The sequence below is a fragment of the Amphibalanus amphitrite genome, unplaced genomic scaffold (assembly GCF_019059575.1).
Source record: "Amphibalanus amphitrite isolate SeventyFive unplaced genomic scaffold, NRLGWU_Aamphi_draft 000237F_arrow, whole genome shotgun sequence".
In the NCBI taxonomy this organism is placed as follows: Eukaryota; Metazoa; Arthropoda; class Thecostraca; order Balanomorpha; family Balanidae; genus Amphibalanus; species Amphibalanus amphitrite.
In genome coordinates, this window is record NW_024881732.1 from 35,537 (window position 1) to 179,424 (window position 143,888).

Sequence of the window (143,888 nt, forward strand, 5' to 3'; positions counted from 1 at the left end):
GAACTGTGAATCGAAAATGCTTCCACACGGGGTCTAGCCACAGGCACTAAACAAATGATTAAAATGATCACGTGGATGACCTGTTTGCAGGCCTACAAAGATAACACACGGATTGACATTTTGTTTTAAATTTATTTCCTGGTAAAGTACAAAAAGAAACATGCGCCAGCATATCTGCCGACCTATTACAATACTGACCGATCGATTTCTGCATTGGGAAAAAGTCTGTGGAAGGAGTTATTAAAAAGACGACCGAAGTTTCTACGTAGCATGCGAAAACACAATGTAAGACAACAATATAGAGCGTCACCAACTTCAGCGGTTGACACATGTTTTCCATGAGCCTGCCGTTCAGAATTCTGGCCCCCGACAGAATATAGTAGCAAAAATCATTGTTCTGTCTTGGTTGTTTAAAGATTTGCCGCTTGCTAGTTTCTCAAGTGATGGGCTGGCTGTGGAATCAAGGCTACTACAGGAGTGACGTTACATTAGCATGCAAAATTAACAGAATGGCTCAAATCTATGAATTAACAAACATTTTGAAACGTGACACAGAATATAAGCTCAACTGAACAACTCGTTCCGTAGCACTGCGGTTATCTTTCAAAAATGGCCGAGAAATCCTAAAATGTATATATTCATCGTACACTTCAAACATGGTTAAATTACAGACACTTTACAAAAAAGCAGAGACATTGACAGCTTAACACAGCTGGCACGCAGGAACATTAGTTTGCCCCGCGTGTTAAGTAGTAAGCCAGCTCTGGATCGTCCATATAGTCGCGGCTAGTCTCGACCTCGAGTCCTTGCGCCCTGAATTCTGATTTTATTTGTTGGAACAGTTCACGGTAGCGTGCTAAACGAGCGGATATGCTGGGGTTATCAACTGCTGGAGATGGTGGAGAGCGACTATTAGTGTGGCTATCGGCAGTGATGGGTGATGGTGTTGTGTCAGAATTCATGCTAGGCGCTGAGGATGGTTGTGTGATATCAGTGATGGCATTGTTGGCTTGATGTGTTGGCAAGTGGATGTGGTCTGGGGTGGCATGATTGTAACATGTGCCATTTTGGGTCTGTCGTTTTTGAGTTTGCCGTAGTCCTGGGGTCCATGATTGTACCTGATGTTGAACGGTGTCGGAACTCATGGGGAAATGGGTTGTCGATCCTATGATTGCTGCCGCGTTTCCACGTATGATGGCCATTGACAACCGTTGCCATAACCAAGCTGTTTCCCGTCGGTCACCGGTTGACTGTGATATACGTCTGCCGAGCTCCTTGAAAAATCGACAAGCAGCTGGGCCGACAACTCCAGACGTCTCAACTGCCACTGGTACGAAAAGGTATTGCTCAGAAATGGATGAATACCGTTGGATTTTGCGTTTTTCCGCTGCGCTAGCTGCTGAACCAGGGTTGATGGCACAAGCGACCATAGCAGTCTCGGAGAAAGTGTCCGAGCACGTGGCGTCCCATGCAAGACATTTTCCACTTGCGAATGGGAAAGTTGTTAGGCCGTCCGGGCGCTTGCCGTCCCCTCTGTCGAGGCCCACCGGTTCCAGCACGGATGGGACGCCAGAGACGGAGAGGCTGCGTTTTATTAGGTCGTTTATATGGGCATGTCGAGGGAATCGACCGGCGCTCTTCTGACAGGAAAGGGCGTGATGTCCCAGGCGTCCAACTTGGCGACCGCAAAGACGGCATGTGTGCGGCTCACAAATTGGGACTCCCAGACGAAGAGCGACCGCAATTCTGACAGTCTCTGGGTCTAGGTGAAGGCCGAGGCTGGGGACCGGTATCGCTTGCAGCCAGGCGGCGGTATGATCCTGACTGGCGGCAAGAAGACGAGTTCTGTGCATTTGGTCAGCGTCACTGAGTAGGTGGTCTCTGAGTGCTTTTGACGCCATATCATCCCATGTACGTTGTTTGCATGCCAACATGGGTTCCGGAACTTCCGTGCTAGCTGTTGCCTTGACGAAACATTCTAAGGCAGGTTGCAAAGCGGAAGGCACTGTGTTGTCCAGAATGAATGGGATTATTGAAGTTATGAGAGGAGTCGCAGCCGTGATTGAAGAAATGTAGCAAGGAAGCGCGAGTCTCTCGACGGATCGAACGCCGAGACCACCGTGTCTTACGGGGAGACTTGCTTGCGTCCAGGCTCCTTCGGTAAGTGAAACGTTGCATACATCGGTAAGAGCAGATTTCACCGCATTATCAATTGCCTGCAAGCCTGCTTTGTTCGTATACATTGGGCTTGAACGGAGCAGGTACTGCAGGCGAGGCGCAGAGATGTAATGGGCAAGAAAGAAGATTGCCGTGTGCGTATCCAATCCACGAATACGATCACAAAGAGTTGAGACGGTGTCTGTGGCGGTCTCTGTAGCAATTTGAATGCCTGTTTCAGTCAGAGGTGAGCCCAGTAAGGTCAAACCGGCGGGAGACGTCTCACTTATCCCGTGGAGAGCGGCCTTTATTTCTCCTACAATTGAAGCGTGGACGCTGTCAAGAGCTGTGCCGAAAACGGCGAACTCGCACTTAGAGCCATTAAGCTCCAGACCGAGGTCCGGCAGCAGGTCTTGCAGTTTGACGAGATCATTGACGACCGTGCATACGGGGCCTGCTACAGTGGCGTCGTCCAAATACCATATATTTAATGGCGATTTCATGGAGCGCGCACAGTCATCAATAGCCAAAGAGAAGGCTATTGGGCCGAGCGGGTCGCCTTGCTGAACCCCGCTGCAAGATGAAATAATGGAGCTTCCTATATGCAGAGGTGTCGGAGCGCTGTAAGCCTGATACGTCAGCCGGAAGATTTCTGGACAGCGAGCTTGAATACTTTTTAACAGCTTGTCGCGTCTCACCGTGTTAAAAGCGTTGCGCATATCGACCTTTACAAAAGCTGTTGGAGAAGGGTTTTTCAAGGCATCCGATATAAACTCACGAGCAGCGTGAACAGCAGCCTCACAACCCAGTCGGGTGCCAACTCCAAGCTGCACTGGCCTGAAGTCGGGGGCTAAGAGGTCGGCTGCATGATGTGCTGCAAGCCGAGAAATTCATCTCGGCTTGCGTTATTTTCTAGCGTCCCGCACGTGCTTACTCCAAAATAATACTTCGGGCCATGAGCCTTTTGAAAAAAAATGGACTAGGTATAGTAGATTTTGGCTATTCCGCTCAGGAGATGCTCATTGCTCAAGTCATGTTCTGCAAACAGATACGGATTTTTCTAACGAAAAAGGTGGTTTGCTCCCAGGGTTTGCTCCCATTTTGCAGGCCGTCGTGCGGTATTAAAGGGACCCTCCCACCTTCAAAAAAGTTAATGAATTGGCATGAAAGTGATGTCGCTCGGTTCAGAAAGAGCAAAAACGAATATTTACCAAATTTCACCGAAAAATATTCACCGGTTTTCAAGATATTAGACATTTACTTTTGTTTACTTTTCTGGGATCTCCGCTGTTTCTAGCGACTTCCTTTTGGAAGTGCGGCGTTTGCGGCAGATGTTGCGGGCAAAGCAGCATATACCACCGCGTGCTACAAAACGTCTTAGTCAAACATTTAAAAATCGTTAGATATCTGTGCTGACGTCACACATTCAGAGGGGTATTCTAATGCATTAGCCCCTCTGAATCAAAATGCTGCAATTTTGAAATTCAATATTTCCGATTTAAGGCATTTCTCGATGTTGTGAGTGCCGAAACCGGTAATTTTGAGCCAGGGACCCCGTTTTGGCTATCTCAACTCAAATCTAATGTAAAGGTGGGAGGGTCCCTTTAAATCCAAACGAGATACGGCTTTATTCCTGACGCAATAGAATCAAAGTTTTATCGCCTCAAAGTTCCGTATGCCGTATTGGCACTTCCGACTTTCTTCCTGCTAAGTGGGCTTATACCGTAATAATATTTTTGTTTGGTTCAGCATAGCATAGATACATAGTTGAGTTGAGTGATTGGATAATGATGTAAATGATAAACCAATTAGTACAAATCAAATATATTCAAAAACACACATTTTGGTTTTGTGATCGTGTGTTTTTGAATATATTTGATTTGTATACTAATTGGTTTATTATTTACATCCAGGGGCGTCGCCACGGATTTTTGAGTGGGGGGGGGGGGGTCGGGTTTCCGGTCTTCGTCTTGATGGGTAGGGGTGTTTTTAGCCACACTCCCGGTTTTTTCGTGTGCCCGGAGAAAAACCTCGGCGCGTAGCGCCGCGAAAGCAGCGGTATATCTTATTGTACATCAATTTTGCATCGTGCATAAAAATCAAGCACAGGTCACCTGAGGTCAGGTCACAATGTCATGTCAAGTTCAGTTTTAATGCCTCTTAAAACTGCAATCTTGTCATTCCTATAGATAATCTCCTGACTCCTATAAGTCTGAAATTTGGTGTAATGAATGGGATTATAAGTGCCAACAGTTCATGGATCTGGGATTTTACATCTGAGAAGTGAAGTCAGGTCAAATAGGTATGTGACCTCACCAATCATGATAAGATATGGGGAAAAGCACGATACCTTCTGCTTTGAAAGAATATGCTAAAAACGCTAGATACTTTTGTAGCCATGGCACCTTGTTCATTTTAGAGACAAGGTGCAGCTAATGACCATTGGTGACTGGAATGGTCAGAGATTAGGTCATCAAAGGTCTCTAACACATTTTCGACAACAACTTTTAATGGAGACGTTGTAGAGCGATGACAGCACCTGCAGTGTGTTCAGCTCAGTAACACAGATCGATCCATATGCAGCAGGTTCTTTTCTAGTCAGGTTATGACCTTTACCTGATGTCAAGTTTTCTATTCAAGTTCAAATTGTAAGCCATGCGACGTGTTTCGACGAAACAAAAACGATGGTGATAACATGAATATCATACACATTCACTGAATCATAGGTTGTTACATAGCAAATGTTTCGGCAAAATCCGTCCGTTTAGCTGTTTGGACTCTATGGTACACAAGCCATAGACCCGAAGTCATATCTGAGGCGAAGTTGGCGAAAGAGCTTTAAAAAGCTATCGAATACGCTTTCTGTGTCGCTGTAGCTCTTATTCGTATTTTGCGGGTCGCTAAGGTAAAACGTTTACCAACGTAACGCATAAGGCATGCTCTCGGCCCCTGATCGAGGTAGAGCTTCGTGGACGAGCGAGAATGCTGCCCGTGATGAGAGAAAGCCAATGATGCCCAATTTTAAGGTCTTGGCCGGGTCATCTTAGGTCAACGCCCAAAAGTAGGAAAAATCTGGCCGCCTGCTAGATCTTAGTGAGCCGTAGCTGCTATCGGGGTCCCGAGTACGAGTTTGATGTTAGTCTTGAACAAAAATGATGACTCCATGCATTTTGGGTAGATCGGGTCGGGTCAGGTCAGGTCGACCAGCGGGCTTCCTGCCGGCCATCTAGAGTGGGTGACTGACAACCACCAACGATAGCTTCGTAACATGTTACATAACCACCATTTATCAAAACTACTTCAAACGGTTCAAACGGGCGCTAAATCGAAATCAGCCCCAAAAACCACACTTGTAAGTGCAATGGAAGCAAATAAAACTCAAAAAAGTTAACCAAGGTCATCCATATTCGAATCAGGGCAATTTTTTTTTTAGAATAGGTGTAAAATTCATTAACTCGAGGTCACTGGAAGTTTCGTTGCAATATACTACTTTTTGCGCGTCTTATTAGGAAAGCCCCAGAGGGATCCACCATTGACCCCATTTCCCCTATGCAGGCAGGTCCGAGGGTAGCAGGGCTGAGGCTAGCCAGGTACCTCGTAGTTACTGATACGTCATCCGACGAATCGACTGCAACCATTATTTTGACAATCAGACGAACGCTTGGGTCAGTTTTGACGCGCTCGCTCATTTGAGGGATAAAAGGGGACTAGAATCATATTGTCATGCTAATGTTCTAGCCCACAGCTTATAGACCTATAAGCAATAGGGACTAGGGAGCTCTTGAAGCGATTCTGAATCTGACGTTGTATTTGTTGATGTTGCTGACGCCAACTTCCCTGACATGATAGCTAAAAAAGCATACTCAGCATCGCCAAAAATGGGGGGTCGACCCCCCCGGTTCTGACGAGTGGGGGGGTCGCGACCTCCCCGACCCCCCCGTCGGCGACGCCCCTGTTTACATCATTATCCAACAGGTACATAGGTTTGGCCACTGGCATTGAATGCATCGTGGAAGGAGCTTTCCAAGTTCCAACAATATCAAAAACGAAGAATCGATAAAAAATGACTCAGGTACGGGTACGGCTTTCTTTCCTCCCGACGGCGGATGTATTGTAGCAAACAAGGTGCCTACAAGCCTCTAGGCGTTCCTTAATCTGTTTCTTTTTTATTTCTATTTGGCTCTGTATTGCTCTGCTGATTTGGATCGGCGCATTTTTATAACAGTTTCGAGCGATCACGATTCTGTGCTGGGGTAGTTTCCAAGTGTTGTTGCGAAGCACTGGTACCTAGTGTTTGGGGTGGGACTGACTGTAATTCGTGATATGTCCTAATCACGGCTTGAGAATCAGCGTTAAAACATGATCGTATATGTAATTCATTGCTGTTCTACGGCGCATTCTCTATTGCTTGCTGAATCTTCTTCATACTTTTTGTGACGTTTGCCATTGGCAGCGATAAAATTTATCCAGGGCTGGCAGCCATGCATATGTATTGTGAGTGCTGTGACGCCTGTGTCTTTTATATCACTATATCTGATCACGATGCCAAACAAAGATAGGATGCTGTTTTGACTTCTATATTCTGGAGCTACTTAGTCAGTGATTCTAATGGGCCATATGTGTGAGCCATAGTCGATTTATAATTCTATACCTAAATGCTCAGAAAGTAGAAGTAGGTAATCCATAAAATCGGGATAGATAATTTGTCATACGAGAATTACGACGCGCAGCGATGTCAGATTTGATCGTACTTCACCAAGCCAGCTGGCGTTTTGAGATCGATAACGCATCTAGTTCTGTCTAGCGTAACTTGAATCTCTATTCAGTTTTTAACTGTTTCCTTGCTCCCATCTTGTCCCTACCCTTCATAAACCTTGCCTTCAGCTTTTGTTTTGTTGATTGTTACTTATTTATGTTGATGGATAGGTTTTGACGAAAATATATGGTGAAATTGGTGCTGAATTGTTGACTGACGAGTTACGAGGTTCAACACGAAAACGACAGTAGGAAAAACAGCTACGCCAAACACACATTGAACCGCTAACTGCACGCCAACGCATTATTATCAACCAAATACAGCTTCACATGGCGATACAGTTGTTCTATATACCCTGGATACAGCCCTGTCCGTCCATCAGGTCTGTTCTGCAATATGAGGCGTACCTATGGGCTGCGCTGGTTACCTTACCGGTCTCACCGTGACTCGAGGCGTTTAAGTGCTGCTTTCACATAGCCATGCACTTGTTCATACGGACCAATTCCTTCGTAGTCCTTCAGAAACCCCTTTGCTTTCCGTTCAGCACTTTCATGTTCAGGAACCACCCAGAAAGAGCAATCTTTTGGGTTTCCAAGTACCCAATCGCTTTAGACACTTGATAGCACCGAAAAGGAGCGCTAGGCCGATAGGCGATACTTAGGTGATAGTAGGCGGATTCTGGCCGCTGTGGTCGTGATACTGCCGTAGCCGCCTGTGTCTTCAAACCAATATTCTATCGCCTGAGATTTGAGAATAATGGAGTATAGTGCTACCTCAACCTCACATAGACAAAAGTGACGAAGGTGCGGCTCTCGCTTCTGGCAGGACGGGCGACGGCCATTCCGTCGATTTTAGTAGGCAGAGGGTTCCTTCCATCCAAAAAGAGTCACTCCGATCACCGATGATTGTAGATTGTAGTATACGACTAATACGTTCGTATTCGTCAATGTTTACGACCGTGGGTTTCGACGGGGATGTCTGTACCTTATACGTCTGGGACCTCCTGGGTCCCTGTGACGTGACCGATCCAGTGGCGGATCCAAGGGGGGGGGGGTCACATGGGTCATGGCCCCCCCTTGAGGCCCGGGGGCCCAAAGACCTGCCAGGGGCACCACCGGCCATCAGGGGTATCACAGTCCTGACAGGGGCACCACAGGACCGCCAGGGGCATCACAGGCCTAGCAGGGACACCACGGGCCTGGTGCCTCTGGGCCCTGACAGGACTGTAACGCCCCTGACAAGCCTGAAGTGTCCCCGGCAGGCACGTGGTGCCCCTGACAGGCCTGAGGCGCCCCTGCAAGGCCGGTGGTGCCCCTGGCAGGCCTGTGGTGCCCTTGCTAGGCGTCTGGTGCCCCTGACAGGCTTGTAATGCCCCTGGAAGGACTGTGGTGCCCCTGGGCCCTGACAAGCCTGAGGTGCCCCTGACAGGCCAGTGGTGCCCTGGCAGGCCTCTGGTGCCCCTGACAGGCTTGCGGTGCCCTTGGAAGGACTGTGGTGTCCCTGGGCCCTGACAAGCCTTAGGTGCCCCTGACAGGCCCGTGGTGCCCTTGTTAGGCCTGTGGTGCCCCTGGCAGGCCTCTGGTGCCCTTGCTAGGCCGCTGGTGCCCCTGGCAGGCCTCTGGTGCTCTTGCTAGGCCGCTGGTACCCCTGCGCCCGGAGAGGACTGGTGCCCCTGAAAAGTCTGAAGTGCCCCTCGGCAGGCCCGTGGTGCCCCTGACAGGCCCAAGGTGCCCCTGCGAGGCCGGTGGTGCCCCTGGCAGACCTCTGGTGCCCCTGGCAGGTCTGTGGTGCCCCTGGCAGGTCTGTGGCTGGCGCCCCTGGCAGACCTGTGTTGACTGGTGCCCCTGCTAGGTCGCTGGTGCCCCTCACAGACCTGTGGTGCCCCTGGGCCTTGACAAGCCTGAGATGCCTGGCTATGACAGGCTCGTGGTGCCCCTGATAGACCAGTGGTGCCCTTGCTAGGCCTGTAGTGCCCCTGGCAGGCCTCTGGTGCCCCTAATACCCCTGCGCCCGGAGAGGACTATGGTGCCCCTGAAAAGCCTGAAGTGCCTCTCGACAGGCCCGTGGTGCCCCTGGGCCCTGACAGGCCCAAGTTACCCCTGCGAGGTCGGTGGTGCTCCTGGCAGGCCTCTGGTGCCCCTGGCAGGTCTGTGGTGCCCCTGGCAGGCCTGTGTTGACTGGTGCCCCTGCTAGGCCGCTGGTGCCCCTCACAGGCCTGCGGTGCCCCTGGAAGGACTGTGGTGCCCCTGCCCCTAGGGGTGCTCGATGGGCCCAACAGGCCCGTTGTGACCCTGACAGGCCTGTCGTGTATACTTGCTAGACCTGTGGTGCCCCTGCTTCCTGGCAGGCCTGTGGTGCCCCTGGCGGGCCTGTGGCGCCCCTACACACTGGCGGATCCAGGGGGGGCCACGGGGGCCATGGCCCCCCCCCCCCCAAAGGCCTAAAGTGGCCTCTTTGGCCCCCCCCCCCCAAAACGCCAGAAAAATTGCTAAGAAAATATACCTTGATGGAGGTTTTTAGCCACTTGGTGAAGTAAAGCTTTCCACAGCATAATATGGAAGCAATGTAGTAACAGTGAGGGTCAGTCAAAAGTTGCGCGAGCGGAGTCGACCTTAAAAAAAAGACTGTTGTTGGCACGTGTTTATGGCGCGGCAGCTGGAAGTTGGCGGTGTTTCGCGTGGTGTGGCATCACTGGCGGATCTGGGGGGGGGGGGGGGCACGGGAGCCTGAGGTGCCCCTGACAGGCCCGTGGTGCCCTTGCTAGGCCTGTGGTGCCCCTGGACCCTGGCAGTTTTTACTCCGAGACCCATAACCTCGTAACTATCCGTGATAAACTCATTATTTCCATACTATCCCCTTCCTTGATTCTTCTGCTTTTTTGTGCAAAGTAACTTTTCCGCTACCTCTACCAGTTTTTCTTCTACGGTCTGCCGAATAGAACAATGTTTTTGATACAACTTGCCCCATGGCTTGGGTGAGTTGTATCACATGGTGGGGTAATTTGTAGGGGAAGGTGGGGTAAGACGGCCCAGCGGGGCAAGACGGACCACCAGCCCTCCCGGCTGAACCGCTGCTGGTATCTACTGCTTAATGCATTCTATATGTTTGTTTTCCTTCGTAACAATGGCCACCTTGAGCTCATGCTGCTAGGATGCATAGCTTTTGAGTTATTGAGAAAATGTTGTTTTTCGTCAAACCGATCTAATATAAGAGGTCTACGGGTGATTCAATTACGGCGCCTTTCTTGCATGATTAGTTTCTATTTTGCACTAAACTGTGAAGAACAAAGTTATAAACTTAGTTATAGCCACACTTTAGGAAAGGCAAGGTTTTGCAATGTTGGGCTATTTGACATATACGTCATGATAATGACAGAATTTAGATTTGGGGCAAGACGGACCACTGTGGTCCATCTTACCCTGTGGTGGTCCATTGTACCCTGCATATGGGAAGTTCTTTTCCAAAGCATTGACACAAGTTTAAGTAAGCTAATTTTTCAGGAAGGAGTCTTTGTTGCATGTGAGCCATGCATGCAAGTGCTCAGTTAGCATGCATTCATGCCAAACGACAATCAACACACATGTTCCCAGCTTTTAGCTGCACTTCCATCACACATGAGTAAAGAATAAAGGCTCATTTTGTTATTTTACCATTCTGGTTACTTTTTCTTACAAGAGTACAGAGCAGAAGTGTAACACACATGAACAGATAGCAGGCACTGCTGGGTGGTCCGTCTTACCCCACGTTTTTTCTTGTCTGAGTTTTTGACATGTCCCTCTTTAAGAGCATCCACCACCTAGATGTCTTTAATTTGAAATTTAGTCTTTACACATATCAACAGAGGAAGGATTGAGCATTCCGAAGACTATAAATAATATGAATTACGAGAGCAGTGTAGCAAGATATGCGGCCTCAAACCTTAGCTGGTCCGTCTTACCCCACCTTCCCCTATCACTATTTCACGTTTCAGGGAGTGTGCTTGCTACTGGTTTTGAACATAACAGCAACATTAAATGGGGTTAATACAATGTAGAGGTATGCTCAAAGGCTTCAATTTATTAGACCAAACTTAGGTCAATGCAATCCGAACGAAACATCAACAGACTAGACGCAAAAGTGGCCCGTTAAGAGCAAATAAGCCAACACATTGTGCCGAAATGGAACGAGCATTGACTAGCTACCTACAAACGCGAGCCAGGGCTTAGCTTTCGCGATCAAAAGCAACATACCCATACATACATACTAGAGGTGGCAAAAGATGAAAATTTTGGGAACCAGACTCGAACCAGACCCGGCTGGACATTTCTGGAACCAGTCGGACCCGGTCTTAGTTGGAATCGGAACCATTTGGACCCGTTCCCCGAAAGTCAATTAATGCAAACTACTTGTAGGTGTCATTAGTTGCATCATGTAAAACAGCCTATTTCCCACTGGGAATACCCATGAGTTACTGCGTGCAAAGAAACATTCACTTCATTTACTTCATATTTTGCAATAATGTGTAGTGTGCAAGATGTATAGTTTATGGTAGGACCCGGTTGGACCCGTCATAAAATTTCCAGGAACCGGTCTGGACCCATATGGGTCCAGACTGGTTCTTTGGACCGGGTCCTCGGGTCCACATTTTGCCACCTCTAATACATACATACATACATGTTACAACATACCCCACCCGGCTCTGATACAACATGTACCTAGCCGCCATCTTGGAAAAACATCCTCGTGCTAAAAAAACAGCGGACAGCTGGAGAAATCCGTTTTCACTCACGCAGCCTTAGAACCTACCCTCATCACTGCTACGGAGATCTTTCAAATTCGTGCACATCTAAATGCCCAAAACACACATTTTCTTGCAACTTATTTTTTTAGAATGACATTAAAAAAAACATAAAATCGGCTCTCACCTTGAGACGCGTCCACTCAGCCACAAGACAGAACAGGGAAAGATGGCGCCCGGAAAACCTCGTCGGCTGGTCGTGTCGCGAGCGCCATCCATTGGATAAGTTTGGCACAATTCGCCCTGATACGACTTGGACATGATACAACTCTCCCCGCTCTCCCCTATGTTCTGCTTCTGAAGCTTAGGAACGATTAGCCAGACTACAATGAAACTTTGAATGTAGCTTATATGTATCGTCACCCTTGCAGCTGCAACTTTAGCTATTGACATCTTCTTTTCAATCACTTCGCATTAAACCAGTGGTCGGCAGGTCATTCGGGGTCGTGCCCCCTTTTTGGGCGCCAGGCAGGGCCATTACCCCCACCTACCAGACCCCATTGCTGACACAACCAAGTTTACTGAAATTCCATACCGTCCTGGAACTCTTTGGGTATTTGTGCATCTCCAATGCATCAAATTTAAAACATGACACTTCCTCCACAAAACATTTAATGCCTATATCCCAGTAGCGGCGGAACACCTTCAATTAAGGGGGAGGGGGGGGGGCACTGCCGACTTTTGGTCCCATTCTTTCCATGCAACGCCCATAGGGCTAATGTTAAAATGCAAAAATCAATGGGTGCACGGTGCCCCGGTGCCCTCCCCGTTCCGCCGCCTATGCTATATCCCATTTAACCCTTGTACGTATAGGGGCGGCGGGTGGTTTTTCGTTAAAAGCTCACGCAAAAGGCATTGGATCACGACCAAATTGTACCCTCGAGCCCATCATATTTTTTTTTTACCAGCCCGGAAAATATCATGACCTGAGACCAGTTTAACCAACAGAAAAATAACCGCCTGCCGGAATTTTTGCCTCAAGACCGCTTCACATACGGAGCGATAAACGCGATGGGCTCGTAAGCGGATAGGGCTTTACCGTTTACGCTCCATATGTGAAACGATCTTTAGGCAAAAATTCCGGCAGGTGGCTATTTTTCTGTTGGTAAAACTGGCCTCTGGACCCATAATGACCGTTGGCTTATGAGCTTTTTCTGGAGATCATCTTGAGCCATAAACTCTCACTTCAAGGAGTTATAGCGGGTCCCGATTTTCTCGACACTTGTCATTGCCCTCTTGAATGAGACGGAATGACCAAGGACCTTAAAAATGGGCAGCAGCGGCTTCCTATTGTCACGGGTAGCACGCTAGTCTTTTTTATGCACAGCTCCATATCAGAGTCCGAGAGGCCGCGGGGGTCCGATCGACTCCTCCCCTTACGTTAGCGGCTGTTGAAACGCCAACAGACGGGCGACGGTCAAAAGTTGCAGCTGCTTTTGTACGACTGTACGGAGGGGTGAGATGGTGAGGCGAGCAGGTACGTGAAAATTGGTATCTAATCAATGTGTGCTGTGCCTTTGGCCTGGGCTAATCTTTGAACCCTGGTATGCAACAGTCACGATGGCTCCATCACTGGAGCTACAAACTCTAAAAAGATAGGCTTTCTCAGAATCCCTCATTACCCCCACCGAAAGGGCTCCATTACCCCCAAAGGGGGCATGCCCCACCATTTGCCGACCCCTGCATTAAACAATCGCCAGTCAAAGCCAACCGTTGAGTTTGGTAAAACCCTACATTACTTTAGCGGTGGGCTGTACCTCTGGCGGGCCTAGGGTGCCCCTGCTAGGCTGCTGATGCCCCTGGGACCTGACAGGACTGTGGTGCCCCCAACAGGCCCGTGATGTCCCTGACAGGCCCAAGGTGGCCCTGCGTGATGCCGTGATGCCTGCGAGGCCGGTGGTGCCCCCTGCGAGGCCGGTGGGGCCCCTGACAGGCCCATGGTGCCCCTGCTAGACCGGTGGTGCCCCTGGCAGGCCTGTGGTGCCCCTGCTAGGCCGCTGGTGCCCCTGGGCCCTGACAGGACTGTGGTGCCCCTGACAGGCCCAAGGTGCCCCTGCAAGGCCGGTGGTGCCCCTGTAAGGCCTGTGGTACCCCTGCTAGGCCTCTGGTGTCCCTGACAGGCCCATGGTGCCCCTGCGAGGCCGGCGGCGCCCCTGGCAGGTCTCTGGTGTCCCTGACAGTGACAGACCTGGGGTGCCCCTGACAAGCCTGTGGGGCCCCTCACAGGCCCGTGGTGCCCTTGCTAGGCCTGTGGTGCCCCTGGCGGGCTGGTGGTGCCCCTACTAGGCCGGTGGTGCCCCTGACAGGCCTGTGGTGCCCCCGGGCACCAAGGGGGTCATGACCCATGTGGCCCCCCTTGGATCTGCCACTGATGCATAATATATTGATTTGTAAAGGCGTTATGGCTTATGCAATATGCAATTGCAGGCACTTGGTATCCCTCACTTATCCCTCATTGGGGCTCTGGCGGGCTCCTGAGGGCCCACGTCTATCTCCGGGAGCCCATATAGACAGGCTCCTTTGGGTCCTTTCAGTACACTATAGCATAAGAGGTCTCCATGCGAGTCCTATACATACATCTGAGGGCGTACCCTGATGTCTGAGGTACCCAACTGCAGCTCCAATGGTCTCTTCTTACACTGGCGGATCCAGGGAGGGGGCATTTAGGGCCATGCCCCCTTCCCAGAGGCCTAAAGTGGCCCGTTTTCCCCCTCCCCCAAACGATAATGAAACATAGTTCAATCAGGGCGTGGCCCAGGAGCCGAGTTAGACAGGGCTGTTTTACCACCTCCCGGCCCGCAAAGGGACCCAAGCACTGACTCGAAGCGGGTTAAAGAGACCCTCCCACCTTCAAAAAAGTTAATGAATTGGCATGAAAGTGATGTCGCTAGGTTCAGAAAGGGCGAAAACGAATATCTACCAAATTTTATCGAAAAATATTCACCGGTTTTCAAGAGATTAGACTTTTATTTTTGTTTACTTTTTGGGATATCCGCTGCTGTTCCTAGCGACTTTATGTGAAAGTGCGGCATTTGTTGCGCGCAAAGCAGCCTATACCACCGCATGCTACCAAACGTTTTAGTAAAATATTAAAGGGACCCTCCCACCTTAACATTAGATTTGAGTTGAGATAGCCAAAATGGGGTCCCTGGCTCACAATTACCGGTTTCGGCACTCACAACATCGAGAAATGCCTTAAATCGGAAATATTGAATTTCAAAATTGCAGCATTTTGATTCAGAGGGGCTAATGGGCTAATGCTTAGGAATACCCCTCTGAATGTGTGACGTCAGCGCAGATATCTAACGATTTTTAAATGTTTGACTAAAACGTTTTGTAGCACGCGGTGGTATATGCTATTTGCGCGCAACATCTGCCGCAAACGCCGCACTTCTAAAATAAAGTCGCTAGAAACAGCGGAGATCCCAAAAAAGTAAACAAAAGTAAAAGTCTAATATCTTGAAAACCGGTGAATATTTTTCGGTGAAATTTGGTAGATATTCGTTTTCGCTCTTTCTGAACCGAGCGACATCACTTTCATGCCAATTCATCAACTTTTTTGAAGGTGGGAGGGTCCCTTTAAAAATCATTAGATCTCCGCTGACGTCACACATTCAGAGGGGTATCCCAGGGCGTATTTTAACATGTTAACTGGGTCGGCAATTGCCGACCCAGTCACGGAGAATGCCGACCCAGTGACAGCCGTTTGCCGACCCAGTTGCCGCCCCCTCTAGGATGCAGCACGCACATGCAGGCTAGGTGCCGTCATTCATAGTGAGGCTGCTGCCCTCCAAAATGATAATGCCGCCTCTTAAAGTGAACCAGCCGTCTATAGAAAGTGATCATCCCGCAACTCAATGTGACAGTGCCGCCCCTAAATCTGTTAGTAGCCCCACTCAATGTAATGGTGCCGCCCTTCTAAGCATCTGTGGAGCCCCTCAATGTGATGATACCGCCCCTCAAGAAGATGATGCCGCCCTTTCAGTATCGGTGGCGCCCCTCAATGTGATGGTGCCGCCCTTAAAGTGCCGGTGGCGCCCCTGAATGTGATGGTGCTGCCCGCCAACGAGTCGGTGGCGCCCCTCAAAATGATGCTGCCGCCCCTAATAGTGTCAGTGACGCCCTTCGAAGTGTCGGAGGAACCCACCAATATGATGGTGCCGCCCCTCTAGATATCCACATAGCCCCTCATTGTGATGGAGCCGCCCCCCAAGCAGATGATGCCGCCCCTGAATGTGATGGTGCTGCCCGCTAACGAGTCGATGGCGCCTCTCAAAATGATGCTGCCGCCCCTTAAGTGTTAGTGCCGCCCCTTATAGTGTCAGTGACGCTCTTCGAAGTGTCAGAGGAACCCACCAATGTAATGGTGCCGCCCCTCTAGGTATCCACATAGCCCCTCATTGTGATGGAGCTGCCCCTCAAGCAGATGATGCCGCCCCTCAAGAAGATAATGCCGCCCCTTTCAGTATCGGTGGCGCCCCTGAATGTGATGGTGCCTCCCTCAAAGTGCCAGTGGCGCCCCTAAATGTGATGGTGTCTCCTGTCAACGAGTCGATGGCGCCCCTCAAAATGATGCTGCCGCCCCTAAAAGTGCTGGTGCCGCCCCTTAAAGTGTCAGTGGCGCCCTTCAAAGTTTTGGAGGAACTCAGCAGTCATCAATACAATGTTGCCGCCCTCTAACTTTCTGTAGCGCCCCTCCATATACGTAATGGTGCCGCTTCTCAAACCATCCGTGGCGCCCCTCAAAGTGATGGTGCCGCCCCTTACAGTGTCGGTGGTTTCTCCTCAAAAGTCAAGGTGCCGCCTCTCAAAGAAATGCTGGTGTCCCTCGAAGTGTCGGAGGCGCTCCTCAATGATGTTGCCGCCCCTCAAACCTTCCGTAACGCCCCTCCACGTCATGGTGCCGCCCCCCAATGTGCTCATGGCGCCCTTAAATGTGATAGTAACGCCGGTCAAAGTGCTCCTGGCAGTGTCGGTGGCGCCCCTTATAGTGTCGGTGGCGCCCCGAACAGTATCGGTGGTGCCCCTCAAAGTGATGATGTCACCCTCAAACAAACGGTGGCGCCCTTCGAAGTATCGGAGTCCCTAAATATCATACCTATTGCCACCCATTAACCATCTGTAGCGCCCCTCCATATGATGAAGCCCCCCTTAAAGTATCCGCGGCGTTCCTTAAAGTTACAGTGCCGCCCCTTACAATGTGGGTGGCTTTCTCAAAATAAAAGTGATGTTGCCCCCCCCCCCCCCGAGTAATGCCAGGTGCCACCCCTCAACGCTCAACGAGATAATTGCGCTCCTCAGTGTCGGTGGTGCCCCTCAAAGTGGTTAAAGTGCCCTAAAAAAAAAATTGGTGGCGCGCCTCAAAATGATGCTGCCGTCCCGTCCCTTAGCATATCTGCAGCGCCCCCAAAATGATAGTGCCTTCCCTTAACCGGCGCCGGGCTGAGGTTGTTTGAACCCCCCTCCCGACCCCTATAACTTGGCTACTTGGGCCACGTAGCGACACGCGGTAAGCGGCATTCGAAGGAGTGTCAAAACTACTTGGGTTAGTTGGTTAACCGTACTTTGGTTAGGTCAAGTCAAATGTCAAATATCAGGTGACCAGAGGTAATCAAAGGTGAAATGTGGGTGAAATGTTGTCTGTTTCAACATTTATTGACAAACTGGCGCATAACTCGGGGAAGAATAGAACTACAGCACCGCGAAAAAGCGCATTCGATAGCTCTTCAACGTTCCTATAAAGTCCTCAGACTTGACCTAACATCAACGACTTAACCTCCAGAGCACAACTTGTTTAACCCGTGTCGGGCCGGGGAGGGTTAAAGGGGACAGTGGACCCCCTCCGCCCCTCTACTGAGCTGTTTTAATGAAGAACCTTTTTACTTTAATAATTATTGACTCACGAAAGTTATGACATCGTTTTTTTTTCAGTACTGCGCTCCTCTCGTCGAGATGCGTCGAATGAACTATAATTTGACATTCAAATGTCATTTGGGAAATTTGAGCTCAGGTCCAGGTCATGACCTGACTGGTAAAGGTCATGTTGCATTTCAGTCGATTTGTATCGTCAAACTGAAATCATCTAAGGTGTTTTCATCGCTCAGGCATATCGCATGTCTCTATCAGAAGTTATTGAAAAAAACCTGCTGGAGGCCTACCAATCCATGACCTGACATGACCTCAAGGACATAACGAGGGGTCGTGGGTGGCATTTTTCCGATTAAGTGTGTCATTTTTAATTGTTTTCTGATGTTTAAATTCGTTAACTTTGACATTTGTCTACCTATAAAAAGAGGCACATGCCCCGACTTTCTCCCATTTCCTTATACCTAATGGAAGGGTCGCAAAATTGTCCTTACCTTTGGTCAAAGACATCGCAATTTCGAGACTTACATTTTATGTACTTACAGTGACACACTGTTTGTCTTATCAATCGCTGAAGTTATAAAGGGATCGTTCAGTCGGTATATCTATGGTGAGCATTTGCCTGTTCCGTAGCTCAGTTGGTAGAGCACCGGACTCCCCGCATTGTCTCCGCTTGCGTTTTGTCCGCCGGCCGAGCCGGAAAGAAAGTTACCGAGTGAAGGTCATTCAAATTTCAAAAACTCAATGACAATGTCACTGGGGTCACCAAAATATTTGAGTAGGTAGGTATAACATTCATTAACGGGGGGGGGGGGAGGGATGAACTTATCTGTGCAATACGCTGTTCATTACGCGAGTAACTAATAAATAAAAAATGTATGAGTTCATCCTTACTCCACCCGCTCTCCCTCTCCATAAAAAGAGAGTTTAAATGTGTTGAATTTTATTCATACCTATGCAGAAAAATAGAGACGTCTAAGGATATGGCCGAATATCAGCGACCCTTGCTGTGTAAGCAATGAGGTATGACAAGTGGGGGTAATGGCCCCGTCCAGCGCCCATAAAGTGGGCACCACTCGTGCGACCTGCCGACCACTGTTCTAGATAGAGCAGGGGTCGGCAAATGGTGGGGCATGCCCCCTTTGGGGGTAATGGCGCCCTTCGGCGGGGGTAATGAGGGCCTCTGAGAAAGCTTCATCTTTTTTTAGAATTAATGGCTCCCTTGATGGGACAGACATCGCAACTGTTGTGCCCCAGGACTCAAAGATTAGTCGAGGGCAAACGAACAAAACATGAACTGATTAGCTGGCGCATGCCAATTTTCATGTATGTACATAGCTGCTCACCATTCCGTACAGTCGCGCAAAAGTAACTGTCATGTATGAACTGGCGCTCGCCTATTGGCGTTTACACAGTCACTAACGCAAGGGAGACTGGAGAGGAGTTGTCCATTGCACCCTGACCCGAGCATTTCGGCCTCTGAGCTGGAGCTTTGCAGAAAAATTGAGCGTGCTGCCCATGAAGATAGGCAGCCGCTGCTACCCAATTTAAAGGTTCTTGGTCATTTGGTGACCTTCCAGAGGTCAATGACAAGTCCCGAGTAAATCGGCTCTTGCTGTAACTTCTTGAAGTGAGATTTTGTGGCCTGCCATGATCTCAAGACAGATCTCACAAATCAACGGTTATTCGGGTTAAGGTCATGCCATTTTCAGGACAGATAAAGATGATTGGCTCGAGGGTACATTTTTCGTAATCCCACCCTTTTAACGTGATCTATTCTATTCCCGAAAAATACCCGCTACCCCTATGCGTATGGGGGTTAATCCGCGCCCCGATGGGGCTCCTGGGTATCCACACCCTGCTGGAGGTGGAGGTTGAACACCCCTTACTAACTTGGCTCCTGGATCACTAGCGAAACGCCGTAGTCGGCGTTCGAAAGAGAGTAAGAAATGATGAAGGAAAACTATAGTCACTTTTTAGGTCAAGTCAAAGGTCAGCTCACCAGAGGTCATCGAACGTAAAATTTCGCCAATTTCCAGGTCAACCTTTGACAATTTTCGACAAACTGGCCTATAGCTCAGGAAAGGATAGAGTTAGAGCGCTGTGGAAAAACGCATTCGATACTCAATTAGCTCAATTAGCAATTCCGTTCTTTCTGATGACGCCCCCAGATTCAACCTAATGAATAACGATTTAGCCTTCAGGAGACAAAAACTGCTAAAATGTACGTTGTTTGCTGATAAAATGTACGTTGTTTGCTGCTAGTTTTTCTTCAATAGCGTTTCACTCAGAACTTGCAAGAGCGCACTTTTATCAGCATCATGCGCCTCCCGTCGAGAAGCATCGAAGGTCTTGTTGCACATCAGGTGATCCGTGTCGTCGAGCTAAACACATCTAAGGCATTTTCATCGCTCTGGCATGCCTTTATCAAAAGTTATTAGCGAAAAACTATCCCGCGCCCTGGTGGGGTCTGTTTATAACGCGACCTGGTGGGGGGGGGGGGGCTATTTTTTGCCCCCCCTCGTATCTCCGAAACTACTGGACGGATCCGCAAAATTCAAACGGCGTTCGATAGCCCTGTCAGATTTGTCGAGGGAAACCAAATTTTATTGACCTCGGGGTCACCGATGACGTCACAGGTCAGGTCAAAGATAAAATGTTTCACCGTTCACGGGGCTTCTAGGGAAAGCGCTATAACACCGAGTAAAACGCATTTTGTCGAAAATCAGCGATAAGACGTCAGTTGTCTAGTACATATATTGCTATTAGAGGTCACTGGCCATACCAGGTCAGGTCACAGGTCAGGTCACCAAAGGTCACCAAGGGTCACCCCATGAACCCAACTTTACTAAGGTTGTGCGATGCATGTTTTATGGCCAGTTTTTCATTTCCAACCCAATGGTGTTGGTTATAAGACCATCAGGTACGGTTTAGGTCACTTTCTGGTGGAGGTCAGGTCAAGGTCAGGTCAAAAAAGGTCAAATTTTAAAGTTGATATTTTTGCATAAAATTGGTATCGATTCGATGCAGCTCGTCACGGGGAGTCTAATGGTGGTCTTTGTTTTGCACTACGAGGTCTAGAATTGCTAAAAAGTGAGTTTGAAAATTTGACGTCATCAATTTTGAACAGTTTTTTCGCTATAACTTCGCCAAAAAAAGAGGTATCAATCTAAAATTTGGTATGTGGATGGAAGGCGGTAAGGACTATCACATATATTCCGGTTTTTGCGAAATTCAAAAAACTTTTTGGATTTTTTGACTATTATATCCCAAAAATCTATTTTTTGATTTTTGGGGGTCAAAATCCAAAAATTTCAAAAATCCGAGATAGCAGTTTTGTAGCCCTGTCAATTCTATAGCTTTTATGTCCTAATCATTTTTCTGTATTTGCAAAGCTATAGGCCTGACAGCTCTTCCCGCGGAACCCTTTTTTGGGTCGAAAACGGCAGAACATGACGTCACTCCGACGTCATTTCCGGCCAACCTATCATAGCCTTTGGAAAAATTTTTGGTCACCATGTGTAAAATTGATGTCCGGGAGGGTACTGAAAGTTTGGTGACGATCGGCGAAGCGGTTCTGGAGATATATCGAAAAGTCTGGAGGGGGGGGGGGCAAAAAATAGCCCCCCCCACCAGGTCGCGGGCTATGATACCGTTCACGACCTGAAATGACCTCAGGGACATACATGGCGGGGTTGCGGGTGTAGTTTTCCGGTTCAGTGGTCACTGGTCATGTTTACTTGTGGTTCAGTGCTTCACAGTGTTAGGAATGACACTCGTCCAAAAGAGGCGTCTTTCGATTTTTACCATTGACTTTGCGACCTCTCCCATTGATAACGAGAGAGGGCGTGAAAGTGAGCTGACCTTTGGTCACAGACATTAAATCTCCGAGATACAAATTTTGTACATGCTGTTGCCTTTATCAATTCCTGAAAGTTTGAAAGAGATCTGTCACTCTGTGTAGCTACACACAGAAAAATATTAACACCGTTAGCGGTGTAATTGCACAGTACATATCTGAGCACTTGAGGAAAGTTAATTTAGTCCCTTCCCCGCTTAAATTACTCGCGCTTCTAAATGAACACCAGGAAGAAGGTAATAGAACAGTGTTAGGAGGGTTGGGTGTTTTGCTACACGTAGTAAAACACCCAACCCTCCTAACACTGTTCTATTACCTTCTTCCTGGTGTTCATTTAGAAGCGCGAGTAATTTAAGCGGGGAAGGGACTAAATTAACTTTCCTCAAGTGCTCAGATATGTACTGTGCAATTACACCGCTAACGGTGTCAATATTTTTCTGTGTGTACAACAGGCGTTACAGTCTTTACTGAGGTGAGGTCACTTGACGTGATCTGGTGACCTGACTTTGAGCGACTTTGGTCTGAAATTTTCACAACATGAAATTTTCACAACATGTGCAGAAAAAGATGTATGACAAAATGTGACAAAATGGTGGCGCTCAACGTTTTTGAAATATTTGCAAGAAACCGCAGGGGGGGCTATGGTTTCTCGCAGATATGGTACCCAAAGAGTCGCGGAAAAGTATGGAATTTCACTAAACTTGGTTATATCACCAATGGGGCCTGACAGGGGGGGTAATGGCGCTGCCTTGCGCCAAAAGAGGGGGCACGACCCCGGAGGACCTGCCGACCACTGAGATAGAGCCATAAAACGTGTGAATGTTTTAAGCTTGACGATACGGATCGACTGGTATGCAACATGTTCTATTTCTGGTGAGGTCATGAACTTGACCTCAGGTAAATTTTAAAATTATTTTTTGTAAAATCAAATTATATTTCATTTATCGCATTATGATGAGAGAAAAACTATATCCCGGAAATACCGCTGAGCTTAGGTTGAATCTGAAATCATTACTTAGAAAGAGTTATAAAAGAACCGTCGAACGTGTCTTTTTTGGTCATTAAATATCAGTAGGTATGCCGCCCCCTCAGATGCCAAGTGCCGCCTCTTTGAGTGCAAAATGCCGCCCCTAATTGTGATTGCCGACCCAGTGAAAATCCCTTAAAATACGCCCTGGGGTATCCAAAAGCATTAGCCCCTCTGAATCAAAATGCTGCAATTTTGAAATTCAATATTTCCGATTTAAGGCATTTCTCGATGTTGTGAGTGCGTGCCGAAACCGGTAATTGTGAGCCAGGGACCCCATTTTGGCTATCTCAGCTCAAATCTAATGTTAAGGTGGGAGGGTCCCTTTAACTGGTCGATAAAAACAATGGTAAGTGTTTACAAAGTAATATAAAGGCATGGGTCGGGTGGGCTACCATTTATATATTTTTCTTTTTAGTTAAAAAAATTCATAGTGTCAGGGCTGTGACGAAAAATAAGTGGCCTAAATCCGATGAGAAAACAGGATTTGGGGGTACTCTAGGTTTGGCTCCTGCATGAGTTGGCCCCCCCCCCAAAAACGCAAGCCTGGATCCGCCAGTGCCCCTACAAGGCCGTAGCGTTGTGGCTAAGAGTTAACCCGCGCGGGGCTGGGGGGGGTAAATTTTACCCCCCCTCGCGAATTTTTGCGATATCTCAAAAACGGCGGCGCGCAGCGCCGCCAAACTTTCAGTACCTTTTCTTACATCAATTTGACACCTTCCCTGAAAATTTGAGCGAAATCCGTCGGAAAGTTTTTGAGAAATTGACGTTTTAGTGACGTCATGTTCGCCATTTTCGCCTCAAAAATGGCAAAAGTTCAAACGCCGCTAACATCTTCATTTTTAAAGGAATCAAGACGTAACAAAAAAGGTTATACGTAATTTTACTTTGTCTATCAAATGGCTATCTCGGTTTTTTGAAAATTTTGGATTTTGGCCTAAATTTTTTCAAAAAACTGATTTTTTTGGGAAAATCATTATAAAATCCAAAATTTTGAGTCTATCGAAAAAACCGGAATATATGTCAGAGACGTGGTCTATGTGCACCTACCACAGGGGAGCAATGCCGCTTCAACCCTATTGGCCGTAGTGTCTAACGGTGGCGGCCATATTGCGCAGACCAGAAACCGGCTGCCGCCTGTGTTGAGGAATAGGGAATTCGGGACCTCGATTTACGTTTGCGGCCGCCGTATCCGTTACGTTCAAGTTACGTAGATACGGAACCCGGCATCTTACGCAGAATTGAGTGGAGAACACGATCGTATCTTCAGAATTCCTCAAATTCACTCGCCTGACCTACCTTTGCCCCGGCCGAGGGGGTTGATTGAACCCACCTCGCTAATGCACCGCTAATTAAACTAGAATTAAGCGGTAAAGTGGTCGTATGCGGCAAAGTATAATGCAGAGTGACTGGTAGGAACCCGCTGTAAGGGTCTCAGGTCAACCGGTGACCTCTGAGGTCAGGTCAAGTGATCTAAGGCACGGGTTCGGTTTTTGGTAAATAGCTTCGCCAAAAATGGCCGTAGAGCCGCGATTTTGGCATCACCGTGTTCAGCTAGCTCAGGCGCATCGAGTGATATACTTTTTGTTCGGGTCAGGTCAACTTATGGTGTTGACCTCAGGTCAAGGTCAGGTCAGCACCCCCAGGTCACGAAGTTGGTCGAAAGAGGTCATGTCGCATATCATTCGATTCGGCAGGTCTTCCTGAGTCCATTGGTGGCTTTCCCGACTCGCTAGCTCAATTTGATCGGGAGTTATTGAAGAAAAATTGTGACCCTTGTGACGTCACAGATGACGTCACGCAAGGGCAACAATGCAAATATGAAGCATAGAACCTTGCAAAAAGTGCATGAAATCATGATTCTATATGCTTGAGATAGTTTCAGATCATTCTCGGCGCCAAAATAGCAATTTTCATATTTCCCCATTGACTTATAAGGGTTTAACGTATTAGTTCCTTGTAGCTGAGGATTTTTTAGGATTTCATCTTGTTCTCCACTCAATTCTGCGTAAGATGCCGGGTTCCGTGTCCACATAGCTTGAGCGTAACGGATGCAGCGACCGCAAACGTAAATCGAGGTCCCGAATTCCCTATTCCCCAGCACAGGCGGCGGCCGCTTTCTGGTCTGCGCAACATGGCGGCACCGTTGGACACCATTTGGCGGCCGATGCGCATTCCACATTATAGAGTTCAGTGGCACCTACATACCAAATTTTAGAAGAATCGGTTCAAAAATGTGGGAGTTATTCACAATTTTATGACGTCACGACACACAAAATTTTTGAAAAATGACTTTTTTGGAAGTTCTAGACCTCGTACGGAAACAAAAATAGCACCATTCGATTCGCCGTGAAAAACTGCATCAGAATGACACCTTTTTAGGCCTTAACAACCAACTTCAAAATTTGACCTCACTTGACCTGACCTTGACCTGACCTCGACCTGAAATTCATCCAGAGGTGGTCCATGTCACTTATTGAGTGTGCCTATTGAATTCTATGAGTAAAATGACCCATAAAACATGTGTCGCACATGCCCTTTTCTATATTTTGTTTTTTGGTGACCTGACCTGACCTGACCTGACCTTGACCTTGACCTCTGAATGATATTGTATGCAACTAATATTGTCTTGGTAGCCTAAGAACACGTTTTGGGCGATCAGTCTCAGTCCATGACTCCATTCTTCGGCAACTACGGTGCAAGGCCGATACTGTAGAAACTTGCAATTTGTACCCTTGACCTGACCTTGACCTTGACCTCAAACTTTAAATTAAGTACATGTTTTTAGTAGTTCGTGATGAGAGCTTTCGATTGGCGTTTGAATTTTCCAAATCGGACCATTAGTTCGGGAGATAACAGGGGGGGTAAAATTTACCCCCCCCAGCCCCGCGCGTTCGGCTGGAGACCCCAGCCCCGCGCGGGTTAAGATACTGACTAAAAATAAAAAATAAAAAGAAAAAACTGAAAATGGGGGCACCACCAAAATGAAGTGGACGAAATTCGTTGAGTTTTTAATTTTGGGTATAGGTAGGGGCACCACTTCGATTCATGACCCTCCCCTTGGAGTTTTCCTGGATCCGCCCCTGGACCGATCCCCTTTATTATCTGCTCAGTGCTCACTGCCCAGGTTGTCAGGCCAGGGCCAGGCCGAAATTTAATCGACGTTTTTTCCTGTCTTTCTTCATTGTTGCGCTTTGCGCGATGGTAATGTAGCGGCGGATGACTGATCAGTTTCTGCAGTTTCCGCACTGGATACGTCATAAGCGAAATCAGCTGACAACTCGGAATCTCGTTCCCATTGACTCCCGACTACATTGAATCGAACCTTGAACAAAACAAAAAAGCAGACAGAAGCGGCGCGGTAAGATTGGGTGCTGCTAGCTACTAATTGAGTGTAATATTTGGTAAAAGTGTGCGTCTGTTAGTAGTTCTATGATCTGAAAATTTTCCCGATGCAATTCCCATTCGAACGATATGCAGAACGGTTATATTGCCAATGATCGATGAATAAAATGAGCTGTGTAAAAATCCAGTAAATCAAAAATGTCGCACTGAATCCCTACCGGCGTTTGTTGTGCACTCCGTCTATATATGTGTGATTTCTGCTGTTTTTTGTCTTACATTATACATAAGCCCTGATATATGATCCACCCGAGCATAATTTGTGAGAACTTAAAGGGACCCTCCCACTTTAACATAAGATTTGAGTTGAGATAGCCAAAATAGGGTCCCTGGCTCACAATTACCGGTTTCGGCACTCACAACATCGAGAAATGCCTAAAATCGGAAATATTGAATTTCAAAATTGCAGCATTTTGATTCAGAGGGGCTAATGCTTAGGAATACCCCTCTGAATGTGTGACGTCAGCGCAGATATCTAACGATTTTTAAATGTTTGACTAAAACGTTTTGTAGCACGCGGTGGTACCTATATGCTATTTGCACGCAACATCTGCCGCAAACGCCGCACTTCTAAAATAAAGTCGCTAGAAACAGCGGAGATCCCAAAAAAGTAAACAAAAGTAAAAGTCTAATATCTTGGAAACCGGTGAATATTTTTCGGTGAAATTTGGTGATATTTGTTTTCGCTCTTTCTGAACCGAGCAACATCACTTTCATGCCAATTCATAAACTTTTTTGAAGGTGGGAGGGTCCCTTTAAGGTTTTATAATGGCCCAGATGTGATACGATTGAATATAGATGTGTGGTCTTTGCACATTCACCTTGATTTCTTAGAATTTTACTTTAACTTTTGCTGGTATATTACTGCCCCATCAATTGTGCATCAAAATGAACAATAAGGCTAAATAAAGAAAGAGCACTCGTGAAGTGTCACTAGTTCAACTCACCTGTTTCCGGGAAGCTTAGTTGGGCAAACTAAGCTTCCGAATAAAAAATGAAGGCATTCAAAATGAAATCACATATTTTTTAGGTCTTGATTGCTTATAAAAATAGATTTACCCAGGCAGAAGAATCCAGGGATATATCGGCCAAGAAACAGGCAATGAAAATGGTGTCGGTTGGTGAGATGAGTGGTGGCTGGTGGGTGTTTTGGCGTTAATTTTTTTAGTGTCTAATGGTAAGATGCTGCAGTTAACTGGCAGGAAATGTTAGATAGTTGCATTGTACCATGTTGTGATACTAATCAGATTCAACTAAAATGAAAATGCTAGGAGACCTTAGTGTTTCCAACCATTGGATTCTTTATGACCATATGTGGGCATAAATGCAGGCCTTTTCTATATTGCAAATTATCAGAAAACAAGCTGGTGTTTCAAGAGGGAGCTCACCTGATCTTCCACAAAAAGGTTGAAGCTGTCACATTATAATGTTGCTGATTAAGGCTAAATAAACCATTTTGCTATCTGAGTCAAGAACTTCTCATGGACATGAAGTATGTGATTCATGATTCCATAAGAATATACACAGTGTGATTTTCTCAACACAACTTTTGTGATGGACAGCTGTGGTGCTCTTTTTGCCGGGCACAAAATGACCTAGTAATTGACATGCCCCTGCCCCCTAACCCCCAACAAAGAAACAAACAAACATCTTTTTCCATTCAGAAGACCAAAGCAATGCTCACTTGATTTTGAAAGACATGGGGTTGCAGGCTCATACCTTTGTTCTGCATATTTATGAAAAAAATCAGCAGGATGAGCTTGTTTTCAACCCTTGCCGGCAGGGTTGGCACTGCCCATTACCCACTGCCCGGGTTTTTTGGGTTTTTCTATGGGTTTTTCATCGAAATAACCCACTCCGGGTTTTTTACCAAAAAAGGTGTTCTTGAACTGCCGCAAGAAACCAGGTTTGTGTATCTTCAAGGGGAGTGAACCGTAAACCAAAAGTGTCATCTATGGACTGTGAACCCATTGCAGCGGCGCCAGGACTGCAGGGCGCAGTCGGCGTCCGATGGCGGCCGGACGGATCCTATGGCGGCGCCGGTCATCTGATGATCGCGGCGCTGGGGCGCGGCGTCCATGAGCTGATGCAGTCCTGAGGACCAGCCCATCACGCGAGGAGTGTTGTGTGTCCTTATTCACCGCTTTCAGTGTTGTAGCTGCAATATCCTGAAACATGGCGGCGTATCGACCCGGCAGGAGCAAAGCCAAGGAATGGGACTTGTTTGAAGAGATTGAAGACCCTAATAAAATGAGATGCAAACAGTGCGAGACGGAGGTGAGCAAGAAGATCGAGAGGGTGCGAGTGCATCTCGAAAAGTGTCGCAATTCAAAGAGGCGGAGGGACGACGCTGAAGATGAGCAGGACGTGGAAGAGCCCACCACCGCACCCAAGCTGGACAAATGGGTGGTTCGCACGACAGGCGCAATGAAGAAAAAACTGGACGAGCAGTACGCCCGTGGCATATATGCGGGTAATATCGCTTTCAATGCGGCTGACAACCCTCAGATGCGAAAGTTCATCGAAATGACACGTGGAGGGACGTATGTCGCACCGGGACGTAAAGAACTGGCAGGTCATCTTCTGGACACAGTGTCGGATGAGTGCGAAGGGAAGCTACGTCAGCAACTAGTAGGAAAAAACGTAATTCTGGTTCAAGACGGCTGGTCCAATGTCCAGAACCAGCCAGTGATAGGATCCTGTCTCCATACTGGAGATAAATCGTACTTAGTTGGTGCCGTCGACACAGGCACAAGCAAGAAGACAGCACAGTGCATCACCCAGCTTGCTGACGAGGAGATCAAGCGGTGCGAGAAAGAGTACGGATGCACTGTGGTGGGCTACATCAGCGACAACGAAGCGAAGATGGTAGCGGTGAGGAAGATTCTGGAAGAGCTTCGACCAGGATTCATCACGCTTGGGTGCGCAGCACACTACGTCAATCTCGCGCTGCAGGAAATCTCTCCCAAGCCTCTCATAGGCCAGATCGTTGAAGTGCAGAAGTACTTCCGGAATCATCACCTTCCAGCGGCTTGGCTAGCTGAGAAGCCAACATCTGTGAAACCACAGCTGCCAAACGAAACGCGCTGGTTGAGCCATGAAGAGTGCGTCAAGACATACGTGCGTAACTACCCTCACTATGTGAATATCGCGACAGAGCACGAGGAAGAAATTGACGACAAAATCAGAAGGATCGTTGAAAACAGTGGCGTGTACCGGTCAGCTACACACCTGGAGAAACAGCTGATCGCAGTAGCAGCAGCACTGAACCGACTGCAGTCTGATGCATGCTGTGCGGCTGAGGGCGTGGATGTGTGGATGCAGCTACTAGCCAACTCAGAACTGGAGTCTCACAGACCTGCCATCCAGAAGAGGTTTCAGCAATGGCTGAAACCAGTGCATCTGGTAGCTTACAAGCTACACCCTGTGTATAGGGGCGAGAAGCTGTCAGCTAAGCAGGAAGATGAAGTCCACACGTGGCTGGAGGGGCGGAACCCCGCGTTCGTTGGTCCACTGCTCCTGTTTGAAGCGAAGGATCCCAAACTGCCCAAGGCACTGTTTAACGAAACGTCAACTTCAACTGTAAAGCCCGGTGCATGGTGGAGAATCCTGTGCAACAGGATGAAGAAGTCAGAGAGTGCAGATGCGGTGCCAGAGGAGTTCACTCAGCTCATGGAGCAGGTCCAGTCGGTGCCGTGCAGCTCTGCCAGCATCGAGAGGTCCTTCTCTACCCTGGGAAACGTTCACAGTAAGAATAGATACGGAACCGACTGGGAGTGCAAAAGGCAGCGAAGCTGGCCAAGTGCTACTCGCTCCTAAAAAGCGACGAGGAGTGGTGGTGGTGATGATGAGGGAAAGGACGTGTGAACAAACGTGCTGCGTAGCCAAGTGTGCAAACGTTGAGCACTCGACTATAATCCAGCAGCTTCCATTGCTTCAAATAGTTAACGAGTTCAGAAGTAATCGAAAATCGTTCTAGTTCAGAAGTTACATCATCTGATGGATGCAAAAGTGTGATTATTATTACATTGCAGCCTCAATCTATTCTCTGTTGACGATTGTTCTCTCATCACAAAATGTACTGAAGTAATGAGGCTGTTAATAAAGGTTGTAGAAAGAACGATGATCTTTACTTGCAGTGCAGATTCAACAACATTGTTTACTGTCACGGTAGGTGTCGTATTGTGACCCGAACACATATTATGCTCAACGGCCCAACATACATGAAAAACCCAAAAAGCCCACATAAAACCCGAATAAAACCCACTACCCAGTGGGTTTTAATGAAAAACCCGGGTTTTTTTCAACCCTGCTTGCCGGTCATTTGAAGACAAGAATGTACAAAAGTGAAAATGAACATTGATTGTCGATGCCCTTTATGGTCATCACTCCTCCCACCAAAACCAAATTATTGTTGCCTCCATATTTTGATTCCAGAAGTTAAGTTTGCCAAACTGAGGTAGTGAAGTGCAAGAAACCCTCATTGCTTACAATGTTATAAATTGCATATCCAGACCTACCACTGACACTGTGCCACCTTCTCTTCAGCTGTTTATGTACGCATCACTGTTCATGTAATCATGTCTTGCTGACTGACAGGTATTGACTGTATTGTAAGAGCTGAAGGTGTTTTCAGCTCTACAATTTCTTCCTCTTACACCAGTGCTTTATTTTGAAGTATGATTAATCAGTGATGACATGTTCTCCATATGATTAATTTGTTACTGTTATGCAGGAAACAAACATGTGCACAATGTATTAATTGTTTGCATGTTTACTTTATTGACAGGTAGAGGTACATCATGTCACTACCAACTAGTTACCGTCACAATGCCATGTCGGCGCCCGTCCAAGCTCCACCGCCCCAGCGACTGCGAACATCTGGTGGGCTCAATTCCAAGGAGTCCACCATCAGTCCCTTCACACTGGCCACTAGTAATCCAAACTTCAACCCGCAAAGGGTCGGAAGCAAGCCAGTGGTGCTGGCACAACCACCAAAACCTCCCAAAGGACCTGAAAAACCTCTGATGCCTTACATGAGGTACAGCAAGAGTGTATGGGAAACAGTCAAGCAACAAAATCAGGACCTAAAGCTGTGGGAGATAGGAAAAATCATCGGCTCCATGTGGCGTGATCTTCCGGAAAGTGAGAAGCAGGAATTTATAGATGATTACGAGAATGAGAAGATCGAATATGAGCGTGCCGTGAAGGAGTACCATGCGTCCGCCACCTACCAGGCCTATCTGTCGGCTAAGAACAAGGTTGCCGAGGAGACGCCGCCGCTTGTGCACGAGGTAAAGCCGCCGGTGAACACGGTGATGAAGGGCCTGGATCGGCGCATCGACATCCAGCCGGCCGAGGACGAGGAGGACCAGGACGAGCAGTTCTCCGTCAAACAGGTGGCGCACGCCCGCTACCTGCGCAACCACCGGCTCATCAACGAGATCTTCTCAGACACGGTGGTGCCAGACGTGCGCACCGTGGTCACCACGCCGCGGATGCAGCTGTTGAAGCGACAGGTGCACAGCCTCACCATGCACCAAAAGAAACTCGAGGGCGAGCTCCAGCAAATCGAAGAGAAGTTCGAAGCCAAAAAGCAAAAGTTTGAGGAATCAACTGAAGTGTTCAACGATGAGCTGAAGGCTCTTTGTGAGAAGAAGGTAGACGATGCTACGTTCAACAACATGGTGAAGAAGCAGATGGAGGTGCTGCGCCGGGAGCGGGAGGAGCAGCAGAAGCCGGCCGAGTCGGCCCCGTCGCCGGCGCCGATGGCCGCTAACAACGTGGCCACGCCGGCGGACGTCAGTGCCGAGGAGCCGGCCGCCCAGCCGAGCCCGGCACAGGCCGAGCCGGCCGCGCCGCCGCCGGCGGCGGAGGCCGAGGTGCCGGCACCCGCGCCGCCGGCGGCTGACGGCGCCGCTCCTCCACCACCGCCGCCGCAGCAGCCCTGAGCCGGCCGGCGGTGTCATCTCCCTCATCAGTCACACCCTCACTAGCTGTACCTACTCGTCTGCGGTAAGCTCGGCTCTAACCAATCCGCAACGGATCACAGCCGCCGCTAGCTGGGATGGTGGATTCCAGACTCAGTTTCATAAAATGCGCTATCAATAAATGTCTGTAAATGTCTGTACTGTGTTCGGGGTGTCAATAACGAGAAAGACGTCTAGATCCGAGAAAATATTTATTTACACCCAAGGGCAGGCGAAGCATCAGAGAGTTTCCATGGCTCCAGTCGCCCGCACACGAGGCAATGGTTGAGTTAGCATTGCTGCCTAATGCCTATTGCCTGTCAGTCATTCAAATCGAGGGGAAAGCCGGGCCGAAATGCGCTCATAACACTGATAACCGACTGAACAAACTGAACTAAAGGAATCCGTAAACTGTGGCTGCTTGATATGGCGTGTCACAGTGTCGCCTCGTTTCAGCCTCTGTCGCCGCTGTCTGAGCCGAGTCCAGCGCCATCGGGTGCCGGTGTAATCGCTGCTTTACAGCTCCAGCGGCCGGCGTTGTCGGTGGTTAACATTGGCAACGTCGCGGCAGCTCTAGGAACGGCGACAATGTCGATATCGACTGACGACTGGCGCTGAATTTACGAGGCTGGACACTGTGTTCTCGCATGCAATCTTACCTGCGCAGGAACTCAGCACGAGTCCAGCCGTCCAGGTCATTCCCCAAACTCAGCAGTGTGGTTAGAGAGTCTCTAACCACACTGCTGAGTTTGGGGAGTTAGATGCCAAGTTAGTCTCACTGGTCTCTAATAGAGACCAGTGAGATTAACTTGGCATCTAAGATGCCGCATTCACTCGTAGCGAGAAGTCTCTTCACTCTCTTGAAATTTTGCCTCACATGCCCACACTTTCCTTCCTCATTAGGGTGGCACTTAAAAATCAATTTTTGATTTTTAATGCGTGCGGGTGGTTTTCCGGTTCCATTCCCGTAAAAAATAAGGGAGGCAAATTTTTATGGGAAAATATTGATGTTTAGAGGTCGCGAATCAAGGTCAAAATTGAGATTTTGGTAGCATATTTCAATATCATTAAAATCGCTTCTGAGTTTCCTATTACGCTATAATCGGATGATAATAAGGCATTTCTTAGTCATTTTCATATTGTTTATTGATATTCCATGCAGCTTCGGCCACGCCAGAACGCTGGTCTATGTACTCCACTACTCCAGTTCCTCCTCTTTAGTAGATTATTGGCGCCTCATTGGAGGGAGGGGCATCATGGGCAACGGGCACCCAGATCACTTTGTATGTAGCCTGGTTAGCAATTGCAGTCGATCTTCGGGTGTCAGGTTAGCGTTTTCTGTGATCTTTTTAACGACATGGAGGAAGAACTGGCGCTAATCTTTGTCTTTCATGAGTGCCAGTCCAACATCAGCGCCATATCGCGCCTGGTGAAGTCATTCACCACCCGCAGCTCCCGGACTACACGAGCTGCGGTTTGGTAGCTGCTGTCCTCCCAGTGGCCTTGGTCATTGATGATGAGCCCCGCGTCCAGGTCGTGTATCCTTGAGAGCTTTTTGAACGATGGTGTGAGGAAGCTCGCCAACGTCTCGGTCGCGAGAGCGGCGTTCATAGTGCCCACTAAGGACTTATGGGGCGGGTCCCCTCTCCTACAAGTCTATATTGCCCGCACCATGTCTTGATTGAGCCCGAGGGTCGGGGTCTAAAAGCTCCAGAGTCACCAGCCGATCCCTCAATTACTACAGGTGACGGCCGAAGACCGAGACTGTCGTCTTCGACAGCTCCTTGTCGGGGTAGGTGCAGAACGAGTTCACGAAGGTCAGGTCCAGAGCCGGCGCAGTGGCAGTAGAGTCCCAGACCAGGCGGCGGCGGCGGCGGCGAACTTGCAGGCAACGAACAGCGCACAGCGTGTGATGACCTGGGCCTCGGCCGCCGTCAGCCGGAGCCGCTCCCTGAAGAGGAAGGCACCCACGGTACGGATGGTCTTTGCCATCCACCTAACTCAGTGGAGTACTCTGAGGCGGAGAAACGGATGCCGTGCTTGGAACTCCACCGAGAGCAGTTACGCAGAGCTCCAGAAGTTTTCGGTAGTCTTCCCGGAGCTAGGCATAGTCCAGCGATGGAAGCGATGGAAGCTGACCAGCAGCTTGTCCCACTCCGGAACGGCGTCGACGGCGAACGCCACCGGTGTGATCCTGTCAATGAAGCATGAACTCCCACCCGCCTTTGAACCTCTTAAACAGCCGGATGTAGAGGCCGCTCGAGATTCTACGGCAGGTGGAGAAGGCCTTCTCTAGGACCAGCTCTTACACGTGGTGCCGGCAGGCCGGCCAGCTGGAGGACGGGCCGATCCAGCTTCTGCTCGATAAGGGCTAAAGTACCGTTCACCAGCATGCTGTTCGGCGTCGTGGCGTCGAAGCAAAAGGCCGCAGTTCCGCTTCTCCAGTTCCTAGCCCCCCAGCGCTGTGAGCATGGCCTCCTGTGCTTGGATGGAGGGGAGTTTGGGAACGGCGAGGAGCTTGGCCACCCTAATCCCCCCCCCCCCTCATCACCAGGACCTAGAATCGGTCGACGCTCCTTCTCTCGCGGTTCAGCCGGAGTCGTATCAGAAGTTCCGTGCCGCAGTTGATAACAGGTTCACGTGTTCTTCACATATTACGGTTGGGCAGTTTGGCCCGGTCGAGGCCAGTTCACTGTTGGGGACGTCCGCTCGCCCGCATGCGCTTGGGAGTGTGAGTCGACGTTTCTCTCTCATGGTCGCCATCGTCAAAGACGTTCCCTCCGTGTGCGCGCCGCAACGGCCGGGTAAGTCTGTTGCTGGCACTGGCACTATGTAGAGTCGGAAGAAGCGCCCACGGAAGAACATCCCGAAAGCACAATAAACCAGTGCAGCTCAATGCCCACTCTCGCCTCTGCTTTCCCCCGCCGGCGATAGGCTGACTCCAACTTCTTCACATTCTCTTTGACAGAAAAGGAGCATGTCTCAAGAACCGATAGAACTGTGGGGCTCGTCCTCCCTTTGGAACAGGAGAGACCGTTCACTCCTCACACTTATAAGAGGATATGACCTCCACTGTGAGAAGGCACCGGTCGCAGGCCAAAAACAGGCCTGACATGGGTAAAACAGCCCAGATCAGACCTGTCTTGGCCTGACCTGATCGACCGGAAGTGATGGGATAAGCAATTGTTATACAAATAAAGGTCAAAATACGTCGGATATGACGCTTAATGACCACATATGCCATTCCAAACAGGTTTAAAGTAGTTTCCAAAAAGTTGATTTTTTCCCCAAAACTGCCAACTTTGACCTCAATTCGCGACCCCTAAATATCAATATTTTTCAAAATCATTTTGCACACATTATTTTTTACGGGAATGGAACCAGAAAACTACCCGCACGCCTAAAAATCGGATAACATAGAATTCACCCTATTGCTAAGTGCCACCCTATTCCTCATGTTGTTGAACGTAGCATCGTCTACCTTCTAACATACATACTTTTTCTACATTTTACTTACACTTTTCGTTTCCACGGAAGTTAAGGTATCAAGTAGCTTGGTAATCTATTAGCATAGGAATTTTTTATAATATGCGCGACTGACCGCTATCGAACTGGTTGTATTTATAATTTAACCCTCGCCGGCACAGGGGGGTGGGGTTGATGCAACCCCCCCCCCCTAAGTTTTTTTGCGAATAACTCGCGTAAGAAGCGGCCGATCGCGCGAAACTTTCAGTACCCTCGCATTGATCAATTTTACACCTACCCTGAAAATTTCATGACCCTGACCCAAATTTGACCTTTGACCTGTGACCCCTTTTCCGAGACCATGTTTGGCCGGAATCGCGATTCGGCGTATGTCGGCTCGCATTAGCCGCGCGTTTGCAAGCTTTTCGTGGTTTCAAACGTTCAAACATGTGATTTGATGTTGCTCCCATACATTAGGGTGGGTGTCAAGGTCACCTGAAGGTCAGGTCAGGTCATTGACCTTTGGTGACCTCGGGTGACCTCGGTTCACTTTTTCGAGTTTTACATGTTTCTAGGCTAGTTTTTGGAGCTGAATTCGAATTTAGCAACCATTTGAACATTTACGAAGTAGTTTTGGTGCCTTCGTAACATGTTGCGAAGCTGTCAGAGGCGGTTGACACGTAATACCCGTCACAACCCCTACCGGTTGACCTGACCTGACCTGACCCGACCTGGTCTAAATACTTAAAGACATAATCTCTGGTCAAAACTAACACGATATTCGTGACCAGCACCCCGGAAAACCATATAGCAGCCACACTTTACGACTTCCTAACAGGTCCCGATTTTCCCGGTTTTCGGGTCATTGACCTGACCTGGAAGGTCACCCGATGACCTAGGACCTTAAAATTGGGTATCATCGGCTTTCTCTCGTGACGGGCAACACGCTCGTTTTTTTCCGCGAAGCTCTAGCTCGATCAGGGGCCATACACGAGGGGGTCGTACCCCCCCCCCCCCCTTGTGCCGTCGAAGGACGCAAAATGGCCTGTGCCGGCGAGGGTTAACTCAATCTCATTCTGAGAGCGACAGCAGAGTGCTAAACAAAATGTGTGCAAACAAAAATTAAAAAAAAACTTTCACCTATAAACATCATCTGTTGTTACCTGTTACAATGTTACCTAGTTTTATTTGGTGAAAACTTAGTTAACACCTAACACTATCATGTATCTAAGTGGATGGTTTATAGCTTTGTTGACTTCTCCCCGTCATTCCATTTCCAAAGAACCGAACCGGTGAGCGAGTATTTCATATGTATTGATTCAACAGCCCGCTGGTCTGTAGGCGCCAGACTACGCGATAGGCAGCTCACTGCCAGTTTTCAGTTGTTGAGCAACGTGCGGTCCACAAACAGTGCGGTACAGCAACGTCCCTCACTTCCTATCTTCCTGTTTGACAGATTGCTCATTAAGCTCGTTAGGTTTCCGTTCTTAAGACTTAAACAGTGTTGTAATACTGTTAAAGTGTAGATCATTTAAATTAATATAGCTGTTGTGTTGCGATTTCTTACCCTCAATAAGGTTCCAAATGTCGCAAAGGTTTGACATCAACGATTATCTAGAATATAATCGGCTTCTTCGTCGTTCACAGGAATAGCACGATATAACTGTCTTTATAGCACGTAACCAATGACAACAGGCTGCACAACAACACGCAAGTGATAGGAAAATAAACATCTGAAGACAGCGAGCCCAACAATTAAGTGATTGCACGGCCACGCTCCTGTGATAGCTCCTCAGGAACATTTGCTTTGTTTACGCCCCCTAATAGCATCAGCAATACAAACACGATTAGGCATAGCTAGCTCGCACGAATAAGAGAATATTGCTTGTGATTACATACGCCATCCAATTGCTAATGGCGAGGGATATTGTTTCCGCCCTGATTGGCCTTAGGGATGTGAAGCAACCCGCGAACCTCAGATGCTGTGCGGGAGCTGTGTGAGCGTTCGTGTTTACCGCCGCCTGGGAGGTGTGTTCCTGGTGACGGACTTGCTCCTCCGCGTGTCGCTCAGCCGGGCAACCCGCAGCTCTGTTCGCCCGCTGGGCTTCTGGGACTGAGACCTGCCTCGCACTGGTGCTGGTTTCACCCTCTCCTCTCCGGTCCGGCGAGAGCGAACACTTCCAGCACTGTCGTCTTTGTTCAGCCGAGACCCTCGGTCCCGCTCCGAGGTCTTCTTGTCATCTCGCCCTCCCTGCTTGCTCCTGTTTCCGTCTCCGCCGCTTTTCCTTGCTTCCGTTCGTCTCTGCGGATCCCGTCCCGGGGTTCGAGTGGCAGCGTCATCTCTCGCCGTGCCACCGACGGGTCGGCTCGGGTTACTGTTTGCCGGCGGGTACCTATCGTTCCTATCCCGTCCTCGGTCATCCCTGTCCCTCTTCTGACGAGACGGAACCGGCGCCTGATCTCGCTGGTCCCGCTCAGGTCGACGCCTGTCGTCTCGGGCACCACCCTCCCTGGGTGTGGTCGCGGCGGGGGATCTTCCACTTGTTCTGGTGGCGTGATCGTTATTCTGTCGAGTTTGATTTCTGTCTCGGTTTCTGGAAGAGCTGCGCCCCACATCCTCTCTCGGTGTGGATATTTGCTGTCTCGCTTCCCTGGAAGTCATCTGGCCTTTCGGAGGAGTTCGCCGTGGACTGGGCTCCCTTTTCTTTCCCTCCGGAGGGCTCTGCCTATCCCTGAGGTTTCTGCCGAGCAGGGTCGGCTGGTCGCCCAGATCGCTGGTGGAGTTGTGCCGCCGCGGAGGCAGCGCGAGCGGGATCTCGCGCAGGTCGGCCATGGACGAGCTGCGGCTCGGCTGGCGCAGGTAGGCCGGCGCGTCGCTGGAGAAGCTGAACCGGCCCGGCATGTCGGAGGTCGGCGGGACCAGCTCCTGTCTCGGCTGCCTCTGGTCGGCCGGACTCGGAGCCTGCTCCGCCGAGGGAGCCGTCCGACTTTTCCCGCTGTCCTGAGCGGACGGCCGCTGAGACTGCTGTGCCGGTGGTGGCGGCTGCTGTGACGTGGGCGGGGACCGCGCAGCAGCTCCTCGACTGTGTCCGTGCAGACGCACAAGGGCGCTGGACACTGTAAAATAGGACACATGCAGTTACGTGTGCTATAAGGTACTGGAGCATAACCCCTTTGAATTCATAAGGTACATTTATTACTTTTTCCATGCAAAATTCACATACGAGCAGCAGTCATCACACGCTGTCAGACGACCGATCACTAATGCTAATACGAAACTAACACCGATGAACAACATATTATAGCTAAGCCTTACAGCTAGTTAAACACACAATTGAACACGAATCGTAAGAACTAAGATCGATATGCGTCGAGGTCGGGTATTGACATTAGACCCGGTACGCTGCCGCCTAGGCGACATGGTCATGAAAGGCTGAAAGTCGTTAGCTACAGGGTCAACGGCGCGAAAGAAAAGCAAATGTTACGCTAAAGCGCACTGGATCATTCAGGCTTGATGACTTTTGGATAAAGTGTTGGCAATGCATTCTTTGCACTCTCGTCTAAACGTTGGCTTCCCTGAAGACCGCTTCAAATCGGCAAGCGAGCTGGAATGAGGTGATGAAGCCTGCAGCCCACTTTGTGTTGCGGGCGTTTGGCCGACTCATGGCAATTGCCACGGGGAATGGCTTTGGACTAGCAGTCATTGTTGTGAGGGCCGAGGGTGGTTCTAAACTCCCAGTTATTGTTACAGGGGTTGGAGATGAACTCAACAATGTTTTGGGAGTGGACGGTGGACTCACATTTGTTGCTGCTGGGACTGGCTCTGGGCTCACAGTTTCTGTTGCGGGGGCTAGTCGGATACTCGTTGCAATAGCTATCGGAGTCGCTGCGGGGTTCGGTTGGACACTCTCATTTACTGTTGCCGGGATCGGTCGCGGACACTCACGTTTGTTGTTGCGGGAGTTAGTCGGGCACTCACATTTGTTGTTACGGGGGTTGGCGGGGCACTCACATTTGTTGTTACGGGGGTTGGCGGGGCACTCACATTTGTTGTTGCGGGGGTCGGTCGAACACTTACATTTGTTGTCGCGGCGGTTGGCCGGGCACTCACATTTGTTGTTGCGGGGGTTGGCCGGGCACTCGGCGACCAGGTGGCTCCGCCAGCCGGCGTCATAGGGCGGTGTGTTCTGGTGGCAAAGGGGACAGCGGTTCCCGGCCGGGCCTGACCTCCCCGCTGCCGGCACAACAACGCACGCCTGGTTACAGCACATACACACAAACAGGGCAACAAACACCTGGGAACAGGGCTGGAAAGACATGGACAATATGGTGCTGGCTGCTGGTGGCACTTCTGCCGCTCATGTTTTTCTCCGGACTCCATCTGACTTTGGAGCACACACTGGGTACTTAGTGCTGCACTGCGAAGTGCGAATGGCGTCGATTGCAGGCTACTGTTAGTTTATATTAAACAGCTGTATGTTTCTTGCCTTTAAAATGTTTTAGGGTTCTTTGGGGACTGAGTGCAGCCATGCTGCAATCACCGAGCGTCATTATAGTGATGAAAAATTGATGGTCCTACAGGCCATAGTTGTTAAGTTATATGATGCTCAGGGCCCACATGCGACAAATATGAGAAGCACTCACGTTTACAGTTGTTTGCATATATGTGAGCGTCGTAGTCTTGTACCGGGATCGCTTCGTGGCATGTTTTGCAGTAACGGTAGTTCTCGTGATCCTTACATTCACCTGAAAATATTGGCATGGAAGTATTATTGACGCGCACTGTATTCCGATATGTTCTGTCACACGCCATACACTCACTGATATGAACCCCCGCTACGCACTGCGTTAGTGATGCCTCGGACCTGCCCTGCCTTTCATCTCAAAATCGGCAGTAAAGCGTTCTATTCAGCCTGCAGTAACCTGTGTTCACGATTTGATCGTTCGTTTAGTAGCCAAACGGTGCTGTTTGGGAAATATTGGCTTGCTACTTTCGGGTCAACCCATCCCATGTCTAGTTGTACAGGTACTGCGGCCTGGGCTGGTTAGGTGTGTACCAACAGTCACACCCAACCGGGGCACTGTTTCACGGCTCGCCGCTACAGTGCCCTACGCTGCGCTATGAGTATTGGTGCGGCGTTTGAGACGAATTCGCCTAGACGCTTCAGCGTTGTGAGCGTCCGAGTTTGTTGATGCTTCCATGGAAACCCAAAACACCGCTACGCGAAGCGCGCTGTAGGGCAGTGCCGTGAAACAGGGCCCTGCTTGGACGTAAACGGTGTACCGTGTAGTAAGTCCATACGTCCGTAAGGACGTAAATGGAGGTTAGTCCATGGCCTGACGCTCTTAGCTATCTGGATGCATGGATGTTGGGCCACACTGCACACACTTACTCAGGAGGTGCTCCGTGTAGCTGGCAACTTCGACCACTTGTTTGCAGTTTTTACAGCGCAGCAGCATGGGGCAGTGTTTCCAGAAATGGTATTCCATCCCGTCATCGGTTACGTACTTGTCGTTGATGTCTCCGCAGAAAACGCACGTTCTGGAACAGCGCTCCGGTCAACGCTTAGACCCAGGTGACATGACACTAGGAAGTACTGAGTAGATTGCGTGCAATGCATCTAATCGGCTTATCGATAGATATGAATCCTACACGGCCACGCACACAGACGAGTCACGAACACGCCCATACCGGCACGCACGGACACACGCACGGCGCACACACGCACACTGCGCAGTCTGCACACCCACGTCATCGCTCATTCAGTTGCTCGATTATCCGTCCATCCACTCGCTCTCACCTATCATCCTCATCCTGCTCCATGGGCTGCTCGACGTCCGTGATCACACTGGCCAGCGACTTGGAGCGCACCGCTCGGCTGAGCTCGGCCTGCTGGCCGTCGGTCACCTCGTGCAGGGGGGCCGGTCCGTCCAGACTGAGCACGGCCGGCACGGTGCTGCTGCTGCGCCGCTCCAGCTGCCGGGAGCAGCGGGACGTGGCCAGCGGTCCGGGGGATAGGATCAGCGCGGCGGGGCAGCCGGGCGCGGTGGCATGCACCGGTTTGACACGATTGACACCGCTCAAAAATATCCATCAGCCAGCAGGGTCCATTGTTAACACGATAATGACCGGCTTTCGTGTTAACTTTAGGGCTGGCGCCTCGGGCAGCCTTTCCCTAAGCACACCTGCATAACCCTTGATGACCCAGAGCCATATAAAAGTAATGAAATGGTGGAGCACGTATTGTCCACGACTGTCTGGAACAATTAATCGTGGTGAGCCATGCGAGGCTGAAATTGAAACGCTCTTCATGAGATAGGTCGTTGATATTCGTAAACATAATCACATCTTTCTCTGCATGTGAAGGAAGAATACCTATAGTAGAAACATGAGAGTAAGAATATGTTTAATGTATGATATGCAACGTAAAACTTACCTGCAAAGCTGCGTAGGTAACTGTATCGCTTTTCTTTTTTGTCTTCCGAAAGGATTGAAAATACGCAGTAGTCGTTTTAATCGTTACCTTCATATGGTAGGTACTTTTGATATATTTTATAACCAGTAAAACGCCTTTTGGGCGAAGAACGAGCGAGCGAGATAGTGAGCCCTGCACGTGCGGAAGGGGGAGAGGGTACTTCCAACGGGCCTGTGCAAAGCACCCTTCTAACCGGTCGCTAGCGGTGTGCAAAATTTGAACGCAATCGGCCCAGCCATTCCTGAGATCTGGAAACGGCATTCTGCACATGCGCACGTGCAAACGGGGTCCAAAATGACTTTTGCACGGCACCCTACTAACCGGTCCCCAGCCGTGTACCAAATTTGAGCGCAATCGGCCCAGCCGTTCTCGAGATCTGGAAACGCCCCCTGCACGTGCGCACGTGCAGTAGCACCCTAGCCGCAACACATGGGAATGCATTGCCTGGTGGGTGCCTAACCTGTATGCCAAGTTTCAGCGAAATCGCCCCAGTAATTACCGAGTTACTGAAATGGGAACAAATTTGGCACCTCTTCTTTTTGCATTTTGCACGTGCAGTGGGGGTCCCTCACATAGATCAAGAATATCCGACCTTTGGTAGAAGGGATGCAGCTACCCAACAAAAATTACCGCAAGACAATCGCCCAAGCGGCTGCTGAGATATGGGTCTCTCAAAATCACTACTTTTGCAAAACAGCTTGAACACTGTTGACTTTTCACGTGGCACGTGCCACGACGGTCACTGAGATGTGTCAAAAGTAGTCAATTACGGGGTAGAACTGCAGGGTTGCGGAGTCGATGGATTTTCGGCGACTCCGACTCCGACTCCGACTCCGCCTTTCCAAAACCAGCTCCGACTCCGACTCCGACTCCGGGCAGAATTGTCGACTCCGACCGACTCCAACTCCCAACTCCGACTCCGCAGACCTAGCAGGGCTGCGGAGTCGACAGATTTTCGGTGACTCCGACTCCGACTCCGGCTCGGGTTTCTAAAATCGACTCCGACTCCGAATCCGACTCCGGTCACAACTGTCGACTCCGACCGACTCCGACTCCGACTCCGACTCCGCAGCCCTGGGTAGAAGGAATGGGGCTACCCAGCAAAAAAGACCGCAGGCCAATCGGTCCAGCGGTTGCTGAGATATAAGCCTCTCAAAAGCGTTACAGGCCGGGCCGGGCCGGGCTGGGCCGGGCCGGGCCGGGCCGGGCCGCTCATACTGAGATTTTTCCGTTATATTGAAAAGACTCACTTCGCTCGCTGCGCTCGCTCGCTCGTAATGATTATTTTGTCATCTGTTATACACCACCGCTCCCCTCAAAGAAGCGGTGACTAATCTGTGGCATGATGCGCTCTTTTGTCTGAATGTGTGGGATTGCCAAACCGCTGTACTCCGGTCTGACCTGTATGTGGCGAACGAAGACGGAGAGACAGCGAACGCCTGCATAAAGTACTTGCCATATATGCTACTTTCGAACTTGTAAAGCTTGAGCAACTGGTCTGAGCACGGCACTCCACACATACACACATTGGCGTCCAGTGGTTTTCTATTTACAGCTATAATACTGACTGAACTTCGTGAACGTCTACAAACTCAACCACAACAAACCAGGGACTCGTCTCTTTATATGCTAACTGGGCAGTGGTCGAGGCTGCGGTCACCTAATTCTAGAACGAATGGGGATTTCAGTACTCGATAAACACATGGAGATGTAGCGTAAATGATGTCGCTTTTGTTATGATCTGTGTCGTAGAGCCGGTGAAGCATAAGAAACACCAGTTGACTAAATGCATTGTGTGTTAAAGCGCCGACTCAAGTCTCCTTAGCGATTGAACCAACATCCCCACCTCACTTTTGTGAGGCTGGCAAGATATTAAGGTGCTTTCAAGTTCAAACGTTCCTGCACAATTCGTGATTCGTGCAAGCATTAGAATGCAAAGTTTGTTTGGGGAAATTTTGAGCCCGACGTTTTCTGCCTCCCCTTACCGTAAAACAATTATTAGACGAGTCCCTGCTAAGACATGAAACTAAGGGCGTATATCACAGTGCGCGCTAGTTTATACAGTTAGCAGCGAGATGTCAGGCAGTCTGGCGAGCATTCCAGCCTCGGAGCTACTCGAGCGATTTTATAAATATTACACTGCAATCACAAGCGCTGGTTGTCGGAACATCTTCCGTGGAGTCCGAAAACTGCCTGAAGGCCTAGGAGCGTGACATTCCAAGCGCGAAGCAGAGGCAGCAGCAGCAGCAGAGCGAATCAGCGTTCCTCTATCTACCTTACCTTTTTGTCCATCTTATCGAATTCAGAGATTAGGGTACGGTAAGTGAGGCTTTTGCGCGTCTTAGTGTCAGTGGGCAGCAGTTTGCGGACGAGCGCTCTGTCCTCGGGGTAGATGAGGATCATGAGCCGGGTGCCGGCGGCGCGCACCGTCTCGTGCGGGTTCTCCACGGCCGATAGGCCCAGCTGGGCCACCGCCTTCACCGACATGGCGCTGCCGCAGACGGTTAGAGAGATTGTCAGAAACACACAGCAGGACACCACACACACGGCCAGACTTTTCCGACATGGGACTGCCGAAGACGGACCAACAGTCAAATACCTATTTATGTGCATACTGCACATACTGCACAACACTACGACGCATGGCCACAGCCAGGCCAGGCCCATATCTGAGGCCATGTTGCTCTGGAGAAAACATTGTCATATCCGGTACATATGAACAATGATGATTTGACCTATTGAATAAATACTAACCAAACTTTAAGGCAGAGGGGCCCCGGCCCATGGCCAACTATGACCTATGTAGTAAAAACGCAGCCTGGGAGCTGATTGTCAGGCAGGGCAGATGGCAAAACTGGCAAGCGTAAATGTTAAGTAAAATAAAAAAGTAAATTAAACAATGTTCAGACAAACATGCATTGTCCCCTAAATCACACAAGGCATGCTCACCTATCCGGCTCTGAACTCAGTCCGTGTTTGGTGACCATTTGCTCCACCACCTCCAGCCGGGCCTGCGCGATCCTGGCCGAGACCGCGCCGTTCAGCGGTGCCGTCATGGCCGCCGCCACGACGGAGATCTGGCGGGCGTGCGCGACCTCGGCGAGTCGCACCAGCGTCTCCACGGCCAGCGACTGCACTCGCGTAGCGTTGTCCCCCGTTTTCTGGATCAGCTCGGGTAGCAGCGTTTCCATGGCCGTGCTGAGCTCTCGCCGGGACGTCCTGTAACGGCAGACGACAGTTACGATCGGCGTTTGGTACAGGGGAGTAAGTGCCCAGACTTCTTGGCATGGCGGAACCGTAGTATAAGCTCCGCTTAGATACGTGAACGGAACTAATAAAACGTAATATTTCAAAACATTAAAATGTAATTAACATCTTTACTGGAGGCCACACTTTTTGTCAATGCAGCACTTGGAGCTACACAGGAATATACCAAAGTGTGGAACGACGGGTTGCGATTTAGAAGAAATCGCATCGCAGGTGGAAATATTGTTCTTACGGGACCCTGCACTTACTTGTGTTTGCTGGCGTACGGCCCAGTGAGGTAGTCGAGCGTCTCGGCGGTGAGCTGGAACACGGTGTAGACCTTGTCCCGCAGTGACCGCTGCAGCAGCATTGTGGCGGCCCGGGTCACCTTGTCCGGTTTCACGCCGCCCTCGCCGGCCCGCAGCGTGGACTGCAGCAGCCGCAGGCCCTCCTCCTTCTGAGCGAAACTCTTCGCGTAGAAGTTACCGACCTAGAGTGGAAGAATAAGGTGTCAATGTTATGCTGGTTTCTTTTCGCGAGTCTCAACTTTCGTGAGCCTTGTCAATCTTTTACGGATGGTTGGTAAAAGTAACGATGTAGCCTTGAAAGATAAATTGTCTTCAAATAATTAGAACACTGAATTTCTTTGAAGTCGCAACAAAGCCACTGTAAAGCTTCAGTGAGCATGCGCTAATTGTTCGGCTTTATATCCATTGTTCAAATTTGAAGGCTGCTAGCAAAACGCTGCAATCATCCTTTAATATGTAATGATAGTCCACTAGCGTTTTTTTCATTTTGCTGTGAGTGGATAAATTTAACGATGTTGTCCAATAAATCCAGCCATACCTAGGTCCCATTGCATCACGGCCTGGATTATGTCATGAGTTAATGAGGTATGATGGAGGGCGTAGGGTGAAATATTACCGACAAAGTTATCCGTTAATTCCTGCCTTACCTCAGGGTAAGCCATTTGCCTGGAAAATTTACTTACCGAGAGGCATGTATCTGTAATCACAATGCGCACTATGGACTCACCAGAGGCTCTCCGAACACCTCGATGGGCAGTGACGCCTGTTTTCTGTCCTGGTCGGTGAGGTGCGGTGACATCTCGGTCCGTCGCTCGGCGTACTGAACGCCCGCCGTAGCGGCCAGGCGCTTACTGAAATTAGTGGCACGTTAGGCATCGAACTTTTTAAAATAAATTCCCGAGGCAATCATGTGAAAGATTAACAGTGCATACAATCGAGCATACGTTTTTATTAATGCTATCCAAATTATTGTTTATTCATAAAAAGAGAGGCATTCGAAAGGGAAAAATACCGGAAAATCGATCTGCTTGAAAATCTGTCTCCATGCGAGCTAGATCTTGTAAAATCCATGACAGGACAATGCAAGGAAACAAAAAGTGATGACGTTTCATTGCTCGAGAAATCAACTCACACCAAAATGCCACAGACCAAAATGCCAGCACTCCACTCTTCATTCTCATTCTCCATCTAAAGAAAATACAAGCCGAGTAAGAGGCTACAAACGAATACAAAATCCAAGCATCTAGTTATCTGAATCTCATTCGATTGTAGTCTCCTCCTCTTCTAAATATCGTTGCTTGAGGTCACTATGCGTGATTAATAAAAAGGTCATCATAATGTCACAATTTAAACAATTGTCCCATTGAAGTTTCCAGAAGACCACAGACCGAGGTTGCCGAGGTATGCAGAGGTCTGTGTTTGGGCTTCCTTGGATTCGCCAAAATGTCTTGAGAAAAGAGTCAGCAAGATCCGGTCAAAACGTCATTCAACTAAGCTCAACAACTACTAAACTTGCTCGGTAAAAAAGATTTATGAGCATAGGAGCTCGTCAACTAGGGCACTGCATTGACCAGTGATCGGGGTAAGATATCGGCTATTTCTGACAAATATACAATCGTCACCTCGGCAGTGCCATCAGACCTATCGTTTTGTGACCCGGGGCGCGCCCCGGCTCCCCACTGCACTGCACCCCGGCCAGGCCGGGCAGCCGGCCGGCCGCCGCGCTCACCCGCGGATGGCCGGCAGCGTGCGGTCCTCATACAGGGCGTACTTGGAGGCCGGCTGGGGCGGTGTGGGCGGCCGCTCGGCTGTCGGCTGCGCCGGCTGTCGGCCCGGGACCGGAGACGCCGCGGCCGGCGCCGGGTCGTAGCTGGGAGGCGGCGGCGGCGGCAGCGCCGGGCCCGAGGACTCCGGCGTGGGGAACAGCGGCGGGGGAGGCGTCAGCGGCTTCTTGGGCTCGGTGGGCGGCCGCTCGGGACTGCGGGGGATCGGCGGCAGCGGGTCCGACTGGGGCCGGCCCGGGGGCGGCGGCGACGGCGGCCGAGCCTTCTTCCCCGGCGGCGGCGGCAGCTCCAGACGCATCAGAATGTCGTTGTTTGAGTTTGTCTGAAAAATGAAGACATCCGTGTCCAGTTAGATAAGAAACATGGTCTTGTTTTGCAACAAATGACAACAGAAAAAAAACTGAACTCAGAAATTTAATCGGGCTCACCTTCGCAACACACCGACTGAAAGGGTAAACATTCGGGATAAACGGAAGGGACAACGAGTTTGACAAACTGGGTGAGTGTTGAGTAATGAGTGGTTGGACAGGTCGCAGATTAACTTGAGAGTTCACCCATATTCAACGTTGACACTCCATCGTCCTGAATCCTTTGACACTCACCCCATCGTCTTCCATGAGCTGTTCCACTTTGAGCGCCTCCCTGACGGCCTGCCTGTACTCGTCGATGTGCTCCTTCTTCTGCTTGGCCTTGTCGTAGTTCTCCTCCTCGATTGCCAGCCGTTTCTCAATCTCGTATTTGCCCAATCGCAGACCGGCCTTTTGTAGCAGCTCCACTGCGTCCTTACAGTTCTGGGCGTAGTCGAATCTCTCATCTGTAAACATAATGTATATAGGTAGCGTGGAAAGTTATAGTTTAGTTTAGTTTAGTTTATTCAATCAATCATCCACAGGCACACACCCAATGACGGATGAAGTCATAATATAAAACAATAAATACATACAGCACTAACACCTTAAAACATAAGACAGATGTATAGGATAGTTTCGCAACATTGCCTGATTATGAGCCCTTGCCGAACCTATCGATTCTCTACGTAAGACGTACCTAAGCCCCGGCCAGGAGGTGTGTGTGTGTGGGGGGGGGGGATGGGGAGATCCCTTCGCCGCTCCGCCCCTAACTGAGCTTGAAATTGGCGAAAAAACAAGTGTGCGGTAAAACTTGGCATAGCTTCAAATGAATACCTAGGCAATGTTTGAGGAAAGTTTGGTGGTTGTAGCACCTAAGATGACGTCACAGTGACGTCATAAAGTTTTGTCGTTCTCCGATATGGACCGTCCGATATGGATCTGATGATGCTAAGCATGAAACTCAACTGTAAATGAACTAGACAGCACCTGCTGTCATCCTAAAACATCTAACTACACTTCCATCTAGTTTCTGACCAATAATCGACACTTTATATTCGGTCCCATATATCTGATATATCGTGAGGAATATGAGAGTCGCAAATCTATAATTTCACTTATGACGTCACTGTGACGTCATTTCAAATGGGATCGACACCAAATTTGGACACAACCTCGGCTAGGTATTCAGGAAGATGTGTGCAAAGTTTCGCTTCTCTATCTCTTCGCGTTGCGACGATATCGTCCAGGGCATATTTTAACATACTGACTGCGTCCCATTTTGGGACGCAGCCCCCTGCCTTTGGGACGTAGCCCTCGCGAAATTTGGACCACTGCGTCCCACACTGAAATGTCACGGTTTCAGCGGAAAAGTGCGAGCAAAAATAAGTAGGTAACATGCATCGGTCTTTTACTGTGTAACGGATGTTGCCTTTCCAATTGCTTTGTGCCCTGATTTACTATGTACTATTTACTATGTACGAAGTATTGACGAACGAGCTGTTCAAGATATATCGATTGCTTTTTCTGCGCCCTCCGCTCTGTCATAGCTTTTTAGATACCGGCGCGTTTTCGAAAAAAATCGCATCATTGCAAAGTTTGACATTTGATAGTGGCATACGGTCAGATCAGTGCCGTCATGGCCGTCTGGCCATAGGAGGATCCAGAGGGGGCCACGGGGCCATCCCCCCCCAAAGCGCCCGAAAATGGCACAAAATCGACATATTTCTGGACATAATAAAAAAACAAAGGAACTTTTATGTGGAAAAGTTTGGTTTACCTATATTACATGGTAGGCAGCAAGGAAACGAAATCTGAAGCATCCAAAGCATCCGTTCATCCAAAGTTGGATCATTCATCTATGATGGATTTTCTTTTTTATGTAGCTTTAAAATCCGATGATTTTTTGTCACAACTTAAGTGGTTGACCTTAAGTTATCTAATAATTTCAAACAAATAGTACTAGTATCTTCAATGCGAATTGGCAATATTTCACACGTCAAGCTCTATTTTGAATCGATTGGTAGGGTTGAGAAACGTGTGAGAGACGTATGTACGAGTATCACATTTTAATCATGTGCATATTCATTTTTATTCTCTAAGCATAGGTACAATTTGGTGCGTCAAGGAAGGTCAAACACGCCCAACGCCGTTCAGGGAAACGAGTGACTAACAGCAATGTAAAATGTCAAGAGGTTGGTCCGTCAAGAGGTCAAGAGGCCGGTCCGTTCTTTGAATGCGGATAAAGAACGCGCCACGACTGGGCGAATTTCGAGACTGGCCAAACGCAATCACAGCCCGCTCCCAATATCCCGCTTGCTGCCCCTCCACCAGCACAGTACACAATGGCACATGTATCTGTACATTATCTCACTTGCATTACACATATTTCGCTTGCAATGTGCCCTTTCCGATCGAAGCATGTGCCCTATGCCACCTTTGGGACGCAGTGAAAAATCCTTAAAATATGCCCTGATATCGTCGCAGAAGTAAAGGGGGGCAACTATATGCCCCCCCCCCCCAGCGGCCGGCGGGTGGCGCGGAGGCCCAGCGGCCGTCGGGTTAAGGCCCCAAATTAGAGTTCCGGTCTTTGGTAAACAGCTTCGCAAAAATAGTTGTAGAGCTTTGATTTTCACACCATTGTGTTCGTAATGCTGAGGTGAATTGAACGCTATTTTTATATTATTTTATTTTTGTAAGGGAAAGGCCGGCGTTTTTTCTGTTGATTACGTCAACTGGCGTCTGAACGAAATTAGATACCGCAAAATCTTATCATGCTCCTTTATTCTGTTCCGCGACCGTAATTTCCTTGGTCCGAATACACATTTTCTATTCAGCGACCCCATCATGGTCATTGACGACGTCTGTCATATCTCGTGACTGGACCGCGTTAATCTCTTCTAATTATCTGTCCCCGAGCCGCAGTCAGACGCGTATCCGCCACACCATGTGTCACCTCAACCCACCATATCCCCTTATAAAGTGGCGCACCTTTACGGCCGACAAATGACCTTTCCGTGACCGGGGCGCGGTTTTTCCCGCGGTAACGGGACGGCAGTGACCCGGTTGTTAGCGGCGCGCTCAGCTGTGCCGGTCATACCATATAGATCGTCCTGAACGACGCTCTGTTGTAGCAACGCTTTCGGCCGGGTACGTCAGCGCCGGCCGGCCGATCGAACCCGGCGCCACGCGCCCGGTGGGAACGGTGGCCAACACCGGAACATCGGGGCAGTCATTCCGCGATATTTTACATACCTAAATGATGAAAACTGAGGCCATGGTGTCGTTTTTTTTCTTTTTTTGAGCTCAAGTTAAAAACGCTGTTTCTGAAAAAAAAAATCTCCATTTTTTTTTTAGCGTAACCTCGATTTGAACTTGACCTTAACAAATATGAAGTGGCTAACCAGTCACTAGCATAGCATCTTTATAATGAAACGTAAAGTAACGTAAAGGCTCTGTCAATCCGTCCATTCAAACATTCGAGCTAAATTTATAAAAAAGTCAAACACGTGTCAGCCACCTAAATCAAATACAGGATTATAATGGAGCATTCCATTTTGTAGGTAGATACTTTGTTCAATCAAATAAGAGTTATTACCAAAGAGGTTAAAACAAAACCCAAAAGCTTTTATCGTTCTTGCCGATAATCGGGAACACAAACATTGATAACCGCGTCCAGCCTTCTATAATTGAGCTTTAGGGATACATAATGATCACTGACTCGGTCTTACAAAATCAACCATCGCCCGACCTATTGGTTTTCCCGTGCAGAGGTTCACTTATGACGACATAGGCCAGTGACCTGACCTGACCTGAAAATGCGCTTAGTGTCATGAGATCCAGTTTGAATAAAAGTCAGGTAAGTGAAGTTTCAGTGCTCTATCCCCGGCGTGTTCGGAGCTATTGCGAAAAAAACAACTATGGGGTGACACCTCCCCCTCCGCCGGCGAGGGTTAACGAACGCCTTCCCTTCCACGTCCAGTTAATCCTGAAACATATGCCAAATCGATATTCGTTGCAGTTCGTACGTGAAATGTGCCCTTAAGTAGCCAACCAATAATTAAGGATTTGATAATTTAAGGCTAGCAGTATAGACAATGCATTAACCCTATTCCTGGCGGGGGGGGGGGCCTCAGGAGCCCCCCCCCCTGAGGTTTTTTGGTTATATCTCCCAAACGCGTTGAGCTAGGAAGCTCAAATTTTCTGACTTTTCCTAAATGGCTTCTACGCAACATGTCTGAAAATTTTGAGTTGATCTGACCTCAGGTCAGGTCACCAGAGGCGGTTTGGTGACGCTACCTCAGAAAAGTTTGCAATCACGCCAGAGCTAGAGTTTTTGACCGATCAATTTCTTCTCTTCAGGGTTTAGTTAGGGTACCAGTATGTGCAATTTGTATATCTCGGAATTTTGATATCGGTGACCTAAGGTCAGGTCAATTTCGCGACCTCCCCATTATAAGTCAATGGGGGAAAAATCAACTCCCTGTTTTTACCACTAAAACGGGTCGGAATGGCCCCATATACCATACATGACTTCATATACGATCAACCTTCACTACCTTGAGGTCTGTTTTGCTGTTGGGCAGCTGTGAGGTCATGTGACGTCATCAAAGGTCACCAAAGGTTTTTGGCCAATAACTCCGTACAGGAACAAGATACAGACGCGTGGATGGTCTCATTGTGTTCAGCTCGTCAAGACGCATCGAATGATATACATGATGACCTCGAGGTCACGTGACCTGAGGTCAACCTTTGACCTTGACCTTTCGAGGTCAACATATATATCATTCGATGCGGATTGACGAGAGGATCACGATGCTGCCCTTAGTTTGTTCCTATCTTGACTAATTCGAAAGTTATTCGAGAAAAACTCTCTCCATATCTAGTGCCGCCATTTTGACTTTTTCGACTCCTGTGACGTCATCTTTGACCTGACCTGAAAATGACCTTTGTAAAAATTGTAGATCTTGGCCGTGCGTATCCGATGCCGTTTACCGCTTGTCGCTATCTTGCTTCGTTCTCGAGATCTCAGGGGGGGGCCGAATCGGCCCCCCCCCGCCAGTTTCTTGTCCCGGCGGAGCCCGCCAGGAATAGGGTTAAATATCGACTGACCGCTGTGACCTTTGACCCTTTTGCAAGCGGCTCGACGCTCCGCAGTTTTCAGGAGTTTGTGGTTGTCGCTATGTTGTACATCGATTGCAGCATTTTTAAGCAATGGGCTTGTGTGGCGTGCGGTAATGTTCAGTCACCCGTCTAATAGTGTCTTGGTGCATTGTCAGCAGCGACGGCATATTTTTCACAGGAAAATTTGGTTCGCGGTCGCAATGGTATGCACCTATTACAATTCTACTTTGCACTGAATTAAATTACTGCCAGACTCGTGCATGGTCGAGAGTAGGATGTGCTTGTGCATATTGAAGATTTGCGAACCCACCAGAAAAAAAATTCACTGATCCCATGATTTGTTTTTTTTTGTACCTATAGATGAAAATGTGTGCGTACAGCATGTCATACACTTCTCGTCGAGTCTGAGCTTAGAATATTTACAGTGAACCGATTCGGCAAACGTCCATACGTACTAGATGGCACCGCCGATTCAAACTCACGCTTCGCTGCGACGGCTTTTCGCGCCTCCAGCTTGCGCATCCACTTGACGGCCTCGTAGTCTGTGTACATGTTGAAGGCGAGGTCGTCGTAGCTGGAGACGCCGTCCTGGGTGAGCAGCGCCGAGCCGGACCGCTCCGGCGCCGGCATCACGGTGTTGTTGTTGGCCTCCTTCACGTCACCCAGGAAGTTGACGCCCAGGATGCTCACCTGCCAAAGGTGGTAATTACACATAGGTTAGAATATCTTAAAGAATCTTGGGTTAGAAGCTGATTCTGGGGGACGACCGGATGATGACCACAAGAAACTGTAATGAGGAAAAAACGTGATAAATTTTTAGCATTCCGAACGAGTTTTAAATCCCGACTGAATCTCACCTGGTTATATTTGTTCGCCTTGCTCATGTGATTCCTGTGAATGAGCAGCTTGATGAAGCGGCCTTCACAGTCGACGGCCACTGACTTGAACTCCCTCGCCTTGCCTCCGGTGACGTCATCGGCCGGTCCCAGGCTGATGTAGCCGAGCTTGGCGAACTGCGCGTTGGCGTACGTCTCATCCTTGCCCCGCTCGACGTCACCCACGAAAAAGTCAATCCGTTCGGCTGTCGGCAGTAGCGTAGCAGCATTAGCTCCAAAGATAGCTATAATCGCTAAGCGTATCTAAAGAAGACAAGAAGGTCTGCAATAATGGCTGATGGTTTTCGTAAGCTATTTCATATAAATTGATAAATATTGGAGAGATCGTTTTCTGTATACAGGGTGTTGCAGGTAAATTGGGAATTTTCAGACCCAATTTCAACATGCTATTAATACGGTGAATGAAAACATATAAAGTTGAAACTTCGCACGTGTATTGTGTCATGTACGCACAGCCTTGTCACTCGATGTGACCGCCGTCGGCGTCCCGCACCCTCTCGAGACGGCGCCGGAAAGCGGAGCACGCGCGCCGGGCCTCGTCCTGGTCAATGGTGCTGACTGCCTTCCTGATGGCCTTCTTCAGGTCAGAAACGTTGGCATGAGTGGTCGAGTTGGATTTTTGTTCTACCACGCCCCACATCCAGAAGTCGCATGGATTCAAGTCAGGCGAGTTGGAGGGCCATATGTCCTTGGGTACATAAAGGGGATCCTCTGGCTCAGGAAATCTTGCACCCTCTGGGAAGCATGTGCTGGGGCGGAGTCTTGCACCAGCATGACTTTGCTCAGGTCATAGTATTTCATCATCCAGGGGATGAGAGACTCCTTCAGGATGGTCAAATACGCGTCAGTGTCGATCATCACACCAGCAGGTATGAAATGGGGCGGCATTATGCGGCCATCACTTGCGACGGCCCCGAATACCATCACTGATGCCGGATTTTTGCCTTTCATCACGGGAGCCACTTCATCAGGGCTGTAGGCGATAGCCCGCGAGTTCCGGCGGTTGGCGACCTCTTCTACGATGAACTTTTTCTCATCGACAAATACCCTGACGTCAATCCCGAGGTGCTTGAGGAGATTGAGGACCTTCGGTGCCCTCTCCCTTCGCATCGCCCTTGCTGGTTCGGTCAGGAGGCTTCGTCGTTTTCTGGTAAACGACTTCATCCCGAGGTCCTCTCTCACGGCTCTGCTGATGGTGCTCTCGCTCACGTGACGGGCACGCGTAAGCTTGTTCATCGAGGTCCTCGGTTTGGCCTGTATCGAGCGTTTCAAGCCGCTCAGGAATGTTGGTGTCCGTTTTCGGTCACTGCGAGGTGTGTGAGAACGTCGAGCGACATCCCCTCCAGCTCCTACAGTCGCGATAGTTCGGTACACGGTAGACTTTGGGTACCCAGTTAAATCTATTATGTCCTTCGCGCTCTGTCCGGCGCGAACTAACTCACCAATCGTTTCCCTCCGACGCTGCTCCATGACTGCGCGATATGTTAGGATTAAAATTTCAATATCAAATGAAAAACAATTGTTGAAATTATATTGTGTCAAATTTCCATGATGTTCCTCCGCATAGCAAATTTTTTGTAAGGTCATGAACTTAGTCCCAATTTACCTGCAACACCCTGATGTAGATGTGACCATTATCAAAAGAAGGAGCTGATAGTTAGATACGGCTGACGGCAAACATCATTGCATTGCTCTGCGGTTGACCTTTAGTCTGTCAGCCTATAGGTACTGCCTGAGTCAGCCGGAGTGGGAGTGTGGTGGGTGCCACATCTACTCTGTCTCTCCCCCATCTCCTTGGCAGCTTGGCGATTGGCACCGAGTCCCAGCAAAGTATGGGCTAACATCAATATGAGTCGTACCTGACATGATACACGCACAAGTCATTGCTGCATCAGTTCGATCATGGAAAACATGTCGCAGGAAGTCGTACATCCTCCACGCTCCAGCGTGTGTATGCGCTCATAGAAAACAATGTTTTGTCGGTAAAAGGTTGGATCGTGACGCCAAGCGTCAACGGCCTCGGACATGCCATCAACGAATCAGTCACCGTGGACCGAATATCTGACGGACCACGAATCTTGCCGATTCCCACTTATTTATCCCGCATACGTTATAGCATGTCTGACGGAGCACAGAGTCATCCCCTCCCCCTCCCGACTCAATGATCAGCACCTAAACATCTGACTGGCACAGCGTCTTCCCCAGCCTTACTCACGGATCAGCAGCTGGTGCAGCAGCACCTGGATCCGACTGAGGTGGGTACGCTCGCCCAGCTGGAAGGCGATCTCCTGCGGGTAGATGCAGAACTGGCGCGACCTCCAGCCCCGCGAGTGCGGCGCCTGCACGTCCAGCTCCTGACGGCGACAACGCCACAGTGTTAATGGTACAGCGACACAACACCGGCATCACGGCGCAGCGTTATTGAGTCACTGAGATTTGTGAACGATAAAATTGCTGCCAACGCCAATAAAAAAACCTGGAGTGCCGGCGGATTGCATTTCTGAGAGGGTGGGCAAGATATCGTGGGGGCCTCCTGGCGAAAAGGGGCCTTTTGTGTATAGATAGGGGCCTCCTAGATCTGGTGAGTGAACGAACGAAGGGATAAACGTGTATCAGCCAAGTGAACCAACTAACATAATCTACTCTACAAGCATATTTTTTCCGCCAGCCAATTCAACGAAAACAAAATTCAAAATTGTAGTCAGCGGCGTGTTTAGAATATCGCGAAGGGGGGGGGGGGAGAAGCAAAGGTTAGGAGGGCGCCACCTCACCCAAGGAGGGCGCCGTATGTACAGTCCACAGCAGAAGTAATGTGCGATTTCAGTCATGGGTATGTTCTGCTTCTAAAGCTTAACCCTATTCCTGGCGGGCTCCGCCGGGACAAGAAACTGGCGGGGGGGGCCGATTCGGCCCCCCCCTGAGATCTCGAGAATGAAGCAAGATAGCGACAAGCGGTAAACGGCATGGGATACGCACGGCCAAGATCTACAATTTTTACTAAGGTCATTTTCAGGTCAGGTCAAAGATGACGTCACAGGGGTCGAAAAAGTCAAAATGGCGGCGCTAGATATGGAGAGAGTTTTTCTCGAATAACTTTCGAATTAGTCAAGATAGGAACAAACTAAGGGCAGCATCGTGATCCTCTCGTCAATCCGCATCGAATGATATATATGTTGACCTCGAAAGGTCAAGGTCAAAGGTGGACCTCAGGACACGTGACCTCGAGGTCATCATGTATATCATTCGATGCGTGGCGTCTTGACGAGCTGAACACAATGAGACCATCCACGCGTCTGTATCTTGTTCCTGTACGGAGTTATTGGCCAAAAACCTTTGGTGACCTTTGATGACGTCACATGACCTCACAGCTGCCCAACAGCAAAACAGACCTCAAGGTAGTGGAGGTTGATCGTATATGAAGTCATGTATGGTATATGGGGCCATTCCGACCCGTTTTAGTGGTAAAAACAGGGAGTTGATTTTCCCCTCATTGACCTATAATGGGGAGGTCGCGAAATTGACCTGACCTTAGGTCACCGATATCAAAATTCCGAGATATACAAATTGCACATACTGGTACCATAACTAAACCATGAAGAGAAGAAATTGATTGGTCAAAAACTCTAGCTCTGGCGTGATTGCAAACTTTTCTGAGGTAGGGTCACCAAACCGCCTCTGGTGACCTGACCTGAGGTCAGATCAACTCAAAAATTTCAGAAATGTTGCGTAGAAGCCTTTTAGGAAAAGTCAGAAAATTTGAGCTTCCTAGCTCAACGCGTTTGGGAGAAATAACCAAAAAACCTCAGGGGGGGGGCTCCTGAGGCCCCCCCGCCAGGAATAGGGTTAAGAACGATTAACCAGACTACAATGAAACTTTGAATGTAGCTTATATGTATCGTCACCCTTGCAGCTGCAACTTTAGCTATTGACATCTTCTTTCGATCACTCCGCATTAAACAATCGCCAGTCAAAGCCAACCGTTGAGATTGGTAAAACCCTACATTACTTTAGCGGTGGGCTGTACGGTGGCGATTTAAAACAAAACAAAAAAATCCTTAACGATCGCTCAGGAGGGGGGGGGGGGGCGTTTTTTTTACCACGCTACCATTTTTTTGCGTATCTATGTAAGGAAAGCGGCGACGCGCAGTGCTGCGAAACTTGGTATCGGGTTAACCCGCGCACCGACGGGGGTCTGCGCCAACTTCGTACCGACGGGGGGGGGGGGCGGATGACCGCCCCCCTGAGATCTCAAGAACGAAGCAAGATAGCGACAAGCGGTAAACGGCATCGGATACGCAGAGACAAGGTCTACAATTTTTACTAAGGTCATTTTCAGGTCAGGTCAAAGATGACGTCACAGGGGTCAAAAAAGTCAAAATGGCGGCGCTAAGTATGGAGAGAGTTTTTGTCTAGTAACTTTCGAATTAGTCAAGATGGGAGCAAACTAAGTGCATCATCGTGATCCTCTCGTCAATCTGCATCGAATGATATATATGTTGACCTTGAAAGGTCAAGGTCAAAGGTTGACCCCAGGTCACGTGACCTCGAGGTCATCATGTATATCATTCGATGCGTCTTGACGAGCTGAACACAATGAGACCATCCGAGCGGCTGTATCTTGTTCCTGTACGGAGTTATTGACAAAAAAAAAAAACTTTGGTGACCTTGGTGACGTCACATGACCTCACAGCTGCCCAACAGCAAAACAGACCTCAAGGTAGTGAAGGTTGATCGTATATGAAGTCATGTATGGTATATGGGGCCATTCCGACCCGTTTTAGTGGTAAAAACAGGGAGTTGATTTTTCCCCCATTGACTTATAATGGGGAGGTCGAGAAATTGACCTGACCTTAGGTCACCGACATCTAAATTCCGAGATATACGAATTGTAGCTACTAATGACCTTATAACATCCTGCTTGTTTCAAAGGCCTCCGACATCTGCTGTAGCTCTGGCACGGTGACAAATTTGCAAAAAAGTGACTTGAGGTTGGGTCATTCAAAGTGACCTGGTGACCTGACCTTAAAAGTTAGGAGGTTCAAACTTGCACACCATGTGTAAAATTGATGAGAGAGTAGTCATACCAAATTTCGCGGCGCTACGCGCCGCGGTTTTCCCGCTATTCGCGAAAAATCTCAGGGGGGCGGATATCCGCCCCCCCCCCGTCGGTGCGCGTGTTAATATCACACGCGACAAAAAGGTTGCAAGCGATTGGTATATGGGTACCAAATTTCTTTCGGCCATACGTTCTTTGAATGCTGCGCCGAAGTCCTGCAGAATTTTTCAAAAAACAACCTTTTTCCTGCTTTTTAGGCAAACGTATTCACCGTTCGAAGCTTTTTTTGTCCCTTTAGCAAAGTTGGTGGGAAAAAAAAAGGTTTGTGGAGACGTTCTGCCCATGGGTGACGGTGTAGAAAAAGTTTATTGGTGACGGCATCCACACAAATCACCGTATCGAATCGACACCGGAGCAAGAGATGCGAAAGCACAAGCTCACAGCGAGAATGCAGCAGCATAGCAGCAACAATTTTCAGAAACACCAGTCATGATTGTAAAATCAATCAGTTAAGACCAAGACGGGTTTCATCCATGTTAGAGCGCTCAGGAGCTTTGGTAAGTATATATAGGAGCCGGCATTAGTTCAAAGTGTGTCATGTACGAACCATAGGTAAGGGGGGTTTTTACACCTTAGGAGGGGTGATTTGCGGTCTTGCTACCGAAACCGAACTGACTTGGGAATATGAGGAAAATACCAACTTTTTACCAAATTCACAACCTCTTTTTCATTAGTGAGGATTCATAGTACCAGCAAAATACCAAATAAATTTGCCTTGAAATATCAAATACCAAGTTGGTATCGGTTTGGTATCGGTATACCAAAAAGTTGGTATCCGATCGACATATCTCAACATTGAGGGCCTCCCATGTGCACGGGGGCCTCCTGCCCTACGTTTAGTTCCTCATCCGTTCAGGAGATCACCTCTGTACTCGGGAAGGGCCTCCTCTGTACACTACGCGCCTCCTCTGTACGTGGAGGGCCTCCTGTGCAAGGGGCCTCCTTTGTATCCGTCACGCCTCCGCTTTAGATGGAGGGCCTCCCTGTGCACGTGGGCCTCCTCCGTACCTACGTTTCGTTTCTCCTTCGTTCAAGGGACCTCCTCTGTACTCGGAAGGGCCTCCTCTATATAGGTACTACGCGTTTTCTATGCCTGCATGGAGGGTCTCCCATGTGCACGGGGGCCTCCTGCGTATGTTTCGTTTCTCCTCCGTTCAGGGGCCTCCTCTGTACTCGGAAGCGCCTCCTCTATATACTTCGCGCCTTGAAGCCTTCTCTGCGCATGGAGGGCCTCCCATGTGGACTTTTTTGTCCTCCCAGCTAGCCGTGAGGCTATAGCCGGGGTCCCATGTGGACGTGAGCCTCTTCTGTATCCGACACGCTTCCGCTTTAGATAGAGGGCCTCCCATGTGCACGAGGGTCTCCTGCGTACGTTTAGTTCCTCATCCGTTCAGGGGGCCTCCTCTGTACTCGGAAGGGCCTCCTCTGTATACTACGCGCCTCCTCTGTACATAGAGGGCCTCCCATGTGCAAGGGGCCTACTTTGTATCCGACACTCCTCCGCTTTAGATGGAGGGCCTCCCTGTGCAAAGGGGCCTCCTGCGTACCCACGTTTCGTTTCTCCTCCGTTCAGACTTCAGGGGGCCTCCTTCGTACTCGGAAGGGCCTCCTCTGTATACTACGGTTTGCCTATGTGTATGGAGGGCCTCCCATGTGCACGAGAGCCTCGTGCATACGATTAGTTCCTCATCCGTTCAGGGGGCCTCCTCTGTGCTAGGAAGGGCCTCCTCTGTACACGGAGGGCCTCCCATTTGCACGGTGGCCTCCTACGTACACATAGTTCCTCCTCCGTTTCTGGGAGGGACTCTCTTTGCAGGGACTGGGAGGGCCTTCTGTCACGACAGAGCCAGGAGCCTCATCTTAACAGTTGTAAAGTGACCCTCAGGGAACCTTCTTTTGCATGAAAGTGTCATTTTTTGCACGGAAGCCTTTAGCCTCTTTCAAGCATAGCTGGTCCTAAAAAATGGAATAGAGGGCCTGCGGCCCTCTATTCCGAGCAAAGGGCCTCCACCCAGAACAGGGTGGGCAAAAAGATAGTTTTGCCCACCCTGAGATTTTTCAGGGTGGGCAGCTGCCCACCCTGCCCCCCGGAATCCGCCGCCCCTGGGCCGCCTGGGCACATGCAAAGTCAATTTCTAAACACTCTTCGATTTTACGAGTATATTGTACATACTAACTGAAAGATTAAAATGAGTAGCTGACCGGGCGGCAGTGGTCGTGCTTTTGAAAAAAGTAGTTTGTATTTCGGCAGCCACGAGGTCAAATAGCCAGCAGTTTGAGTTGTCCTATACTTTCTACCACCAACTCGTGGCTACGAATCCACCTGATGTTATTGATACATTTCAGTGACAGTCATCCACGATTTCGCGCTATCTTATCTCAGGCGTGTCGACTGTCGAATGTATCCATTTGCGTAGTTCCGCAATAATTGCACAAGTTTTTTTCTGCAGCGTTATCCGTCTCTCTTTGTTGTTGCAATGTTTCATTTTTCATTTTTGCAAAGCTGTATTTATTTCATCATATCCACTGCTAATGTCGACACGTTTTCCCATACCTGCTCCATTGCACGATTAAATCGAGACATCCAAGTATTTAAACGGCGCATGCATTGTGCCACACTTTTCAAAGCTTAAAAACGCAGTGTTTTAGAACCAATCTTGAACCAGTGCCGTGCGGTTCAAGGGTGTGGTTGAACACGTTGAACCACACAGATGCTGCTAACGTCACGCCCTTTGCTCATTATTTGCCTTACTTCCAAGCCGGTGGAACTCCGTTGGACAGGCAGCATCCAGCATGCGCTTCACTGCCGTTTAACGCACCGAGTGGTTTGTGAAGCGTTCTGGGCATGGGTGGAGAACCTGCCCCGGCCACCCCGGCCGTGGCCGGGGTAACTTTCAGCCAACCCCGGCGCGGCCGGGGTAACTTTTTTACTCTTGTAGATCCTTAAAGCTGTCTCGAAACGAGAAAAAGCTGAGTGCTACCTACAAAAGTGTCTCTCTTTACACTTATCTACCTCTTAAAGTTTTAGAAGATCTATATATTTTGTTTTGGGACTTCTGGACAAAGATTTTCATCGCTGAGCCCGACAAGTTTCAGAAACATGCAAAATAATTAATAAAACGATATTCAAGGGTCGTTATCGAAGGCTACAAACGCCCCCGGCCCCGAACACTATCTCTTGAGAGAGGTCACTTGATGTGACCTGTTGGCCTGACCTTGAATGAGCTGAGTCAGGATAAAATGTTCATCCTTGAGCAAACACAACATCCATTATTTCACTGAACAGAAAAGGGGTTTGTTGATAACCGTTTACAAATGTATTTGAGCATGTCGTCTTTCCCATGACTATCGGTCTCCGGCCGGGGTAACTTTTTCAAACATTCTCCACCCATGGTTCTGGGATGTTTGCGGCCTCGCATCCTGTCTCGAGCAGTGATCCCAGAGTGTTCTTTCCGAGCAGAGCGTTTGTGAACCATGTCTCGCTGTCTTGCTACCTTTTATAGTTGATTGCCAGGAAGAATGGACTGTCTGGGGCACAGGAGGCGGCCGGCCGAGCCGATGCTTAGCAAACTCCTTAGAGGCGCAATGGGCAGCGCTCTTCGTATTCTTCCTGAAATGCCTTTTGAGTGGAGGCATGGCTTCCTGTTCCATCTGCTCCTGTTCTCGTCTTAGTCAGCCTTTCGCTGAACCCCAAATATTCCTCGCCATCGCTGTCAGTTTTAAGCACTACATCTCCCCACATGTTTGGCTTCGTGGCGGCCGCGTAGGCCGAACGACATGCTCAGCTAGAACCAGACTGCTTTGTAAGTGCCAAGGCCGGTAAGTGCCATGGGGTCGTGAGTGACCTCCCAGTTGTCCGCTTGCTTGTCCCGCTTGTCCATAGTTTGTTCTCATCAGATACAGATAGCCGCAGTGGCCTGTGAGGACGGGACGGTTGCCTTCTCCACCAGCTTTCAGTTTTTTTCACTTTGGCGGTCGTGGCGTCTCTGAAGAACTTGAATGCCAGGTCACTTTCATTGTTTTCTTTGTAGCCTTTTCCTGTAAGTAATGTATGTTGCCACTGACGCACACAATGTTGTGCACCAACCCAATTTCATAAACGTTCCCGTCAAGACATCTTCATTCTCTATATCTACGTTCAAGACTTCATTGGCATAGCTCTTTAGCACTGTGTTAGGAGTTTTGGGGACCATTACTTCGATGTGCTTTTTTATTCCCAAACGCTCATACTCTTCCTTAACTTTTTGCACCCGTTTCATTTATTCCTAGTTGTTTCCTTGTTTGTGTCTTCAATCTCTGCGAGAGCCTTTTCCACTGTTTATTCTAAAATATCTTCACTTTAATTGTTATCAAAAAATTACCAGCTACATAGGTCAAAATTCGGCCGTTCGCTTTCGGCGGCCATTTTAACGTTTGGCATGTTAAGGTTCAGCAGGTATGGGAAATACCACAGGAAATGCCTTCCAGCCTTACGGCCGGGAATCCAATAAATTTCACCGCGCTTTTTTAGCGAAAGCATGCCTCGGGGTAGGACCAAACGGCCCTCGGGGCTTTCCCCAAAAAACCTCGGTGAAAATTTATTGAATCATCCTCGCCCCGGGGAGGAATATATAGGTATTTACCTATGCCTACAATATGCATGTTATGCATAGTTTTTCTCACATTTTGCACATAATTTCACATTCCTCTGATCCGTTAGGGAATAAAAGTGTATTTTATAAACATATTTTATTTTTAGTTGTACATGCCTTCCTACCTCGTGAAAGGAGACGAAAGATTTATAGATAATTTCTCATATTCACATGCTATAAGAAAAAAAAAACATATAAATGAGAACACTAGATATAATGAATAAATGGTACGAAAACCGCTACCGTCCCACACATTATCACATAAACATGGCACCATGGGCGTAGGAACGTCATGAAAAGTGGGTGGGCCACCCTGTCAAGGGGCCTCCTTTTCCAGGGGGCCTCCTATTTTCAGGGGCCTCCAACTTTTGCCTCATCCTGCTGGCTGCTTTCAAGTATGACCTCCAAATCTAGCTTCTGAGATCAGGCAGATCAAGGCTAGGCAGATGTACCCAGGGGCGTAACCGCTAAAGCGAACAGTGCGGAAAGTCCGCACCATTTTTAAAACTTCTTCCCCCTCACCTGGTATACTCACCTGGTTGGGTTCCCAGTGTCATTTAGGAAGTCAAGAAGGAAGTGAGAAGTGGGTATGAGGAACAGGAACCCTGAATCCTAGACGCACCAGCCAAAGTTGAGTTCTTGTCTGGGGAAGATTATGAAGTACGAAGGCTGGAGTTGAGCGTCTTCCAAGGTGACACGCATGAATACAAGGCACTTAAACACAAAGTAACGAACACAATAGTACGGTACGGTAAACAGCAACACAGTCATAAAAAGACAAACGATAAGCAGCATATAGGTAGAAGAGTTTTTACACAAAGTCAAATAGTCTGTCGTGCAAGTGCAGATGGAGCATTTCCTTGAACTTTGCTAGGTTTGGGGCTGAGACAGCCTCCAGAGGCAGAGCATTCCAAGCAGGCATGCATCGCACTGAGAAGAAACGCTTCCTAGTGTCAGTCCTGGTGAAAACGGGAAATATTTTGTGTGTGTGTCCTCGTGTTCGTGTTTGCGGAGGTCGACTAAACACATCAATGGGCTCTATACAGGATTTTCCATTAAATATCTTCCAGCAGTGGATTAAGTCTGAGCGAAGGAGCCTGCCCTGTACTGAATACAAGTTAAGTGACCGTAATCTGTCAGAGTAGCTCTTGTTTGCAAGCCCATCAACTCGTTTAGTCCACCTACGCTGTACATTCTCTAGGAGACGCAAGTCTTCGATATAGCCCATGTTCCAGATACACGAACAGTATTCCATCAAGGGTCGAATGTGTGTGGTTAAAAGAAACATCATGAAGTCAGGTGAGCGACAGACCGTAGATTTTAGCAAGCTCTGGGCAAGGCCACCTGCCTTCTGAACAATTGTGTGTACATGTTCGTGAAATCTCAGGCGACAGTCAACAGTCACACCAAGATCAACATGACTCTTAGAGAAAGGGATTTGCTGGCCATCAAGGAAGTATCCCGGTAGGTCTATGTTAGGACTAGAGCCATTAAACCTTAAAGCAACACACTTCTTTGAGTTCATCTTTAGTCCCCATGATGCTGCCGTTGAGTGTAGAGTGTCAATGTCTTTCTGGATCTGCTGTGTAGCAAGGGATGGAGAGGAGGAGGATGGATCATAGGGCACACAGGCATAAAGTTTAATGTCATCAGCGAATATTTTATAGTCACTTTTCAGTTGGGAGGCAACACTATTCACATACACAAGGAACAAGAGGGGTCCCAGAACACTTCCCTGAGGTACACCACTACTAACTACACAGGGTTTGCTGAGACAGTCCTTCACACAGACCTGCATCAACCTACCCTGTAGGAAGGAGGATAACCAGTCAAGAAGACAACCCTGCAGTCCCAGTGATCGCAGTTTTACGAGCATGATCTCATGGTTAACTACATCAAAGGCCTTGCTAAAGTCAAAAAATATTATATCTACGACATGTCTAGCATCCACCATCTTCGAGACTGTGTTATACACTAATAATAGTTGGTCCATTGTTGACCTGCCTGGTCTGAAACCGAATTGGTTGCTAGTTAGTAGGAAGTTAGTTTCAAGGTAGTTTCTAAGTTTAGTACATATCAAGCGTTCCATAGTCTTACCGACAACCGAGGTCAGGCTGATAGGCCGATAGTTCAGGGGGTCATATCTGTGGCCCTTTTTAAAGATAGGTTTTACAATAGACATTTTCCAGAGAGCTGGCAGCTTCCCTTCCTGCAGGGATTTCTGAAAGATCAAGTGCAAGGGATATGCCACCTCAGCAGCACAAGACTTCAGCACCAGTGGATGCAATCTGTCGGGCCCCATGGCAGAATGGGGGTCAAGCATCATCAGTGCCGATAGGACATCGTCCGTTGAGAAATCAACACTGTTAAGCGTTCCATTGAACATCTGATGGGGAGCAGGGTTCCTTGGGCTGTTAGGAGAGTAAACAGAAACAAACGATGAGGCGAACATTTCAGACATGGTTTGGGCATCGTCGCTCATTTCACCAGTCTTCAGCATTAAAGGGCCAACTGCTGGACAGCCAACCTTCTTAGACCTTACATAAGAATGGAGAAGTTTTGGGTTTTGTCTGGACCTGTCAATTAAGTTTCTTTCATACTGGCATTGTGAAGTTACAGTGAACATTCTTAACTCTTTGTTAATTGAAGCAAAGGCACCATACGCCTCCACGGAAGCATGGGCTTTCCTTCCCAGTTTCTGTCTAACAACCTTATAGTTATTCCATGCTCTCTGGCGGCGGTGTATAAGGCTCGTCGGTGGTCTAGTCTGGAACTGCGGCCGGGTCCTCAGACGTGGAGGTTGTTCTGGCACAAACTCATTAGTCAGATCTGCAATGACTCGTACAAACTGGACAAAACACTCATCGCAATCCCGGTAGGCAAACTCGAAGTCCCAGTCCGTATCTTTCAGCAGCTGGCGCATCAAGGCAAAGCGACCCCTGCTCCAGGCTCTCCTGTAAGGTCGGGGGTGAGAGACAGTTAAGATGTCATCTGACTCGAACACATAATCACATACAGCTAGGCAGTGGTCGCAACCTGGCAAGGGAGGGCATATCTCAATGTGTCCAAGACGGTCAGGTTCCGTAGTTAATACCAGGTCCAAGATGTTTCCAGACCTGGGAAAGGTAGGTTCCTTAATCCACTGGGTTAGACCGAGTAGGTTGAAGAGGTTGAGAAAATTGCGTTCCACTGTTGCACAACTGGAAGGGGCATCAGCACTTTTCCAATCCAGGTTCGGCAGGTTAAAATCGCCCAGTACTATTACCTCCTTGTCTGCACAGAAATCTGACAAATATGACAGCAGTGAGTTATTTTCATCTTCATTGTTTGAAGGAGGCCTATAGACCACTGCAACAAACACACTGAAATTTGAGAGGCAAAATGTTATGACGTTAGGAAGCGGCCTGTTGACATTGGTAACAGCTAGTTTGTTGTGCACATACACACAGACTCCATGCTTGAATACATTGCCACATACATCATTTCTGAGAAGAGTAAATCCTGGGATCTGAACAAAGGAATCAGCTATGTGATTTAAAAGGTGGGATTCGGTAATGCACAGAATATCAAGCAATCTCTGGTCGCTGAACTCAGTGAGTTGCTTGACCTTCGAAGGAAGTCCATTAACATTGGCCAAGGCTATTCTTAAAACTGTGGATGTAGGCAGACAAGTTAGTTTTCCGCTCCCACTGGAGCAGATGGTTGAGCAGGGGGAGCAGCAGCAGGGGCAGGCCTCTGTGAGGGAGGTTTGGGGGCCTGTAACGCATGGTCATTTCCTTGGTTCAGTGAGCCATCAGCCTGGGCCTGCTGCTGTCTGCGCTCCTGGCGGCGCAGAAAGAGTTCTGATCGTTGTGCATAGGTCAGGTCCCTACTGATGTACACTCGTTCGTACTGGGTACCTCTCAGCTGTTTTGCCTTCTCTAGTAAGGCTTTTCGCGACTGGTCATCAGAGATCCGAACCCTGTAGAAGTTAGCATGACCTGCAATTTGGAAGACCTCTGGTGTCGAAACCTGCAGACCCAAGCAGTCATCTGCAAGTTTTGTAAACTTACTGACGAAGTCCGAAGGAGAGGTGGCTGCCAAGCCCTTCACAATGATAAAGGATTGACGTTTTTCCCTTTCTCTCTGTTCTTTGAGCTCTTCGCGAATCAGTGTGCGATAGTTCAAGTTGTTAGACGGCTGTTGAGGAATTGGCTGGGTTTGCATGTGAGATGCAGTGCTTTGGTTCTGTACGGCAGCACCATGGTCACAACCTGTAGCCTGTTGTGAGGACAGGGCCTTGACTTGGGTGGAAAGTTCCCTTAAGGCTGAGCAAATCCCCTTCACCTGGTTGTACAGATGACTAATAGTCTCAGCAAGGTGAGGCTCTGTGTGGCTTGTCGGAGATTCGCCGCGCGCACTCACATGTTGGACCTGACATTTCATACAGACAAACTGAATTCCTGCTCCATCATACTTCATGATGGCATCAATGAGGTCCTGGGGAAGACCCGAACACATCTCGTTTCCATGGACCCAATGCTCGCACTTATCACATCCTATCGGGTCATTACCCACATCGTCACCACATGTACCACAGATTGACTCTTCACCCCTGGCAGAAGCTGCAGCATTGTTAACGCTTGCACTTCTCCCCCTCCTGCCAGCCCCAGCCGACCCCCTGCCCCGACCGCCTCGTGCGTTTCTCATCTGTACAGTGTTCAGACTGAGACTGTGAGACTCGACCCCCGTGGCAGTTCTCGATGTTAGCTCAGGGTGCAAGGCAAGGAACAAGCGCCAACAGCATAGCAGGGGTTCCAAGCAGGGGTAGCTGGGTTAAGGCAAGGAAGGACAAGATAGCTGACACTTAGTGGTACTTCCAACCAGGTTATGCAGGCTGTGCAAGCAGGCAAGACGTGCAGACGTGCAGACGAGCAGACGTGCAGACGTGCAGACCTCGACAACAGACCACTTGCAGAATGGTAGTGGGTCTGTCTTCAGAGCTTTAGCGACACTCGCATCACCAGAAAAGCACAATCGTCCCGGGCCGAAATGCCCACACACAAATGCCACTCCCACGCTGTAGGTATCACCATCAACAAAACACGTACCTTTGAGCGAGATAAAGGACTAATTACTGAATATGGGAATCTTGATTAGAATCATGCACAGAATCACGCCATCGTCCATTATATCAATTATACCCTCAATTATCAATTATACCCTCATTATTATACCCTCCGATTTTTTTTAGAATCTATTTGCCGCAAACGGCGCATGACCCCTGAAAACCCTTACACAAATGTCTTCCTTGTTTCCCAGGTGCCCACTGCCCCCATTAGCTTCATAGGCGCCCTCTTTGGCATATAAGCGCCCTATGTGCCTATAGTCATCAGAGACATCCCTATATGTCCCACAGTCGCGCCCCGTTGTCGCATACACGGTGACACAAAAAAACGGTCATCACCAAATTTCGAATAACTTCGGAAGTCTTATTCAGATCATCACCAAACTTCGGCCACTTAAAGGGACCCTCCCACCTTCAAAAAAGTTAATGAATTGGCACGAAAGTGATGTCGCTCGGTTCAGAAAGAGCGAAAACGAATATCTACCAAATTTCATCGAAAAATATTCACCGGTTTTCAAGATATTAGACTTTTACTTTTGTTTACTTTTTGGGATCTCCGTTGTTCCTAGCGACTTTATTTGAAAGTGCGGCATTTGTTGCGCTCAAAGCAGCATATACCACCGCGTGCTACCAAACGTTTTAGTAAAAGATTTAAAAATCGTTAGATCTCCGCTGACGTCACAAATTCTAAGGGGGCATACCAATGCACTAGCCCCTTAGAATCCGAAAACTGCAAGTTTGAAATTCCATATCTCCGAATTAAAGCATTTGTCGATGTTGTGAGTGCCCAAACCGGTATTTGCAGGCCATGGCCACCAATTTGGCTATCTCAACTCAAAACTAATGTTAAGGTGGGAGTGTCCCTTTAACCCTCGCCCTGGCAGGGGGGGTCGATGCGACCCCCCTAAGGTTTTTCAAAGATAGCGTAAAAACGGCGGCGCGCAGCGCCGCCAAATTTGGCACAGCCTATGGGGCAGCCTTTTTACATATGATCTGAAAATTTCAGGTCCGGGTGACCTTGGGTCAGGTCACCAGGTCAGAAAAACCGGTACAAGGTCATGGCCAAATTTCAATTTTTTTGCACCTGTCCAACTCACAGTTTTGGACTGATTTCCTTCAAACTTTCAGGATGTGCTAAGTTCACCGAGTTGTTTAACATATAGTTCGGGTTTTTTGAGGTCACTGACCTAAGGTCAGTTCCCAGCTAACAATTTGCCGTTGTTACAACGTCGTTTAAACGTTGTCAAATGGTTACCACAACGTTCCGATTTATCGTTGTGACAACGTAATTTTGTAGACTCCAGACAACGGCGTGACAACGTCATCCGACCATGCATTTGAATGTCGTCACAACGTTTCTGTAACGTGACCGTGACGTCCCAAAACCGTTCTCACAACGTCCCGCCAACGTTATGAAATGTTTTCTGTAACGTGCCAACAGTGTTTCTGGGACGTTGTCACCACGTTTCCACAACGTGACTACAAGGAGTTTAGAACGCTTTGGAAACGCCTCTGCGACGTTTCTGAACGTTTTTATCACGTGCGCACCACGTTGTCGGTACTTCGTATTGCCGTCCCTGCGACCCTGAGTAAACGTCCTAAACATTTTCGCAACGTCCTCTCAACGTGTTCGCAACATACTCAGAATGTGTTTCCGAATTCCGACGCTCTCTTCCCGTTCTCTAGACTTGTAAAAAAGGCATGTAAAAAGTGTATATTTTAATACATCACACAGGTCAATTTACAAAAAAAAAAAAAACGACAGCGGCGGCATCGGTGATGGGCATGGGGCCCAGGGGCGCCCCCATGGGGGCGTGGGACGGAATTGGGTTCTACCGGCTCTAGCGCTAGCCGCGAGTACGCCGGAACTGGTGGAAGTTCACTTCTTCACTAACCCTCGCTGATCACTCGGCGGACCGTTAGGCACCGGCTCATTTGCGGCCTCGATGTCCCTAGGCAGCTGGCAGTGCCTGACCAGACGGTCTGCGCGCCCCCCGTTCCGGTCGCAGCTTCCGAACAGCCACTTCGCTTCCGCCTTGCCGACAGTAGGCCTGGCGCCTGCCATAAGGCGCACTGACGAGTTGCAGGACGTCTGCGGGAAGACATGAGGGAAAAGATCAATTCATGAAAAAAAAATCACAAAAAATACCTGCACCAGTCTTCCCGTAACAGTGCGACAGGCTAGATCAAACATGTCAACACCTTAGAGGCTAGAGCTACAATGAACTATAGCCTAGACCGCACGATATTACAAGGCACAATCTTGCAAATGCTACTCGTAAATGGTACTTTGACTTACCAGTCAAAGCAACAATCACATCAAACGCAGACAACTGGCGCTATCTTTCATCTTCCAGCTATCTTTGCCGCGACCGCCGCCGGCCCACACTGCTCGCTCGCGCCGCGCAGACTGCGGCCCGGCCGGCTGGCTCTAAACGCCGACCGGTGACACTGACGTCACGGCCCCTCCGGCGAGGTCAGGGCGAGCCACCGCTCGACACTGGCGGCCGGCGCGGCGTTGCTCGCTGGCAGCCGCGGGTAACAGCCGCGTTTACATAGGGATAGTTGCAAGCCTCTAGCTCCGCCTGTGATGTTGCAAAACATGCCAATGACGCTTTGCAATTAACACAATGATCTCATCTAAATATACGAAAAGTACTGCATTAAAATTATCGCAGAAGAAGTGAGCAACAGACCCGACAAAAATGCTATGTAACCGGGCATATTGTTTGGGTGGCAGGGAGCCGGATTTGTGCCGGACTTGGCGGTCCGAAACCATACTAACTCCGGAGCGCTACGGCAAAGACTGGCAGTGTTAAAACATGTTATATATGTATATATATTATATATATATATATATATATATATATATATATATATATATATATATATATATATATATATATATATATATATATATATATATATATATATATATATATATATATATATATATATATATATATATATATAAAGTTTATATATATAGCGACATCAACTTCCTTGATGTCGCTATTGACTCATCCGACGTTCAGTATACCACCACAGTGTACAGAAAGCCCACAGATGCGGGACGCTGCTTAAACGGCTCTAGTGTCTGCCCGGATAAGTTCAAAGAGAGCGTCGTTAGAGCATATGTTCACCGGGCCCTTAAGCATTGCTCAAACTGGGAACTTTTCAACCGTGAGCTAAGACACATCAAACAACTCTTGACAAATAATGGGTTTCCAATTTCCCTGATTGATTCGATCGTAAACAAAACCCTATCAGCTTACATGGACAAAAAAGCTCAGTCCCGTGAGGTTGAACCTGACAAAGACACATCCACTACTCACACACTATATTTCAAAAATCAAATGTCCCCGGCTTACAAAAATGACGAAAAGGCCCTCAAAACAATCATCAAACGGAACGTCAGACCCACGAACACATCCCATGAGGTCAGACTAATAATCTACTACAAAAACCCGACGACCAAATCATTAGTCCTTCGAAACAACCCATCCAACGACCCATCTATCCTCAAAAAGACGAACGTTGTATACCACTACTCATGCAAAAAGGGAGACTGTGCGCTCCAAGCTAACAGTGGCTACATCGGACACACAACAACGACACTTAGCAGAAGAATAACAATGCACCTGCAACAGGGCGCGCTGCTGACACACAACGACACACACCACCAAGACGACCATCTCACACGAACTGACATCACTAAGAACATCACCATACTATGTCAAGAAACAGACAAGAGAAAACTGCATATACTGGAAGCAGTTTACATCAGAAAACTGGAACCTAAAATCAACAGACAGGTCAACGCCAGAGGGATACTCCAGCTTTTTGAAGGTGCCCCGCCATAAACGGAACGCAGGACAACACGCGAAGTGATTAATTCAAGTCGCTCCACTTCCTTGCCACATTCGAAACCATCTTCGAAACACCGATCGATATTGTACATTTGATGTGTTTTTATGTCATCATGTCATCATATTAATCTGTAATCATGTAACAATCAACCATTGAAAATGTGTAATGCTACACGAAACGTCTGATTTGTCTTTACTCATTAAACATGTGTCTCATCTTCTTCCTTCTTTTCACTATGAACCTCGGAAATGTCCTCTTTCAACATACGCCAGAAAATAAGAAGATTATACGAAACGTGGAAAGTCTGAGCAAAAAAATAACAAATGCGAAACTCTCTATTCTGTTCAACAACACTTGTATATATATATATATATATATATATATATATATATATATATATATATATATTAGAGAGAGGTAGAGAGAGAGAGAGAGAGAGAGAGAGAGAGAGAGAGAGAGAGAGAGAGAGAGAGAGAGAGAGAGAGAGAGAGAGAGAGAGAGAGAGAGAGAGAGAGAGAGAGGTATTAGAATTTACTTGTAAAAACACCGCTAATTATTAAGTACCTAATACCTATAATGTCAAGGTTGTGACAAACCGTTTTAACAACGTGTTGGCGACCACCAGCTGACAACGTGAACAGTCCTAGTGTTAAAACGTCAAATTTAACGATAAAATCTGAAAATGCGCATTGAAAGTCAAAGGAAATGCATTATATGGCCATATATGTCACCATGCATTATCAAAATATAATATTGCAAGTGCGCGGTTGCTGCAACGTACCAATAAAACGTTGTCACAACGTTTTACCACAACTTTCGGACCAGACCATGGCTTCACAACGTTCAGAACGTTGCTACAACGTAATTAAAACGTAATTTCGCAACTTACCGAAACAGGACGTTGTGACAACGTTGTACTAACGTTTCCTGTTAGCTGGGTTAGAGGTCATTACGTCGTAATGTTAAGCCTATGGGAAAATACTAAATTCGGAAAATACTGGAGATATCCGATTCGTTCTATCACTTTTGTGCTTTGAAACCACAGTACTTAACAGCAGGTCACTTGGTGCTTCTTTGTTTGGTGTACTTATCCATGGGTCAGGTCAAATGAGGTCAACTGAGGTCAAATGACGTTTTTGCCAATAACTTGGCACATAATGACGCTAGAGCTTAAAAAATGGTATCATTGTGTTCCTGGTGATCAGCCGAATCGAATGATATGCGATATGGTGCAATTTGGTTAATTTAAACTTAATTTATTAATTTAAGTTTACTTAAAATTTAAGAAAAACTTTAAGTACACTTAAGCAAGCTAAAAAGTATATCATTCGACGCGCCTTGACGTGCTGAGTTCACTGGTGCTTTTCTTTTTGCTCTATCTTAATTAGATCAAAAGTTATAAGCGAAAAACTTGTGACCTGTTTTTAGCGAAATTTTTACATTTATACCCCCCAAAACCCCCCTAAATATTGACCTAGAGCAACCAAATTTGCACAGGGGCGAGAACTCCAGGGGGCCCACCTACCTACCAAATTTGGTGTTTCTAGGTGCCATAGGAGCCAATCGTGAGGGGGGGTTGCATCGACCCCCCCCCCCTGACAGGCCGTGTTATGAAAAATGCCCTGCCAGGGCGAGGGTTAAGGTCACACCTATGTAGCATACATCCACCAAGTTTCAAGTCTTCATTACGAATACTTTTAGTACAGTGTGTGTTTTACTGACGCTCCACAATGTGCTCCAGGTGAGCGCCACGGCGCTGCAGGGCGTAGGCACACTTGCATCCGGCGGGCAAAGTTGTCGATAACCCGATGGTTGTGCACTTTACAGAGTGCAATGGCCTCTGGAGACAGTGCTCAGGGGGTGTGCTACCCCTGAAACGTTATTCTTATCGGGTTATCAGCAACTTTGCCCGCCGGATGCAGGTGTGCCTACGCCCTGCAGCGCCGGGGCGCTCACCTGGAGCACATTGTGGAGCGTCCGTAAAACACATACTGTACTAAAAGTACTCGTAGTGAAGACTTGAAACTTGGTGGATGTCTGCTACATAGGTGTGACCTAAAGTGGCCGAAGTTTGGTGATGATTTGAATAAAACTTCTGAAGTTATTCGAATTTTGGTGATGACCGCTTTTTTGTGTCACCCTGTACAATGTGCGCTTATCATAGGCGTCTCTCTTTTATGGACACTTGAAGGCGCCTCTCTTTGCCATGCCGGCGCCCCTGTTTCTTATGAATGCACCCCCATGGCATTGATCAATTGCAATTTGCAGGCCTCTATTGCATATGGACGCCCATATATGTAGGCCTCAGAGGCGCCCCTCTTTCGCATTGAGGCGCCCCTATGGGCTTCATAGGCGCCCCTCTATTGCACGTAGGTGCCCTACTGTCTCAGAACCGCTCCCCTTTGGCATGCAGACGCCCATCTTTCGTACGGAGGAGCCGCTGTGGTTCTTAGAGACGGCATGGTGCTCCCAGACGCAGATGGGGCTCTCGGAGTCGACAGTGTGGGACCTTCAGTCGCTGATGGGTGCCCGCCAGATGTGGACCCTCGGAGACGCCGGTATGGGGCCCTCAGAGATGCCGGTATGTGGCCCTTAGAGACACCGGTGTGGAACCCTCAGATACTTCAGTGTGAAGCCCTTACAATTGCTGGTGTGGAGCTACGAATGCGCTGGCTTAAATCCCTCAGAGGCCGGTACATGGACATTAGAGCCCAGTGAGAGTTTGTGTGGTGCCTTCAGTGGCCTTGTGGAGCCGTTAGACATCAACATGGTGCTCTCAGGAGCCGGTGAGTCCTCAGAGTCACCGGTGTGGGGCCTTCAGAGCACCGAGATACTGATGTGGGGCCCTCAGAGGTGTCGGTGTGGGTCCTTCAGATGTACATATAGAGCCTTGAGATATTGCACAGGTGTGGTGGCCCACAGAGGCGCCGGTGTGGGGCCCCCAGAGCCACCGATATACATAGGGCCCTAAAAGACACTAGTATGACCCTCAAAGGCGCCGCTGTGCGGCGCTCATAAACACTGGTGTGGAGCCATCACAGGCGGGTGGAGCCGTTAGAGGCCGGAAAGGGCCCTTAGATGCCTACAAGGAGCCTTCAGAAGCCGGCGTGGCACCCTTATGGGGATAAGCGTGTCTACTTAGGAGCCCTTGAGGTGCTCTCATGAGCTCTGTGGGGCCCTACCGAGCCGAAATATGGCCACGGCCAGTTGCCGCCGCATGGCTCTTCGGACTATCATTCTCAGGGGCCTCATCTGCCTAGTTTGAATAGAAGGGCCTCTCAGACCATCAGTCTCATGGGCCTCCTCTGGCTAGTATAAATAGAAGGGCCTGTTAGACCATCAATCCTAGGGACCTCTTCTGGTTAGTATAAATAGAAGAGCCTCTCAGACCATTGATCTCAGGGGGCCCCTGTGGACAGTATAAATAAAAGGGCCTCTCAGACCATCAGTCCCGAAGGCCTCCCTAGAAAAGTGTAAATGTGGATAGAGGGCCCCCTCAGATTCATTACGAGTGGACCTCTCTGACTATCAGTCTCAGGGGCCTCATTGTGGCCAGTATGCATATAAGAGCCTCTCAGACCATCGGTCTCGGGGGCCTCTTCTGACTAGTGTGGATAGAGGGCCCTCCCAGACCACCGGTTTCAGGGGCCTCCAGTGGCCAGTTATATGAACAGAAGGGCCTCACAGCCATCAGCCTCGGGGGCCTCTTCTGACTGGTGTGAATATGAGAGCCTCTCATACCATCAGTCTCAGGGGCCTCCTCTGCCTAGTGCGAATATAAGGGCTTCCCAGGCCATCAGTCTCAGGGGACTCTTCTGACTGGTGCCGGATTGAGGGACCTCCCAGACCGAAAGTTTTGGGGGTCTCCTGTGGCCAGTATGAATAGAAGGGCCTCTCAGTCCATCAGTATCATGGGCCTCTTCTGCCTGGTGTGATTATAAGGGCCTCTCAGGTCATCAGTCTCAGGGGCCTCCTCTGACTACAGTGTAGATGGATAGGCCTCCCAGACCATCAGTCTCAGGGGCCTCTTCTGACTATTGAGGATAGAGGGGCCTCCTCTGACTAGTGAGGGTAGGGGGCCTCGGCTAGACCGCCAGTGTCAGGGGCCTATTCTGACTAGTGTGGATGGAGGGGCCTCCCAGACCAGTGTGGATATTGGGGCCTCCTCAGATCCACTAGGGCCTCTCAGGCCATCAGTCTCAGGGGCTTCGACTGATAAGTATGAACAGAGGGCCTCCTTGGATCTATCACGGCCCCTTGGAGTCCGTGCGTGGGGATTCGTGGAACTTATTTTTACAGAGTTTGTTTATTCTGGAAGGTGACGACGTCCTCTCAAATCGAGACGAGGGGCCTCGAGTAAAAAGTGGGTGGGCCAAAACACATGGTTGGCCCCCCCACCTCGAAAAGTGGGTGGGCACTTGCCCACCTGGCCCCCCCTGTTCCTACGCCTATGCATGGCACATCGGTCATGAGTGAGCTGTTTACCTCGACGAACTATACATTGCGGTCTGCATTCACACAAGTCGCAGGTGTTCGCAGACCATCAGTCACCTTCAGAGTTGACGTCACAGACCCCCCTCCCCTAGTCATAGACGAACCCATCCATTGTCATCTTTTTTACATATGAATGCGAGTATATGTTTATTGATCGGCCATGTGACCTTTGTAAACCTAACATAGCCAAACGAGCTACAATGCGTGGCGCTCGCTGCTCTCAACTTATCATACACGGATTAGTCAGTATCCTATACAAGATTACTTTACAGATTCTGTTCTGGCACCGCCTTTCACTCTCTCCCAATGCTCTGATTGCTGCCGTGCTGGATAGTCCAGCTGGCCAGGTGGGTCTGGAAGCGCAGCAGCACTTGCGACTGCGTCAGCATGCAGTACGAACTCTATGTATGACTTTCATTTGTCCGCTATCTCGCCTTTTGAACTTCAAAATGGTTGATGCCCGGTCATCGAAGAAATTGTGCGTGGAAGGGAGAATGTTCCACATCGGCTTGTGTACCGGATATAGGGAAACATGCATTTTACATTCGTTTCCTGTGTTTTTGTGTTTGTTGAAGTGTTGCGGTGATGTGTATTGTGATGTACCGATTTCGATACGAAATAAACCGTTATTATTATCTACTAATAATTATTTACATACGATGCATTTTTATATGATACTGGAGTCGACACCAGGGCAGCGGTCTTTCACTTTGATAATTCTTCCATACCTATGCAGTACGTTCAGTACGACTACCGTGCGGTTATGTGCGGACACCGTCTGTCAAAAAAAGTTCCGTTCGCGGTGTCGTGTCTATGCGTTTCGGCAACGTTTACTGTATTGCAGTAAAGCCCACCAAATATTTATAATACAGGTTTACAGGTACGCGATAACCTGTATTCACCACCATTATAGGGGTACTGTACTTCATAGTTCATACTCGTAGACCTGTAGGCACACCAAAATAACTTGGTCTTTGTGAATAAGAGCAGCTGCCTTGCATTGGCGTCATTGATATGGTGAAAGTATGTTGGTAAGCATATACCTAGGTGCCATGACAAACGGCGAACGACCGATTAAGTTACCAAAATCATTTTTCTGCCGGTGTCATGTGGCAGCACATCAGCAGACGTAAATGCTGCTACTCATGCTAGTGCACGCAGCAATGTATACTTACCTTGGCTGGGTGTTCAGTGTCCTCGCTGGTATTGAAGCAGACGTGATAGTTCAGCCTGGTCGGCGACATTCCCCCAACGCTGAGATCGGTTCTGTAAAAATAAACATAAAAAGTTAGCATTTATTCTACAAAGTATTTGACTTCATTATACCAAGTGCAAAATGCTAACCAGCGCTCCACTGAGCCCTCACTGTGGAGGGCGTTTACCGCCCCCCCCCCAGATTTTCTCCGAAACTAAGCGCATCGTAGCGAGATGCACGAGGTAGCGTTAGAAAGATGTTACAAAGAAATATCTGAAGCACCCTGAAATGTGAATTTCGAGGTCACAAGCCAGGTTAAAGCCTGGTGAAATGTAAATATAGTGCATATTCACATTCAGGTCTTTTTATTTTTATTCGAAAAAAAAACTCGCGTGAAAAATGGCTGGTCGCGACGAAGCTTCCAGTACCCCGAAGTTGATAAACTTAACCCTCGCCCTGGCAGGGCATTTTTCATAACACGGCCTGGCAGGGGGGTGTGGCAGGGGGGTGGGGGTCGATGCGACCCCCCCCCCCCCCCACGCGATTGGCTCCTATGGCACCTAGAAACACCAAATTTGGTAGATAGGTGGGCCCCCAATAGTTCTCGCCCCTGTGCAAATTTGGTTGCTCTAGGTCAATATTTAGGGGGGTTTTGGGGGGTATAAATGTAAAAATTTCGCTAAAAACAGGTCAAAAGTTTTTCGCTTATAACTTTTGATCTAATTAAGATAGAGCAAACAGAAAAGCACCAGTAAACTCAGCACGTCAAGGCGCGTCGAATGATATACTTTTTAGCTTGCTTAAGTGTACTTAAAGTTTTTCTTAAATTTTAAGTAAACTTAAATTAATAGATTAAGTTCAAGTTAACCAAATTGCATCATATTGCATATCATTCGATTCGGCTGATCACCAGGAACACAATGATACCATTTTTTAAGCTCTAGCGTCATTATGTGCCAAATTATTGGCAAAAACGTCATTTGACCTCAGTTGACCTCATTTGACCTGACCCATGGATAAGTACACCAAACAAAGAAGCATCAAGTGACCTGCTGTTAAGTACTGTGGTTTCAAAGCACAAAAGTGATAGAACGAATCGGATATCTCCAGTATTTTCCGAATTTAGTATTTTCCCATAGGCTTAACATTACGACGTAATGACCTCTAACTGACCTCAGGTTAGTGACCTAAAAAAAACGAACTATATGTTATACAACTCGGTGAACTTAGCACATCCTGAAACATTGAAGGAAATCAGTCCAAAACTGTGAGTTGGACAGGTGCAAAAAGAAAATTGAAATTTGACCATGACCTTGTACCGGTTTTTCTGACCTGGTGACCTGACCCAAGGTCACCCGGACCTGAAATTTTCAGGTCTTATGTAAAAAGGTTGCCCCATAGGCTGTGCCAAATTTGGCGGCGCTGCGCGCCGCCGTTTTTACGCTATCTTCGAAAAACCTTAGGGGGGGGGTCGCATCGACCCCCCTGCCAGGGCGAGGGTTAACACCTACTCTGAACGCATGACCTAAATTACACATGACCTAAATGACCCTAAATGATCCTTGCCTTTCACCCGTTTCTCGATACCATGTCAGGCCGGAATAACGATTCGGCATAGATTGGATAGCCGGTACCTACTACTGTTAACGCCAGACCCCTTGAGACCCTAATTTTTCGCGATTTCTTTTAAATGCGTGAAGGAATTTCAACCAAGCTCAGGACATGGCCGTTTCAAGACAGGCCGAAACTTTTACAATTTAGATATTTTATCGCCATTTCAATATTTCAGGCACTTGTCATTGACTCGTAATGTTAACTGTTTTTCCATCCTGGATAGAGGCTTTCTACGTCATATGACATTAGGCTCCGCCCACGACTGCGGCATTGACCCGTGCCCATCAGCGACCTCTGTACAAAGCCCCCTGGACGAGTCCGCCTTCAAGTGGTGGGGGGTGTGGTCGCCTGCGACCGCCGTCTGCGGTGGACAGCCGCGGACGGAACGCCAAACGGACTCAACTTGCCTCTCTTCCTCTGCGCGCGGCCACTGCCTGGTGGCACGTACTCCATCTACCGACTCTTCCTCGCCGAGGGTCGTCCGTCGCCTGGGCAGCGCACAATGCCCCCGCGGGCCTGGGAGCCGCGCTCGCAGCGCGGCCCCGGCCCGCTGAGTGATTAGCGCGCCGGCCGCGCCCCCCTCCGTCGCCGGAGGAGGGAGCACCGACGGGGTGGGGACTGGCAGTAGGCGCCGCCTCAAGAACCGCCGCTACCGCAAGAATCGGGCCAGGAGAAGCCACGTGACGCTTGTCTCATGGAATGCCGAAGGTTTGCGCACCAAGGTGCAAGAACTGGGAGGCTGGCTTTCCGCGATTAAAGCAGATGTAGCGGCCATTCAAGAGGCTCAGCTGCCGAAGGCGGTGCCGAGCATACCAGGGTTCCAGCCCCCCGTCGTAGTGCGCAGGGCGCGCGGAAGACAGACCGGCGCGGTGTCGGCGAAGGGAGGAGACGTCGCAGTGTATGTCCGAGCTGGACTACACTTCTCACCTCTCTCCGACCGGTACCTGGCGGCAGCGGACGACACCACGGAGCTCTGTGGAGTCCGTCTGCTAGGACCGCAGACACTGGATGTGCTCAACATCTACAGACCGCCCATCCGGGCGACGGGTGACGACCGAGAGGACCGCTTCGACCCGCGATGCCTCCCCAACAACAACAAGACCATCATCATCGGCGACATCAACGGCCATCACCCCAGCTGGGACAGGGCCTGCGAAGCGGCTGACGCGGTGGGGGAGAGGATGGCTGACTGGATGGAAGCGGAGGGATGGGTCCCGCTCAACAGCGGAGAACCCACCTTCGCGAGCTACCGATCAGGTGCTCAGACGGCCCCAGACCTCGCCGCGTGCAGTGCCCCCCTGGCCCGCAGGGCAGTGTGGTCTCTCGGCCCTGACCTTGGGAGCGACCACCTTCCCATGGTGGTGGAGGTGAGGTCCGAGACGGCGCCCCCCAGGAGGGTCCGCAAGACCAAGTGGGCGTTCCACAAGGCGGAGTGGCAGGCGTTCGCGGCCGACTGCGAGCAGTCGCTGGCCGAACTGGAGCCGGACCTGACGACTCAGGTATTGGCGGACCGGTTCGAGTCGGCGCTGCAACGGGCTGCAGTGCGCCACATCCCGCGAGGCGCCAGGGCGGATCCTCGCCCGTGGGCCTTGGACCCCGACCTCCAGGAGGCGATCATAGAACGGCACGCGGCGCGCGCGGCCCTGCGCGATGGTGACACACCGTCCCGGGAGCGCTGGATCGCGGCCAAGCGGCGCGCGGCCGAACTGGAGAAGAAGGCCACCATCGCACACTTCAAGGACTTCGTCTCCACCACCTTGAACAGGCCAGCCAACGTCGGCAGGGTCCACAAGACGCTGAAGAAGTGGGAGCGATTCAGATTCAGATTCAGATTCAGATATGTATTCATCGAGGGTCCACAGCAAAAAGTGGCTTTTCACCTGACACGTAAAGCAGATAAAACCGATAAAACATAGGGTAAGTAGACATGGTATGGCATCATCATAGCACACACAAATCACGCACACGACATTCACACCAATACCACCTCAGTGACGTCTGGTAAGAATCGCGTTTTTTGCCTCTCGACGGAACGATGGCAAATACGGATCCAAGTTCATGTCGTTGAACATCGAGACCCCCCTGATACACAGTCGGCGCCTCCCCGTCTCGGTTCGGGGTCGTGGTTGTGTCAATCTGCCGGCGTGCCTTGTGTTGTGGTCATGTAGGTCGCGGGCTAATGGACCGATGGTTTGACTGATATATTCAGGAGTTCTCGTGGTGATAGCTCGCTGGACTGCGCAGATAGTGTGGTACTCGGCTAACTCATCAGCTCGCAGCCAGCCGAACCGCTCGATGACATCGGAGATGTGGTCACTGCGTCTGCGACCGCTGACGACCCGCGCACAAAAGTTGATGATTTTCTGTACGCGAGTCATCTGTGTCACACCACACGTCCCGTACACACTCATGCAGTACCGCACAATGGAAAGAACCAGGGCCTGCACTACAAACCTCAGTGTGCTGGATGGCATCACGTGACGTGCGTGGGCGAGGGCGATGAGTATACCGGTGCATTTTGAAGTCATGGCGTCAATGTGTGCCTGGTAACTCAGATGACGGTCGAGTTGAATTCCTAAGTTTTTCACAGTCCCGGCATCGCCCACCACAGAGCCGCAGAAGTTAACGGTGACAGTTGGGAGGCCCCTTAACATAGCTGGGGTGCCTAAAACTAACATCTGCGTTTTGGCAGTGTTTACTTTCATTCCGTTGTGACAAAACCACTGGTAAGCGTTATCGAGGGCAGTCTCCATGAGTGAGATGATAGTAGCCAGATCCCGTTTCTTACCGGTGACCAAAATTTGCGTGTCATCTGCAAATTGAACAATGGTGACGCCATCGGGCAAATGTAGGCTCAGGTCATTGGCGAACAGCATGAATAACACACAACTAAGGCTCCCACCTTGAAAAACTCCGATTTTGTTTTCTCTGGGTCGGGACGTTATGCTGGAACCGTCAGCACCTCGTACGGTAACCTGATGCACGTGACCCGTCAAATAGTTGTTAAACCATTCCGTGTCTATCCCGTACAGGCTAAGTTTATCTAGGAGTTTTTGGTGAGGCACGACATCAAAACATTTTGAAAGATCTAGAAGAACCAAAATGGAAATTTCGGCATTGTCCATGGCATGTAGGATGCGGTCAGTGATGACGCTGAGAGCTGTCTCGGTTGAGTGTAGTTTTCTGTACCCATGCTGTGCTGCAGTAAGTAAGTCATGGGCGTGCAAATACTCAGTCAACTGAGCTTGTACGATACGCTCGACTACTTTCATTATGCCTGGTAAAATGGAAATAGGGCGCGTATCGGCTGGGCCGTTGGCTGTTTTACCTTTCGGTATCGGCGTAACTATCGCATGCTTCCATCCTGGTGGAACTAAGCCAGTGAGTAGGCTGGAGTTAACGATATCGAGTAGAGCATGGCAGACACCAGGAAAATAAGTCTGCAGCATGGAAACGCTTACACCATCTACTCCTGTGGCTGACGATGGTTTCATGCTCAAAAGTGTTGAATACAGTGTATCAACATCGATAGGCTGTACCATAAACGAGCCCGAGGTGACGCGGGGTAACCTAACAGGGACCGCGGTGGTCGGCCGCGGAACACTGGCAGCGGTGGCAGGTCCTATCGTGACATAATAGTCATTGAGCGCGTCGGGCGAGATGGACGGTGGTTCAGCGCGCTGTTGTTTACGTCCAATCACAGGTCGAAGGACGCGCCATAGACTATGCCTGCCCCTACGAGCGATCTGTTCCTGATAGTAGGCGCGACAATCAGCTCGGATCGCGGCTTTACACCGGCGGTTTACCTCGCGGTACTCATCGCGTGAGCCACGCGCCAGTGCCGCACGGCGCTGCCGCAGCAGCTCCTGTGTGTCGGCCGATACAGGGGGTGACGTCACAGGTCGGACAGGCACACGGCGGACGGGAGCAACACTGTCAAGCTGCCGAGTAAACATATCGACGAATGCATGCCATTTCAGCACGGGGCTATCACGCAGGAAAACACACGACCAATCGCACTCGTACAGCTGCTGGTTAAAGGCAGTGGCATCAATACGGCCGAGACAGCGCCGCTCGACCCGCGGAACGGCAGCCGGGCTGGATGAGCCCTGACGCTCCAAAATAACGCGCGTAAAGTCGTGCGGGCCACCGAAGTGACATCTCGTTACACCTACTTTCGCACAAGATCGGGGCGGTTTGTGGCAACAATGTCTAGAAGTGAATGTGCAGGTCGATAAGTGGGGCGATCGCAGTTGGCTATAGTAAGTCCGTAGGTGTTAAAAAAATCCGGTAATAACTGCTCACGGGTATTCCCTTTGGCCTTGAACAGACAGCAGTTAAAATCACCGGAGACTACAAGTGTGGCTCTAGGGTAATTTGCAAGCATGAACTGGATCTGGGGCTCAAGTGATTCGAGATCAGCTGACACTTGACGTGCAGTGTTGTTTGGCACTCGGTAAGCAGACGCAACTAACAGAGACTGGCGCTTGCTAACGTGAACAATTACCCAAACAATCTCCAAGTTCGAATCAACATCACTGGTAATAGGTGTCTTTAACTGTTCTGACTTGAAACAGTCTCGGACTAGCACAGCGACACCACCTTTTCCCTTTGGTAGGCGAGTACCAGTTGGACGGTCACTGCGATACAGTTTATAACCGCTCACTGTCAAGAGTCTGTCTGGTATGTTCGGCGTCAGCCAGGTCTCCGCAAGGGCTAGAACGTCGAATTCATAGGTTCTACTTATATCACTGCAGAGGTCGGGCATCTTGGGCTTCATGGACTGAATGTTCAAGTGTCCGATGATAAGCTGATCGGTACTCACATCACCGTGCCGGCGCCAGTTGACGCCACCTCGCCTTCCTCTACGACGGGACCTGGCCCAGGTCCGGCGAGTTCCGTTGGCGGGAGCTCCTTGCTCCGCCCCTGTGCGATGTTGTGACGATGAGCCCAGGGACGGCCAAGCGATGCTGAAGGGAGACCGCCTCATCGTAACCGACCGCGATAAGGCAGAGGCCTTCGTCCAAGAGTATGCGAGGGTCTCGAAGCAGGTGCGCATACCGAAGCTGGACCGCGATACCAAGAGGCAGCTACGGGAAGAGCACCGCTCCTGCCGCGGGTGCGGCGATCGACGAGAAGGAGCATGCGGTCCCTTCAGCCTGCAGGACCTGGTCAGAGAGCTCAGCGGACTCCAGCTCAAGAAGGCCCCCGGACCAGACGGCATCTCGAACGAGATGCTCCGACATCTAGGACCGGTGGCTCGCAAGGTCCTGCTGACCATCTTCAGCATGTCGTGGCGGACCGCAGAGGTCCCGAGGCAGTGGCGACAAGCGACGGTGGTCCCCATCCCCAAGGCGGGGAAGGACAAGCGACTCACCGCGAGCTACCGCCCCATCGCTCTGACCTCGCACGTCGGCAAGTTGGCTGAGCGACTCATCAAGCGACGTCTCACCTTCCTGGCCGAGTCCCGCGGACTGGTCCCACCGGAGCAGGTCGGCTTCAGGGCTGGCCGATCGGTCGAGGACAGCATCGGCAGACCAGGGTTGCCAGACTTGGCGATATGTCGCCAATTTGGCGAATTTTGAAAGTCATTGGCGATAGAAGCACGGCGTTTGGCGATAGGCGATAAAACGTCAAATATTGGCGAATTTCCAGAGTTCACCTCCAAATCACAGAATATTATTTTAAAAAATAAACAAAACAAAGCAAAAAACATCGTTACGAAATATTTCGTAATCTGATTAATTTAACCTTCCAACGTCTCATATAAGGCACTCAAATATAAAATGTTCCTGATGAAAATATCTTCTGCTTACTTGTAAACAACTTTGTGGCGTGTTGCGGGAATGGCGTGAGCGGTTGCTGAATGCTGGGCGTGTTGCGAATTTGACTGTTTCACATTTACGAAGTAGTTTTGGTGCCTTCGTAACATGTTACGAAGCTGTCAGAGGCGGATGACAGGTACTACGAATACCCGTCACGACCCCTACCGGTTGACCTGACCTGACCTGACCCGACCTGGTCTAAACGTTTAACGACATCATCTGTGATCAAAACTAGCACGATATTCGTGATCAGCACCCCGGAAAACCCCTTAGCAGCCACACTTAACGACTTTCTAACAGGTCCCGATATTCCCGATTTTTGGGTCACTGACCTGACCTGGAAGGTCAACCGATGACCTAGGACCTCAAAATTGGGTATCATTCGCTTCCTCTCGTGACGGGCAACATGCTCGTTTTTTTCCGCGAAGCTCTAGCTCCATCAGGGGCCAAACACGAGGGGGGGTCGTACCAACCCCCCCCCCCCTTGTGCCGTCAAAGGACTCAAAATGGCCTGTGTGCCGGCGAGGGTTAAGGTACGCTGTTAAGTAGATGCATATGAGAAACGAGATAGGTAAATCGTAAACTTTGAAACGAATCGTGAACACGGTTACACGAACGCCAACTTGCGCTGCTACGTATAACGAATGCTTATACAGTGCATCCTATTTGGCGAATTTTGGCGAAATTCGAGGGGCGAATTTGGCGATAAGGACCATTCTGGATCTGGCAACCCTGCGGCAGACTCGTCCAGCAAGTGCAAGACGGATGGAATCGGCCCAAGTCCAGACGTGCAGACCCACCAGAAGGCACCACCGCCCAGAAGTACGTGCTGAGCGCTATTGCATAAACATAAGATTTACGCCACCGGAGTAGATCTTAACTTTTTTTACGAAACGGCCATACTCTACGAAACACCGTAAAACCTGTTGCATAAAGGCCGTGACCTACTTCGTAAATATTTGGAAAATCTAGGTATGACGTCATACATGAATGAAAATAGTGCCGGATCTCAGCACGAAATGCAGAAAAATGGTGACAATAATGAAAGCGATTAAAGTTCCAGTGTACTGAAATGTGTGAATCACGTTGTCTGGATAAGTGGTTCAAATCACCTTGAATTGATAGCGACTTTAGAAAACCTTTCGTACTTTTCAATATTCATGCGCCCTCCCACATCAAGCGGCGGTCGGCTTGGTAAACAACATCGATCGTGGCATCTTGGGAGTGTGGGATATTCTAAGATCATAGATAATTTGCCCTCACTATGGGTTTCAGTCGATATTCTACATAAATTTGCATAGAACTGAGTGCACTGCATCAGTCTTGAACAGTGCCGTAGCTGCTACTGCCACCTTTCGCCAATTAAGTAAGCTGAGATTTGTACACTCGCCGTCCGGTGGTTGCTAGGTAGGACACGAAAGTAAACAACATTCCAAAGAAGAATTTCAAGACAAGTGTCCAGCTTGGCTTGCAAGATCGAACAAGATCATCATTTGGTGGCTGAAAATGAAGAATTAAGATAACAAGGGCCCAGACTAACAAGTAAGTTGTCTATTATAGCGAATGGTTAGTGAACAATTCAAATTGTCGGTTCATTGGCAGCACACTGCTCACTGCTCAGCCCTTTCAGACCATTCGTGAGCTTTTTCAATAGTTAATGGTTAAAGCTAATGCCGCTACAATTCCTGATCTATATTTTCTTTTGGTGTATTTTGAATTTGGCATCGTGTTTATTAGCCTCAGCCCTCAATTACTCGCAACATTCCAATGTTCTGTCGCTTTTTTCTTCACCATTATCTACAATTAGGTATGTTGAAATGCCATATCATATTGATATGGTGTCAGGTGTCTTATCATTAAAATCATTTAAATATCCACAAAATTACGTTTAATATTATATATTTGCAAGCAACATGCTTTCGCGCGTTGAATTAGTGGCACAAAACAGAATGCATTTAAGCTAGGTATTACAAGATGAATACCTACGTATTCGTCTCTGGGCTTGCGTGATATTTTTCAGTTTCAAACGTAAGCATTAAAGGGACCCTCCCACCTTAACATTAGATTTGAGTTGAGATAGCCAAAATGGGGTCCCTGGCTCACAATTACCGGTTTCGGCACTCACAACATCGAGAAATGCCTTAAATCGGAAATATTGAATTTCAAAATTGCAGCATTTTGATTCAGAGGGGCTAATGCTTAGGAATACCCCTCTGAATGTGTGACGTCAGCGCAGATATCTAACGATTTTTCAATGTTTGACTAAAACGTTTTGTAGCACGCGGTGGTATATGCTATTTGCGCGCAACATCTTCCGCAAACGCCGCACTTCTAAAATTAAGTCGCTAGAAACAGCGGAGATCCCAAAAAAGTAAACAAAAGTAAAAGTCTAATATCTTGAAAACCGGTGAATATTTTTCGGTGAAATTTGGTAGATATTCGTTTTCGCTCTTTCTGAACCGAGCGACATCACTTTCATGCCAATTCATAAACTTTTTTGAAGGTGGGAGGGTCCCTTTAAGGGCATATCAGCATAGCATCTAGATACCTACTGGACTATTCTGAATCTGCCAGTGAATTGCTTATTACTTTCAATTCACAGGCTTTAATTAAATGACATTGCTAATTAAATTTAATTAAATGGCACTGGCTAAAATTGGCTAATTAAATTTAATTAAATGCACTGGCTAAAATTGGCTTTAAAAAGTCAACTTTACCAGTATAGCAGGGCACAGTCACAGACCTTTATGCTTGCATTCAAAGAAGGCTGAGAGCGAGGAGATACATGGTGTCATAAAAAGTTCATTATTCGCTCGATTTACTTTTTCCGCCCCTGTCTATATGTATCGCCTCTTTCCTGATTCCCTCAGTCCTCTCTCCTATTTCATGCTCTGTCAGCCACTTTGCCTTCGAAAATGATCTCCTCTCAATCCATTCGTTCTAGTCTTTCTGATACTTACCGACATCTTTATTTCTGTTTCAGGAATTTCTATCCGACTTCGTGGAGGAGTCTTCTGACCACGGCATTCGGCTGTTCTACATGAAGGTTGAAGAATCCCGCTGGGTTCAGCCGACATAGGGCTCTGATAAATCGCCGATAGATGGCGGCTGCTACGCCAAGAGTCACTACCTTCGTTGAAATCGTCCTATCAGCAGCGTCTTATCCCGGTGTTGGCGTACTCGGGAAAAGTGAGGCTGTGCAAGCTCAGCATCATTTGTTCCTTTTTTTAAGAAGCGCTGTGCGTGTTACGATTACAGTGACATGTCAAGTTTACGTGGGTCTCTAGCTCAACTTGAATCGCGGCCGTATTGGTGCACAGACGTTCTCTGAATACGTATGGTACATACGTGCTAGAATCTGAGGCGAGTGTGTTTGGATGTTCACTAAAATCGTCAACGGAATGTGGGAACCAGAAATAAACATCAACACGGCTGATATGTTTGATGACTAATGCGTCTGCAGTTCCTCAAACGAGCTACGAGCGTGGTTTAACGTCAGTCATCACCGTTGTAGTACAATTGTCGGGTACGACCATGCTTATATCTTGCTATCGCATTGGTTGAGAAATGAGAGGTGCGGTTGCAGTCTTTCTATAAATTGTTCGAGGATAAGAAAGCATCAGTGTGTTAAGGAGTTACCTTCATATGCATTCATAACTGTATAAGGACTCAAAAAGTTGGAATTCGGCGTCAAACAGCTGCAATAGCCGACTTTCGCCTAAAATCTAAGAAGCCCACCCCCTCTGTAGAATATTTTACGATTTTTACACATTTGGCGCATCTGCGACATTTTCTGCGCGTTTCGGCGAACTACTTTTTCTTAAATCTTAACTTATATGCAACAGAAACCCCCAAAAGTTACGTCACGTGCTGGAGTAAATTCCTTGCTCTCCGTACTATTTTCAAGACCTTTGTGAAACAGATTGGCGTAGAATAAGTACGATTCTAAGACAATTCGTAAAATATCCGGTGTCGTAAGTTTTATGCAATAGCGCTCTGGTCGCGTATGACTTCGCGCGCGCCTATGACGTGGTGGACCATCGCCTCCTACGTCTGAGACTGCTAGAGCTGGGACTCCCGCGCTGCATGCTGCAGTGGACGTGGCAGTGGCTCCGAGACCGACAAGTCGCCGTCGAGGTGAACGGAGTGAAGAGTGGCGAACGGGTGTTTCGGGCGGGCCTACCGCAAGGTAGCGTCCTGTCCCCGCTCTTGTTTCTGTTGTGGGCGGCACCCCTCGCACACTCCCTCAAGGCGATCCAAGGATGCACACCCTATATGTACGCCGACGACACTGCAACCCTGTGCGCGGGTGCGAGTATCGAGACGGCCAGACACCGAGCCCAGCAAGCCGCTGACACGCTGACAAGATGGGCCAGGACATCGAAGATGGTCGTCTCGGGAGAGAAAACCCAGGTCCTGGTGCTCTCGCAGTGGCCGAAGGACGCAGTGGACCTGTCCATCAGGGTGGCTGGAGCGAGAGTTGAGGCCCGCGAGACTCTCAACCTGCTCGGAGTAACGCTGGATCGCCTCCTCCACTTCGGCCCGCACTGCAAGAGGATGCGACAGAGAACCCGACCGAGACTGCAACACCTCAGGAGATTGACGGGCAGGGACTGGGGGCTGGAAGAGCGGCAACTCCGCATCGTGGCCAACGGCTACGTCAGAGGCGCGCTGGAGCACGCCGCCGCAGCGTGGCTACCGGCCGCGTCCCCCTCCCACGTGGAGGTACTGGAGAGGGAGATGAGGGAGGCCGCCCGCGTCATAACGGGCTGCACGCGCTCAACCCCCACCGAAGCCCTGATGGCGGAGGCAGGACTGGCTCCGGTGACGGCCCGGAAAACCACCCTGGCGGCGCGATTCCTCGCGAAGGCAAGAGCCCTCCCAGAAGAGGACCCACTACGCCGAGTAGCGGACGCGACCGTCAACCCACGGTTGAAGGCGGTGACGGGCTGGCGCACGGTGGGTCTGGAGGCCTGGCACATGGCAGGTGTCGTGGCCCCGATCGAGCCGGTGCTGCCGCCCAGCGTCGCCCCGTGGGAGGAGGCCCCCCCGGTGGTCTTTGACCTGGGGATAGGAGCCACACCCCCCTCCGGAGCGTCCGCGGAGACCCGCCGACAGGCGGCCGTCCTGCACCTGGCGTCCCTCCCCCAGTGCGCGACCTGGGCCTGGACGGACGGATCCGCCACGGGAGGAGTGCTGGACGGTGGAGCGGGCGGCTATATCGAGTGGCCCGACGGGGGGAGCCACGAGCTCCGCGCACCAGCGGGCAAGCTCTGCTCGAGTTACCGAGCGGAGATGGTGGCACTCCGCGAGACACTAAACTACATCGGCAACCACACTGATCATGAGGAGGACCCCATCATACTGTGTACCGACTCGCAAGCAGCTCTATCTGCCCTACGGAGTGGCCCGGCCGAGCAAAGGACGCAGCTGAACCGAGCTGTCTGGGACGCTCTGGCCCTGGTGTCCGACAATGGAGGGCGGCAGGTGCGCCTACAATGGGTCCCGTCCCACTGCGGGCTGCCTGGGAATGAGATGGCCGACAGCCTAGCCAAGGAGGCGGCATCTCTCCCCCAAGAGCAGGTACCGGTGGACACGCGCACAGTGCATAGAGCAGCGGCGCGAGCGGCGGACGCTCGCACACGAGAGCAGCGACCCCCAGGCTGGTTCCGAACCCTGATGGGGACAACGCGCCCACCCACAGTGTCTGGCCTGGACCGTCTGACGGCTATCGACGTCCACCAGCTGAGAGCCGGACACTGGTCAGGGTCGCAACAATACCTGCATCGCATCGGCAAGAGCCCCACACGGCAGTGCGACGCCTGCAATGAACGAGCATGCGGCGGAGCCCTCTGCCCACTCTGTAAGGAGGAAGCCGACACCCCAGATCACATTCTGTTGCGGTGCCCAGCGCAGATGGGGCTTCGGTTCCGCCTGACGGGAAGCATATACGCCCCAACCAGAGAGACTGCAAGGAGCACAAGTTACATCGCGGCCATGGCGGCCGCGCGCAGAGGGATGCTAAGCCGCGAGGCTTCGCGTCGCTAGACGCCGAGAGGACGAACAACAACAACAGCAACCTCTGTACAAACGACACCCCTGCCATCTGTGAAGGACTATGAATTTCGCTGACGCTTCACGTGCTATGAGTCAATTGCAGCAGACGGTCAAGTACCTAAATGTTAGGCTCTTGTTGACTCTTGTATATAGGACCAAGAGGACCATCACTCCTCAACCTACTACTCAGTCGTGCTTCGAACAAACGTTAACGATTCCTAACAAATACGATTTTCGATGTAGGGTATCTGTTTGAAATACGAGCGAGCCGTATGATGTGAAGCTCAGGCAATTAACTTATTATTGCGTTGTTCGATGGTTGCATAGTGATGTACAAATCGGCAGCTACTTGGTGACATCCGACATCCCATTATCGCATTATCTGCAACGCCATAGGCTTTAAATACAGGTGAATATTTCCTAACCTTATGTCAGTTATATGCCATCTGCCCGTCATATGCAGCCAGCAGCTTATAAAAAAAAAATATCAGCGAACATATCAGCATTGTAGAAGTAATGCGCATTGAGCATTTATGACTCCTTAGTCATCATGTCGCTCTCTGGGCACTGTCAGCCAAGACGCTACGCACAACTCCGCCGGCTTTCGGCACCGCTCGACCGTCGCCCGTCTCCGCTCCCCGCCACAGCGAGAGTGACCGCGCGCCGGCCCGAAACCGCCGCAGGCCAAGACCACAGAGGCGGGGCTTAGCTGTGACGTCATAACGTATCACAGACTGACTGGTGATAGCCTCTACACACCGGATGAAAATCTTGCTCGAAATTTAACATTACGAGTCAATGACAAGTGCCTGAAATATTGAAATGGCGATAAAATATCTAAATTGTAAAAGTTTCGGCCTGTCTTGAAACGACCATGTCCTCAAGATTACTTTACTTATAAGGTTAGTTCACTAAAGAATTTTTGCCGCCCAGGTGACGTCACATAATATGGTAGCGATTTGGTAGCCGTTTGCAAATACATAAATGACTTGCGTGAGACATTTATAATGCAAGGTATTGTTCAAGGCCGTATAGGCCGCATATAGCGTATTGTTTGGATAATTGGCAAATTTGCGATTTTAGATCGGACTATTGAGGATTCAGACGACTCTAGCTTTATTTATCAGATCGCTTATAATATCACCAGGTTTTCTGTCATTATTTTCCCTTATAGTGTCTGCAATCAGAGGTTGGTTTGGTAGGTATCGCACAATGAAATTGAAATGCTGATGATTGATTACATTTTTATTCAGCTATGAATATTTTTAAATTTTGGGTTTAGCATGGCCATCAGATATGCAATAATTAGCCCTCATAACAATGCTGCATTGGCTATATTGACAAAGTGCTGGTCTGAGCAATGTACACACCAATTGCCTCTTAAACAGTTTTTGACATGTTTCAAATTTGAATTGTAAAATCTAGTAAAATCATGCGTTAGAAAAAATGTGGTAGTCATTAAGCAAGCCCCACACTTATTTTTCCAACCAGGAAGAGGCGCTCTACCCAGAGATGCCTGCTAATCAAGTCAAACCAAACCAAACCTAACCAAACCTGGCCTAACCTTACCTACAACCTACAATCTTAAACCTACAACCTAAAACCTACCACCTTAACCTACCCACCACACTAAATCCGCACTGCACCAAGCCATTAGCCAAATCCGTTCCGCACCATGCCAAATCCGCACCAGCCGAATAAGCCCGCACCAACAAGATCTCGTCGAAGTTACCATATTTGCAGATTGGCTGCTCCAGTACTCATTCATTATTCATGGTTTCCATATGATGTTCAATATATCGTTTGCTGGATTATATGAAATTGAAATAGCTGTGCAAAATGTGCCAGACCATGTTTCTAAGTGACTTCAATGATTTAGAAGTTAGAACTTCATCACTCACTGGTCTTCTTATGTAAGGAACTGTGGGCAGCATGGGCACAGTCTAACGTAGCTAATGAACCTGCAGTTCAGCTTCAGCCTTACATTAAGCTTTCCTGAGTGTGCAATATGCATTCAAAAATAGATGTGTTTGGAGTGGACGAAGAAGGTGATGGTTCTTTGTGCTGAAAATGTTTAGTGTTGTATTCATATTTCAGCATAGTTCTTCAACTCAATTACTTGACCCATCACTCACTCATTATCTCAAGAGCACTGCTCAACAAAATGAAAATGATTTTATTGGTGCTATTAAAGTACGAACATTAAATATCATCAGCTCACCAATATTCTTCTGAATCATGTGATGTTTTGTATCTCTAAATGATTTCCATTTCATAAAAGAACATACTCCACCCTTGTAACATTTATTGTACATGCCACCTTGGAAATACATTCATAATGATTCATGTCACTGAAGCACTTGTGCTTGCTTATTTGTGCCTTGCGGCAGCACGACAGTTAACATAACATGTATTCCATGTAACAGCAGGCCACTTGGGCCCAACGAGGTTACAGGTAGATGAACAAACACTGTATGTAAAACACGGTACAATTACACCATTTCATCGAACACTAGCCCACGCTGTTTATGATACAAGTCTAACTCATTTTTAAAATTACTTAAGGAGGAACTATTGATAACTCTAGGAGGTAAACCGTTCCAAGCTTCTATGACCCTACTGGTAAAAAAAGACTGTCTTAACTTGGTTCTGGAAAATTTCTTTACTAGTTTGCACCCATTTCCTCTCGTGGAATTTGTATTGAGTGTAAACATCTTCCCAAAATCTAACTTATCAATCCCTTTGTATATTTTAAAAAGTTCAATCAAATCCCCTCTTATCCTGCGGTAATGAAGTGAAAACATATTTAAGGAAGCCAGGCGTTCTCTGTAGCTCATTTCACCCAGCCCACGAACCATCTTTGTTGCCCTCCTCTGCACACGCTCCAAAAGTTTTATATCCTTTTTTAGAGACGAGTGGCATGCTTGTGCACAGTATTCAAGATGAGGCCGAACTAATGAACAATAGAGTCTTTTCATTACTTCTTTACTTTTATATGATGCATTTTTATTTATAACCCCCAACATTTTTAAAGCCTTTTTTCGAGCTTGCACATAATGGCCACTGAACTTCAGATCATTTGTCACCAAAACACCCAGGTCCTTTTCTTCCCTCACAGTTGCCAACTTAGTTCCATTCAAATAATATGTATCGTTACTTTTTACTCCCAGATGAAGAACTTTGCATTTATCAGCATTAAATTCCATCTGCCATTCCTTGCTCCATTTTAAAAGAGCATCTAAGTCTGCCTGTAGTGCTCTTCTATCGTCATCTGAAGTAATATTTTTAGCTATCTTGATATCATCCGCGAATTTCCATATGTTACTTGTTAAGTCAGAGTCTATAAGATCTACAAAAATAATGAAAAGCAATGGTGCTAAAACAGTTCCCTGAGGCACACCACTCTTGACAGCTTTCCAGTCAGCTTGATGGCCATTTAGAATGACTCGCTGCCTGCGACCTATTAGCCAGGCCCCTATCCATTTGAGAAGAGGACCGTCTAAACCATGACGCTCTAATGTGATCAAGAGTCTTTTGTGTGGAACTTTATCGAATGCCTTGCTGAAGTCTAAATAAACTACTGATACACTGTTACTCCTGTCCAAAAGGTCTGTCGAATATTCAAGGAAATCTAATAAGTTTGTCAAACAGGAGCGTCCACTACAAAAACCATGTTGAGATGGAAGTAAAATCTCGTGTTCCTCAAAATGAGCAACTATTTGACGTTTTATGATTCTTTCTAGCACTTTACACACGACCGAACTTAAACTTACTGGTCTATAATTGCTCACTACAGTTTTGTTTCCACCTTTGAAGATTGGAATGACATTCGCACACTTCCAATCATCAGGAATTTCACCTGATTCTAATGACTCTTTAAAGATAATGTAAAGTGGAACAGATAATTCTCTTGCTCCTTCTTTTAAGACCCTAGTGCTAATATTATCTGGACCACTTGTCTTATTTGCTTTAAGATTACACAAAGCTTTAGTTATGTCATCCTCAGACAGGTAAATAGTTGTAAGTTTAGGGTGTGTTGTCGATTCAGGTACATTTATAGGAAACTGCCTGAGGCACTCATCAGTAAAAACGCTCGAAAACTGGTCATTGAATATTTTAACCTTGTCGGCATCGTCATGGTAAACCTGATGCTGACTTTCTATTGGTCCAATCCTTGAATCATGTTTATTAAATTTATAAAAACCGAAGAACTTTTTCAAATCACCTCCACACTCATTGGCTAGATTTATCTCTGATGCTCTTTTTGCTTTTCTTATACTCCTTTTAAGTCTCCTTCTGGCTGAAATATAATTAGCCTTATTTTCTTGTGTTGGGTTGGTTTTCATTTTGCGAAACGCACCCTTCTTTTCACTGAAATGTCGTCGTACCAGGCTATTAAACCAAATAGGTGTTGCGGACTTCCCTCCACGCTGCTTTTTCATAGGAATAAACTGATTTTGAGCCTCAGTGAGTGTTTTCTTGAAAAACTCCCACATCCCGTGAACATTTCTGCCTTCTAACATAGTTCTCCATTTAATGGTTTGAAAGAATGCCCTGATTCCATCATAATCTCCTCTGGCAAAATTGGGCATGATCGGTAATGTAACCTTTCTTTTCTGTACTTGACCCTGTATGCTGAATCTGATAAGCACATGATCACTATTTCCAATGCTTTCGCCTGAATTCACGTCTCTGATAAGGTTTTCGCCGTTAGTCAAAATTAGGTCAAGTATTTCATTATTTCTAGTTGGCTGGACAACATGCTGTGTCAAAAAAAGCTCTTCAAAGTTTTCCCTGAAAAGCCTCGATTCCCAGTTTGCATTTGTACTCATAAGTTTTGGCAAATTAAAATCTCCTATAATGATTGTCCTTTGACTTATTCCGCTCTCTATCTCCTTTATCATAGCTAAATCTGTATCCTTCGATTGATTAGGGGGTCTGTAGAATGCACCTAATCTGATTTTATTTGTTGAAGCATCATCCACGGAAATGTCTATCCAGAGTGCCTCAATATTAGTATTTTTAACAAAACGGTCTATTTCAATAGCCTTAAGATTCCTCTTCACATATATAAGAATTCCGCCTCCTACCTTCGCTGTTCTTTGGTAGGAGAACAGAGTATAATTGTCTGCCTCATAATCTTTGATGCGATCCCCCAACAACCCTTCACTAACCCACGATTCTGTCAAAATCACTAAGTCAGGCTCTTTAGAATTCATGTAAAGTTGCAGCTCTCCAAATTTATTTCTTATACTCCTAGCGTTTGTGTACAAACATTTTAGAGACGTGTCAATGACCTTTGCTTTTTTGTCTTCCTCACCTTTAGACCTCTTTAGTTTCCCTGTTGTACCCTCTTTTCGTAGAGTTCGCTCAAAAGGAGCACGCCCTTTCTATTTAAGTGATAGCCATCTATCGAATACAGTTCTTGTTTGTCCCAGAAATCATCCCAACAGTCGATAAACCCTATGTTGTTCTCCTTGCACAATTTTTTAACCCTTGTATTAATCCCAATGGCTCTAGATGACCACTCTTTTCCAGCACCAAGTTTGGGGAGAATGCTAGTTATTATGCCTTTTCTGCCTGACTTAACCATTTCCGTAATCACCATCCTATAGGTATCAATAAGTTCCTCCGAAAGGGTGCTACCGACGTCGTTAACTCCACCGTGCAAAATAACGACACAGTTTGGTCCACTACCCCGCATTACTTCAGGGAGCCTGTCCGATAAGTCTTTAAGCTTCGCGCCCGGCAGGCACACCCTCATGCGTTTGTCTCGGCTACGTTCACAAAAGGCTCTGTCCATGAATTTAACCCTGGAGTCTCCATAAACCATAACCTCTGGTTCCTCCGTTTCACTTCTACCTTCTCCTTTGGACCTAACATTGGAGATATTCAGATCCTTTCCGGTGCATTCCCGGCCTGGTCTCAAACATTTATCAGTGGTAGCACCTTCAGACCCTACCCATGCTTCACGATCTACTTGGTTGTCAGCAGGCAACGATTCACCTGGTGACTCATCGTTCCCATTTGCGCATTCTGTTACCGTCGACATGTTCTTATGAGCAATTTCTCTACGAATACCCTCTTGTCTCATCCTAATATCCCGTATTTCATTTCTAAGTTGGTCTATACTGAATTGCATGAGCCTAATGGCCTCCATAACGTCCATTAGTGTGACGCCTAAGAACGATGGGCCAGGTAACGAATCGGAGTGAGCATTATGGACAGTGTGCCCTGTAAAATCCGTTGCAGTATCAGAGGCAACGCGGTCAAACACATCACCTACCCAACCACCACTATAACCCTCTACCCGTTCTACTTGCTCCCTGTCCCCTGAACCAGATCTCGGCAGCTCCCCCTTTGGCTCGCCAATGGTCAGCTCCGGTGCCACTAGTAGGGGCGGTGCCGGTACATTTGCCACGGGCAGGGACGGAACTGGCGACCTCTCTCGCTGCTCTGGTGCCACTGGAAGGGACGTTGTCGGCTCCGATACCACTGCCAGGGGTGCAGGTGAACTTTCTGGCTGGCCTGGGGTCGGCTCCAGTGCCACAGGCAGCGGCGGTGCAGTTGACTCCTCTAGCCGGCCAGAGGACGGCTCCGATGCCATAGACAGAGGCGATGTCGGCTCCGATACCACTGCCAGGGGAGCAGGTGACCTCTCTCGCTGAGCAAGTGTCGGCTCCGGTGCCACAGGCAGAGGCGGTGCAGGCGGCCCTTTATAAGGTCCGCCAGCACTTTGAGCTGCAACGGGGATCGACTCCAGTATCTTCGAAGAGAGCATTTTAGGTTGTGCGTGATGGCTTGAACACAGCCAGTTATCACTCCGCCTATCTTGGGTGCAAGTTACGTGCGACATATTCTGGCACATACTGGCTGCGCAAAGCAGTACTCCGGCTGTTTTGTTTCCTCTAAGCGTCTTGAATGTTAGCGGCATTTCACATACATTGCACAATTTTGACTCATCTTTAATCAACCTCTGAAGTTTTTGCTTCAAATCCGAGCGGATAATAGGCATCTGGAACCTTGAAGTCAGCTGATCTAGGAAGGGGACTAAGTGTGACGTCGTAAAAATCATGGCTGCTCCCAATCCATCAGGCCCTGTTTGGTTAGATTGAATGAGAACAGTTGAAGTAGTAAAATAGCTTGTCATGGCCACTTTCAAAGTTTCGAACTCAATTTTGGCAAAGAACTTGGTTATCAGCCGAGTACGGTCATGCGATCTTTTTTGATCAGTTACTCTGATTCCTTTGTGTTCAATGAGCTTCCCAAACTCGTTCTTAAATACTTCAAAGAGAGCAGCATTGAGCTTGATGGTAACCTGCATGCCATCGCGACTCGTGATCGAATAGTCGGGTCGATCTAAACTATCAAATTTCTTTTGAAGTGCCTTGGTCCGATTTAGAAGAAAGTTTTCAGTAACATCATTTTGATCATTCCTCATATTTTGATCATCCCTGGAGCCCATGACTTGTATCGGTCCTGGATTTATCTCAATGTCTCCAGAAAGTATCAGTAGAAGCACGGTCAGGTACAGTTTTGAACTTCTAAATCTTCTGTGGGCATGGGACGATCGCATCCGTGGAGGCATGGGTAACATTCCGACATTTTGTACCAGTCTTGCTTTGAGGGGACTGTACTCTGGATGTTCGGTGCTAACAATGAAACATCTCAGGGTAATCAGTATCAAAACAAATGTTCTCCAAACCGGACCGAACATGATGCTGTATGGATAACGTCCGTTGTCTTATTGCATATTGCACAATGAAAGTTCTCCACTAAAGACGTCACGTTTTGTTGGTAGGAGTTGGCCAAGTGAGTTTGTAGTAGTGAACAAACCATAAAACTTATGAAAATCGTTTAAATTACCTTATTTTGAGTCCCTTTTTTCCTCATTTTCCATTTAAAGTCACATTCTCTTTCCCGGCCTTGCGTTCCTCGAACCTTTCTTGTGCGAACAAGGTATGCCAAAGATAGCAATTACTCCTGAGCAAGAAAAGAAACGTAGAGAAGTAGAGGCCTCTCAACCATTCACAAGGCGTGGATAACGGAATATCACTTTTTGTCGTCACCACCAAAATTGTCAAGCTTGCAATTGTGGCCTATGACACAATGATGATAGCGAATCACAAATTACTTGTCTTCATCCTTCATCACTTCAAAAACACTAAGTAACCGATCAATAAAGACGGAGCTTCTGTTAAAGACGGAGCTATGTTAAGGTATTAACCACAAATTATAATAGTAGACAATACTCTACTCAATTAGCTAGGTACTTATTGGATGAGAGAAATGTAAAAAATGGACTCAACAAGACCAGTCAACCAGGTCCCTTGCTTTGGTGATCAGTTGATTGTTCTCGTATCAAGTGAACTTCAACATTTTATGATTTAACACATTATTAATATTCACTAGAAATAAATATTTGTGCTAAAAAGACCAATACTGGCATGTTTTCTTCTCTTGAAAGGCATAACACAGCCTTTTTCACACTTCAGCCCATTATCTTGTATTCAAAGTGGCCAAGTTCCAGTTCCAGTGGTATTTTTGAAGCATACTATAGATCACTCGCCAAAACAATGCACCTCATAGAAGTATTGCTATTGTTAAGTGCATGTTTGCCATTCGATTTGGCCAAAATCATAATAAATTTGCATATTATTGATAGAAAATGGCGTTAGTATCTAACTTTTGCAACACTTTTGCAAAAGCGGCGCAAGACGCATTTGGTAGCACTATTTTTTCCTTCACGAGAAAAAACTTCATCGAAATTTGCAGGCCTCATCTAAAAGGCAAAATTAATGCTTGGTTCATTCGAATTCGACCTATTGAGGCCCGGTTTTGGAAAAATCAAGCCTTACTGAGTCAAATAGTATGCCTTTTATAATATTTTCGCCCTCAACCTGGGCGTCAGCCCAGCTCAAAACTCAGCCTCATTTGTATGGATCGTTATGGGGTGAAGGGATTTTTGCCGCCCACGTGACGTCACGGTAAAGGAATTCTGAGGCTCGTGAACGGGGGCTGCATGTCCTGAGCTTGGTTGAAATTCCTTCACGCATTTAAAAGTAATCGCGAAAAATTAGGGTCTCAAGGGGTCTGGCGTTAACCCGCGCCCCGTAGGGGGGGGGGGCCGAAACGGCCCCCCCTGTCCTTTTCGGTCGATATCTCCTAAACGGCTGGAGATATCGCCACCAAACTTTCAGGACCCCTCCGGGCATCAATTTTACACATTGTGACCAAAAATTTTTCCAGAGGCTATGATAGGTTGGCCACAAATGACGTCAGAGTGACGTCATGTTCTGTCATTTTTGACCGAAAAAAGACCTTCGCGAGAAGACCTGTCACGCCTACAGCTTTGAAGATACAGAAAAATGATAAAAACATAAAAGGTGTAGAATTGACAGGGTTACAAAACTGCTATCTCGGATTTTTGAAATTTTGGAGTTTTGACCCCCAAAAATCAAAAAAGCATTTTTTTTGATATATTAGCCAAAAAATCCAAAAAGTTTTTTGAGTTTCGAAAAAACCGGAATATATGTGATAGTACCTACCGTATTCTATCTACATACCAAATTTCAGATCGATACCTCGTTTTTTGGCCAAGTTATAGCGAAAAACTGTTCAAAAATGATGACGTCAAATTTTCAAACTCAATTTTTGGCAATTCTAGACCTCGTAGAGCAAAACAAAGACCACCATTAGACTCCCCGTGACGAGCTGCATCGAATCGATACCCATGTTATGCAAAAATATCAACTTTGAAATTTGACCTAATTTGACCTGACCTTGACCTGACCTTCACCAAAACGTGACCTAGGCTGGCCCCAAAGGCTGCCTAACCCACATAATCGCATTTGTCATGTAAAATGGACCATAAAACATGTATCACACGACACTTTCATATTGTGACCCCGGTGACCTGACCTCGCTGTGACCTGACCTGGTATCAGTGACCTCAGATAGCAAAGTATGTGTTTGACGAACAATGTACCATCGATGGTTATCAATAAATTACCAATTTACTCGATTTCACAACACATTTCTTGAAATGCCTGTGAACGGTGAAAATCTGACCTTTGACCTGACCTGTGACGTCATCGGTTTGACCTAGGTCAATGAAATTTGGTCACAAGGTAGTTCCCGGGTGGGGCTATCGAACGCCGTTTAAATTTTGAAAATCGGACGGTAACTTTCCGAGATCTTAGGGGGGCCGAAACGCCCCCCCCCCCCTACGGGTGGTAGGGTCCGCCGGTAGCCCTACGGGGCGCGGGTTAACAGTAGACGCCTACTGGTTGACCTGATCTGAATTGACCCGATCTACCCCAAATGTATGAATATACCAAATGTTACATCACCTTTGATAAAAACTAACAACACAAAACTTATAATCGGGGCCCCGAAAAAGAAAGCTCACTAACCTCACTTACGAAAGTCTAGCGGATTCTGATTTTCCCGGCTTTGGGTCATTGACCTGACCTGGGAGATCAACCAATGACCTAGGACCTCAAAATTAGCCAGCATCGATTTCCTCTCGCCACGGGCACCACGCTCGTTTTTTCCGCGAAGCTCTAGCTCGATCAGGGGCCAAACGGCAAGGGGGGTCCAACCGATGCTTTAGCTGGATCAGGGCAAAACGGTCGGGGGTCGACCCCCTCAGCGTTAGTTGCTGTAAAAAGGTCAATGCTGGCGAACGTGAAATTACGCATAAGTAAGTTTTCCTCACACTATCACTCCTGCTTTCTCATCCTCACCCTCACCCTCACCATCAACCTCATTCTCACTCTCATCCTCTCATCCTCTCTCTCTCTCATCATCTCTCTCTCTCTCATCCTCTCTCTCTCTCTCTCTCTCTCTCTCTCTCTCTCTCTCTCTCTCTCTCTCTCTCTCTCTCTCTCTCTTTCTAGCTCTCTCTCTAGCTCTCTCTCTCTCTCTCTCTAGCTCTCTCTCTCTCTAGCTCTCTCTCTCTCTAGCTCTCTCTCTCTCTCTCTCTCTAGCTCTCTCTCTCTAGCTCTCTCTCTCTCTCTAGCTCTCTCTCTCTCTAGCTCTCTCTCTCTAGCTCTCTCTCTCTCTCTCTCTCTCTCTCTCTCTCTAGCTCTCTCTCTCTCTCTCTCTCTCTCTCTCTCTCTCTCTCTCTCTCTCTCTCTCTCTCTCTCTCTCTCTCTCTCTCTCTCTCTCTCTTTTGGCTTTGTAGGTATTGGATATTCCACTCTATTAATTATAAACAAAATTCATCTAAATATTTAACAGCAACCATCATTCATAGCGTTTTTGTCATACCAGGAAGGATTGTTTTATACTACCGACGTTCTATTGCTTCGTTCGACAAATAAATACCAAATACATGGCGAGCACTCACCTGCAGTTCGGCTGTGATTCGGAGAGAATAGTGTGGTCTCCAGCGACGAATGGCCGGACACATACAAACAATGCACTGTCGTGATCACAGAATTCTCACAGTTTTCCGTCGGACGCTCTGCAGTGACCCAGCTTCGGTACGCTGGGGTAAAGAGCGCCGTTCAGGGAGCTCTGATCACGGTTGAAGACATCGGCCACCAGTCGGACGTCCAAGCTGTCTTCACACGTTCAAATGACACACCAACCGTGGACACCTCATGACCTCACACTGACACAGGCTAGAGACGCAGACCCCTGCAGGTCCGTCCTGCGCCCACCGACGACCCCTCCCGGGGCTCAGTCTACCGCCAACTAGTGGTCACGACCTCCCTGAAGCCGCTGGAACCCCCTCCCCCTCCCCTCTCACCGCGCTACCGACGGTGTCGTGCACTATTTTCACTGCATATCAGCGACCTCTAGCAGCTGCCTACTGCAGGGACCGACCACCACACCGCCATCTACGGCCGCGTCGACAGGAAAAAAGGTAACGAAATGTAAAAGCCGTTCAGCCGTTATTTTATTCATACAAATCAGGCCTTCAATTTTAGCAAAAAGCTGTAAAGTTTAACTTAAGGTACATCATAGTCCCAAAGTGGTCGTGTAAGAGCACATTTATCGAGTTCTGATGCACCATATAACGAATTTCTTTTTCTTGCATAATTCCTACTTCGGCAGCCGCAAAGACGCACTGTACTGGGTAATGGGCATACCCCAGAGGAGCCCTCCGCAAACGGGTCTGACCGTTTGTGCAGCTGGCTGGTCTGCCTCCCACCCCTTCCGTGAGACTGGGGCGGTTGCCACTATCCCACGGGGCACGGACGAGCTCCTCCCCGACGCACTATGGGTCGGATGCGGGATTTAGTAGGTACGCCAAATATTACATGGATGACTTAGCCAAAAGGGCGCGAAATAGGGAGCGTAGAATATAAGAATATCCATGTTTTTCTAAACAAGGGGTTATTTTGCCCAAAAGCGTCATATCTTCATAGCATATTAATATCACCTCAAACGTCAGAATTGATACACCTATGCTTGCTTACGTCCGAGAAAAGAGACGGTCGGATTTGTGGATGCTCACATTTGATTTACTTAACAGTAATTAATGAAAACAAAGAAAACAATGTGTAATACTTTGGAACCTAGACAACGTAATAAAGCCTAAATTTTCGAATCGTGCCACTGCTTCTCATTAATAAGGCGCATTTAGGTTATCACTGATGTAATACATGCATCGGATATTCTTACAAGTGCGAACAAAGACAGGGCAATACTAAACGTCCCTCAGTGCCCCCGTTTTTTTTATATCATTTTCCATTCCAATGCCTGCCGAACCGCGACAGGTTCATTTGCTGCGGCCAACCGCGGCGAAGCGAGCTATGAAGCCTTTTTCCACATTATGTCACGCCTTTCGGCTGCGGCAGTGGCGTAAGGAGGGACGCTGGTATAGCGTCAAAAAGGTAAGCACTTCGCAGAAAGTTGGAGGCAGAGCCGCACAGATGTGTGACATGTCCTCGTGTGCGCATTACTCATCTTGCTTTGACTCGAATCAGGTCAGAAAAATTGTAGAAGTGTATTTCACGATCCAGCAGAAATGCAATAAATGTGAAAAGGTTTCATAGCAAATATGATGAGTATCTATTACACACTAGTACCTATAGTTCGTTTTTCTTAAGTTTGCCCCTCACTGTAAACGTCTTTTTGAACACAGCACGAGAATTGCTAGCTGAATTACTGAGAAAACTGGTTGGCGCACATTGTATTGTAGATATGAATATTATTTTCAAAATAAGTTTTGAACACCGACGATTTAACGTTATGTTAAGCGCCGTGCAATTTATTTATTAGTTCAGACAGAATTCCTGAGAAGTCGTCTATCCCTGTGGGGCTGTAGGTATTAGCAAATACGAGCTACAAGTCTGTGAAATAGTAAATAAATTTGATGAAATTGATCGTCTGTCAAATCTGAGGCCTCTTGCACCAAACTACCTAGCTAGGTAAAATCGAAAAACCGGTTTCAGAATAAGCTAATCTAACGGTGGTATATTTGTTTGCAATAGCCCAATACATACTCCTACATGTGCTTGCTAAATTTTGCACGCAAATTGTTACAATTGAGGCTTGGACTGGGTATACGTTGCAAAATAATCCAAGCATTGGTGCAAGAGGATTTTGGTGCAAGAGGCCTCTGGTCAAATCATTGTGCGCCAACCAGTTTTCTCAGTAATTCAGCAAGCAATTCTCGTGCTGTGTTCAAAAAGACGTTTACAGTGAGGGGCAAACTTAACCCGCGCCCCGCTGGGCTATTCAGCCATACGCGCCCTGCTGGGGGGGGCAGATTCTGCCCCCCCCCCCTGTCTAACTTCCGAACCGATGGTCGTAGAAAGACGGGGGAAAACGGCAATCGAAAGCTCTGAACAAGGCGGATCTTAAGAGCCCAAATTTTTTTGCTTAAGTAGGTCAGAGGTCAGGTCAAGGTCAGGTCAAGGGTACAAAATGCAAGTTTCTACAGTATCGGCCTTGCACCGTAGTTGCCGAAGAATGGACTGAGACTGATTGCCCAAAACGTGTTCTTAGACTACCAAGACAATATTCGTTGCACACAATGTCATTCAAAGGTCAAGGTCAAGGTCAGGTCAGGTCAGGTCAGGTCACCAAAAACAAAATATAGAGAAGGGCATGTGCGACACATGTTTTATGGGTCATTTTACTCATGGAATTCAATAGGCACACTCAATAAGTGATATGGACCACCTCTGGATGAATTTCAGGTCGAGGTCAGGTCAAGGTCAGGTCAAGTGAGGTCAAATTTTGAAGTTGGTTGTTAAGGCCTAAAAAGGTGTCTATCCGATGCAGTTTTTCACGGCGAATCAAATGGTGCTATTTCTGTTTCCGTACGAGGTCTAGAACTTCCAAAAAAATCATTTTTCAAAATTTTTGTGTGTCGTGACGTCATAAAATTTTGAATAACTCCCACATTTTTGAACCGATTCTTCTAAAAATTGGTATGTAGGTGCACATAGACCAGTTCTTTGACATATATTCCGGTTTTTTCGATAAACTCAAAATTTTGGATTTTATATATATTTTCCCAAAAAAGTCAGTTTTTTGGAAAAATTTTGGCTAAAATCCAAAATTTTCAAAAAACCGAGATAGCCATTTGATAGACAAAGTAGAATCACGTATAACCTTTTTTGTTACGTCTTGATTCCTTTAAAAATGAAGATGTTAGCGGCGTTTGAAATTTTGCCGTTTTTGAGGCGAAAATGGCGAACATGACGTCACTAAAACGTCAATTTCTCAAAAATTTTCCGACGGATTTCGCTCAAATTTTCAGGGAACGTGTTAAATTGATGTATGATAAGGTACTGAAAGTTTGACGTCGCTGGCGTAACGCGTTTAGAAGTTATTGGCGAAAAACGGGAGGGGGGGCAGATTCTGCCCCCCCCCCCCAGCGGGGCGCGGGTTAAGAAAAACGAACTATAATTCTGTTAAAAACCCGGAACTGTTCTTTCGGGTAGGCCGTAGGCGGTCCAAATGCCGGGCGCTCTAACACAAGTCAATGAACGCGACCGCGCCCTCGGGTGGCCTGACCTGACCGGTCAGTGGGTAGTTTCGGTTTGAAGATCGAAGCGAAAGCGCGTATATTTACGTCCGCTAACTTTTTATGACCACTTCAAAACAGCAGCGGATGGGCAATGTGTATTGCTGGTCATACTAGACATTGTCCTCACCAGTCCTAATGGTGTAGGGCTGGTTCAAATAGAGGATTTTTAGCAAGTATCGCCCGTTTTTTAACCCGCGCCCCGTTGGGCTCTGCCGAGCAACGCGCCCCGTTGGGGGGGGGGGCATTTTGGCCCCCCCCCCCCTAAGATCTCGAGACCACGCAACGTAGCGACAAGCGGCAAACGGTGTTGGATAGCCCTATCAGGGAACTACCTTGTGACCCAATTTTATTGACCTAGGTCAAACCGATGACGTCACAGGTCAGGTCAAAGGTCCAATTTTCACCGTTTACAGGCATTTCAAGAAATGCGTTGTAAAATCGAGTAAAATGCATTTCATTGAAAATCATCGATGGGGAAATGTTCTTCAAACACATATTTTGCTATTTGAGGTCACTGATACCAGGTCAGGTCACTGAGGTCAGGTCACTGGGGGGTCACAATATGAAAGTGTCGTGTGATACATGTTTTATGGTCCATTTTACATGACAAATGCGATTATGTGGGTCAGGCAGCCTTTGGGGCCAGCTTAGGTCACGTTTTGGTCAAGGTCAGGTCAAGGTCAGGTCAAGGTCAGGTCAAATAAGGTCAAATTTCAAAGTTGATATTTTTGCATAAAATGGGTATCGAATCGATGCAACTTGTCACGGGGAGTTCAATGGTGGTCTTTGTTTTGCCGTACGAGGTCTAGAATCGCTAAAAATTGAGTTCAAAAATTTGACGTCATCATTTTTGAACAGTTTTTTCGCTATAACTTGGCCAAAAAACGAGATATCGATCTGAAATTTGGTATGTATATAGAAGAGCGCAGGGACTATCACATATATTCCGGTTTTTTCGAAATTCGGAAAAATTTTGGATTTTTTTTTAGTTTTTCTAAAAAAAATCACTTTTTTGAAATTTTTTGGGTCAAAAACCCAAAATTTTGAAAATCCGAGATAGCAGTTTTGTAGCGCCGCTTTTTGTCTATTAGACCATATAAAGAACTTTGAAATTGCTTGATAACTGTAGATTTGGTGAGCGTTTCAAGATTGCATGTTTTTTGCTCACTTTTGCTCGAACATGACCTCAGTTTGACCTCAATAACTCCTGACCTAAGGTGACCTAAGACTTGAAATTTGGTGTGAAGGTGTCAAATTGATGCCCAGAAAGGTACTGAAAATTTGGCGGCGCTGCGCGCCGCCGTTTTCTTGCTATTCAGGAAAAACCACAGGGGGGGCCAAAATGGCCCCCCCCAACGGGGCGAGGGTTAAATGCTCAACTGACTGCTCTCGAACCCTGAGAAAGCTGTTGAGCAGGTTAAAAGAAAAATGGATGGCCGCATATCGCAGAAGAGTCCGATTTCTACGTAAAAATCAAGAACGGGCCAAGCTGACATTCTGCCTGTCGGAGCCTGTTTGCCGTCAGTCATCGGCAGACGGCAGGAACCGCCGTCCGGTACCGTTTGCGGAGATGTCCCACCGCAGCAAGCTGAGGGAGACAGTGAGGATTTGCGTCACGAAACCAGCTCAGGGACACTGGTCTTTGCCACTGCCTCAAACCTTCAGGGGAATGGCCGCCGGTTATCTGCCCGGCTCGTCCAGGCGGTTGCATTGCATCTCCAACTCGCGATCCAGTTATTGCAGAGAAACTGGCGAAGCCTGATGTTTCGATCACCCAATGCACGCCAGAGGACGCTCTAGCGCTTCTTGTGGACATCAACCTCATCAAAGAACAGTGCCTTCACCTGAGGATGGAGACAAAATCGCGTGGGGCCGACTTGTATCCCAATTACCATCGAGTCCAGTAGCGGCGGAACACCTTCAATCACTGCTAAAACCACCTTCAATCACGGGGGGCAGTTCCGATTCTTGGTCCCATTCTTTCCATGCAACGCCCATAGGGCTAATGTTAAAGTGGCAAAATCAAGGGGGCACGGTGCCCCCCCCCCCCTCCGTTCCGCCGCCTATGATCGAGTCCACACACCAAAGGCCAACTGCATGCCACCTGAAGACAGCATTGAAGTCACTCCGGCATTCGCTCAGGTCAAGCTCCAATCCTTGCTGGACCACACCACCGAAAGACTACAGGAGGTACAAAACGACGTAGTGGAAAACTTCAAGCACAGGGCAGGCCCATGTCACTCCACTTTTGATGACATCATAAGGGGGCCTCAGGACAATTAATGGCGTGGTGCGCCACAATCACTCCCAAGCTACTTACCAACAGCTGCCATTTTTGAAAATATTATTTTTAAATTTTCAAGTAATGAAAATATTGTAATAAAGTTGTAACTTGAATCTATACCGTATCTAAAAACTTACTGAAAAATGATTTATCCATAGTAAAAAATATAAGCTCGATGCGTTTTTACGTTGCTTTCCTGCTGCTGCAGAGGGTTTTTAAATCGTCTATATCTTCAAAACCGGCCATTTCTTAGCATATTGCTGCTCTTTTTTGTCGCTGGAAAATTAGTTGGGCTTTCCATTGACATCAACGGCTGAGCGGTATGTGCAGAGTGCCATCAATAATCTTCAAATGAAGTTAGTCATTTTTACGTTGCAAAGTAATGGAGTACCCCTTGCGAGCATCAGGGATGACGTCACTCAGGATCTGTCTCTGATTGGTCGACGGGGGAGTGACTGTACCTTCTATAGATGGCCTTGGCACAGGGATGGTCGAGACTTGAATCTCATCTGTCACTGTAAGCGGGGTGTGGACAGCAGTGCCGGCCACAGCCAGTGGCAGCAAACTGGTGGCTATGAGACAAGCTTGTGGTGACATCCCTGATGCCCCTACAGCTGGTCACAGGAGATGGGGCGAAATGTCTGGCACAGCGGGACAGTCCGCTGGGCGCTGAAAACGCTGGGGTGACGTGTCGATGCATGCTGCAGATGTCAATGATTGATGACAAGGTAGTGAGCGCCAGCACCCGCACCACTTCTGCACAGAGATGCAGCATGTGCGGCGCAGCACCGAGAAACGTGAACAACTTGGGACGAGGTTAACCGCCTGCCGGTCACTGACTTGGAATATGGACTCAGCAGCCTGCACTGTTGGATCCGCATCTTTGAAGCTGTGCTACACATCAGCTACCGGCTGCCAATCGAACAGTGGCAGGTCCACACTGACAAGCATCGAAAGTAGGTGGAGGAGAGAAAGACGGACGTCCAGAAGCGCATGCTCACCTCACTCGGCCTCCGCGCAGACGAGCCGAGACCAGGTGGAAGTGGCAACAGCGATGGCGGCAAAACTACGCGGAGAGCGTCCCAGAACCCCGACAAGTTCGCTGCCGCCACTGGAGTCAACGAGCATCTCGTCCGTCGTATCCGTGTGGTGCTGTAGGCCGTCAGCAGCTGGCTTCCGCTTTCACCCGAGTCACTGGAAGCCTACTGCAACAAGACTGCAGAGCTCTACGTCGAGCATTACAGCTGGTACCCGATGCTTACCACCCTGCATCGTCTCCTGGTACATGCGACTACAGACTACAGTCGTCCAGCAGTGCCTGCTGCCAAGCTGCCAATAAGCACGATGAGTGAGGAGGCAGAGGAGGGTCGGAACAAACAAGTTCTATCGCCTGCAGAGGGCACGCCGAGACAGCCGCCCGCACACCATGGCCGACGCCTTCGGGCGGCTCATAATCATGAGCGACCCTGTGGTTAGTGCCAAGAGCGCCTCGTCCCGTCGCCAAGCCAGGGCCAGCAGCCGGATGCCGCTCCTGATGAAAGATGCCCGCGCTCTGTTGGCTGAGCCGACACTGCCACAGAACGACAGCCGGACATCCGGCGACAGCAGCTGCCGTGACTTGGAGGCGCCTTAGGTGGGTCTGCCGTAGACGCGTCAGGTGCATCGTCAAGGAAACTTGACAGTGATAGTGCAATAGGTTTGTGATATTAATCAATATACCAAGGCCATACTTTGTGTTCTTCATTACACACAGAAACTGTGATGTCTAATGATGTTACGATTTCGTTCCTTTACACTATTGCTGATTGTGATTCAGAGAACAAAGGTTTTCCCCATCTCTGGTTATTATTGCAAATAGCAGCGACACCAGATTGCAATGAACCCAGTAAACAATGAACAGCGACTGCTGCGGAATGGTCAAGGGTAACCGAGCCTATCAGCCCCAGAACAAGATACAATCGTCGGCCAGCTTAAATGGGCCGAATATATATGACAATTTGTGGGTTGGGACCCATTGGGTCCAAATCTGTTACAGACACCGGCAGATCAGACAGATCCCTTAATTTTGCGGACGCATGTATAAACGAGTATCCTTTTACTCCGGTAGACAGTCAGGCAGACCGACTACCGATTTCCAGACACTCGTTTATCGTTTATACTCGTTTATACATGAATCTGTGGATCTGGGCTTCTGAAACGGCCGGGCAGACCGATCCTTCCACTACGATCCAGCGACACACACCGCCGTGTCCAAAGGTGGAGCCCAACTCCCCGCACCAAGGCGACCTAACCCGACTACAGCTCGAGCCACGTGACTCAACCGACCAATCACGATGCGCGCGCGCCTGAACGCAGGCTGTGCCGCAGGGCCGCGCGGCAGCTCTGCTCGGCGGCCGGCTGGCGAGCCCAGCGCCGGCACGGGGTACACAATTCAAAATGCACATAACAAAAGAAGACACTTCTTATGCTAAAGTAACAAATCACAGATGTATATTACCTTTCGGTAATTACACCCAATCATCACGATGAGTGAGGAGGCAGTGGTGACTCGGCAGCGGATCCCACTGCATATTACCTTTCGGTACTATACGAGGGTAGGTAAATGTTCCGTTGTGTGGGAAGACTAAAGGCTTATAATAGGTATATCATTGTTTGATTTACATTATAACTACCTTTGATTTACATTACATTCATGCTGTAAAAGACAGCATGAATGCATCCTGTAGAAAGCTCAAAGCAGCATAAAGAAAGCACCCTGAATACGGCTAACATAAAAATGCCCAGCGTTATTTTTATGTGTGCATAAAAACATTTATATGTTTTACGTGTGCACCTATAAACCCAATAGGTGCACACGTCACACGTCACGTGCCACACGGTACATGTCAGAGATCATGCAAAAGCCATTTCGAATGTTTAATCTTCCATCCTCCGGTATTGTAGCAGCCATTATAGCAGCCAGTATAGCAGGCAATTATTTTTGGCGAGCTAAATCCTGCATCGGACCCATAGTGCGGCGATGCGCCAGCCTGTTGGCGAACTAGCAGCTTTATATCTTCACGGACCCTTTATCCCACCAGGGGCGGATCCAGGAGAGGGGCTTTGGGGGCTAAAGCCCCAAGCCGGAAAAATGCCGCCCTGCTGAGCGGCGAACCGGGGCGCCGCAGCACTATCAAATCACTATCCTATCCATAAACAACATCAGAGGAATCGAAAGAGACAGTTGACGTCTTCAATTTTCACTTCAAGCGCTCTAATCATGCATTTGCCGCTCTTAGTAGGTGGAAAACATGCCGACCCTATTCCATGGGCTCCCGGCCGAAGAAAATTCTGGATCCGACCCTGTATCCGTCGGGCTGGAAATAGCCCGAATATACGGCGGAAAGGCCCGAAAAAGCATATAAAACAAAAGCAATTCTTGCTGTTTCTTGACACACAGCGGATACATAAAACGCTTAGAATTGCATACAAAAAGTTTGCACGGATTGAAACTCGCAAAAACATGATTTCGTATAATGACGCTTGTCCTTACATAGGCCATGAAAACGATGCAGCATAATCGTATGACACACCAGTACATTTGGCGGACAGCTGCACTTTACCTATTTCCGACGAACAGCTGAACAAATGTTGATAGGTATCTAAAAGCTTGATAAAATAAAATAAAACTTGAATGTCCAAACTTTTCACTTTCGGAATCACCCAAGGAATTATTTAAACCCTACGCTGACGGCTGACGTATAGGACTCTCTTTCATGGCAAATTGCAGAATAATGGAAAAGACGGGTTGCCCTAAGTAAAAGCCTCTTGCATAAATCGTGAAACGCCATAGTCACATCACTGATAAGCATGTCTTTGTCTACGCTCATTACTCCTTAGCGCTCAAAAAGTTTTTTTCTTGAAGTTTACGCTAACATGCTACGGATGTTGATTTGGATAATTAAAGTATAACAGCACCCATAGAGTAAGCGCATCTGCAGGGTTGAACAGCGGCTATGTCGGTTGCGCCTGGCTGGACCTCAGTAAGCGGCCGAAAAGGCGGTCAGCTGATCGCCGTCTGACCAGAGCTCAGGTATCACGTGACACTCCATCTGCGACGCCCCCGCTGAAGCGGAAGGGGGTGCCGGCTCCGCGACCTCGTACCCAGACGCGCGGTACGACTCCAGCGGCGGCAGCAGCTGCGAACAGAGGGTGGCGTCGGCTTCGATAAGAGGACGCTTCGACTTTTAGGATCGGGAAACGGGGGCAAGACCTTCTGGCAAGCAAGCAAGAAGGCAAGCAGGAGCATGCATGAAATTCGATAATTTCACAACAGCTGACTAGACTGACTCCGGATCCGCAGCCCTAATTATAATCATAAATGTGCACACCTTTAAAATCATAAATGTGCACACATTTAAAAGTTTCGCTTGAGCATTTGTACCAATGCGCTGCTGATGACCTGACCTCGACTGACCTTGACCGAGCAGGGTCGCAGGTTGAGTGAACCGTTGATCTGATTGGCGGTCGCGTGGCTCAGCCCTCGCGACATGACGCTGGCGTAGGTGATGGGGTCGAACGGCTCCCCCGTGGACAGGGTCTCCGAGAGGACAAAGATGTAGTTGCGCGCCATCCGCAGGGTCTCGATCTTGGACAGCTTGCTGGTGTTGCGAGCGAAGGGGATGTGCCTGTGAAGAAGGGATTAAAAAGGGTCATGAAGTTCGCCGTCAGCGTGTTTTAGAAATTGCGCGCTATCTTATTGAACCAATCATTGAAGAAACAATTTGCTCTCACTTACCAACCACTCATGGTTGTTACTAGAAATTGAGCAAAAATATCCCGCCAGACATGTGTAGTAATTGTCAACGGCACCGTTACCTTCTCAGTTTATCCAGGGCGGCATTGAGGCCGTGCATGCGACTGCGCTCTCGGGCGTTCGCCTTGGTCCGCTGGGTCCTTTGCGAGGTGGTCCGAGGGGTGCCAGCGAGACTCGGGGCTCTGAAAAGGAACAGACGACACCGCCTTTACGTAGTGACCCAGCGGAGGTTACTTTTGTGTCACCAGCTCAGGTCATTTCGTAGTGGCGGGAACCGAGAATAGACGGTCATAACTATAAGAGCTTTTGGTCGACGGCGTGAATTTTCGTCGGAAGGTAGGCAGGGTTTATTACAACTTTCAGCCTGTACCTTTGTGTGCCTGACAGTGTCACGGCACTGCTGTACTTGGTTATTTTGCTGCATATGTAAATACCTACATGTGTGTGGTCACTGATCAGTGATCATGCATATTAGCACAATGGAATCATTTCTCTAATTCCTTTTCCTGTCTTACCTGACGAGAGCGGCATCACCGGTCGTACTGGTTACCTCACCCTCGCCGCAGGCTGGCGCCTGAAATCGGAGAAAAGGGTGGGTCGAGAAACTCAACGCTGAACGAAGGTTGAATAATGTAATCGATATGTCTTGCAATGTTGTGCGAGTGACAAATACGAGTGAGTAGCGTATTGCTCCCACTAACATTCACGTCACGAGGTCTCTAGAATAGCACAACTAGCGGATATACATTTTACAGGAAGCTCACCAAGGAGGTAATTCTACCTGGACGAGTCACGCTGACGTGAACCCACCTTTCTCGTGGAGCTGGAGCGGCCGGGGAAGGCCATTGTAGTGATCGGCCGACCCGGGGCGACAAAGGTAGGTGACGAAGGCAGCCCCCTTCAGTGGTGGCGTTCGGAAGCTGCCGGTCCACTGTGCCAGTCTGCTCCCCCGCACCGACTCTAGCTCTGATATCGGTCGTCTAGCAATGCCCCGCGGTCCTCGGAACGGCGATATCCACCGCCTTGTCTGTCGGGCCCGGCAAGCTGCCCCCGCTGCCGAACAGTGCCCACACCGACCCCGACTCCGCCGCAACACCGCCACCGCCCGACGGCATATGGACGCGAACGATAGCGGCGATAACGTCGACGTCGATGAAAAGGGAGATAACCAGTTCGTCGGTTTCGACGGTGTTGCGCTTACCCACACCACCTGATGCTTCACAGTACCGGGCAAGGGACCTGTAGAAACTTCGTTAGGTATACAAAATTTTATATGCAACGACCCATAATGAAAATGATCGACCCGAGTGGGGCTAATGGGGCATATTGTGAAGCATGTCGAGTGATGAAATGAAGTGCCGGATTCTTTGTCACCAGATATAAAAGCATGAACATAACATGGTATTCATATTTATTACGCCTAAATACAGCAAGAACATTACTTAACAAATAAACGACAACACACAAGGAAAGCACAAACAACTGAGCACCGCGAGCCTCAGCAGTGGATCCCGGTGCCGCGAGCCTCAGCAGTGGATCCCGGTGCCCACCAGGTCGGCGCCGTCAGTGCAGAAGGACTGGGTGTGCCGGTGGCAGTAGTAGCTGCCCGGCACGCAGTTGGGGTTCTCCCGACACTCGGCCCGCCCGTTACGGACCACACACACGCCGGGGGAGGTGGGTGACCTCCCCGGGCACGCGCCGCCGCAGGGGTCGGTCAGGGGGGCCACACACCGGCCGCCGCCGGCCGCGGACGGACAGCAGCGCAGGTCAGCAGCGCAGTCCGTGTCCAGCTCACACCGGGCCAGCGCCTGGTCCCGGGTCGGCGCCAGCGGACAGAAACCGGGCTTGGGCTTGGCGACTGGCACGCAGGTCGGCTTATACCGGCACAGTGGAAAGTCGCCGCAGTGGGGATTTGAACCCGGTATCACCGCGGTAAGACACTTATAGCCGACCGGGCATATGGCTTTTGCACAACGGTCCGGCGTGCAAATCGGCTGCGGAAGGCAGGGCTCGGTGACGCACTGCACTTCCTGCAGGAGACAAGTGAAGCCAGCCGGGCAGGTTTTGCGGGCGCAGTTGGCGGGACTGGTTCCGTTTAGCGGCGGGCTCTCGGTGGGTGTCGCTGGCGGGGGCTGCTCGGTGGGTGCGACGGGTACTGTGTCCACACACACCGGCCAGTAGTGGACGAGGTGGTCGCTCTGCACCAGCTGCAGCTCACACCTCTGTCCACCGGGGCAGCGCAGGTCGCAGATGCTGTTACCTGTGGAGGACACAAGGAGGTTACCTTCAAAGGGAGGCTAGTTATTAGGGGAAGTTGGTAGGCAAAATGTTTGGTAATACGGTCTTATAAACCTATCCTTTGGCATACCGGTGCGCTTATTAGCTTGAGCCTATAATTAGCCTGCTATTAGTGCAAGGGACGCACGTATTGGAATATAAAAGCGCACTTTTCAGACCACCATGCATACTGTGCCTCTTTAGGAACACACTGCACTGCACTGGTCGGACGGAGCTGCCAAGTATCAAGGCAAATAACGCAAAAAAAAACGCGTCCTGCCGGGGGTGCGGATTTTCTAACTCCTCCCCTGCGTTTTTCGCGAACGCCGCAGTTTTTGGCACACCTTATCAAGTATTTCTTTTCTGAATATGTTGCTAAAATTTTAGACCAAGGTCACTCAAGGCCAGGTCACCAGGTCACGTCAAGTGACCTCACCTCATAAGGCTTCGATGCTTGCGTGACTGATCGCTTTGAAACTTTCAGCGATTGATAAGAGCAACAGTTTGTACAAAAATTATATCTCTGAATTTCGATATCGGTGACCTGAGGTCAGGTCAATTATGCGACCTCTCCATTATAATTCAATGGGAGAAAATTGAAATGCGCCTCTTTTGGGTAAATTTATTCTTCAAACAATCTCAAACACATAATTACAAGTTGACATGACACAAAAAGTAGAAAATAGCACCCGTCGTCACCATTCCTTATCTCCCTGAGGTCATCTCAGGTTACGAATGACATCTAACAGTTTTTCAGCGGATATCTTGTGATAGAGGTATGCTACAGCGATGAAAACGCCTTAGATGTGTTCAGTTCAACGATACGGATCGAATGATATGCAACATGACCTTTTCCTGTCAGATCATGACTTTGATCTGTCTAAGATGAAATTTTCAAGTTTTTCTTTCAAGGTCAACTTATAGTTCATTCGATGCGTCTTGACGAGAGGAACACGATGCTGATAAAAGTAAGCTCGTGCAAGGTTTGAGTCATAGTTATTGTAGAAAGATTGTTCCCGCAAAAAATCGCCTATTTTGGCAGTTTTTACCCCCCCCCCCCCCCCCCCCGTAGGCAAAACCGTTGACTCTGAGAGAAATACATACTCAAAATGAGCGTTGATAGGGCTATCAAATCCGCTTTTCCGGGGCGCTGAAGCTCTGTTGGTTTACGAGTTTTGCTCCGGTGTGTTGAAAATTGTCAACTTTCGACCTGAATTCGGCTAAATTATGCTTTCAATGACCTCTGGTGACCTGACCTTTGACCTGACCAAAAACGTGAGCGAAGTAATTTCGGCATTGTTTTTCACGCTCTATTGAACTCCACCTACCCCTTATCGCCACGTGGCCCAGGAGCCGAGTTAGAGGGGAGGGTGAGGTGTTCATTTAAACACCGCCCCCGCCCCCCTTCCTCGAGCAGGGCGTGGAAATCCAGGAGCCCCAACTGGGCGCGGGTTAAAAAACATTTTGTGTAAGAATCGCCAATTGCAAATTAGTTAGTTCATATGTCAGCAGAACTATTCGAGGGCTTACAACTGATCCCGACGTAAAACATATAGCGGAAAAAAAAATCGTGAAAGCTTCGTAAAATGTACGTACACTTATAAGCATGCTATAAGAACGCATTGTTATTATAAATTGTGTGTATACCGTTCTTTCATGGTTATACCTAAGGTTAACCAGCGCCCAGGTGGGGGTCTCTGCCAACTCCGCCATGGTGGCCGGTAGGCATTTGACCGCACCAGGTTATCTCGGAAAGTGAGAAAGCTGAAAAGACTCATAAAATAACTCGTTATAAGATCCTTTTACATCACAAACCTTATTTTGCGATCAGCTTAGGTCATTGGAGGTCACCAAACGTAAAAATATAGGTAATCTATTTTTCCTTTTTCGACAATTTATCACAAATCGGTGCAGCATACCTCGGGAACAAATAAAGTTACAGCGCCGCGGGAAAGGGCATTCGATAGCTTTTCAAAGGCTTTTCTGAGCATTGTCCTCAGACTTGCGGTTTAGCCTCCAGACTCCAGAGGGCAAAACTCAAAATTTGACAGAACAGGCTTGTTTTGCGTTGATTTTACAGCAACGCGTTTCTCTCGTCGAGACGCGTCGAGTGAACCATAAGTTGACATTGAATTAACCCGCGCCCGGCTGGGGGTCCTGGATTTCCACGCCCTGCTGGGGGGGGGGGGGGGTGTTTGAACACCCCCCCTTGTAACTCGGCTCCTGGGCCACGCAGCGATACGCGGAAGGCGGCGTTCGAAAGAGCGTAAAAAATAATGACGAAATCACTTCGGTCAATTTTTTGGTCAGGTCAAAGGTCAGGTCACCAGAGGTCATTGAAGGCAAAATTTCGCCGATTTCCAGGTCCAATGTCGAAAATTTCCAAGAAGCCAACGCATAACTCGGGAACCAATAGAGCTATAGTGCCGCGGAAAAGCGCATTCGATAGCCCTATTAACGCCCTTTCTGAGTAATTCTCTCAGATTTGACCTAACGTCAACGGTTTTTGCCTGCAGGGGGCAAAAACTGCAAAAATAGCCGATTTTTTCGGAAACAGTTTTTCTGCAATAACTTTTGACCCAAGTCCTGTACGAGCTTACTTTTACCGGCATCGTGTTCCTCTCGTCAAGACGCATCGAATGAACTATAACTTGACCTTGAAAGGTCAACTTGAAAATTTGACCTCAGGTCAAGGTCATGACCTGACCGGAAAGGGTCATGTTGCATATCAGTCGATCCGTATCGTCGAGCTGAACACATCTAAGGCGTTTTCATCGCTCTAGCATGCCTCTATCAAAAGTTATTTGCGAAAAACTATTAGATACCATTCGTGACCTAAGATGACCTCAGGGCATAAACAAGGGTCACGGACACCAATTTCATGTTCAGTGTGTCTAAGCCACTTGTAATTCGGTGTTTGGGAGTGTTTATAATGTCTTTCGTCCAAAAGAGGCGCATTTCAATTTTCTCCCATTGACTTATAATGGGGAGGTCGCAAAATTGACCTGACCTTAGGTCATCGATATCAAAATTCTGAGATATACATTTTGTACATGCTATTGCTCTTAGCAATCGCTGAAAGTTTCAAAGCGATCGGTCACTCGGTGTAGCTATGACAGACATTGAAACTTTTTATGAGGTGAGGTCATTTCAAGTGACCTGGTGACCTGACCTTGAATGACCTTGGTCTGAAATTTTCACAACATGTGTAGAATTGATGTATGATAAGGTGTACCAAAAACGGCGGCGCTTCGCGCCGCCGTTTTTGAGATATTTGCGAAAAACCACAAGGGGGGGTGTTCAAACACCCCCCCCCCAGCAGGGCGCGGGTTAAAAAACATTTTGTGTAAGAATCGCCAATTGCAAATTAGTTAGTTCATATGTCAGCAGAACTATTCGAGGGCTTACAACTGATCCCGACGTAAAACATATAGCGGAAAAAAATCGTGAAAGCTTCGTAAAATGTACGTACACTTATAAGCATGCTATAAGAACGCATTGTTATTATAAATTGTGTGTATACCGTTCTTTCATGGTTATACCTAAGGTTAACCAGCGCCCAGGTGGGGGTCTCTGCCAACTCCGCCATGGTGGCCGGTAGGCATTTGACCGCACCAGGTTATCTCGGAAAGTGAGAAAGCTGAAAAGACTCATAAAAATAACTCGTTATAAGATCCTTTTACATCACAAACCTTATTTTGCGATCAGCTTAGGTCATTGGAGGTCACCAAACGTAAAAATATAGGTAATCTATTTTTCCTTTTTCGACAATTTATCACAAATCGGTGCAGCATACCTCGGGAACAAATAAAGTTACAGCGCCGCGGGAAAGGGCATTCGATAGCTTTTCAAAGGCCTTTCTGAGCATTGTCCTCAGACTTGCGGTTTAGCCTCCAGACTCCAGAGGGCAAAACTCAAAATTTGACAGAACAGGCTTGTTTTGCGTTGATTTTACAGCAACGCGTTTCTCTCGTCGAGACGCGTCGAGTGAACCATAAGTTGACATTGAAAAGTCAACTTAACAATTTGACCTCGGGTCAAGGTCACACAAAAGTTCATGCTTCATATCAATCGATTCGTGTGGTTGAGCTGAACGCTTTTATGGTCTCCAGCATGTTTCTAATTCTTATTTTTTTGTCAAAAACTGTTGGAGACTTTTCATGACCTGAGATGACATCCAGAGCATAAAAGGGGTCGAAGGTGCAATTTTCCGATTCAGTGTGTCCATGGGCACCTGTTTCCCGATGTTTGATGGTGATTTCGTTAAAAAGAAGAGCATTTCCATGTTCTCCAGTTGACTTATGTAGGTATAATGGAGAGGTCGCAAATTGACCTGGCCTTAGATTAGATTACCGATATCACAATTACAATTCCGAGATAGGTACATACGACTTGTTTGTATTTAGTTCCTCATGCAACAGCCGAGTTTCAAATCTTTGAGCCATGTTGACTCTAGGAATGACAAAATCACAAAGTTTTTTGAGGTAGGTATGGTTACCTTACTTGACCTGGTGACCTGCCCTTATGAACCTTGGGTCGAAAATTGCACATACGATGCAAAATTGATGCAACATAACCTGTTATGACTAAGTTTAACTAACGTTAACTAAGTCTATAACTAAGCTAGTGGTAACTAAGTTTCGCACACACGCAAAAAAAACTGACAGGTGTGACCATAAAGTCACCCCCCCCCCGGGCGAAGGTTAACCTTCGCCCCAGTGGGGGGGGGCATATGTTACCACCCTGTCGCGTTTTTTGCGTGTATAAAAAAAACCGCGGCGCGTAGTGCCGCGCCGCTTGGAGTAGCTTTTTGTACATCAATTTCGGACAATGTGTGAAATTTTTGACCCCAGGTCATGTCAGGTCAGGTCACCAGGTCAAGTTAACTGACCAAGCCTAAAAAAGTTTGCAATCATGTCCAGCCTGCAGTGTTTGTCAGAAAGGTTTCAAACTTGGTGGATTGCATGATGTTATGGACGCCTACAATTTGTTTATCTCGGATTTTTTATATCCGTGACGTAAGGTCAGGTCAGTGTCGGGACCTTACCATTATAAGGCAATGGAGAAAAATGAAAATGCTTCTAGATCCGTGTGTACGCATAGGAATAGTCCAAATATTTCAGAATCACAATGATTTGGACCACCCGTGATGACCAAGGTGTCATTTTTGCTGATAGCCTCTAGAAAGGTCATCCGAGGTCATTTAAGGCTACAAACAGATTTTTGCCAATAACTCTCGATTGGAAAGAGATAGAACGCTGGGGATGGCCTCATTGTGTTTGTCTTGCCGAGACGCATCGACTGATATGCAACATGACCTTTTCCGGTCAGGTCATGACCTTGACCTGAGGTCAAATTTTCAAGTTGACCTTTCAAGGTCAAATTATAGTTCATTCGACGCGTCTCGGCAAGAGGAACATGATTCTGGCAATAGAAATGTCGTGGCTTTTTTAGTCGAAAGTTATCGTCGAAAAACACTTTTCGTAAAAACAGCTATTTTTGGAGTTTTTGCCCTCTGGAGGTAAACCGATGACCTGAGGTCAATTTTGATAATGACCTTATCATACGAAGCTTCAAAGCTATCGATTGCTTTTCCATTCGTTTTTCTAGCTATCATAGTTCCTGAGATAAATGCATGTTTTCTGAGAAATATAATGACATTTGGCAAATTTTGACCTTTGATGACCTCCAGTGACCCCAATATTGTTCTGAGATGAAAATGACATAAGTACTTTCAAACGTACGCCTTGAGAGCTATCGACTGCTTTTTACCGCGTCTTCCTAACCCTCTTAGTTTTTGAGTTAGAGGTGGGTGGTAACATATGCCCCCCCCCCCCCCACTAGGGCGAAGCTGGCTGAGACCGCCACTGGGGCGCGGGTTAACTTGAACTGCGGACCTGATCGTAGGGGACCTTGGGTAAAAAACAGAATCACAAATGATGCGAAATAAACGTTTCATAGCCTATACCAAGTTTTGCCGCGCTGCGCGCCGCGGTTTGCTGCATATCTATGGATCATTGCTAAAAGAAATACGAATCGGTGACCCATCTCCAGAGAAGAGTAGGGGAGAGTGGGGCAAAGCGGCCACCCGGGGCAAAGCGGCCATCCATCGTTTTAGCCCTCCACAGCTGGCGTCAGTTCCAATTAATGATTTCCAATTATACTTCTCTTTGCGGTCGTTCGAATGAGCCAGACCGGGGTTTCAGGCCCATCGCCATTGTTCTGTGAAACACGGAAAAGCATTTCTTGCCAGGTTACCAATTATGTTTACAATTTTTAAATGTTATTTTATTCCATAACCGTTTGGAATTTTTATAAGCGTTTTTGTCCATGCATTGCGTGGTTATCGTACATGCCTTCTACCAATTTTAATGCTTTTTACCCCACTAATAGCTGAGCTGAAATATTTTTGTCTCGGACGGTAGCGCGGGGCAAAGCGGCCGGGGCAAAGTGGCCAGCCCCCAATTGGCCATAAGTTGTTTCCATCTGGATAAAAACATTTATATTCAAATGTGTCGTCATGCATTCATCTTGGCCACTTTTCGGTTACATGAGTTACCAAATTATGCAATCAAATGTTTTTCCAAGAAAATTCTTTCTTTGTTTAGCAATAGGTGGGAAGATAACAAAGTAAACATCCATCTTCCCTTAAACCTTGTCACCATCAAATACCCTAGTCGTGCATGAGGCAACTTCTGTTTCTCATATCGGGACTTGAGAAGTCGCCAGTGGCCGCTTTGCCTCAGGGATGGGGCAAAGTGGCCAATATGCTATAGGTTTAAAGTTTTGTCAATATCTCCCATATGTGAACGCCTTTGGAAATGAAACGCAGTTGGAATAAAAGACAATTTAATAGGGATCACATTGGTATAGAAAGAATCTTTCCAAGTTTAAAAATCAAGCGTCGGCATCGTTAGAAACGTTAGGGTGGCCGCTTTGCCCCACTCTCCCCTACTCACTGTGCACTAGGACTGTCTGAAAGGTCACCAGGGCCACCATCACCCTCAGTGGACACAGGGAGAGGGCCGCCATACCGCCGGTGCGGGGTGCCGGCGGTCCAAGCGGGACGCGACTGACGACCGGCCTCCTCATCAGCGTCTGCGAGTGACAGCAGTCGGCGCCACACGCCCACGTCACGAACCTGTCCGGTTCCGGTGGCGAGATCCGCAGCCCGGATGGAACAGCATCGTATAGTGTGATTGGATTGGCGTATTTTATCAACCCTCCGCCCCAGCTTGAGTGGTAGCGAGTAGCGACTATAGAAGAGCTGTGAAAAAGTCGTACTAGCAGGGGTGGGAATAGCTGAGAGCCAACGCGTCGTTTTTAGAATCAGACGGCCTGATTGAGTTTTGCAGAGACCTTGATGCTGCAGTTCAGGACGTTGGCGGGTCGCTCACATAGAGGATGAACAGTGTAAGCGCCAGACATGTGCATGGATCCCAGTCGGATGGCCATCTATGATCTCAGTGGATCTCGAAGCAAAGTACAGGTTGGGATCTATGATCCCACCGGATCCGGCATGAAAAATCATCTGGATCTATGATCTCATATGATATGACGATAAATTAAGAACATGGATCTATGATCTGAGTGGATCCCACCATGCACCACATTTGAAACCATGTTTTAAAGGGTTTCTATGACAATAAGTGACACAAAAATATGGATCATGACGTGCGATCACATAAAATCACTAAAGCAGAACGTTTGTGAGTTGAAACAAGTGCTTTTTTGGGATATATGTGTTGACAAAAATAAATGAGATCTATGATCTCACTGGATCTCAAGCAAAAAATGAGACTCGGATCTGTGATCCCTACGGATCTCTCGATAAATTACAGAGCTTGATCTATGATCCCGTCGGATCCGAGATGAGGATCCGTGGGATCAGATCCCAGACCCATTTTCTCGGGTCCATGCACATGTCTGGTAAGCGCCAGCACAGACCCCTGCGGGGCTCCGCTCGAGACTGGGATCCAGTCCGAGTAGGAGCTACTGACCATAATAACTCGCTGCTTGCACCCAATTAGGAAGGCCTTGATCCGTCGCAGCCGCTTACATGCGGCTGCGATGAATCACAATGAGCAGTCACCTTGTGGAAGGTCTACGCATTGACCACTGGTTTTTGATTCACCTTTTTTGGATCGATTCATTCATTGATTCATTTGATTTTTGTTTGATTCAATCACCACTTGATTCCTTCAAAAAAATTGGTGAATCGATTCCTTTTGATTCAGAGAATCAAAAAACAATAAAAGGAATGATTTACGTTTGATTCAGCCAAATTTTTTTGAATGATTCTTTTTTGATTCAATTAAAAAATTAATGTATTAGAATCTTGTGGCCGCCGTGCCACGCTGCGGCGCCGCCGCCGCCCCGTCCAGGCTCGGGATGAGTTATATGGCATTGTGCGGGGCGGGGCCGGGAGGAGACGGCCGGCGGCACGCGCAGCGCAATTGTAAATTTAAGATATGTCATTTAAGGCACGTAGGCCGCCAAGCTGGCGCCTTCCGTCACCTCGTCGCTGCTGTGCAAGTTCGCACTCGTTTTGGGCGTGTTCTAGACGTTTTCGTAACCTGTTGAATAAAGGTGGGTCACGTACGACCCCCGGCCATCTGGGCCGGCGCGCGGACGGCAGCTGGCAATACAACGGCAATGTGGACATAAGGAGTTTACTACAAGCTATTTCGGCCTTGGAATACTGCCGTGATGGGGAACGAGAAGGAGACCTGTGATGGTTCGGACGCTGCGGCTGATCTCCGCTTAATCCCGGAGTTTGACGGTGTGTCGCAGCCCGTGTGCGAGTGGCTGGACAAGGTCGAACTTGTGTGTCAGCTGCGCGGCATCAGGGACTGCACGTCGTCGTCCCGCTGAGACTCACTGGTGGTGGTTTGCGGTATATCAACAGCTCGGAGAAGATGAAGAAAAAGTACGAGGACATCAAAAGGGCCCTGACATCGGCGTTTGCTTCGGATCGGTTTGAAGCCTACGACCAATTTGAACGTAGAAGGCTGCGTCCAGGTGAGACGGTGGACGTGTTCGTCTCTGAGCTGCGCCGGCTGGCTGGCTTGTTCGGAGGTAGCCGGACGACAGCCTGGCCTGTGCCTTCGTGGCCAAACTGCCAGATTCAGCACGCCGTGCGCTCCGGGCTGGATCACGGATGGAGGACATGCCGTTTAGCCAGCTAATCGTCGCGCTCGGGCCGTGCTAGCCGACGAGGAAACAAACACCGCGGCCGCCGCCGCTGGCACAAGGACTGGACTCCCGCCACAATGAATGCTACTCGTGCGGGCAACCGAACCATATCGCCCGCGACTGCACGGCAGGCCGCGGACAGCGGGCCGTGGAGGCCCCCGTGGTGGACGGAGCCTCGTGAGGTGCTACAACTGCAACCGGCAGGGGCACATCGCCTCTGCGTGTCCGGAAAACGACGCGGGAGGAGAGATCAGCGCCAGCCTCCTCTCCTGTCGACCATGAACGGGGCGCTGCCAGTCGCGCAGCTGTCGGTGGACGGAGCGAGCTGCAAAGCGCTGGTTGATACAGGATGCAGCCAGTGTGTAGCTCACGTGTCAGTTTGTCGGAGGTGGAACCGACGCCCGTGAGCGTGATGACAGTGAGTGAGGGCGTTATTGGTGTGAGGGGTCAGGCGTGGCACGCGTGCAGCTGCGGTCCGGTGAATCAGTGTCCGTGGATGTGCTCGTCGTAGCACGTAAGCCCTGGGTTTGAGTTCATCCTCGGGATGAATGGTATCAGAGCACTGGGTGGCGCTACAGTGAGTTCGGATGACCGAGTCAGATTCGGAGTTGAGGCAGCGGTGTCTCATATAGCGGCGTCAGTGGCCTCACCCGGTGACCGGGTCAGCTGTGATGGTGAGAGGACTGGGTGTCGCGTGCAGTGGCAGCGACTGCACGGGTGAGTCATGATCAGGCGAGCAGTGAGGCGGCCCCAGCGTCAGGTGCAGCGGCGGCAGCTGCAGCAGTGAATCGAGCTGACAGCAGTGGGGATCCGGTGTTGGGTGCGGCGGCGGCGGCCGCACCGGCTAATCGAGCCGACGAGAAGGACTTTGTGGTGACTTTGATGAGACAGAAAAGTGGTCGGTAGAGTGGAAATGGTGTGGAGGAAAGGAGCCCGAGCAGCTGCACAATACAGCAGAGGAGTACCGATTCCAACAGAAGCCCGACACGAATACGAGCGAGAACTCTCCAAGTGGGTGGCGAATCAATGGCTCGTCCCTTATGATGAGAGCGTGCACGGGAGGGTCAAAGGCACGATCCCGCTCATGGCGGTCATCCAACCGAAGAAGGACAAAGTGCGTCCCGTCATGGATTTCAGGGAGTTAAATACGCACCTGGACCCGCATACAGCTGACGCGGATGTTTGCAGTGAAAAAATCCGTGAGTGGCGTCGGTGTGGACGAAACGTGTCTCTCCTAGATCTGCGAGACGCTTACCTGCAGATCCACGTGCACGCATCGCTGTGGCCGTATCAGACTGTAGTGTTCCAGGGCAGACGGTGGTGTCTGAGCAGACTTGGCTTTGGGCTCAGTCTCGCACCGATGGTGATGAGAAAGGTGCTGGAAATGGCCCTGAAACGTGACCCGAGGGTGCACACCGCTACATCACCTTACGTGGACGACATACTCGTAAATGAAAACATCGCTACTGCATTGGAGGAAGGGTCATCTGGAGGCGCTCGGTCTGACCTGCAAATCCCCGGAGAAGGTGTCAGAAGGTGCTCGTGTCCTGGGCATTCGAGTCTGGGGGAGCGGCAAGGACTGTTCTGGAAGCGGGACAACCAGGATCTACAGCCGCCGCCAAAGCTGACGAGGAGAGAGTCTTCTCGCTGTGCGGACGTCTGACAAGTCAGGTCCCGGTGTGTGGCTGGCTGCGTGTCTCCGCATCCTACCTGAAAAGACGCGCCACTGCAGCGACAGACGGCTGGGATGACGAGATCACCGACCCAGAACTCCAGAAAATGGTCATGGAAACGCTGCAGCGCGTGAAAACGGCCGATCCCGCACGAGGTCGCTGGGATGTCACCGGCGATGAGGGAGTCGTGTGGGTGGATGCCAGCTCCCTCGCCATAGGCCGTGCTGGAGATGGAAGGCAGCATCGTTGAGGACGCCTGCTGGCTTCGGAAAAATCCCGAGACACACGTGAACCTTGCAGAACTGGACTCTGTTGTGCGTGGCATCAATCTGTCCCTGGCATGGAACCTGAAGAAAGTGACTGTCGTGACGGACTCGAAAACGGTCTATCACTGGCTAACAGATGCGCTCTCCGGCAGAGCTCGGATAAAGACGAAGGCGGCGAGTGAAATGCTGATTAGAAGGCGCCTGGAGACCGTGAAGAGTCTGAGAGATGAGTACGGCCTCCAGCTGACCGTGAAGTGTGTTCCGTCAGTGGACAACAGGGCTGACGCACTGACGAGAGTGCCGAAGAAGTGGCTGAACCAACAAAGCGATCCGGAGGTCTGCGGCGCTGCCTTCTCGGCGCCGGATGTGGTCAGGATCCATGAAACAAGCGGACACCCAGGCATCGGGAGAACGCTGCGCCTGTGTAGGGAGCACGACCCGGCTGTGAGCAGGCACCAGGTGCGCAGTGTCGTTAGCCAGTGCGAAAGGTGCCAGTCCATCGATCCAGCGCCCCAGCGGTGGACACATGGTTCGCTGAGCGTGACTAAATGCTGGGACAGGGTCAGCATGGACGTCTGTCACGTAAACGATCAGCTGTACCTGACTCTGATTGACTGCGGTCCGTCTCGGTACGCGATCTGGCGGCGGATAAAGCGACAGGACACCGACAGCATCATCACGGCTCTGGAGTCGGTATTCCTGGAGCGCGGCGCTCCGAGGGAGCTGCTGACGGACAACTTCACCTCATTCCGCAGTGCCGCATTCCACGAGTTCGTCAGCCGGTGGGGTGTCAGCGTCCGGTACCGAGCTGCCCATGCGCCGTTCGGCAATGGTGTCTCTGAGAGAAATCATAGGTCGGTCAAAACAATCGTAGCGCGCAAAGGCTGCTCAGTGGCGGAAGCAGTCTACCGCTATAATGTGATGCCGCGCAGTGATGACCTGAACTCTAGTCCTGCCAACGTACTGTTCAACTACAAACTGAGAGTGCCGGACGTGGAGAGTGAGGAAAAGTGCGAAGAGAGTGAGTGTGCTATGTTCAATGTAGGCGATAAGGTATGGATCAGAGACCCTAGTCGCCGGTGTGATGTGCCAAGTTCCATAGGAACAGTCACCCGACAAGTGTCGGCGCAGTGTGTGGAAGTAGACAATGTCCCCCGTCACGTGAGAGATCTGAGACTGGCTTTCGTTCCCAGTCCGGAGAGTGGCCAGACTGAGCCGCCGAACAATGACAATGACGACTCTGGCCCAATTATCTTGCGAGAGTGTGCGCACGAAAGCCACGGGGAAAATGTGCCCCCTGTGACGTACGCTGAAGTTCTACGCCGCGGCATGCGTGAGAGACGCCCTGCCGTTCTGACCCAGTACGATGATTTGTAGATCAGGGGGAGTGTATTAGAATCTTGTGGCCGCCGTGCCACTGCGGCGCCGCCGCCGCCCCGTCCAGGCTCGGGATGAGTTATATGGCATTGTGCGGGGCGGGGCCGGGAGGAGACGGCCGGCGGCACGCGCAGCGCAATTGTAAATTTAAGATATGTCATTTAAGGCACGTAGGCCGCCAAGCTGGCGCCTTCCGTCACCTCGTCGCTGCTGTGCAAGTTCGCACTCGTTTTGGGCGTGTTCTAGACGTTTCGTAACCTGTTGAATAAAAGGTGGGTCACGTACGACCCCCGGCCAGTCTGGGCCGGCGCGCGACGGAGGCAGCTGGCAATACAACGGCAATGTGGACATAAGGAGTTAACTACAATTAAATATACAAAATATCAGGGATAGTATTGTATTTGTTGTGTTCTTTTTGTTGTCATGTAATGGCAGTAGTGTTAATATTTGTTGATAATGAACTATGTTCGTTCACTTCAATTTTTTTTTAAGTTCATGAATCATTCATCTTTTATTCAATCAACCCTGATTCCCAATGCGTTTGATTCAATCATGGCTTGTGAATCAAACAATCCTGACGGTGAATCAAACCTTTTTGATTCAACAAATTTTGTTTGATTGAATCCAATCGATTCAATCACAGATGAATCAAACACCACTCTGGCATTGACAAAGTGTGGAACACGCCTTGACCAGGTCAAGGCACCTAAATGATGTCAGCGGGGTACCCCTGTTGCACTGCCCGGCTCCATTCCTCCGCAGTAAGCGGCAGTTTTTGTTTGTTTGTTTGCTTTTTAATTTTCAGAAATTTTACCCGAATAGATGAATGGGTGGATATGGGGCGGGCCCGGGTGCTCCGCTAAGCAGTGCTTGTTGTGAATGGCACCACGGACCAAGGCCTCGTCTAACATGTTAACTGGGGGGGGGGCAAACCCCCGCAGTCATTGACCTGGCCCCCCCAGTCAGGGCAAAAAGTCACTACTGAGTACTGGGGGGGCCGGCAATAGCCAAAAGGCAAACGAATTTTTATTTCGAGGCGTCAGTGAACATAAAAACAAATGCGTAAACGAAACGATGATACCCCATTACCTAGGGCTGTTGTGTTTATGGTCATTTCACGATGGAACCGTGCAAATTATATTAGCGGGAAGTTGCGCCCTAGTCACCTCCCACCTCCGCCAGCACCAGGTCGTGCCTCAACACGGAACGGGCCGTGCCACCTAGGTGCGCCGGGGAGAACTACAGGTCGCATAGTGCCACCAGATGTCGCGCAAACACGACAGGCGCCATGGTGTGTCAAAAGTGGAAATAGCCGCCCGGCTTTAGTTCGCCAGCCTTGTCAATAGATGGCAGTACCACAATATGGGCAGCGGATCGTGCAATTGACGTCAAATTTTCGTTATCTGCTAAGAATTGAATGGCGGATCTTTTCATGCAAGAATCAAGTAAATCGGTCCACAACTTTTCTAGCAACAGAGATATGAAGTCAAACACCCTGCCAGAGCGGCGGCGCGGCGGCCGGCGGCGGCCGTTACGCGCCGCCTGGGAGACTGGCGGCGCTGAACGGTTCCGACTTGGCACTGCACTAAAACCTGTTAACTGCTTGGAATAGTTATTATAGCAAAATTTTCATTCAAGTGAGGAATAACCAAGGGCAGGAAGTATGTATGCTTGTGTGCGTACTGTGTAAGCCAAGAAACTGCATTAGCAGATACTCGCTAATATTAGATCCAGCCAAGTCCAAACGCATTCCAGGAGATGTGTTTCTGATGGGTCAACAATATTTAACGTTCGAGGGCGGATACAGTGTTAACAATACAAAAAAATTTTTGCACAGCTCTATTCCTTGAATAATTCTCTTCAACGCCTCATTCCTAGTTAAGCGAATTAGCCCACCATGTTTGAATAAATAAGGCGATTTCGCCACAAGGTCGCGGAAAACCGACCGAAAACGGCCGCGCTCAACGTTAATTTGGGCATGCAGACTCTTAACCCGCGCCCTGCTGGGGGGTGTTTGAACACCCCCCCTTGTGGTTTTTCGCGAATATCTCAAAAACGGCGGCGCGGAGCGCCGCCGTTTTTACACCTTATCATACATCAATTCTACACATGTTGTGAAAATTTCAGACCAAGGTCATTCAAGGTCAGGTCACCAGGTCACTTGAAGTGACCTCACCTCATAAAAAGTTTCAATGTCTGTCATAGCTACACCGAGTGACCGATCGCTTTGAAACTTTCAGCGATTGCTAAGAGCAATAGCATGTACAAAATGTATATCTCAGAATTTTGATATCGATGACCTAAGGTCAGGTCAATTTTGCGACCTCCCCATTATAAGTCAATGGGATAAAATTGAAATGCGCCTCTTTTGGACGAAAGACATTATAAACACTCCCAAACACTGAATTACAAGTGGTTTAGACACACTGAACATGAAAATGGTGTCCGTGACCCCTGTTTATGCCCTGAGGTCATCTTAGGTCACGAATGGTATCTAACAGTTTTTCGCAAATAACTTTTGATAGAGGCATGCTAGAGCGATGAAAACGCCATAGATGTGTTCAGCTCGACGATACGGATCGACTGATATGCAACATGACCCTTCCCGGTCAGGTCATGACCTTGACCTGAGGTCAAATTTTCAAGTTGACCTTTCAAGGTCAAGTTATAGGTCATTCGATGCGTCTTGACGAGAGGAACACGATGCCGGTAAAAGTAAGCTCGTACAAGGCTTGGGTCAAAAGTTATTGCAGAAAAACTGTTTCCGAAAAAATCGGCTATTTTTGCAGTTTTTGCCCCCTGCAGGCAAAACCGTTGACGTTAGGTCAAATCTGAGAAAATTACTCAGAAAGCGCGTTAATAGGGCTATCGAATGCGCTTTTCCGCGGCGCTGTAGCTCTATTGGTTCCCGAGTTATGCGTTGGCTTCTTGGAAATTTTCGACATTCGACCTGGAAATCGGCAAAATTTTGCCTTCAATGACCTCTGGTGACCTGACCTTTGACCTGACCAAAAAATTGACCGAAGTGATTTCCTCATTATTTTTGACGCCCTTTCGAACGCCGCCTTCCGCGTATCGCTACGTGGCCCAGGAGCCGAGTTAGAAGGGGGGTGTTCAAACACCCCCCCCCAGCAGGGCGTGGAAATCCAGGACCCCCAGCAGGGCGCGGGTTAAAAACTCGCATTGGGCGGGTAGGGTTTCCCAGGTATTGGCTCCAAAACACCGTATTCGGCTCCCGAATACATCCAAGTGACCCGCCTCGTTCCTAGTTAAGCTCTAATTAGATCAAGTGACTCATAAGGAGCGAAAAAGCGACAAAAAGCATGAATTTCCCTATGGCGGCGGGCTGCCGGGTTGCCAGACGGCGCACCGGCTATTTCCACTTTTGACACACCCATGAGATAAATAGATTTTAGATCGTGGGTGATATATTGTAACAGCGTTGATTTCTACCATGCATGTATTTTAGCAACTCACAGCGTGGGCGCAGGCACTGGAACCACAACGGCTACCACAACTGCACGTAAGTATGTCCGACATACGACTTATGTTTGGACTCTAGGCAACGCTGCCCAAGCGGCCTTTTCCGTTAGGACGCCGAGCGACGGAGTGCGCGCAGCAATTTTTTTTTTTTACCGGTTGAAACCCGCGGAGAGTAGAGTGATAGCTTTAGCGGCGGCTACCGCCACCATGGGTCGACCAAGAAGGAACACCGGTGAGTTACCAGCTATCCGGCCTGTTAGTTACGCGCGGGCCCTTCGCACGAGGCAATCATGGCGCGCCCCTCTAACCGGCGGTCTAATTTTCGTCAGCCAATTAGTCTGCCAAGTTGCTTGAATACTGGCAGTTGGCACTTTTGTTCTGTTACTACCCTTCGCCCCATACTAATGTGGCCGCCCGTCTCAGACACTCAGTTGGCCCTCCGGGTGGTCACATACACCAGCTTGTAGCTTGGCCCTGAACTATGCCCTGCCCACTGGCATGTCATGCCATGCCAGCGCCACCTTCACAATCTTGCTCGGTTACATGCACCAGTGTCATCGGTTCGCACTAAACAATGCCCTAACCGCACACTGGCACGCCATCCCGAGGGCATGCCCGACAAAGCCGGCCATACCCAGGGGTGGAGATTTGCCTAAATCCCAGGGGGTGCTTTTCTGTTTGATACTTTGGTTAACAAGCTGCTATGTTGGTTTTGCATTGTTTGTGGGGGTGCTTTGCGTTATGAAGGGGTCGTGCACCCTCAAACCCCCTTTTCTCCACCCATGGCCATGCCTGACTGGCCTGCCTATTTACCTGGGCTGTCATGCTACGTCACCACTAGATCATCAATGCAGCATAGCAGCCGGCTTTCGTGCTTCCACAGAATGGCCCTATGCCAGCAGTGACCTGACACCCAGTCGGCCCGCTGCAGACCGGTGCAAGACGACACCCCGGATCAACGGCCGTCCGACCGCCGGCCACGGGCCCGTCGCGGCCTTGAGCTGACGCCACGCCGGATGAGTCACCCGGCCGCCCCGGTGCGGCGGACGGTCAAGGTTGTCCGCTGGCCTGCCCCAGCTTACAACTCACTGTCAACTACCATGTCATTACGTCGCTACTAATGACATGTCTGCTGGCCTGCCCCAGCATACCACTCACTGTCACCTACCATGTCATTACGTCGCTACCAATGACATGTCTGCTGGCCTGCCCCAGCATACCACTCACTGTCACCTACCATGCCATTACGTCGCTAATAATGACACGTCCGCTGGCTTGCCCCAGCATACCAATCACTGTCACCTACCATGTCATTACGTCGCTACTAATGACACGTCCGCTGGCTTGCCCCAGCATACCACTCACTGTCACCTACCATGTCATTACGTCGCTACTAATGACACGTCCACTGGCTTGCCCCAGCATACCACTCACTGTCACCTACCATGTCATTACGTCTACTAATGACACGTCCGCTGGCTTGCCCCAGCATACCACTCACTGTCACCTACCTGCAAATTATATTAGCGGGAAGTTGCGCCCTAGTCACCTCCCACCTCCGCCAGCACCAGGTCGTGCCTCAACAGTTCAACACGGAACGGGCCGTGCCACCTAGGTGCGCCGGGGAGAACTACAGGTCGCATAGTGCCACCAGATGTCGCGCAAACACGACAGGCGCAGATAAATAGATTTTAGATCGTGGGTGATATATTGTAACAGCGTTGATTTCTACCATGCATGTATTTTAGCAACTCACAGCGTGGGCGCAGGCACTGGAACCACAACGGCTACCACAACTGCACGTCAGTATGTCCGACATACGACTTATGTTTGGACTCTAGGCAACGCTGCCCAAGCGGCCTTTTCCGTTAGGACGCCGAGCGACGGAGTGCGCGCAGCAATTTTTTTTTTTTTTTTTTTTTTTGTCTCCCTCTGTTCTTTCTAGGGCGTCTTTCAGAAGAGCCCAGGAAGGGGCCAGGGGTCGAGGCCAGCGCGTTACATTTCGTCTTTTCAGGCGCCCAACTCCGTGTCCCGGATATTCTTTTTTTCATAAATTTAGTCCGAACCTTTTTGAATGGAAGGATTCACAAGTACAGAGCCCCCGCTAAGCAGAGCTTTGCGTTGGCCCTGCCCTCTACCCTCCGATCGCGCAATTCGTGATCTATGGCAGAATTAGAGCCCAAAATTTAACGTATGCACATAGCCGCACACGGCCGGTCCCCTCACTGACTTCGAATGGCTACGGCCTGCCACCAACCGTAACCATGTAGGGGAGAGTGGGGCAAAGCGGCCACCCGGGGCAAAGCGGCCATCCATCGTTTTAGCCCTCCACAGCTGGCGTCAGTTCCAATTTATGATTTCCAATTATACTTCTCTTTGCGGTCGTTCGAATGAGCCAGACCGGGGTTTCAGGCCCATCGCCATTGTTCTGTGAAACACGGAAAAGCATTTCTTGCCAGGTTACCAATTATGTTTACAATTTTTAAATGTTATTTTATTCCATAACCGTTTGGAATTTTTATAAGCGTTTTTGTCCATGCATTGCGTGGTTATCGTACATGCCTTCTACCAATTTTAATGCTGTTTACCCCACTAATAGCTGAGCTGGAATATTTTTGTCTCGGACGGTATGCGCGGGGCAAAGCGGCCGGGGCAAAGTGGCCAGCCCCCAATTGGCCATAAGTTGTTTCCATCTGGATAAAAACATTATTTATATTCAAATGTGTCGTCATGCATTCATCTTGGCCACTTTTCGGTTACATGAGTTACCAAATTATGCAATTAAATGTTTTTCCAAGAAAATTCTTTCTTTGTTTAGCAATAGGTGGGAAGATAACAAAGTAAACATCCATCTTCCCTTAAACCTTGTCACCATCAAATACCCTAGTCGTGCATGAGGCAACTATTCTGTTTCTCATATCGGGACTTGAGAAGTCGCCAGTGGCCGCTTTGCCTCAGGGATGGGGCAAAGTGGCCAATATGCTATAGGTTTAAAGTTTTGTCAATATCTCCCATATGTGAACGCCTTTGGAAATGAAACGCAGTTGGAATAAAAGACAATTTAATAGGGATCACATTGGTATAGAAAGAATCTTTCCAAGTTTAAAAATCAAGCGTCGGCATCGTTAGAAACGTTAGGGTGGCCGCTTTGCCCCACTCTCCCCTACTCGCCAGGAGGCTCATAAAGATCGAGCGATGTCGCGCTTCGAACGCGGACTGTTATCAGGCACGTACCCAGGATTTCGCCCAGGAGGGGGCCACCTGCTTCCGAAGGGGCCCTTAGGTCACCCGGGGCCCCAGGCCGCCCAGGCGACCAGCCGACCAGGGGCCCCAGGCAACTAAGGGCCCTCAGGGGCCCCAGGCAACCAGGGGCCCCCATGTGACCAGGCCCCCGCTACCAGGGGCCCCCTGGCGACTAGGGGCCCCAGGCGATCAGGGGTCCATGCGACCAGAGGCCCCATGCGACCAGGCCCCGGCTACCAGGGCCCCCTAGGCGACTAGGGGGCGACTAGGTGACTAGACCCCAGGCAATCAGGGGCCCCCATGCAACCAAGCCCCGGCTACCAGGGGCCCCTTAGGCGACCAGGAGCCCAGGAAACCGGGGCCCTCGGATGACTGCAGGGGCCCATCGGGTCATCAGGGGCCCCTCGGGTAACCAGGGGCACATAAATGAAACTTTGATATCATTTTTTTCTTCCTAGTAAAAGACGTTTTATCCAGTGTTTGAAAAAATATACCGGGCTTGAGGGGCCCCTGAGCGCCTTCGGCGCTCAGGAGGGGGCCATGGCCCCCGTGCCCCCCCCTTTGGGTACGTCACTGACTGTTATAACTGGGACGCGTGCCCTCACCACGCGGAGTCCAAGGCTCTACCGGCGAAATTTCTCCTTTAGGTATCAATCTGAATTGTTTCTGTCCTCGGGGCGTCAATCTCTTGTTTTTGCCTATCGTCGTCCTCGCTATGCGGCGTCCAACTTCTGGCTGGACGGTCACCGGTGTGCGGCTAGAGTAGCTCCTAATCGTAATGAAGCAGGCTCCCATTCTGGGTGGTCGTACGTAGGCGCAGATGCCAGATTGGTGGTCTGTCTGTGGGGACGGGAACTCTGACAGCTGGATTATCTAAAGAAGTCGGCATGGAGTCATGGAGGGCAAATGCCAGCCATTTAGGGTCCCAACGGGCCTCAGAGCACTACTACACGGGGTAATCTTCATTTTTGTTTAGTTTATAGCCTCTGACGACCACCCAGGGGGGTTGTGTTGAAGATCAACGGCGATTACGGAGAATCCACCTGAGAAGCCATCAGTCTCCAAGTTGATACACAGGCATTACACTGGTCTGAGGGGGCCCTAGTGGGAAAATACGGTCTCCACTCTCAGATTGACCCTTAAAGCCTGGTAGTGGTATGGATCATATAAAACCAGTGTTGGCTATGGCTACCATAGAGGCCGAAGTATAGGTCCAGAAGTTGGCATTAGCACTCAGAGATCGGCGAGCGCTTAGCGGGGCCCATCAGAAACCGATGTGGTTCGCAAAAAAATATATATGCGTGTGGGCCCTCGACATAAGGCACGGCATGCAAATTCCTTAGACAAGGCACTGCCACTCAATCACATGCTCAACGAGAAGTGTGATTATTATTGTCTGATGGGGCAATGTGAGGAGGCTATAAACTAATAGGTATACAAGCATGGGTCGGATGGCCTACTTTTTTTTAGTTTTCAAAAAAAAAAATTTATGGTGTCAGGGCTGTGATGAAAAATGAGTGGTCTAAATCCGGTGAGAAAACAGGATTTGGGGGTACCCTAGGTTTGGCTCATTCAGTCTCTGGCCCCCCCAGTGAAAATTCCTTAGACGAGGCCCTGCCACGGACCCACCTTGCCGCCCTCGGGTGACCGGTGATATTGAATCGGAAGCTTAACGTACCGCAGGTGGATTGCGGCACGGTCCTACCGGTTCTAGCGTGGCCAGGGGTGTAATTTCATATCTCTTTGTGGGAGCAGATGCACCCACAATCCTGCATTATGCTCCCGCAATGATGAAAATGCATCCACAAGTCTTTTACAAGCGTCCTTTCGAAAGCACGGGCCCTTCGCATGCTCTAACGGTGACCTGATCGTCTCGCGTTCCTGTATAATATAGCGTTTTTTATCACTCGGCGCGTTTCTGGAAGAATGGCGCCCTTTTGACAGCACCGCGCCTTTCTCATGATCTAACGGCGCCCTCTGACTGTTTCGCGTCCTTATGTCTCTGTCCACCGTGCATCCCTCGACTGTTCGGCGCCCTTCTGGTCTCTCAGCGCCCCTGGTGACCACATAGCGTTTTCAATCACTCGGCGCCCTTCTAGGAGAATGGCCCCCTTTTTATGGTCTCACGGCGCCCTCGTAACCGTCTGGCGCCCCTACGTCCCCACCAACTTAGCGCTGCTGACTGTTCGGCGCCCTTCTGGCATCTCAGCGCCCCTGGACCATGTAATGTTTTCAATCACTCGGCGCCCTTCTAGGAGAATGGCGCCCTTTAATGGTCTCATGACGCCCTCGTAACCGTTTGGCGCCCCTTTACATTTTTTACGCCCTTCCAGCCACTTTACACTTTTAACCGTGTATTTGCTTAGTCAGGCATGTCGCTTGAAGCGCCCTTCGGCTTGCAATGTTATCAAATTCGGCCCCCACAGGCCCCCACATAAATTATATCCATTGCGCCCCAAAGCGGCTTGGCGCCCCTACAGCTTGGCACCCACAATCACTTTAGGAAAATTACACCCCTGAGCGTGGCCCTCTCTCGTCAGTTGCCAGCTGGCTTATTATAGGCATAGACACGAGGGTCAAACGGGTCAAACGACGTGGGGAAATTCCCGGGCGCCAACTCGCTGCCACCGAGTTAGAAGACAGACGCCTTATCCACTAACTTACGAGTCACGGGAAGGACAGTTGCGTGGCGCAAGACCCGCTTTTGTCGCTACAAAAGGCATAAGGCTGTTGAAAATCATAAGAAAAGTCGTTACGTCATAAGCCTAAGTTTTGTCCGCAACGTTAAAGGAAATAGTTCACTTTTTAACATGGGTTTTGAACTGGAATAGCAGTTCCGTAGCTTAGGCTGAGACGAGCATAAATCAGGAGCTTTTACAGCCCAACGATCACCCTAGGCAAAGATATTCTATTTCTCGTCCCGAAAAAGGTGTCTTGCGTTGAGGATGTGTGCCTTGCATATATTTCCATCCAGTATGAAAAGAGCATGGGTCCCGAAAATTCTTCAGAAACTAGAGAAATTATCTACGAGAACTCTAGAGAAGTTCTCGTACTGATCAATTAGGACATTCAGGGGAACATTATCAGATCGAGCAGATCGCCCAAATGCCGGTGGCTGCGATAATTTCTCTGTTTCTGAAGAATTTTCGGGACCCATGCTCTTTTCATACTGGATCGCGTGTGCCTTACAGAAACTGAAAAGTTCTTCCTATATCAAAATATAGAAAAAAAATCTTTTGTTATAAAAAGGTTTTATTTTTTTGCTGATTATTTTGAACATAAAAAAATCATAAATCGTTGCAAAAAAATAATTTCGTGAAAGTGAACTATTTCCTTTAATAGCTACGACAAATATACACGATCATTGAATGCCAATTTTCGACCGAACTGTCACGTCTGCGCGCAGACATGTCTATATTTGAGACACATGTATATTTTTTAGAAGTACAGAAAGCTCCGCAAGCAAGAAAAACACAACGTAATTCCCTATATTTCCAGGAAATTTGTGAAACATCTCAAGCAACACTGAAAACGGTCTTATACTCCTAACTACATCAAACGGTCACAAACGGTCTCGAGAAAAGACCAAAGTCGAAATGCAACTTGCATTTTGACTTACAGAAATGATGAATTAACAATAAGAACGCACTGAGCAGCACTAGTGGTCATCCAGAATCCAGAAAGGAACATTTATCTTCAGAGAACGGTATTTTGACAGTTCGTATGATGTTTATGTCCTTTCTTGCATTATGGCTTTCCATACATTTTCAAAAAATGCTTAGAATTGCGTGTATTAAATAAGAAGTGTTATGAATGCCTAACTACGAACCTATTGCAGCTGAAACAAATGTGTGCAGACATAAAATAAGCACCTACTTTTAACTAATTTCGAGGGATAACATCTAGACATCCGATATCATCCTAATCCAGATCAACCAGATCCTCTATGATCAATGGAGCATCAAAATCGCATTTACAAGAAGCTACATTGGCCTATTCTTGGGACAATATTGCTTGTTTCTTTTCAGCTAGAGATTTCTGCGCTAGTTTTTCCTGGCTTTGACGCTGCGCTGACTGCGAAACAAAAAACGAGCCGTAAACTTGCACGTAAACTTTTACACTTGTTTTGATGCACTGAAAACAAATTATGTCCGTGTGGGTTAAATTGTGTGGAATGTCGTATTTAATTAAACGATGTCAAAGATAACACTTTTAGTAGTTTTTATTCTGGGAATATTTGTTTCGTTTTTGTGTTCTTGTATTTTTGACTCTGTACAGCTATGGGCAAATTTGGGATTTGGTGCCAAGTCAAGGGTCTCATTTATTCCAGTTGAAGATGACCTTTATCTTCAAAGTGATGTTTTTAATAATAAGTTCAACCCTGGAACTGATTTGGCACCTAAAAATTCCAAGACTGACCAAGAGAGTAAGTATTTCAGTACCAAGGTATTTTACACATGACCTGCTGTGAATGTCAATGTTTTGTCTTTGAATTAGTTTGTGGGCATATTTCTGTGTGTTTTGGGCTTAGCCCATATCAGTAATCTAATGTCAAAGGTCTCCAGAATGCCTATCATTTGGAAAAAAAGTTAACTTCCCTTCCAGCCTTGCTCTAGGTCCGCTGAAGCTGACAGTGTTCTCAGGCTGTCGTAAATAAAATGTAAGGGTGCACACTGCACATCTGGATACAAGGAAACCAAAGAAGGCATTTGTTGACTTAAAATCCAGAGGAATATTGATATGAATTCCTGAAGTAACTTTAGAAGAGTAGGACAGAGCCCTACACTGTAGAGAAAAGGTGTAGTTGAAGTAGTTAAAAGTGAAGATTAAGTCCAAGTAAATAAAAAACAATTTTATTTGACCTAACCTTAGGTACCTACTGAACTTATTAACCTTCAACCTGCAAACTTACAACCTACATACCTACAACCTACTGGCTACGAGCCTACTACCTACCTACCATCCTACAACTTAGGGGACGCCGGTGAAAACAGGGCGCCGGAGGGCATATTAGTCAAGTGACATTTGGAGCTTCTCCCCCTCCGTCAGCCTTCTACATGCTAAATGTCACGTGTGAATTTCACAAACCTTGATCAAATCGCCCCAGGAGATTTTTTTTCAGGTTTTCACCATCGTCAAACTTAGGCAGGTACCAACCTACCAGCCTGCATAGGCACCGCTTGGACCTCATTTTCACATACTTATACTGATAAAAGCTGTATTGTTTTTACATTTATTTTTTGATTAAAAGTATTCATTTTTTAATCCTTCCTGCTTTGCCTTTATTTATCAATAGTTTTATTGTGAACTGCATATTTCCTCCAAGTGATGTCCCAGGGGTTATCTGAAAATGGAACTTGTCCAGTCTCCTCAGTGTTGTTTGATCTTTTCTGAAAATGACTAATATCAGACCCATCTCTTTCAGGTCATGCTGTTTCATGTACTAGCTGTTCAATGTTGCATGTACTTTTTGGAATACCCACCAATTAATTTTTGGTCCTTTCAATAGGTAGGTAGTAGGTACTAACAAATGTTGTTGATAAAATTCATTGAAATTGGTCTGTTGTTAGACTGAACTCCTGAATCTAGAAAAAAAAACTGAAAAATTGAAAGCTCACCTGGTTGGTAAACCAGCTGCATTCCAAAACTGCATTAAGAGTGGAAATTACTCTTAAGTTATGTTTTTGAGCTCTATTTTCATATGTTCATCAACTATCTTTTCTATACATATGACAGTATGCTCCACTTTATGCCATCATAGGAACTTTATGATGTCATGCTCAGTTTCAATATCTCCTATGCTCTGCACATCAATGGGCTTCAATTTACTCAGTTTATTGAATGTTTATTGAGCCCATCATTTACGGTCAGGTTTGTCCTGTCATAATTGTCAATATCCTGTTTTGTTATCACAAAAGAAGTTTGTGAATAAGTAGTAATGTCTTTGTTAGTTCCGGTTTTCTTCACCATCATGAACAAATGTGATTGTCCCAAGGGAGTTTTTGTTTAGTTCTATATAGAAATTTTGGCTATAGTTCGTTTTTATTCAAAAGGACGCTGGCTCAAAGTTCAATATCGAAGCTCTCACGTGAGTTTTGGCATCTTCAGTGTCTGGCCAAGAATTTATTACCGAAAAAAAAAAGCATGAAATGTATATTTTAGAGAAGAGTTGTATAAGCATGAGCCCATCCATTCGGCATCGGCACAGCATCATCTTTAAAGCGATCAACTGCCTACGTGTAGAGCAGAACGCATACAACATTCACACTTTGCATGAGCATTGAGCAGGCCACGGTCCGCTAAATCCTGGACCTGCTGTTGAGAGTCGGACACGCGCACGCTCCGGGACAGCACAGGGAAGAGGACCGCGAGCGTGTCATGCGCAGCTCCTCTCGACAGCCGTCCGCAGGGGTCAGTGGTGTGGGTGGTCCGGTGGGTCAGCCACTGAGTCCAGCGGCGGCCCCGCAGCAGACTCGTCATCCGGTGCCTCGATTGACGGAGTGCTCATGCTCGGGGTCAGCCTGGACGATGGCGTCGGTGACGGTCCCGGTCTGTTGGCCGCTGCTGGTTTAGCTGTGGCCAGCACGGAGGCAGCGTTGCCCCTTGCCACAGCGATTGAAACCCTTTGTGCCAGCCAGACTGTTTCTCGTTTGTCCCCGGTGCGGCACGTCAGCCGACGGCCAAGCTCCTTCATGAGACCTGTGGCCGCCGGACCCAGGACACCAGAAGTCTCAACCGCAAAAGGAATGAACACATATCTCTCACGGAGAGCGGCATAGCGGGCGCGCTTGCGTTCTTCTGCACAGCGGGCGGCGCTGCCGGGATTTAAGGCAGAGCTGATGACGGCAGTTGCTGAGAAGGTGTCACAGCAGGTGGCGTCCCATATAAGGCTCATTCCTCGGCTGAAAGGGAAGAGCGTTATCCCGTCAGGACGTCGACCGTCACCTCTGTCGAGGCCGGTGGGCTCCAAAACACTCGAGCCCTGTACTGCTGAGTGCCCGCCGCAGCACGTCATTGAGGTTAGCGTGACGCGCGTGGCGGCCAGCACTCTTGGTACAGGAGAGACCGTGGTGGCCCAGTCGGTCAACGGGGCGATGGCAGAGCTGACAGTTATGCGGTTCACATACCGACGCCCCGAGTCGCAGCGCCACTGCTACCCGCACTGTTTCATCATCCAGATGGAGTCCCACACTGGTGATGGGGAGTGCTTGCACCCAAGCGGCAGTGTGGGGCTCTGCAGCAGCCAGAAGACGCGCCCGGGCCACCTGGTTTGCCCCGTCCAGCAGACGCTTCTGAGACATCTTACAGAACGTCTCATCCCAAGCACGCTGTTTGCACTCTTCTGACTGGGGCACCTGACGAGCGGCTTCACCGAGCTTGGCGACAATATCGGCCCTGGCACGCTGGAGTGCTTGGGTCGACTGGCGAGGCTCGGTGGCATGGAGAATCTCTTGCGTCAGTGGCAGACAAGCGTGGAGGGATGCCATGTGACACGGCAGGGCCAATGCCATCACCGACCGGACTCCAAGTCCTCCAAAACGCAGTGGTAGGGAAGCCTGCTCCCACGCTTCATCATTGATGGTGACGTTGGTGACGGTGGCGAGGGTCTCCCGCACTGTCTTGTCGACATTCAGCAGCGGCCCCGGCTCACGATACAGCGGCGCGCGACCGCAGAAGGTAGGTTAGCCGGGGGGCCGTGTAGTGTGCCAAAAGGAATAGACCGGAGTGAGCGTCAAGGTTGCTGATCCGGGCACACATCCGGTCTATGACGGCCGCAGCCCTGGTGGTGGCGACAGGCAGCGCAGCGTCGGTCAAGGGAGATCCTAGGAGGGAGAGATCGCTTGCTAGAGTCTCCTTCAGTCCTGGGAGAGTACCTCGTAGCGACTCCAAAAGTGATGGTGGCGGCGTTGGACCGGCAAATGCGACCTCGCACTTGTTGGCGTTCAGTTGGAGACCGATTGTAGGCAGGGCTGTCGCCAGGACTGCTAAGTCGGCGGCGACTAGGTCAGCCGGACCTCCGATGGTCCCATCGTCGAGGTACCACACATTTAGTGGTGACTGCATTCTTCTGATGATCGGGTCTAGAGCCAGCGCGAAAGCCGCCGGGCCGAGTGGGTCACCCTGCTGCACACCGCTGCACGAGGAAATGGTCTGATGGTCAGTTGATGGTCAGTTGAAAATGGTCAGTTGAAAAAATAATCGATTTCAAATTGTGCACGGTAAGTAGCTGGAAATTGTTTCTTAAAAATGAACATACTTTGATGACGTCACTGGTGGCAGCAGGCACCCAAATGTCCGTGCAATGGGATAAGTGTCAACGAATTTGGTGAAACTTAGTTTTTCACTGTTGCCGAGCTTATAATCGAGTAAGCGGTTCCGTCCATGATAGTTATACGTTACATTGCAAAACATGTTCGACAGCATGACGTCACCACTGTTCCCATATCTGGTTCCAAAACGCACATATAGAAATTTTCGGGAAGAAATCACATGTTAAAATAAGTCTACGTTCGATTTTCTCAGGTTCAGTTTTTGCTCGTTTTGCTCGCTAAACACGTGCTTGTTCGAAAAACATACTTGGAGCCAGCGTCCTTTTGAAAAAAAAAAACGAACTATAAATGGTTTAATGAGTGACTGTGTTTCCAGATGCCCCACTAAGCAGTGCTTGTTGTGAATGACACCATGGACCCACTACCCGACCCCGCTCGCACCCGGTTCACCTGTAATAATTTGAATAGAAAGTTAAATGTAGTGCAAGTAGATGACAGCACGGTCCTCCTGGGCCTGGCATGGCCCTCTCTCGCCAGTTGCCAGCTGGCTGAATATACCCGGATTCGGAGTCTCCCACACGACAAGATTCTGCGTCGTCCGGTCAATGCCGTTCGGGGTCAGCGAGCGCTGGGCTGCGGTTATCGAACGGGATTGGCCGGACG

The 143,888-nt window shown here is 48.8% G+C and overlaps 5 protein-coding genes across 12 annotated transcripts in view; 2 read left to right on the forward strand and 3 right to left on the reverse strand.

The window, feature by feature from the left end:
* The first annotated feature begins 9,550 nt into the window (after nucleotides 1-9,550).
* LOC122386003 (SWI/SNF-related matrix-associated actin-dependent regulator of chromatin subfamily E member 1-like) lies at nucleotides 9,551-31,969 on the forward strand. 8 transcript variants are annotated; one of them, XM_043374775.1, is made up of 2 exons: nucleotides 9,551-9,593; nucleotides 30,633-31,969. In XM_043374775.1, the coding sequence occupies exon 2, from the start codon at nucleotides 30,646-30,648 to the stop codon at nucleotides 31,792-31,794; it is 1,149 nt and encodes a 382-aa protein (XP_043230710.1). In that variant the 5' UTR covers nucleotides 9,551-9,593; nucleotides 30,633-30,645; the 3' UTR covers nucleotides 31,795-31,969. The 8 variants fall into 8 exon arrangements, with proteins under 8 accessions (XP_043230710.1, XP_043230706.1, XP_043230707.1 ...); XM_043374771.1 differs by lacking the exon at nucleotides 9,551-9,593 and adding an exon at nucleotides 25,709-25,802; XM_043374772.1 differs by lacking the exon at nucleotides 9,551-9,593 and adding an exon at nucleotides 25,790-25,835.
* Nucleotides 31,970-36,567: 4,598 nt separating this feature from the next.
* LOC122386004 (centrosomal protein of 104 kDa-like) lies at nucleotides 36,568-103,048 on the reverse strand. Its single transcript, XM_043374778.1, has 16 exons — nucleotides 102,721-103,048; nucleotides 77,852-77,942; nucleotides 55,674-55,812; nucleotides 53,420-53,643; nucleotides 53,045-53,252; nucleotides 47,694-47,905; nucleotides 47,037-47,413; nucleotides 46,035-46,158; nucleotides 45,269-45,489; nucleotides 44,703-44,972; nucleotides 44,034-44,244; nucleotides 41,079-41,254; nucleotides 40,671-40,819; nucleotides 39,922-40,023; nucleotides 39,389-39,511; nucleotides 36,568-38,394 (listed from the first exon to the last, which is right to left on the reverse strand). The coding sequence occupies exons 2-16, from the start codon at nucleotides 77,918-77,920 to the stop codon at nucleotides 37,289-37,291; spliced, it is 3,711 nt and encodes a 1,236-aa protein (XP_043230713.1). The 5' UTR covers nucleotides 77,921-77,942; nucleotides 102,721-103,048; the 3' UTR covers nucleotides 36,568-37,288.
* Nucleotides 103,049-112,146: 9,098 nt separating this feature from the next.
* LOC122385996 (neurogenic differentiation factor 4-like) lies at nucleotides 112,147-114,287 on the reverse strand. Its single transcript, XM_043374758.1, has 5 exons — nucleotides 114,252-114,287; nucleotides 113,957-114,015; nucleotides 113,504-113,623; nucleotides 113,103-113,313; nucleotides 112,147-112,824 (listed from the first exon to the last, which is right to left on the reverse strand). Exons 1-5 carry the CDS (start codon nucleotides 114,285-114,287, stop codon nucleotides 112,666-112,668), a joined length of 585 nt encoding a protein of 194 aa, XP_043230693.1. The 3' UTR covers nucleotides 112,147-112,665.
* A 680-nt stretch (nucleotides 114,288-114,967) lies between these two features.
* On the reverse strand, nucleotides 114,968-125,639 carry LOC122385997 (keratin-associated protein 16-1-like). Its single transcript, XM_043374759.1, has 2 exons — nucleotides 125,564-125,639; nucleotides 114,968-115,701 (listed from the first exon to the last, which is right to left on the reverse strand). The coding sequence occupies exons 1-2, from the start codon at nucleotides 125,637-125,639 to the stop codon at nucleotides 114,968-114,970; spliced, it is 810 nt and encodes a 269-aa protein (XP_043230694.1).
* A 13,965-nt stretch (nucleotides 125,640-139,604) lies between these two features.
* LOC122385998 (protein adenylyltransferase Fic-like) overlaps nucleotides 139,605-143,888 on the forward strand; it is a 5,765-nt gene continuing 1,481 nt past the window's right edge. Inside the window, 1 exon segment of the mRNA XM_043374760.1 lies at nucleotides 139,605-139,753. The gene's annotated coding sequence lies outside the window, so the exon portion shown is untranslated.

Coding starts and splice junctions, on each gene's coding strand:
- LOC122386003 (XM_043374775.1), top strand. CDS start 30,646: ATGTCACTACCAACTAGTTACCGTCACAATGCCATGTCGGCGCCCGTC.
- LOC122386004 (XM_043374778.1), bottom strand. CDS start 77,920: ATGTCGCCGACCAGGCTGAACTATCACGTCTGCTTCAATACCAGCGAG. Junction 47,414..47,693: donor AGCTCATGGAAGACGATGGG/GTGAGTGTCAAA, acceptor TTCATTTTTCAG/ACAAACTCAAACAACGACAT. Junction 39,512..39,921: donor ATATGCAAACAACTGTAAAC/GTGAGTGCTTCT, acceptor TTGTGCCGGCAG/CGGGGAGGTCAGGCCCGGCC.
- LOC122385996 (XM_043374758.1), bottom strand. CDS start 114,287: ATGGCCTTCCCCGGCCGCTCCAGCTCCACGAGAAAG. Junction 113,624..113,956: donor GGTGATGCCGCTCTCGTCAG/GTAAGACAGGAA, acceptor GTTCCTTTTCAG/AGCCCCGAGTCTCGCTGGCA. Junction 112,825..113,102: donor TGCGACCCTGCTCGGTCAAG/GTCAGTCGAGGT, acceptor CTCTGTTCGCAG/CTGCTGCCGCCGCTGGAGTC.
- LOC122385997 (XM_043374759.1), bottom strand. CDS start 125,639: ATGACTCACCCGTGCAGTCGCTGCCACTGCACGCGACACCCAGTCCTC. Junction 115,702..125,563: donor ACAGCTGACCCGGTCACCGG/GTGAGGCCACTG, acceptor TGTCCTCCACAG/GTAACAGCATCTGCGACCTG.